Consider the following 144,179-nt stretch of genomic DNA (forward strand, 5'->3'; position numbering starts at 1 on the left):
AACATGCTTCTTAAATGTTGGTAATAACTGCCACTCACTGGACTAGTGTCAGTTCATTTGCTGAACAACTTACCCTTGCATCTTTAAATCATAAAGACAATACTAAATACATTGCTGGAAACTTTAAAGGTGCTGGGAAAGATGCATAAAATTGTCTAGAATCTAGACAGCTTTCTTGGATGGCTACTATAGTTACACTTGACACTTGAAAGCAAAAGTTAGGTTGTAATATTGGAAGAGTCTGTAATATAGGCTTTGTGCAAATTGCCAGCCTCAATACATTTAAAAAATGTATTCAGCACCAGCGCCTAAGCAAACTAATCATCTATATCAATGTTTGAGCCACAAGTGGCTATAGCACATTAAATACACTATACTATACTACAATAAGATTACTAAAGCATTTCAGTATTTGCTTTGCATTGGCCAGTCTGTAAACCTTGTTGCAACATATCCTAGGTATACATATCTACATGCTGTATTATTACTGTGTGGCGTATTAAGCCACCACATACTTTATAATAGATTGTCGTGATGCAATGTTCAGTAGTAAACTAGTTTGCATGGAGGATCATAAGCTCTGAAGTAACCACATGGACAATTCAGTCTGTTTTCTGCTTTGCATTACTAGCTCCATTATAACCAGGTAGATTTGTTTGCTGAGATATAGCATTATGGTATCTTTTCTTGAATCTTGAGTTGCCTTGCACACTGTCTGTTCACTTTATCGATTCATCTAAAGTTGTGTGGTGGTAAAATTGCGTTCTGTGCATATAGTCATAACAGGGGGACCAACCCCAGGAAGTTGTAATCAAGTACAGCACTATCTATGACATGCAGTACTTTTAAAACTCAAAAACTGCTTACAAACTAGACTCCCCAGCATGATAAGTGTCTAGATCAATGTTACATATAAATGTTAGTTGGAAGTGCAGTACACCAAAGATGTAAACTGTTACCATATTTTTACCATATGCTCAGCTAACATGAATTTGTCACGGTCCCTGTTTAAGGGCAAACAGGTCAAAAAATTAGACTTACTTTGCACTGCATAAGCAAGCCAAAGGAAGCACTGCTTTCCTTACCCCCTATACTCTTAGTATGCAGCAAGCCAGAGTGGGAGATAGGGTAACTTTGGAATGAAATTACGCAGTGAAGTTTGAATAATACAGTAGATGTGAATGCCGTTCTGGGGTCATACTCCCCAGGAATATATTTTGAGCTACCTTACTAGAAACCCGTTTGGATTTTGCACATTATATTATTGGAACATTATAAGGGTTTGGGGATACACTACAAATCAGGACACATTTTATACTTTTATTCCAGTGTGGCACCCAATCAATACTGCCAAACAAAATGAAGAATTGTGGCTAAGTTTCTGGTTGATATTTTTGGTGGGATAACCCAACCAAGGGGCACACTTAGGGGTACTTTGCACCCCATCATAAAGTAATGTACTAGTTATGAAATAGAGGAAGCTACAGAACTGATGTACTTGTAAAGATGGAAAGAGTAAGGGAAAAGCCTAAACTCTTCTAACAGTCCATGAGAGCTGATCAAAAATGGGAAGGAACAAACACTGGACTGGACCACTGGACTTGACTACTGGAATGGACTACTAAACTGGCATTTTTTAGGTTTTAGATTGCATTTTCAACCCTTTTGTTAGGCACATAATTCATTGATTATTTAACACTTGTTTTAGTCATAACTGCTTGAATATAAGTGTGACATATCCCAAGATTATTGTATTAGCTATGGTATTAGTGATATATTAGTTATTTTCCTATTGAAATTTCATGTTATCGTATAGAAATGCCACCTTGTGCCTTCTCTACCAAACAATTCTATTTTGCAGATAAGAACTATGCAAATGTATAATGATACTAAACCAATGTATACATAGTGGTACAACATGTATACATATTATTACAATTCACTACTTGGTATGATCATGACTATGTAGCTGCTAATTGTACAGGTGTAATTGATTCATATATATCATTTCAACATCTAATCCCTTGAAATTTTTACACTGTGTCTGAGCAGTTGATCCAGAATATCTCTCTTCAATACATTTGGGGATCACCATGGGCATCATTTACTATCAATATACACATTCAACTTTGAAATAGAGCATGCCATATGTGCAAGTAGTCTGCAATAGATACTTTGGTGGAGAATGCATATACCAAGTAGGAATTTCTTAGGGATACGTTTTCACAAATACAGCAAAAAACACAATCCTGTACCCAGGAATGTCCAATAGTCCGGTGTAGTGATCCAGTCCAGTGTTTGTACCTTCCCGATCAAAAATACATTGATTTTTGGAGTTCATAATGCTTAAAATTTAAAACTTGAAGCTCTGTTAGAGTTACTCTAATTAAGCATCCAAAAGATCTAGCTCTACTAGGAAAATGATCAGTATGTAAATCTTTTTTTTTTTAATTTCTGCACTTTTATCTCACCACTGTGTCAAACATAGACTACATAATTTAAAGAACTTTAATTCATTGAAATATCTCAGAAGGCTGAGAGGCTGTTCCTGTATCAGTGCACAGCACTGCAGTATAGTTATACAGGAACTCCCTTTGAAAGTAATGGCTACACCCCTAATACAGAACTCAAGTGGTCTAAACCAAGCCCTAGAGTGCTATAACAGTGGAGTGACAGCAACTGTCTGTGATTGGTCTATTTGATCAAGATACTCTAATTGAGTTGTCAAGTCTACTCCAATAAAGCATTTTTATAATTTATAAGAAAAAATGATGCAAAGCTTTGGATTTCATGGTTTTTCATTTCCATTCAGGAAAGAATGCTTACAGACCAGATATTGTAACATTGTAAACATAGGCAATACAAAACTGAGTGTAAGCTTCTCCTGCTGGTCTGTATTTTATGGCTAGTTATGGGGATAGTCAAACCATGCCACTGTGTGACCCAGTCTGGGAAAATTAAAGAGGAAGGCTGTGATATAGGGATGAATTAGGCCATGTTATGGCTGTATGAGCCATTCAGGTTTCAAAACTGGCTACAATAAAAAGACATTTATACAGAACAGGTCTTTATTCAACACCACAGAGTTGTACAGCCACATACACTGAAGTTGGATCACTATATAGTTTTAAAATGAATCATTTAGCCAAGCTTTAATTTGTAATATTTTATGCATGTATATTGTATATTGTATGCTTTTTTGTTCAGGGCACAGCTGAAACAGCTTTGCTGATGCTGCCTCCCTATTAAAATAACTATTGAAAAAAATGCAGCCATCCCCAGACTGACCAGACTGGCCCCAGACCACTTGTACGGATCACCACTGTATTTAAGAAAGCAGCCAGCAAAAGCAGACCACTTAAGTCTAGCTAATTTTGATTATAGATTATATACATACATGTAGCTTTGTGTTCTTTGTGAAAAATCAAATGTTATCGGTCTTTCCAGACCCAGTCACATATGTACGTAGCTACATGAAATGGGAAGATTTTATTAAAACAGAATATGAGTTAGACATTTCTGAATGTGGACAATGCAACTGCATGTATATGCATAAGTGCAAGAGGCCATATATATACCCCTTACTCTAAAACCTGTAATTTTATAATATATACTAATTCTTTTGTATCATCCATATAATCAAAGAAAATGAATCTACTAAATTCATGTAATTATTAATAACTAAAATTTCATTATTAAGTTTAGTGAGCCGTCAAAGTTGCAACACACTGTCCATTAGCTAATTGGCTAGTCTCAAGCAACGATCGATGTTTCAAACACTGTTACAAGCAACAAAGAAGTACTTTCCAATAAAGTAGCACTTTTTAAAGAGGAGTTTGAATCAGTACAATGTCTCTCAGTAATAACTGCTGCAGTAGAATAACTGAGTATTATATTAGAGTGGCTGATTGCTCTATTAGAGTACCTTAATTTTTTTCACAGTAATAAGTTATTTAAATACAATAGGGCAAAGTAGTATATGTGGGTGAGTGACAGGAAACAAGAAATTAATGAAGTGTTGGCCTTAATGAAATAGAAAAAAGATTAAAATTCTGCACACTTGCATTACTATTTTGAGTAGTTATTGAGGAGATGCGAAACTATAATTAAGTTCATGTGGCCTAAATAAAACTGTAGCTATATAACTTCCAATTATGTACATCATAATGTTGCAGTAAATTGATCTACAAAAATTCAAAATTTATGCAGGCCTATATTATTATACAAATGCAAAAAAAGAGCCCTGGCTGTTCATTAATTGTTTCACTGGCAGTTATTGTGGCTAACAGTACAAGCAAGCTTCCTTTATTTTAAACCTGACTTTTCCAGTTTGCCATGAGGACTGACCAACACAAGCAGCTTGTATAGTAACACGATGACTTCTTATGCTCAGGTCATGATAAATCATTGGACTTGTACCTGTACATCACACACATTACACCAGTTAACATGTATTGTTAAGTATTGCATTAAAGCTACTGCTTACAAATTTTGTAATTTCTATTGTTCAGTTTGCAGTGGAAATTTACATCAGGATGAGATGGAATGACTGAAAATGTGATTGTTGCTGTTTTTCCCTTCACTTCAACATCTGTTTTGACTGATTTCACTGAACATGCTAAATATATAATAATCAAGTAAACACTAATTAAAACAGTATGCATTAAAGACAGCAATTATTACATTTGACCTTGTACCTATACCTGAGTTAGTGAATTAAATCTTACAATACAGTGTTTATCTGAACCTCAAACAATTGGTAATCCGAACAGTAGAAATGACTGCTCTATTAGAGTACTTTGTCTAAGGTGTATGTTCTATTAGAGTACTTAAACAGAGCTCTGTATATAAATGAATGGACTTTGATTATCTGAACTTTTTGCTTATCTAAACATGACTTGGTCCCAAGGGGGTCAGATAATCGAAGGAGCACTGTACATGGTTTAATGTCTGAATAACCTGTTCACATTTACAATCTCAAATGGTTAAAGAGGAATTGCACAATGAGAGATGAAGTACATGTACAGTAGAAGACAAAAACTGGCATGCATTCGATCATAGACACAACCTGACACTTGAAGCCTGCTAACTATAAATAATGGTAAGTTGAAATATGACAGTGTATAGGCAACAAGAATAAAATCAATAAACCTTTTAATTCTCATGGAAAAAGTTAGACCAGCTTTAGCAACTGTAACTAGTGTATATAGACTTAACTGTGCCATACTTTATTAGGAACCTTGGCTGGGGATTAAATTGTAACAATATATAGTTACATAGAGTAATTATAATCACACTCAGGCCAATACCTTTCTTATATCATTTTCAATTGCGTGTGTTTGACAACTCATAAAACGTGACTTGGGAAATAAGATACTAGCTTGAAATTTGGTCACCGTATACCATTAGCATACTACTATTGCTTGGTAAAACCTTAAGGTGATACATTAAAACTATGAGGAGTTATGATACATCAAAGTTGAATATTTGGAAAAGTTATACCCTGTATATAAGCCCCCTTTCGCAGATTCAATCACATATAGATACTTGGTTCTAGCATTACATTTAATATGTGTCAGACCTTGATAAAAGGCATTGTGATCCCACACATGAAATACATGCTCAATGGACCCATTCATATTATCTGCTGAGCACATAAATATCAAGTGGTCATTATCTGATACATAGCGATGATGAACTTCAAGGCTTCCATTATTATGTACAATATACTTTCCAGTAGAACTTTCTTCCACACTGTGATGTGTAGTGGATGAGTCCATCATGATGTTCCATTTTACAACAGCAGATGGATAGTAAATACCACAGGTAAGCACCACATTGTTATTATCCTTTTTGCAGTCCTTGATAATTGTGGTGGTGTTTCTAGTTATTGGTGAAGGCTTTGCTGTGTACATATAGAACAGAGTATAGTAATATACATAGTTCAACTGGAGTGTTGCATCATGCACCCTATCAGTTTAATGTGCTACCCTATAACAAGTTATTGTGATATGGTTAGGAAGAGTATATACCGCTATACAATTATTACTTACATATAACTTTAACATCAAAGTTATGGTATACACTCCCATATTTATTTCCAGCTTCACAGACATATTTCCCACTATCAGTAATATCAGCAGTGAAGATCATAACACTATCATTGTTGGTGTGTGGACAGGATGAACAAGTGTCTGGGATGGACCAATTGTACACTGGATCTGGTGAAGATGACACAGTACAATTGAGTACCACTTGTTCACTGACATTCACCAACACTATCTTGTTTTGTGTAAATGGTAATTCTGGAGGCCCTATAAGTATACAGCAGACATAATACCTTGACCTATATTATATTATATTGTCAACAATTACTTACAAACAAGAGTCACACTTATTGTAGCAATTAATGGATCTCCATTGCCAATTAAGCACTTATAAATCCCTTGGTCAGCTTCAGTAAAATTATAAATCATCAGTCCCGAAGTATTGTGACTGTATTTAGGATGACTAAAAGTATTCAGTAGTCGACCTCTGTAGTCCCAATATATGGAATTGGAAAAATCAACAGTTGGTGTGAATGAACAGTTAATAAAATTATCTTGATAGCACAATGCAGTTTGCTCATCAGAAAAGAATCTGTTGGTGGGATTGCTGCTGTAGATAAAATGTGGGCTGTGTCTGTCTACAAACGAAATTACATAATTGTATTTTTTTAGCAAAATAAAATAAGAACAAAAATTCTTGCAATAAATTTACATGCACAGCACAAATAAGAGCAAAATTTAATACCGTTAATGCATAAGCAGTGGATGTAGAGGAGGGAAAGGTTGCTAGAGGACCTCTCAGGCCAAAATTGTCCTTCTTAGAGTAGATCTGAAAACTCATGAAAGACACTCAAATACCCTAGTGATAGATCTATAGAGTAGTCAAAATTCATTTTTCTACAATGGGAATCGAACCACTGACCCAGTGGCAGATACAGGCAGGTTGCAATAGTTTCGAATGAAGTACCTCTGAAAAATGTGTGTCCGAAATCAATTTACAAATGGGTGCAAGTCTGTGCTGGGGTGGCTGCTGCAGCTGCAAGTGGCCAAGGATGAGAAACATTTGGCAGCTGTGGCTGATTTCATTTCTTTAGTGGTGGAATGTTTTGGAGTCTGGACCTCTTTTGCTTTAAAAGACTTTACACACAATTGCCAACTGTACCACTCCCCATAGCAGTGTTCCTCCTAAACCTACAAGGAAGAACCTGCTCCAGCAACTTTCTGTTACATTATGGATGAACGATGCCAGAATGATCCCGATGTATTGGACACTTAAGGGTACTAATAGTGATGCTAGATAGCTATTAACTACTGCTATACTACCTATCATTATTATGGGAAGGGCGGATTACCATAAAGTCAAGTGTGAGTGGTCATATGGGGAATCCTGAGCCCCCAATCAGTGCCTTGACTGGTAGAACCAACCGGGATGGTCATTGAAGCTGCATCTGTTGCAGGCATGAAGGAAATGACAGTGGGTTCAGGTTCGGGTGAAAGTGTTGAAGTCATTACTGGTAGCAAAGGATGGATATCCAGTTGCATGAACAGGGGGAAGAGGTTAAGGGTAGTTGTGAGAGCTGATGTTGATCGTGCACCCAAGGTATTCAATAACAGTTGTACCAAGGAGGATAATTGAGTAGTTATAGTCAGGTGGCAGTTCTGGTTGAAGGCAGGGTTTGTTTAATTGTCAGAGCAGATGATGATATGATTGGAGAGTTTGTAGTAACGGTTTGTGCATATATGTAGGGTTCAAAGTGAAAAAGGAAAAACACTGGTCCAGTCCAGTCCAGTGATTGCATACAACCATGTCTACTCTACTTTGTAACAACATAACATTCAAAGTTTGAGAACAAAGTGGATGCACTACAGATTCATTTTTAGTTTCACGTTTTACAATGAACTTGGTACATGGAATTATTCAATGCCATTTTAAGAGTCTTCAGTCTGTTATAAAACATCTGTAAAACAGGTATCCTGCAACAAGTTTCCAAAATTCTTTTACAATATTATATGCGCTATACATGTATGCATTATGCGAGTATAAATAATACACAAATTATAAGCACATCTGTTTACAGTCGTACACATTATTATCATCATACCTTCTGTAATCACTTTAATCATTGCATATCCAATAGCATCTTCCTCAGAATAACAAGTGTAATCTCCCTTTTGTTTTGTGGTTATATTGTGAATGACCATACCTGACATATTTTGACTATATGACAGTTCAGTGGTGAAATTAATGTGATTAGTACGGTTAATAGCCCACGAGATAGTGCTATTGTGATTTGGACAGTCCAAATATACATTAGACCCTAGTCCTGCAGCTATTGTCTGTTTAGTTTCCATTTCACCTGTGTATACCAAATGTCAAGTGTGAGTAAATGTAAGAGTACGTACTTCAATATTGTTTATTTTCAATACCACTGTAGAATATCATTATGTGCAGTTTAACACTGAAAAAAAAACTACTATTGTATTTGAACTTATTATAGCTATACTCATAAGTTAATAGTGTATATTCCAAGTAAACATGAAAAGTAGCATAGGACAGCACATTACACAAACATGGTGTATGTGTACATGTATGTGTGTTTGTATGTGTGTATGTGTGTGTGTGTGTGTGTGTGTGTGTGTGTGTGTGTGTGTGTGTGTGTGTGTGTGTGTGTGTGTGTGTGTGTGTGTGTGTGTGTGTGTGTGTGTGTGTGTGTGTGTGTGTGTGTGTGTGTGTGTGTGTGTGTGTGTGTGTGTGTGTGCAGGGGTGGATCCAGGAACTGGCAAGGGGAGGGGCACAAACAGGATAAGTTGTGGAGACTGCATTTTTGAAGCAGCAAATAATCACCTCTTAGTAGTGTCTCACTGTTGATTTTAGCCATTTTAGCCTTTCAGATGGTTGTGAAGCCTTAAAAGCTGTTTAAAAGGTTCTAAATGTCTTAAACAGCAACACGATAATTATTTTTAGAGGCATTTAGTATGCACGAAGGTGCTGGATGGGTGTTTTACAGCTAGTTTGACTTTGGTTCGCTTTGGTTTCAAGTGAATTTGTAATAAATGTTAGTAAAATGTGCATATTTTCATGAGTTGATAAATTGATCTTGGCCTGACAAAGTTTAGTAGCTATTTTAATCAGAAGCATGGCTGGCTCCTCCACAAGGTGGAAGGGGGGGACATTTGCCCCAAATACCCCATCCTGGATCCGCCATTGGTGTGTGTGTGTGTGTGTGTGTGTGTGTGTGTGTGTGTGTGTGTGTGTGTGTGTGTGTGTGTGTGTGTGTGTGTGTGTGTGTGTGTGTGTGTGTGTGTGTGTGTGTGTGTGTGTGTGTGTGTGTGTGTACAAGCACATGCATGTCAGCATGCATGTATAGGTGTGTGATCCAAAAGAGAGCATGCATAAAGCAATTTCCAAATACTTATTCTACTCTACGCTACTAGCGCTACTCTTAGTCAACATGTAGCATGAGAACTTTACTGCATAAGTGATAAGTTGATTATTGCTAGTAGCTTGTAGTGTACTTGCTGTAAGGTTTAGTAATGCTGTGCTAAATAAGGTCATCACATATGGTCTTACAGTATGGACACATTCCTGGCAGTGGGAAACACGAACATTTGTTTAAAAATACAAACCTGCCTGTACACAAGATCAGTGTCAATATTCAGAACTGTGTTAGTATTTTATTTGATTACATTTCACTATAATCTATGGCTATACAGCTGGTCCAAGAAAATAGGATGCTTTCTCAATAGTTACAATATACAATTCTTATCAGAGCTCTAGTATACCTATATCATCAAATAAGAAGTTTTTGGAAATTTTTGTGTTATTGATGCTAAAATTATTACAGTGAACTATTAGCTGTTCAAACTCCTGGAAACTATGTGGTGACCAGATAACTGAAGTTATTTTGTGTGAGATTAACACAGAAAAGTAAACACAATGTTAGGGTTAAAAATTGGTATAGTTTTGCTAAAATTGCCAATTATGCAATTATTAGATGTACTGTTCACCCCTTGTAAAAATGATCTCATGAGTTATTGCAATGGTTATTTATGTACATAATATTATATGTAGCCAAATGTTTGGGATGAAATCAATTTGCCAGTGAAAATGAAAGACAAACTTTGTAACAAATTAAACTGCGTTGCTGTGTTGCAATTAATTACATACTTTCAATCACCAACTTTACTTCAACCTTATCATTGCTGTTAACTTTCCTACACCAGTAGCTCCCAGCAACAGATATTGATGGTGGTCGAAATTGCAAGCTGCTTTTGCAGGTAGGATGTCTTGATGATGCTGAACAATAAACACAAAACAGTATGTACAACATAGTGAATATATGATATGGTGTGCTAAAAATTGTACAATGAGGAATTTTGCAGTCCTTTAAAATTGAACAAATTTCATGTGCTCATGCAACAACTATTACACATGTAATGATATGCAGTAAGAGAACAGCTAAGGAGACCAGTAGATTTAAAAGAGACTACAATGATTGCGGTTTACCTTAAATACCTTGATAAATTCCTTAATAGTCGTTGCTATGATCTATTTTGATTTTTGTCAATGTTTTAATTCACTAAAATCTATGAAGTTATAGCTATAGCAATTGCTATCTAAGGCTTAAACTCATTTTGAAATATGAAATATAATTCAACAGTGCAATAATACTGAAGGGTGATTATTTGGTACTATAACTAGGTAGCTAGACTGTAGCTATAATTATCAGGTTTTGTAGAGTCTGTATCCATGACTGAACTACTATATTGTAGTGAATTATATATAAGTGTGGAAATTTCTGGGGTTTGCAAAGATTTTATAAATGACTGTTCTATTAGAAATCAGTATAGCAGTCTGCATTTCTACTTTTCAAACATCATAGACAATTTCTTGCATAATTTTCCAGTACATATAGCCATTCTTGGCAGATCGATATACAGTCATTGTGTAACCTTCCTAACTCGGACACCACTAAGTTAAGCATGCATAAAATTATGTTTATTACAATACATTACTGTCATGTTATGTGCTGGCTCCCCTTGGTTGTATATGACACACTACCATGTCTCTTGATTATCATGGGTTATGTCAATGTTAAAAGTACATAAAGGTAGGTCTTACTGTTCAAATTGTGTGTATTTACTGTATTTACTGTTTACACTGTACTTCTTATCCTTATCTTGTCAGTGGTAGTCAACACATCCAAGTTTGAATTAAGCCATTCCACTGGTTCATTACTTCCACTATCTGAAGTTGAACGACAACAAAACTTTGCATAATCCGTTGTTGGAATTATGAGGGTACGTGAGACTGATATTAAAGCATGACTCCTGATAACCATCACAACAACAATGTACACTACATGTAGAAAAATTGCAACATGCAGGTACAAAATATACTGACCTGCTATACAAAGTAAGTTTCTTCTTTCTTGTGACATCCTCACAGTTGCAATGGTGATATAAACTAGGCCACGCTGCTTAATAAAAGGTTTAGAAAAACTTCTCATTTTATCATTGTAACTTGAAAATGTTGTAGTAATATACTACAAACAATACAATACTGTGGAATAATTCATGTGAAATAACATATGTAAAATCTTTTGCATTGTATAAGTCCACCAACAATGTACTTGTGTTATATTGTATGTAAATAATCTCATTCATTAATAAGTTTCACTACCAATATATTTCAACGTAAAACTATACACAAAAACAGCTACACAATATATGTGCAGCTGTTATGCTGAAATACTTGTGACTGCACTAAACGTACCTGGCCCCAGGGGTATTATGGAGAATCCAAAGAGGACATACATTCCTCTATTTCCGTCCTCAACAACAACATGGAGTGTAATAGCTTATCACACCTGATATGTGCTCAGATAGATCAAGAAGTTACAGATAACTATTACTTGTGTACAGTGTACATGAGTCTAGCAAATCATGATTATATGACTGCTTCTTTATTCTTATCTTCTTTTAAGCATAAAATCTAATGCTATAGACACTGCTTATTATCATTTATTTATCTGCCATTACTGTACAACTTCAAAAAGAAGAGATGAAACACAAAAGTAAAATGACAATACATTGAATTAACTATTACAAAACACATTACAGTATACTAAAATAACTAAGTTAAATGAGTCCAAGGAGGCTGAATCTTATTACTGCAGGGAGTTTATTCCAGAGTTGTACTGTAGCAGGGAAAAAGGATTGTTGATATGGGAATTTTTTACACTGTAAAGGGACTAATTATATATAAGTTACTTACGTATATGAAAATTTCTTGTCCTTGAAAATATAGCATGTTGTGTGAATGAATTTCTACCTCTCTATGTATAACATTGTCAATCTTGATTTGTTGTGTCTACTTTCTAAGATATCCCAGTCAGCTGGTAGAGGAGATCTGTGATGGTAGCTATTGGGTCAGTGACATTAGCTATGAAGCAAGCTGCACGACGTTGGACTCTTTCCAAACTTTGCTTTAAGGTGGACTGCCAGGGAGCCCAAACAGTTGCAGCATACTCTAATTGTGGTCTTACTAGCATTTTATAAGCACGTTTAATTTCTTAGTTATAAAAGAGGTGGGTTTAATATTTCTTAACAACAAACCAAGACTTTTGTTTGCTTTGGATACAATTACAGTTAATATGTTATAGTTGAGGCTATAAACTTACCAACAATTGTAGAAAGATTCCTCACCCTTGAGAACACCAAGTAGTTAACTAAGTGACAGCAAGTTATTGTCATTTTAAAAGAAACAGCTTTAGTGGGGCTAGAAGTAGCTATACGTACCGGGAAGTGCAGTGAGTTGGGATGGCAGGGTGTCTGAGTAAACTGTATAAGGCCAACATGCCAAGTCATACAATACCACGAGTTACAACAGCTAAAATGTGAGAATTCCACATTGAAAATTATTGCTGCCCCTCACTGTGAGACCCCTCACTGTAAGAATCCTGTATGCCCAATTTGTTTAAAAACGTGTAAAATATGTACGATATAGGGATGACTGTTACTTTAAGAGACCACAATAGTTGCAGTTTTTCATTTAAAGAAAATCCAACTAGATACTTACTCCAAGTAACTGATGATCTATGATTACAACAAATGTATTAACCACTACAGTATCAGTACTGTGACTTCAGTACAGATGTGAGGCTTGTGGTTTTGTGCTTTGGCCACTTATAAAATGTTCTAGTGCCAGTAGTGGTATATATTGTAATTAATTTTATCCACAATTGATATTTGGTTTCTATCATATACAGTATGGTGCATAAGGGATCATGGAGCTTTGGGTTTTTCTAGCAAAACTATCACTCAAAAAAACCAGCTTTACAATACTGCTGTAGCTTAGGTATAACCAAGTTCAAAAGTGCCTTCAGTAGGACCCTAAAGCTAATAACCTCTAATTTAAATTATACCTTATAAATAAATCTTAAAATTGTAGCCAATGAAAGGCTTAGAAAGTTTTAGTTGAAAGGTGAGTATTGTATTAGTGCGCAAAATTTAGAATGCCAATCATTGACTTGTTTTGGTGCTGCTATTCAAAATGCTAACATAGCTCTGGATATTGATACTAATCTTGTGTACAGGCAAGTTGTATGTAATTTTGATAAGTTTTCTTGTTTCGAAGGCCAAATATACATCAGACCCTAGTGGTGTAGATATTGTTTGATATGTTGCCATTTTATCTGTGTATATGCATATACCAAATTTCAAGTATGAGTAAATGTAACAATACTTCAATATTGTTTATTTTCAGTACTACTGTAGTGTATATGTACAGTTTAACACTGAAAAAAAAACTGCTATTGTATTTGAACTTAATCACAAGTTTAAAGAGTGAGTAAACATGAGAAGTAGCATAGGATAACACATCACACAAACATGGTGTGTGTGTGCATGTGTGCGTGTGTGCGTGTGTACATGTATGCACGTGTATGTCAGCATGTATGTGTGTGATTGTTAGTTTCGAAGAGAGAGCATGCATTAAGTAATGTCCAAATACTTTCGTATAATTAGCACCGTAGTCAACATGTTTCATGAGAACTTCAATGATTGACACTGCATAAGTGATAAGTTGTAGTGTTCTGCTTTAGTAATGCTGTGTCCAATGTACCATTCATCCCATATGTTCTTACAATACAACTGTCCAAATCATGATAGCACTTATGGGCTACTAATCACATTAATTTCACCACTGTCTGTCATATAGTCAAAATATGTCAGGTATGGTCATTCACAATGTAACCACAAAACAAAAAAGATGTTACACTTGTTATTCTGAGGAAGATGCTATTGGATATGCAATGATTAAAGTAATTACAGAGAGTATGATAATAGTAATATATACACCTGTAAACAGATATACTTTTTAACTTAATGCAGGGCCTCCACAAAATTAGACAATGTTAGCAAATTTTAGTGATCAAGCGTTACTGAATTGTACTGTGTGTCATCTTCACCAGATCCAGTGTACAACTGGTATATCCCAGACAAGAGTGTCAGAGTAGGTACAACCAGTGAGGCCAGAGCCTCACCACTTCTTGGCTGAAAGCCAAAACTAAAAAGTAGTGAATATGCAACACTTACAGCATTTATACATTATTGCATATTATAATGGCAACAATTGACAGTTATCTAACTTGTCTTTCATCCTGAACAGCCTCATGTCCACTTCCTTTGTAAGCAATTCCAAAATAATTACCATTATTTATATTTGTGATTTGGTTTTGTAACTACTTTCAGTACTTTGGGAACATTCCTTACAGTTTATCTCTTACTCAAATGGCAAGATTAAAGAGTTATAATGGTGGGTTTTGGTCAGTGTCAAACTTTTCCCTAGGCTGTTGATATTTAACAGGCCAATACAAAAATACTTTGAAAAAATTGCAACACAAAAAGATATAAGAAACAAAGAAAAAAATGATGCAACTGGGGGTTTGAACTCAGACATCAAGGTTTGCAATACCTATGCCCACCCAATGTACCACTGTTGTTTGCTGGATGCTCCTATTGTTTTTGTACTATTTAAAAGTTACAAATATAAAAATAAATACTTTATAGTCTAACCCATACCCTAACCCCAACCTAACACTATAAACCATGCCCAGTTGCATACCTTCCTAATCCTAAGAGCACTGTTCCTAATCCTAGAAGCACTGTTCCTAATCTAGGAGCACTTTTCCTAATCCTAGGAGCGCTGTTCTTAATCCTAAGGGTGCTGTTCCTAATCCTAGGGGCACTGTACCTAATCCTAGGGATGCTGTTCCTAATCCTACGACCATGTTTCTTAACGATAGAGTTGAATTCCTAATGCTTGCACAACAAATGACCTGCTAAATAAATATTTGCTAGTGACCGACTAAATATCCACTTCATTATCTCTACTGAACATTAAACACTTGTCAGGCAGCTAGCTAAGTAGCACTTTGCATACAGTAGCTATTACAGCCCAAACATACCTCCAAATAGCATCTCATAAATTAATGTGAAATTTTCAAAATTTTCTTGGGGACAGACCCCCTTGACTAAGCTGCCTTTGGCAGCATTAGGACTGAGCCATACCACTTTCACTTTTACTCTGACATCCCTGATCACAGACACATGTTCATATTGTCCACATATTAACCATGATAGCGTTATGATCTTCATGCACTGCAGATACGTATCACTGATAGAGGGAAATACGTATGTCTGTGAAGCTAAGAATAAATATGAAAGAGTCTTGGTGACCTTTACACTCATGATAGTGTTACAGGTAAACAAAACTTGCATATAGTGAAACAAGATCAAAATAGGCCTGCTGTGCATATAACTATGAATATGTGCAATACAGTATGTAGATATATAAACAGACAAGAAGATTTTACAGTAATTTGAGCATTATACTGGCACAATGCATACATGTATAGCACATATGTGACCCAGTCTGAGAAAACCGGCCGGTCTTATCGCCCATGTCAGCAGATTCGATTTTTCACCCAGGACACACAGCTACATGAATAAACTATCTAATTCCACATTTAAAATCAGCTAGACTTGAGTGGTCTGGTTTTGCTGACTGCTTTTCCCAAGCCCAGTGGCGATCCGTACGTGTGGTGTGGGGCCCTAATGGAGCTCTGGTCAGCGTGGGAATGACTGTGTGTGGCTGTACAGCTCTGTGGTGTTGAATAAATACCTCTGATGTGAGTTTCCTTTCATTTTAGCCAGTTTTGAGACCTCATTGGCTCAAAACTTGGCCTAATTCATCCCTTGGCCTAATTCATCCCTTGGCCTAATTCATCCCTTGGCCTTCCTATTCAATGCCCCGCCTCCCACCCAATTTGCAGCTCGCCTGATACAGTCAGCCTCGGTTTAAAAACTATCTAAAATGGTGGGAAACTTAGTTGCTGGCTACTTGCACAGTGGATGCTCTGGAAGGTAAGGAATTGGTGTAAAACGTGTGAAAATTTGGTACACATAGCTTCAACCATTGGCGAGCTACAACACACTAAATACTTAAAACCGGCAATTCTCAATACTTTTAAATAGGCGATAAGCCTGGTTTTGTCAGACTGGGTCACATATAAGAATTCTGGAAACTTATTATGAATAGAGTTTTATAACAGACTGTAGACTCTTAATGTGCTTAGAAGATAATAATTATGAATGGGCCCATTAAGCATGTATTTCATGTGTGGGATCACAATGCCTTTTATCAAGGTCTGCTTCATCCACACATAATGTTAGCTAGATTGGTAGTGTGTAGTATTGTATTTGTACTACAAGTAATAATTATAGTTATACCACAGCTGTGAGGGAATTTGGTGATATATACACCCAAACCACAGCCCAAGGGGGGTAAGGGTGTATATATCAGCAAAGTCCTGATGCAGTCATGATATATATCACTCAGGGCACACTCACCTGATAGAGTGAAAGAATCACAGAGCGCTCATCCCATTTGTTTTATGCACTAGCATCTGATGATGGATTGTGGTTTCAATAGCTATGAGAATCCGTTGTCATGACACTCTTTAACATCATTTATAATGCCCTTTCTCTTAAGGAACAGAGGGCTTCATAATGATGATAGCCTGTGGCCAGGTGATTTTTTCATCCTGACTTTCAACATTGTTGTTCTGCTTACTTTGATGTCTCCATACGCAGCACTATTCAGCCTGCTTTTATTTCCTCCTCTGCATCATGTGCTGGGGTAGCAGCTGCAGCTGGAGCGGTGGCCAAAGATAAGAAACATTTGGTAGCTGTGGAAAAGGTTGCATGGATCTGATTTTGTTCCCTTAGTAGTGGAGTACTTTGGTGTGTGAACTCCTTTTGCCTTGAAAATATTTAAAGTCATTGTTGACCACACCACCCCTAGAAGTGGTGTTACTCCCAAGCTGGCAAGGAAGAACTTACTCCAGCAACTTTCTGTTGCACTGTGGCAAAGTAATGCTAGAATGATCTTAGGGTATTGGTCTCTTCTGTTGCACTGTGGCAAAGTAATGCTTTAGGGTACAGTGATGATGATAACAATCCCCTCTACCCTTAATTATGAGTATATATTCCCTTTTATGCAGGGCCGGAGCCCAGAGATTTTGAGTGGTCAGGCCATTCATGGACTGCAATGGAGGTCATAGTCATGCACACTACTTTTTTTTATTGATTTGAAATTTAAATCAGATAATCTACTTTCATTTTTTTGCATGTGCTAGTTATAGCATGCATTAGCATGCTAAGTCTGGAGCATGCTCCCTGGGAAAACTTTTGAAAATACATGTTCTAAAATAGCACCTGGAAGCTATTTTACAAACACAGTCTCTTTCTGATTTTTTAACACCAGGAATATATATCCAGGTAATTTTGTGCTACTGTATACCAATCAATTCAATTTAATATATAGCTAGTAGTTAATTTTACTTTCATGATACAAAGTGAGTTTAGTTCTTTTGAGATACAGAAACAATTTTGATGGTAAAATGCTAATGCATAACATGTAGCTATTATCAATTAGCCTATTATGCAATTCTATGCAGATGGCTCACTGGAAAGTAATTTGAAGACAATTAAAATGGATGTAATGGCTTAGACCAACCAGTGTAATAAGAGCATTGATATTCTATACTGAATGCTCTATTAGAGTATCACGATGACTGTTATATTGGAGTATATTACGATGACTGCTCTATTAGAGTATCTCGATCTTTTTGCAAATTCAAGTGGCTGAAAAGTGGTCCGGCATTGCCCTGCTTTTATGTAAAAGTAGTAGCTAGTTATGTAGTTGTAGCATTAGTCTTTTATAGCTATTTATTATTTTTTGCTTTTTATAGTGTGGGCAAATAACTCTCAGAATATTATTCCTACGTCATCATTTTTAACACACGTCAGAAACTTTCGATTGTGGGATTGGTTTTTGGGGTGTAAAGGATCTGTGGTTTTTTGATGCTACATTAAACCTTTGCTATTGTAAGTTACTACATACATTAACTACTTATGACTATACGCTACTCACCTAGTTGTCATATTGTTCTCAGGGGCGGTTTTAGGGGAGTTTTAGAATCCCTTCTGAAATAGCGCGCGCCTCTACGATTCGTTTGAGTTATAGGTCTACATACTGTATTTTTCTGTTCATAATTTTGCCTTTGAAATCACCTTCGCAGCATTTAAAACCACGTAGTGGCTTTCTTATTTTTTTTTTTGGTCTTCAACTTTCAGCTGGGCTGAAGTTGCCAGAGAACCTGAAACCCCCTCTGAAAATTTCTAGATCCGCCCCTGGTTCTTGTTTCGTGGTCTGGTCAATGGTTGACACGCCCCCCATGCAGTGGGTAGAAATGCGCACACCCATGCAATAGTTTTACAGGTCATTTGTACAATACAGATTACACCGGTTTTCTTCAGTGTAGGGTTGGGCGGTATTGAAAATTTCCTCCCATGGTTATTGTGGAGCTTATTATCACGATTATTGCAAATATCATGGTATTGAAATGAACTATAGCAAGTACACTCAAAACTGTTTACACAGTATATTTGCATTGGTGAACTTTGTTTACCAGCTACCACAACTGCAAGGAGTTTGGAAAAACCAGCCTAACTTATAGAGCATGGAGTGCATATAAATTTTGAAGCAGACATAGCTAGTTTCTATGTATATAGCTAGCAGATAATTTACTAAGACTTACTAATGTCATAGATAATATCTATCTAATCCAAAACAGCCAAGCTGTAAAAAAAGAGTGCGGCCCTGAGAAAGGCTATGGTGAAAAAAGATGTGAAATCCAAGGTGGCGGCCAAGAAATGGCTGTGATGGTAGGTTAATGGTAAAAATTTTTATAACAATTCAGGTGAATTTGGTGCCGCACAAAATTCACCTGGATTGTCGTTATTAAAATTTTGACCATTAACCTACCATCACAGCCATTTCTTGGCCGCCACCTTGGATTTCACATCTTTTTTCACCATAGCCTTTCTCAGGGCCGCACTCTTTTTTTTACAGCTTGGCTGTTTTGGATTAGATTTCACTTCTTTTTGTATTTGTATACCCCAAAGCCAGCCTATGGCCGGCTTTAGGGCTTTTTAACCTATCATTTTTTCTTTACTACAGGAAGAAGAAAAGATGAAGCAGGGTGATTTCTTTGTAGCTGACCTCTCTGCAAGGTGATCCTTCTAACTGATCTTTCTACAGGATGACTTGTTTCTAGCTGAACTCTCTACAGGGTGATTTGTTTGTAGCTGAACTCTCTACAAGGTAACTTCTTCTAGCTGATCTTTCTACAGGGTGATTTGTTTGTAGCTGAATTCTCTACAGGACAATTTGTTTGAAGCTGAACTCTCTACATGGTAGTTTCTTTGTAGCTGAACTCTCTACAATGTAACTTCTTCTAGCTGAACTCTCTACAGGGTGACTTGATTCTAGCTGATCTCTCTACAGGGTGACTTGTTTCTAGCTGAACTCTCCACAAGGTAACTTCTTCTAGCTGATCTTTCTACAGGGTGATTTGTTTGTAGTTGAATTCTCTACAGAGTGATTTGTTTGCAGCTGAACTCTCTACATAGTAGTTTCTTTGTAGCTGAACTCTCTACAATGTAACTTCTTCTAGCTGAACTCTCTACAGGGTGACTTGTTTGTAGCTGAACTCTCTACAGGGTGATTTGTTTGTAGCTGAACTCTCTACAAGGTAACCTCTTCTAGCTGATCTTTCTACAGGGTGATTTGTTTGTAGCTGAATTCTCTACAGGGCGATTTATTGCAGCTGAACTCTCTACATGGTGGTTTCTTTGTAGCTGAACTCTCTACAATGTAACTTCTTCTAGCTGAACTCTCTACGGGTGGCTTGTTTGTAGCTGATCTCTCTACAGGGTGGCTTGTTTCTAGCTGAACTCTCTACAGGGTGATTTATTTGTAGCTGAACTCTCTACAATGTAACTTCTTCTAGCTGATCTTTCTACAGGGTAATTTGTTTGTAGTTGAATTCTCTACAGGGTGATTTGTTTGCAGCTGAACTCTCTACATGGTAGTTTCTTTGTAACTGATCTCTCTACAATGCAACTTCTTCTAGCTGAACTCTCTACAGGATGACTTGTTTCTAGCTGATCTCTCTACAGGGTGACTTGTTTCTAGCTGAACTCTCTACAAGGTAACTTCTTCTAGCTGATCTTTCTACAGGGTGATTTGGTTGTAGCTGAATTCTCTACAGGGCAATTTATTTGCAGCTGAACTCTCTACATGGTGGTTTCTTTGTAGCTGAACTCTCTACAATGTAACTTCTTCTAGCTGAACTCTCTACGGGTGGCTTGTTTCTAGCTGATCTCTCTACAGGGTGACTTGTTTCTAGCTGAACTCTCTATAGGGTGATTTGTTTGTAGCTGAACTCTCTACAAGGTAACTTCTTCTAGTTGATCTTTCTACAGGGTAATTTGTTTGTAGCTGAATTCTCTACAGGGCAATTTGTTTGCAGCTGAACTCTCTACATGGTAGTTGCTTTGTAGCTGAACTCTCTACAATGTAACTTCTTCTAGCTGAACTCTCTACAGGATGACTTGTTTCTAGCCGATCTCTGTACAGGGTGACTTGTTCCTAGCTGAACTCTCTACAGGTGATTTGTTTGCAGCTGAACTCTCTTACATGGTGGTTTCTTTGTAGCTGAACTCTCTACAAAGTGACTTCTTCTAGCTGATCTATCTACAGGATGACTTGTTTCTAACTGAACTCTCTACAGTGTGATCTGTTCATAGCGGAACTTTCTACTGGGTGATTTGTTTGCAGCTAAACACTTTGCATGATTGTTTCTTTGTAACTGAACTCTCTACAAGGTAACTTCTTCTAGCTGATCTCTCTACAGGATGATTTGTTTCTAACTGAACTCTCTACAGTGTGATCTGTTCATAGCGGAACTTTCTACTGAGTGATTTGTTTGCAGCTAAACTCTTTGCATGATTGTTTCTTTGTAACTGAACTCTCTACAAGGTGACTTATTCTAGCTGATCTTTCTACAGGATGACTTGTTTCTAACTGAACTCTCTACAGTGTGATCTGTTCATAGCGGAACTTTCTACTGGGTGATTTGTTTGCAGCTAAACTCTTTGCATGATTGTTTCTTTGTAACTGAACTCTCTACAAGGTAACTTCTTCTAGCTGATCTCTCTACAGCGTAATTTGTTTGTAGTTGAATTCTCTACAGGGTGATTTATTTGAACTGAACTCTCTACATGATGGCTTCTTTGTAGCTGAACTCTTTATTAGGTACCTTCTTCTAGCTGATCTGACTACAGGGTGACTTGTTTGTAGCTGAATTCCCTACAGAATAACTTGCAATGTAATATAACTGAGTAAATTATAAATGCAGCTGAATGCTTTATTAGGGTGACTGTTCTATTAGAGTATCTCGATCTCGCATTTGCTGCACGTACGTTGCCTTTCGAATCATAACTCAGTGATTTGTAATCCGATTCTTCTGTACTACTGTAAGGACTTTCTATGATGATTATTCCAGCTACATACTGATTTTCAGCTCGTTGCTCTAAGCGGTTTGCCTGGTAGACACGAAAACTAATAGTTTTTTTATTCATAAAAATCGATCGCGTAATTTTGACACAGGTTGGGTTTTGTGTCATATCTCCATGGTCTTTATCCCTATTCTTTTCAAACCACAAAAAGGCACTCCTACGATGGTTGCTCCATCTACATATCAATTTTCAACTGATTCCTCCAAGGAGTTTACCCTGTAGGCATGACAGACCTTCGACCTTATTTTACGCAAATAATCGGTCATAACTCCGTGAATGTTCATCGGATTCCTACCAAAGTTGGTACGGAGATCCGCCTTGATGAGCCCCTTAAGTGTGCCAAATTTCAGTCCAATCCGAGCACGCATTCGTGTTTTATGGCGAAGTGTGCGAAGTGAAGATGAAGAAAAAAACGAAGAAATTAAAACAAAATTTTGTTCGCTCGTATCTCGGAAATGGCTGGAGCGATTTTCTTCAAAGTTGGTATGTAGACTCCCCTAACTGGGCGGCACGTCTGTAGCAAATTTGGTTCCAATCGGATAAGGGATCACAGAACTACATAGGTGTGAAAATTGCGTTTTCTTTCTTTCTGTTAATATACTCACGGTGTGGCGCGCCGACTTCTTGGGCCGCACGACACACTACCGTGTGTCTTGATGCTAATGTGAAGTCAGAACTTTTATCCCACAATCACAGTAGTGCTCTATCCGGTACACGTGCCTCACCTCGCGTGTATTCTAATAATTAGTGCGTCGCTTCGTGTAGTAGTGCATGGGTTAGGCTTGTTTGCTAGTACAAGGAGGCTGAAATACTGATTGACAAGTACGATATGGCATTGTTAACACGTGTAAGTGTGTAGTTGCAGCTGTATTCCCGCTATGATATCGCAGATCATTGCAATAATCATTTATACCGGTACGGCGGTTTTTGAAAAACAAGGCGGTATCGGTTATTGCCAGCTGTAATATCGCCTTGTTACCGTCATACCGGTATATCGCCCAACAATCAATACAAATTTTTAAGCACCAACTGAAATTATTATTACTTTCCCCTACCAATCAGTAATCCCATAATCAATCACATTGTAAAACATTTTGTATGCATGTTTCATATGTGTGTTAATCCTCAAACTGAGGCTGCACATTTCTTGGAAAATAAATAAATAACCCTACTTCAGTGTTCCTGAAGCGATTCCACGCATGCATACAAATTCGCGCAAGCGATAAGTGACAATTTTAGCAGGAAATTTGATTTGACAAAACTCCTGTAGCTAACTATGATTAATGTCTTGTCAACCTTTACGTAGCTCAGCATACAACAATGATCTTCGTTGGAGAGTAGTGTGGCAAAGAGAAGCCTTAGGCTTAAGCTGTTGCGAGATAGCACAGAACCGCTTAAACATAGATGTATCATAGATAGTATATACTACGTACCCTATGGATGTATCAACAGCCTACAGGACCATTCGCCTGTTCAGAGTCACCAGTGACGTAAGCAAACAACTACATCACTCACATTCTAATAAGCTATCTAACCCTGCCCAGCTGCTTATTCTTAGCCTAATAGTTGACACACCCGGAATGTATCTTCAAGAAATTCAAAAAGAGCTGAAAGATTTATCGGGTGTAGAAGTAGAAAAATCAACTATTTGGAAATTCTTATGCAAGAACAGTATATCTAGACAAAAAATGAGGATCACCGCATTACAACGACATGAATTATTATGACAAAAATTCATCAGTAATGTATCTGTATACAGCTTAGATATGTTTGTTTTTCTTCATGAGACTGGTGCAGATCGCTGCAACACCAGCAGAAAGCATGGCTACAGCATAAGAGGAAAGCGCTCTGTAAACCAGCAGTTGCTGGTAAGGGGACAATAAGTTTCTGCCCTGGCTCTGATCTCCACCAGTGGTTTACAGGATGTGAAGGTAATCAAGGAAACTGCAGATGATGATTCTTTCTATGATTTTCTTCAATGTCATGTGCTTCTGGGTTGCTGTATTTGGTGGATCACGGATCGTTACGGATCGATGGATAACGTGATGATCATATCCCGCTACTCACTGCAGATATTTATAGTCTAAGTATTGTGTCAGTGTTGTAATATACTTGATTTATAATTATTTTAATAATAATGATGATGACAAAAACACTGCACACTTTAAGTACATGCACTGCTAAAATATCCATGCACTGTTCCAGATGTACAGATTTAGCTATGTGATCACTGTGATAATTGAAGGTAAAGCCTCCAGGTACTGACATTACATTATTACAAGGCTTTGTAGATTAAGACAAGTCTACTACTTTTGATTAAAGTGAGAGTCAGTGAAGTGTTAAAACCCATGCCACTCCTACGATAGGTGTTCAATCGGTAGCTAACAGAGACCTTTTTGATATTTCAGAGTTGCAGTGGCATGGACTGGCCTTAATACTTCACTGACTCTCACTTTGATCAAAGATAAATAGTAGCTAGCTAGACTTAATTTTCTTAATCTACAAAGCCTAGTCAGTGCCTCAAAGCTTTACCTTCAATTATCACAGTGATCACGTAGCTACAAAATGGCTGTAGCTAAATCCATAAATCTGGAACGGTGCCTGGGCATTTTAGTGATAAAATGAGTATACCTAAAGTGTGCAGTGTTTTGTCATTGTTATTAAAACATTATCAAGCATATTACGACACTGACACAATGCTTATAAACTAGTGATGTACGATATTAGGATTTTGGTTTCGGTACAATATCGATATGATATTTGGTAAAATATTGAAATTTCGATGCATTTTTGGTATTTTTTTCTTTTGATTAATTGTGTGGGACAAATGTTTATAATTAGCAGCTATGCTTTATAAAATTTGGGATGAAGGTAATAACAAGCCTTAAACTGTACAGAACTGAGCTTCATTTCTACCATGATCACACACCGAAAGTTGTGAAGTACCAAAATATTACTCAATATATTGAAAATTGTAGTAAAATATTCACTATACAATAAATATTGATATCAGTTATAAAAATATTGAGATTCATTATGATATCGGTATTGAAAAAATATTGTAATGTCGATAATTTTTCGGTATATTGCACATCACTATTATAAACATCTCCAATGAGAAGTGGGATTATGTTCATCACATGATCCATCAACCCATAATCCATCAATCCGTGATCCGCCAAATACAGCAACCCTGTGCTTCCCCACCTGACGCCATTTAATGGCCAGAATCCTCATAGTATTGTCATCGTGGACAACTGTGCTATTCATCATGTGGATGAAATAGCAACTATGCTTCAGGATGTTGGTTGTTTGGTGCATTATTTGCCTCCTTACTCTCCGGACTCGGGACTTTAATCCAATTGAGTCTGCATTTTCCAAAGTGAAATTGGAACTGCAACAATCTGAATTGGAGAGAGGCAACACTACAGACACTAACATATTGCTGTTACAAGCATTCACAACAATAACACCAGAAAGTTGTAAAAAGTGGATAAACGAAACAGGCATATACTAGTAAACATACACCATAACACTGGCACACCTTAATCACACAAGCATGTATGTTCTTTTTGGTTATTATATTAGCAAGGAAGTTTGCGAAGTGATGACAGAATGTTTTCTTTTTGTTCAGAAAACTCTTTATTTGTAAGAATACCATCTTCAAACAAGTACTGCAGTTGTTCAAAATGTTTCATATGCCATCATTCTAGACTATAACCTCAATCTGGGAACATCATACTTATTTCCATGTTTTTCTTTTAGCATTTTAAATACTTCATCAACCTCTTCTTTTTCTCTTGGCAGTAACCTGTAGCACCTTCTGTTTCTCACTTCCTCTTTGGTTGTGTTTCTCTCCTGTCACACCAAAGGGTGATATCTCCTTTACAACTATCATACATCATATCCAAATCGTCCATTGATACAAGCCAAATCTTGGATTATTGCTTCCCCCCGTAATTCCCAACAGTGAAATCTATCTTTTCTGATACTTGATCCCCAAGTTCATCAATCAGTGTCGTACGAATTGTAGTCACTGAATGAAACTTTGAACAAAACCCATGTAGATGACGGCAAATCACTTCACTTTTCCTTTAAGGGTTGATTATCTTCACCTTATAGGAATATTGCAGTAGTGGCTATCAATTAATACCGTGTCACACAATTACAATAAAACCAGTGGGCTAATTCTTACCTGAGTGTCAGCACTGCCGAGTCGTGCCGACTGACTGTGTCTTGAGCATCCTCGCTGTGACACCAGCAGAAGCAGGGAAGTGGGCAGTGGAACATTACAATGAGAAGGTAAACTTGAAGAGCCAAGTCCTGTAACTGATGTGACAGGGACAGCACTTGGATGGGAGAACAGTTGCTGAACTGCTGTGATGGCAGCCCTTTCATTACTCGCTCCGGCTCGGCTAACATCAGACGCCATAATTGCCTGTACTGTATGACCATGCATTAACAGTGTGACTTATACCCATGCATGGAATCGCTTTAGGAATACTGTTGCAAGAACAAAGAAAACTGGTGTAGTTACTGCAGTTAAGTTCTTGCAATGCAAAGCATCATGTGCTGTACAAGCATGTGTGTGCGCAGTTCTTCTACAGCAAATTTTTAGTGACGGCTACTGACACACAGGATTTTAAACATGCTTACGCATAGCTACAACAGACTTCAGAATCTTGGAAAAGTTTTGTGCGGGTGAATTAACCCTCAGCTGCCTGTATTAAACTAGCCAAGTGTCTGCAGTGCCCACATTCATGAGAGCTAAAAACAAGTATTCATACACAAATTGTTGTTAAAGTGCATTGTCCCTAGCTTAACCTATCCACACAAAAACAGCCAAGCTGTGAAAAAATTGTGCGGCCTTAAAAAGCCTGGGTAAAAAAAGTTGTGAAATTAAAGGTGGCGGCCAAGAAATGGCTGCAATGATGTTAATTCTAATAAAAATTTTAACAATACACACAGCCATTATCAAAAATTTTTAGCATTAACACCATTACATGATTTCACAACTTTTTTCACCCAGGCTTTTTAAGGCCACACCATTATTTCACAGCTTGGCTGTTTTCGTGTGGATTTCACTTCCTTTTGTACTTTATAAGGCCCCAAAACCAGCCTATGGCTGACTTTGAGGTTTGCACATTTCTTCTTTTTATGTAGATACAATGATGATTATTGAAGACAGGCTTATAAATGTATTCATTGCATGATTTAATTCAATATTTGATAATATTATTGTAATACTCTAATAGAGTGCACATTTTTTTTAAGGACTTCTAATAGAACATACATAGAATGTTCTAGAACAATCTAGTACTTCTATTGGTAGATCTATGAAATTACAAACATTTGATTATAAGATTTCAACTAGAAAGTTCATTTATAAAGCAGAAATTAAGTGAGATGATCAGCCAAGGTAGCAGTGGTTCAGTGGTTAAGGATGCAGGTGTTAGGTATGGAGGCCCCTGGTTCAAACTCTGGTAAGTTTTTCTCGACATTTTTTGCACACCTTTTTACTCTGGGTGACTGTTCTATTAGAATATCTCGATCCCATGATTTTACACTTGCTTGGTTTTTGCTTTATAACTTTGTCGCTGTGACCCTGTCGCTGTGACCCTATTGCTATTCAAACTATCAAAAGGCACTGCAACGATGATCAGCCTATCTACGCACCAATTTTCAAGTTATTTCTATACTCAGTTTACCTTGTAGCTGTGACAGAAGTGTGATCTTTTTCTACGTGAATAAACGATCATAACCTCTTGAATATTGCTCAGATTCACAACAAACTTGGTACGTGAATCCACCATTACACGCTCTTCATTTGTGCCAAAGATATCGAGGAAATCGAGTTACACATTTGCATTTTATAGCAATTTTTGCAAAGTGTGTGAAAAGAAACCGAAGCCCCCATCGCCCCATACGGCATAAGAAATAAACAAAGAAATTAAAACGAAATTTTGAACACCCATATCTCACAAATGGCTGTTGCGAATTTAATCAAATTTGCTGTGTGGCGTACCCTACCTAGGGGACAGCTATAATGCAAAAATGGTGTGCTTTGGAGAAGGGGCCATGAAGCTATACACGCATGAAAAGGCTGTTTTATTTCTTCCTGTTAATATATATTCAGGGTGTGGTTGCTGACTTTCTTGGCCGCACGACACACTATCATGTGTCTTGATATACTGCTGTTATCTGAAGCTTATTCACTACGGCATGACTGAGCTACAATCATTTTACCCATCTGCTATCCTCCACGACAGTTCCAAATCACGTGATGAAAATAACTCGACGTCTGGACTTTTTATGAATTGTCTTTTAACTCCTCAACAGGTAGTATTTCTTTTATGCTTTACACAATGCACTGCAGAGAATCTGTTAAGACTCATAACTGCACTTTTTGCAATCAGTGCCTCCAGTGCCAAATTTAGTGCTCATACATTATAATGTCATTATATCAACTCAGAATAGTAGAATAATCATCTGTGAACTACTTTGATCCAATGAAATGGTTGAATATCATCGGCAATAAACTTCCACCATCGGCATGCTATTTAAAATCCTCTCATGTGATTCAATTTAAACCCACAATCATATTACTTTGTGTATCATGTGATGCCAATTCAGGTCCTGATTGTGTAAGTGGAAGGCATTAGTGATTTCTGGCTGGAAATTGTTTTTATGTGGGTGATGAATACATTTATGCGGGTGAGTGGGTGAAAAGCCTTAAATGCAAGTGTCACCCATGGAATGCGGGTTGAGTTGGAAGGTCTGATACAACTCAACAACCACAGAGCATTACAGGTGTAGCTAGTTATGTACATTTAAAGAACTGCACATACTGACACAATATTAGCGCATTACACTTTGCATTGCAAGAACTTAGAAAATTGCAGTACTGTCAAATAATCTAAACTTAGCAGCTACACTGAACCTTGCCTAATACTAAATCCCACAATAAAATGCTCCGTGCCTATTTTGTTGGGCACACTTTTTAATAATATGAAAAACACTAAAACAATTTATATTCTGAGCTTGATTTCACTACTTTTCACAAGCCATCAGAGTCCTACCCATTGTGCTACTGCTGCTAGGTGCCAGCTCCCTGAATTTTTGACTATTTTAAATGTAACAAAATGATCTAGCCTACATATATTAAAAAAGATAAAGCTGAACCCAAACCCTAACCCTAACTTTGGATTACTAGAATCATGAGAATTGGTTCCATAGATAGTAGAGGGCACAGTAGCACCCTGGAACCAATTTCCTTTAACTTTATAAAATATCGAATGTGTGCTAGCACGCTCCATGTTACTCAATAAAATGAGTCAAAGCATTTCATATCTTTGAACCAATTGGACATCAAAGCCATGAGCAAACTGAGATATTGTCCGGTGAATATACAAGTTAAATCCCAAACGGTACCACACTAAAGTGGTATATATTATTGTGGTACATATCCATGCAAAAACAGCCAAGCTGTATAAAATGGGTACGGCCTTCAATAATCCAGGGTGAAAAAAGTTGTGAAATCAAAGATGGCAGCCATGAAATAGCTGCAATGATGTGGATGATAATAAATTTTAATAATGGATTTACACAGTAATAAAATTTACTATCATTAACATCATTGCGCCCATTTCATGGCCACTACCTTTCACATCTTCAGGTTTTTTAAGGCCACACCCTTTTATACAGCTTGGCTGTTTTTGCATGGATTCACTTCTTTTTTATTTAAATATATACTCAAAGCCAACCATAAACTTGCTTTGAGGTTTGCTTTTACACAAATCATTGCACTTCCTATCTACAGATGCAATGGTTATAAGACAAACTAGTGCTCTACCAATACAGAAAAATACCCACCCCTTGGTTACCTCTCACCTGTTATTATTCAAAATAAGGTGTTCATTCAAGAACTGCGTAAATCCAAACTAACTTGGGACCAATATCTTGAAGGTGTACTGAAGCCAATTTATACTGATATAATTTTGTACTTGCTTGTTCATGGCTATATAAATTTGTAATATAGACATGTTTAATGAAGAAGTGTGGTCATAAAAATGCACCATGTGTGCAAATTACCAGCCATTTTTTGTAGGGCAAAAGAAATGCGATACCAACTGGAACTTATCAATCAAGCAAAGATAAAACAGGTAGTTTGAGGACTAAAACCATAATTTATAAGTTACCTTTCAGACATTCAGTAAGTTTTTAGGAAGTTTATTTAAGTTTAATATTTGAGTTTGTGTTTATAAACCAACTGTAGCTACAGAAACTAGTCACCCTGTTATTCTTTTTCTGCAAACCCCGAGTATTGATAAGGCCACACCAAGAAAATTCTTTGCTTCCCATTTCCTGCCTGCATGCAAATTCTCTTCTGCATGGATTTTCATTATGCTGTAAACTGAACATTTTATTCATTATTTATTATGTGAATGTGCAGCAGTTGTACGCAGACACTATTTCTAGCAATAACCTTATTCAGAGTCATAACCCATGGAGCTTTATACTGCATTTCATGCCCTTAGTTTAGCTCTAATAGCTGCTGTGTGGGTCATGGATTTAAAAATTAGTATCATAGCTATAATGAATAATGAACTGCCTGCCTACACGCAGTTTTGATATCAATGAAATGGGAAACAATAAATTTTCTTGGAGTGGCGTATAGTATGACTACAAGGTTTGTAGTGATTACTTGCTGCAGTATTAGGCCAGGCCAAGTTGATACACAGTTAGTAGTTTATTGTCACTGCCTGCATGAGATTTTAGGAATTGAGCAAAAAATTCACAATTCATTATTGCTCCTGAACGTGACAATCATTGTTCCAGTTCCCGAACATGTTTTCGTACATGGCAAACTATTGTAATGTCTTTGTCAGGGGCACAGAGAAGGTAGGCTGTAACCCCTGTCAAAGAGATTATGGAGGGGTTTAGCCCATCTTAAATTAAATTAGCTTCAGCAGTCATTGAACGATCGATAGCTATACTCTAATAGAACAGTAACCCTTATACAACAGTCAACAAATATTAATGTTGACTAGCTACTGCTGAAATCACATTCAGAATCAATTTTGGAGCGTTTATCATATTCCTGGAGGAAGAGAGCATTCCCCTAGACAGTCAACTGTATCATTTAGTATTGAGAAACTCTAATAGAGCAGTCATCCTAATGCAGAAAGTAAATAATTATTTTGATAATCTGCTAAAAGCACTCGCACATGTAAATTCAATCTCAGAGGGTGTAATTTTCAAAATTTCTTGGAGCACTGGAAGTATGCCCCCAGACTCCCTTGATTGACATGCTTTGAGTTAAGCTTAAGGCATGTCATCCTCTGGATAAGTCTAGCTACCCTAAAGAAAGGTACCTCTTCCACCCCTGGTCTTTGTGTGTGCGACAAACAGAATGATGACAGTTGTATTTGTAGCACCTTCAATGAATTGTGAGAAATTGTTTACTTCAATAAAATCATGGTATTTTAAACTATTTTGACTTCGCTAAAGCTTTCATCTTTGGTATTGAATTCAGTCTACATAGGACAAGACAAGTCTACTACTAATTTGATTGTTACTATAGTATGGTTAACATAGTGTGTGTACTTTATTTGGTTGGCATTTAAAATTTGTGCTAGTGGTGGTGCATGAGGTAGGTGAAAGCTCAAGTCAGGCTGCAACTGCTTTCAAAAATGCCTTTAAATGTTGTACCATGTATAAACTTTTAAAATAAAATATGAAAAATGACCTCCCGCTCTCATGACTTCTTCAAAGATAAACTGTGAATCATCTTGGCCTGGCCTTACAGTGCTCAGAAGCACTTCAAAAATGTTTGCCCTACATTGATTTTCCCAATCTTTTTTCCCTACATGAATCCATTGCGTTATACAAAACTGATACATATTCATGTATGTAGTGCCTGCAGCTGTATTCATTTGCAGCAGTGTTTTATAAGTAAATTCTTTCCAAGTTAAGTATACTATTTGTCTATTAAGATTTTGCAGTGACTGCTCTATTAGATTAGCTATCTTGATTTTTCATACAAAACGTGATAAGTTGCAGTTGCTCAACTTTTACAAAGAATACCTTTTATGCTAGAATACTTTTTATGCTAGAATACAATTTACAGCCTATTGTCACAAGTTCTATTAGTAAAGCATGCACTTATTATGATGATTGCGATTAGCACAAGTAGGTCATAATAATAGTGTACTATACCCTGCAGATATGGCTATAATATTGGCTTTGTAGTAGTATTTGTATTAGGTGTACAGGTAAGGAAGCTCAAGGAGCCTGTAAAGCCTAATCTTTACAAAAATTATTGCCTATTAACAATACAACATAAAAACTGTACAGGTTATACAACAAGAGTTAACTAATTAGTAATCATACAAAAACGTAGACCAGCTACAGTCAAGTAAATTTTTAAAGACATTCAACGAGGGTGCGTTAACTACCTGTTGAGGTAGGTTAGCTAGCTAAAATGACTCAGAATGCCGTTTTCTTAGACTGCTCTAGCAAGGTACCAACTTTAAAAGGTGCAGGATAGCTGCACTCAGCCACCAGTGGTGTAAAAATTTCTTGATGAGGTAAGAAAAAGGCCATGTGGGCGGGGATGAGAAACTAATAATTAAGTTTATGTGGCCTTATAGCTATTAAATCCTTCACTTTTTACCTCACACTACATTACAACGATCAAGATGCTCTAATAGAGCAGTCATGTAACTACTCTAATAGAGCAATCAAGGCTAAAGCTTAGTCATAACTTTTGTCCAACAGTTAGCTATAGTATTTACAGGTTACAGTTTAAAGCATTGAATTTATTGCTAACTAAAAGTAGCCTAAAATCCAATCTCAGAGCTTCTAAAAATCTCAAAAATTTTTGGAGAAATGTCCTCATATTTTTCAGCTATAGCTACCAACTTCAGTTTTAAAAATTCTAGATCCGCCACTAGTTCAGTTACTAGGCATCACCAAATATGTTTTTTGCAATGTGGGGATCATTTTTCTACACAGCACATTTCAACCAGATGAGGGCAGACACATTTTAAGTGCTACGTAAAATTATTGCTTTAATTGCATATTTCCACTTGGTATTTCACGTGAGTCTCAATAGACCCAATACAAATCTAGTGAATGGTGGGGTTGAATGAGGTTTACTGGATAATTGAATTGGGTTTAGTGTAAGTTTTAAAATGGTACATTTGGTTTTTAGAAAACCTTTGGTTTAAGGCGACATTAACATTGTCACGTATATTGTGTGCAATTACCTCAGCCCTTCACATGCCATACGAAGCAGCAATAAACATTTTGTGGCATAAACTTAGTGTTCTTCAGCACATTATAAATGAACCATTTACTTTAGCAGCGCTTAAATCATGTTCGCCCTCCTCTGCATTTCAACCATATGACAAAATGGCTCAGACTATCTCAGTTATACTCCTTAATACTTATTTGTGACTGGATTTGCAAAAAGGGGTCTTCCATACACATCCAATTCTATGAACTTGGTAGACCATAACTTAGTGTTCAGCTAACACATAAACCTGACATTTTCTCCATCCATTAAGCTATGTTGGTGCTCACTACTGACCAAATTTAAGTCAATAGCCTTTTCCTATCTGAAGTTATTAATCATCAAAGTTGGTAAATTGGATGTGTGGAAGACCCCTTTTTGCAAATCCGGTCACATTTTAGCACCTCAGGCTACTTTAGACATCCACAAAGTGGTTATTTTTAGCAATAGTATTATTATCAATTTTTTCAGAGTTGTACAAAAGAACATTCCTGCTAATGTACTCCCCACACATAAGCATACGTACAGTAACATTAAATGAGCACGGAATTACAAAAGTAAAATAACTTAACAGACAAAAACAATAAAACAAAACGTGTTTTGTTTGGTTAGAAATGGTATGTGGTGAATGTAAGTTTGTCTTCCTTCACCTATTAGGTGAACATACATATTACATGTAACACTTTCACACCTCAGATCAAAGGAGCCACATCTGGGTAGCGATTATATAGGCGTTAAGGCCAAAATCAATTGCGGGGATTGATTAATATGATTAGTATGCATGACCTGCATTTCGCCATGAAAACCACTTAGACAGTGAGCATTTTGTATTCCTCTCTATCCAAAATGTTGGGCTAAGATGAGAACTAGTGTGCTATAGCTTATTCACCAATCATTTCCACACTTTTCAGAATATGGATAGGGACCCGCCGATTATGCAGGCATAATTTTGAGCATAATAGGTACCTAAAAGCATTGAGCATAATGCCAGCATAATAGGTTAAATATTTGTACGATAGTATAAATTCTTGCTGGAAAATGACAATTGCAAAATAAGATCGATATACTCTAATAGAGCAGTCAGTAACTCTAATAGAACAATCATCAAACTAACGAGTATATCGATCTTTTCTCTTACATATGCAGCAGGAATTTATTATTTATGCTCCAGCCACTCATTTTTTTCTATACAGTGTTAAACTAGTAGCAAAGCATATGAACTAAGGTATGAACATTGAGCATAATCGAGCATAATAGGTAAATATTGAGCATTAATTTAAGCATAATAGGTGAATTTGTGAGCAGTGCAGCATAGCATAATAGGTAAAATTATGAGCATAATCGGCGGATCCCTAAATATGGACCACACCCCAGCACGAAGTAACCACACAAACTCTGTAATTATTCCATAAACCATTCAATAGCACTGATTAAAACATTAAACTCACATAACCGAAATTTTCCATGGTATCTCCAATCATCATAATCGAATGTAACCAGCTGCTGACTCATAATCGAAATTTTTAGGCATGCACATATAATATATCCGGTGGTTGTACTCGTATTGGCTTGGGTGATGGATCGCTCAGCATGTGCAGGCTATCGGCCTGATATGGATGAGAAGTGTTACATATTAGCTGTAACATGGGGAATTTGGGATTTGCCTGAAACATATGCTCTCCACCCTTGGGCCTGCAGCCCTAAGACAGTCATGCATACATGTCAGGCAAAGCCCTCATGCTCTTGTTACAACTATTACTTATACTATGGCCATGAAGGATTTTCCTGATATGCATGCCCAAGCCCAAGGGTCGCATGGTATAAGTATTAAAAGTATGTATCCTTGAGGCAAGTTTCCCAATAAAATATGACACTGTTGAGCCCATCTACACTTGCTACAGTATAATAAAACTGGCTAATCTTTCCCACAAGAATGAATAGGTTTGCAATATTTAGTTTTATTCCTTTGTGCTATCATCAAATTCAAATCATCCATTGTTCAGTTAGTGTGCCTCAAAGCTCAGATTGCATGATTGCACCATACACAGCCATGGTTTGTCTTCTATTGTGCTTCATCAATTCCAAATAGTCTAAGATGTAAAAAGTGTTTCAGGTTATTCAGACACTACTAGTGATCAGTAAGAGTTACTCTAATAAAGCATTCACTAACATAACAGATCAGTTGCTCATCTTTAAAATTACTGACAGCAGGATTGCAATTTGAATTGTAAGGGTTCAAATTTAGTTATGAAGTTGAATATAACAATAATAAATTACAATGTTCTATGCTTAGCTTGCTTGGTGAAATCAGTCAAAACAGTAAAGGGGAAAGCAGCAACAACAATCAGTTTTTCAGCTGTTCCACCTCATCCTGATGTAAAGTTCTTTTGCAAGCTGAATAATAGAAATCACAAACTTGTATGTAAGTAGTGTATATGCTACAATACTTAAATGTGTGTTTACTAATGCGCTGTGTTGTGTTTCATTGTGCAAGCTGCTTGTGTTGGCCAGTCCTCATGGCAAAATGGAAAAGTCAGGTTAAAGTAAGGGGTGGAAAGAAATCTTACTAAAACTGTTAGCCACAATGAGTAAACATTCAGGACCCTTGTATATAGCTAGTTTTTTTGTAAATCATTTTACTGCAACAGCATACTGCAGCATATTGTCTAATCATTTATTCATGTCAATTGTGTACATAAGACTCAGTTTTGAAGTGATTCGAAGAGAGATGTCAAAAGATAGAAACATTTCTGTATGTATATACCAAATGAAATAAAACTCATAATAAAGTTCAAAATCAATTCAAGCATATGCATATAACCTCATCACAACTGTGCAAACAATAACACACTTTCACTGTCAATCCTATAATCTGTGTGGGCTCCACACACATTACAAGACAGTCAGAAACTCGAATCAATTCAATGCCGTATGGCCAGATTTATTTTTAATGACTATTCATACACCTCCAGTGTCACTCACATGCTTGAAAATCTTCATTGGGCCACATTAAAACAATGTCATGCTCAAGCTAAGCTAGTTACACTGTACAAAATTGTTAACACAAACCATGCCACCATATCCAATGCAAAGCCATCATACCCATCACTTCGATGTACCACCAGCTAGAATACAAGCTTATAAACTATCATATTTCCCTTCAAGTGTTGTACTCTGGAATGTTTTACCAACAGACACCACTCACCTTGAGTCTTTCAAAGATAGATTGGAATGTCATTTTACAATCGCTACCTAATTAAGAACAATTATTAAATTATAATATGTACGTTATACTCTTACTGAGTCTATACATTACAGATAAATAAATATTCTACAGGTTCCACTAAACATATTGGGTGACCTGCAGTTCGAATCCTGGGGTTGGTGGGATTTTTTCCCTTACTTTGGCCCCTTTTTGTTACACCTTTTCAGCTATAAGTCACTAAGTCTAAGTCCTTGCAATTAGGTTAGGTAATCCTAAGGCTGCAGCACATGTTGATGTCAGACCTTCAGTGCTGGTCACTGTAAAGCACTAATAACAATAATAACAATGTCATAGTGTTCTCTTGATTGGCTGTTTTGCTTATGTTATCATAGAAGGTGTAGTTGTGTCACCATGCAGTGTTCATCAACTGATGGAATTTTTTTTCATTTCTCTACTTTATGATAATAGAGCAGTCAAGTCAAAATAGCTCCCTTTAATAGCACCTATTGGGCTGAAGTGATGTCTAGCAATGAAACAAGCCCATATAGCCTTAGAGTTACGCTGTCTGAAGGAATTATATAGTAAGCAAGTAAGTAATGTAAGTCAATAAGACAGACAGTAGAAAATTCCACCATGAATGATTTTATTAAAATTCTGTAACAACCTAATGGAAGTATATTGAGTCATAGTAAAGGCACTTTTGGGGCTTGGTTATACCTAACCAACACTGCCAAGTACCATGAAGGTATTGTGAGGCTGGTCAATAGTTTATTTTTGTAAGCAAACCTCCATGTCCCTAACTTGCAGTACTACCATACTGTATAATGAAGTACATAGGCAATGCATAATACCTATTAATCAGCTGTTTTTAACACCGCTTGTTCTTTGCTTAGACTGAAAAGTAACTTCAGTAAAAGCAGATGTTGTTGGGATCTGGAAACTGCAACAATTACATTTTCAGCTGTTCCATTTCATACTAAATTAAATGTAAAGTTTCATTTCAGTGGAAATTGCAAAACTTGTATATAAGTAGTGTAGCTATGTGCAATACTTTATTACAGTTGTTTTGTCTTTTTTAAAATCTGTGTTGTATAGGCATGCTGCATGCACAATCCAATGATTTATCATGAACTGAGCAGAAAAAGTCATCACATTGTTTTTGACTAGTCCTTATGGAAAAGTGGAAAACATAAGGGGCAGAGCTAAAGAATATTCTTGAAACTGTTCCTATGCAAAATTGCAAGTAAAACAGTTAATAAATGTGCAGGACTTGGTTGTTGCATGTGCTTGCATATGTGGTTCTATAAGCTTTTGTGTACAAACTTTTACCACTACCATATCATATTGTATATCAGTTTCTCTGCATAATGTCTATATGTTCTGCATAAAACATAGTAAAAGAGGAAAGTTATATACATAATATATTCACACATGTATAAAATACCTATTAGACATTGTAAGCAACATGGTTAATATCATCATTACCTCACATTCCCATAACGTAGTTTCTTACAACTGGGAAAGCACATGTCAACTATCTATGACTCACATAATGGGTGAGGTTCAGGTATAGGGCTTTGGGTGTCCACACCTTAACATGTGAGACATGATGTAGGATACCAGTCCTACACTGCATGGTATATTACACCTGAGTAGTGCACAAGTGGCCCGGTGTTCTAGTGACCAAGTATATTGAAACTAAATCTATGCTTTGCTTTTGCTTTACATGTGTGTGTGTGTGCGTGCGTGCGTGCATGTGTGTGTGTGTGTGTACATGTGTTTGTAAACTCAGGCATTGAACTGGTGAATTAAAAATGAAAGTGGTAGAGTCATTCTTTCAAGGCAGTGCTACTAGCAGTGTGAATTAGATCAGCACCCTTTATGTTAAAGTCCAAAGTCAAAGGCCCAAGTGACATCTGCTTAAGAAGAGTAGGAGCATATTCTGGTTGTATGGACCACTACATATTACAAGGAAATAGAGCTATTAATTATACAGTAATACAAATAGGTAAGTTTATCTATATAGTACCCTATACCTAGGGTATAACTCATGAGCTTTTCCAGTGGCAAGTTGTACTTGGTATGTACAGGTGTACATCATGTCTATATGATGCTAAATTACATGCTATGAATAATATGAAGACCTCATTTTACATATCATTAACATTTTATGTGTGGATCCTCCACCTGAGTTAATAGAAGAAAGTTTTATCGATGTATTGATTCTTATATAGCACATCTTATTATGTACACAGTTACACTACCACACAGTGAAGCTGACCTTTCAAAGCTGGCAAGGCTAGTTTATCAATATCATGCATTTCCAGTAAAGTGTAGGTGTGAAATGGTAAATGTGGTAATCACAGACAGAATAGCTATCAACTGATTGCTGCCGCTAACAGGTTAGTCCTCAGTAACAACTTGACCTGTGTATACCATTATTCATGGGAAATTCAATATCACAATTATCAGAAGGCTGTCACCATTGCTTAACACTTGGCTTCTGTATGGATAGTAAAATTGAATGACATTACCCACTAGCAATGTTCATATAATACTATATTGTTTAGATGATGGATAAGTAATTCATCTGTTATATATAGCATGTGTGTTTGATGTCCATTTGCTGCTTATGTAGGAAGAGTCACATAATGCTTGCACTATTGCTGCTCACACTAGGTTTGCTAAATATTTGTATATTAACCATGTATTTAATGTAAATAATCACAATTATGTAATCCTCTATATTTTTTATACACAGGCTAGTCATTTGTATAATTAGATTATTTTTATAGCAACAGGACAAACAAAATATGTAGCTACATGTCACAAAATAAGAGGAGATTGCACTAAGTACAATCAGGGCCACCCAGAGAAATTAAGAGGCTCAGGGCAAAGAGTTAAAGTGGGCCCCAGGGGCAAGGAGGTTTCCATTCTGAATCACAAATTCACCCAAGCTGTAAGTTGAAGACCGAAAAAAAAGGTCATTACATGCTGACAATAACAATAGCTACCCCTTACCAACCATATCTCCTTATTTATAAGCTTGCTACACTGCTCCTCTGAAGAATACTGTGACTGCTCTATTAGAGTATCTAGATCTGACTGCTCTATTAGAGTATATCGATCTTTTAAATAGGTATTCAAGGGGCCCTTCATGGGACCTCCTGGGGCCCCTTTCAAGCTGGGGCCCGGGGAAAAATGCCTCAGTTGTCCCCCCCTGTGGGCAGCCCTGAATACAATGTATTTTATGTAAAACTATAATACAAGCTAGTCTGCAATTAAATATACCTGCTAGCTAATAGTAAAATGGTGATAATATTGGTCATTACAATATAATGTATGTAGCTATCATGTATAAGCTGAAAATGTTTCAATTTAACTTCACACACACGCAGGGTGGATCATTTTGATGGTTTTAAAATCTGAACAACATGATCGATAGTAGTACAGATTTTGTATTATTTGCTTGTTTCAAGCGTGACTTCATCAAGATACCAGAGGAGTGGCTTGATCCGAACAGGAATGTGATGACTCTCCTACAGTAAACTGCTAGAATATGTCGTAAATTATATGTTCATAGAATATTTACATACATTATAAAATAAGCCACATAAGCTTGCACATGCATGTACAGCCGATATATGTCTGGATGTTTACAGCTAGTTAATTGGTGTATTGATTATGAAATAATATATTTCTAGATAAAGTCATCAAATAAGTGTGTATTATTCAGAATTATCTGATTCAGTTAATACAACCACTTGTAATAACATTTCAGTAACTACAACTTGTTTATCTTACATAGCTATGCATATAAATTACAGTCAATGACAGTTTCTCAACTTTTGAGAAGTATGATCCTGGAACATACTTGTGTATAGGAGTAAAGTTGATCACAGCATAATGTAGCTGAATGAGTGTTATATTGGGGTATATTACATTGTTAAATATTATTAGTTTTAGTAATAATATGACGTTAAAAACAGTTAATGATGGACTTTAGTTAATATAGTCAGCTGAAAAAATGAAATATATTTGTCATCAATAACATAATTTGTTGTATAGTGATATCAGTGTAATGAAACTATATGTACAATTAATCAACAACTACAATCGCAGTTTAATTTACCATAATAACAATAATATATCATGTTGAACTTTCCAGTAAGTATTGTGCTATTGTGTACTGTGCCATGTTGGCTATAATAGTATTAATCTATATTGTTTGTATATAACTTTGTCCTAGTTAATTTAATATGTACAGTAAAACAGTAGCATCAATACTTTTATTGTCATATAAAGCATCTTGAATTTTAGCACTATGAAAAGGGTAAGTTATGCATGCTGTTGATGCATTGTGTTGTTATAGCTTACTCCAGATAAATGCAGTGCTATGAGAGTGTGGAGTGTCAAAATGCAGCTTTTTTACAAACGCCAGCTCCTCATTGTAAAAGACACAACATGCTGCTTTTTCTAGCAAATGTTACCTCTCACATTGGTGTGCTCTTAATGGCTGGGCACAGATTTAGCTTGTACCAGCTCTTTACCTTTATAGAGAGCTCTAGCATGGTGTTTACCTAAACAAGTACTGTATTTCAAACTGCAATGTTGGCATTCTGCTATTTCATGTGCATGCATGCTCCATACATGTTAGAAGGAATGCCAGCAAGCTGTCACATTTGTGTCAGAGTTTTGTCTGCATATATGCAGTATCTCCAAATTCCTGACAAAAAGAATTGATGAGATGGTTTGGGGTGTCAACTAGGATGGTTGTCACACATTTGAACACCCACATGTGGTTTAAGAATTTGGAGCATAGAACACTGCTGGACACAAAATCTCTTCCCTGCTTAAGTATCTGTATCACTTAAAAATAAGGCCTTGTAGACACTTCGCCTCAATGAAAATTTAATCTATTAGGGCCATGTAGAATTACCAAAACCACCACCACAAACACCAGCAGTTTGCAATTGTGGGAAGTGAAGAGCTACTAGCATTGCAGTATATAGGGAGCAATGGTGTGGTACATGTCCAAGGTTAGTCGATCCAATTTTTCTAAAAATATTTTTCAAACAGATTATTCAATATGATTAAAGTAGTTTATAGGGTTGTTCCAGTGTTATTTCAGTTCCAGTTTTCTGGAACCATGCAGAGCAATTGCAAAGAACAAGTAGGCATTAAGAAATTAAACTGACTATTTACGTTGTCTACAGTATGGTAGTACTGCAAATTAAGGATCATGCAGTTTTACTCACAAAAACTATTGACAAGGAACCAGCCTCACCTTCATGGTGCCTTGGCAGATATTTTAGTATGACTCAAAAAATATGCTTCCAATAGGTTGCTACAAAATTTTAAAGAAAATTATTCAAAGTGAAATTTTCCACTGCCTGGTTTACTTACTTACTAATTCCTTCAGACAAGTGTAACTCTAAGGCTATATGGGCTTGTTTCACTGTTAGACATCACTTCAGCCCAACAGGTGCTATCACAGGGAGCCATTTTTATTTGACTGCTTTATTAGAGATTATTATGCATGGTGACACAACTACATCTTGTACAATAACATGATGGCCCATCTAGAGAATATTATGACATGTTTAGTGAAACCTGTAGTTTATAGGTTTGAGAGTGCAATTGTGTTATTGTTTGCAGCAGGCAATATACTACCCAAAAGTATCATCATATTAGCTGTGATGTAGTTAAATATATATATACCACTTTAGCGTGGGCGTTCAAAGGTGCCACTATACAAAAATGACTGAATAAATAACACTGTAAAACTTCACTAATATGTATACAGCATAATTATTATACTGTTGCGGTAAAAAAATGATTTGCAAAAATTCAGAATTTACACAGGCCTATATACAAAATGCCAAAATGAGTCCTGTATGTTCATTAATTATTTCACTTGCAGTTTTTGTGGCTAACAGTTTTAGTAAGATTTCCTTCCACCTCTCACTTTAAACCTGACTGATCCATGTTGCCATGAGGACTGGCCAACGCAAGCAGCCTGCACAATAACACGATGACTTCTTATGTTCAGGTCACGATAGATCATTGGACTTGTACCTGTACATAATAATAAACACACATTGAAGTGTTGTAATACACTACTTACAAGTTTTGTAATTTCCATTATTCAGTTTGCAAAGGAACTTTACATCAGGATGAGGTGGAACAGCTGAAAATGTGATTGTTGCTGTTGCCCCATTCACTTCGACATCTATTTTAACTGATTTCACCAAACAAGCTAAACATAGAACATTGTAATGTACTATTGCTATATTTGACTTTGTAACTAATTTTTAACCCCTACAGTTCAAATTGCAATCTTGCTGTCAGTAATTTAAAAGACAAGCAACCGGCTGATCTGTTATGGTAGTGAATACTTTATTAGAGCAATTCTTACTTATCACTATTAGTGTCTGAATAACCTGAACACATTTTAAATATTAGTTGGGATTGATGAAGCACAATAGAAGACAAACCATGGCTGCGTATATTATGCAAGCAGAGCTTTGAGGCACACTAACCGAAGAATGGATGATTTGCAAACCTGTTAATTCTTGTGGCAAAGGTTTGCCAGATTTATTTTACTGTAGCAAGTGTAGATGGGCTCAACGGTGCCATATTTTTATTGGGAAATTTGCCTCAAGGATACATATATACATAGTTACATTAATGGTGATCACACTTAGGGCAATACTTGTTCTTGTAAAGTCTAGCATGTGATGAGAACACTAGCTATACATAATTTTTACCACAAATACAATAGCATGCACAACCGATCTAACATTATGTGTGGATAAAGCAGACCTTGATAAAAGGCATTGTGATCCCACACATGAAATACTTGCTCAATGGACCCATTCATATTATCTGCTGAGCACATAAATATCAAGTGGTCATTATCTGATACATAGCGATGATGAACTTCAAGGCTTCCATTATTATGTACAATATACTTTCCAGTAGAACTTTCTTCCACACTGTGATGTGTAGTGGATGAGTCCATCATGATGTTCCACTTTACAACAGCAGATGGATAGTAAATACCACAGGTAAGCACCACATTGCTATTATCCTTGTTGCAGTCCTTGATAATTGTGGTGGTGTTTCTAGTTATTGGTGAAGGCTTTGCTGTGTACATGGTAATAGTAAGTACATAATTTAACTGGAGTACTGGATAGCTATATTATAATATTGTTAGTTTAACATGTTAGTAAGAGTAGTGTATGAATGTACATACATATATGTGCACACAGTCTATTTAAATTACTACTTACATAAAACTTTGACATTGAAACTATGGTATACACTCCCATATTTATTTCCAGCTTCACAGACATATTCCCCACTATCAGTAATATCAGCAGTGAAGATCATAACACTATCATTGTTGATGAGTGGACAAGATGAACAGGTGTCTGGGAAGGACCAGTTGTACGCTGGATCTGGTGAAGATGACACAGTACAATTGAGCACCACTTGTTCACCACGAGGCACAATTACTGTTTGAGTTTGTTCAGATAGTAACTCCGGAGGCCCTAAAATAAAAATAATAATGACAATGTGTCAACTCATTTAAATGCTGAACCAGTGATTGAAAGTATCAGGAAAAGTGGTAGTTATCAGTAAATGTTTAGGACAGAAGATAATTTCTCTATGTCTATACAGTCAGAAACTAGGAGAACATCACGTATTATATACATATAGGGTATAGCATTATTTCACTATGTCATCAAAAATGCACCATATGGTGATGTATGCATTTGCACAAATCATAAGTAATTTTAGTCATAACAATCTGAGCATTAGCTGACAACCTGATATGGAATGAATTGTACTAAAATATTGAAATGCTAGCTATACAGTATAAGAGCTTCGCACAACTGTGTATATGTAGGTGAATACACTAATGTAGTACCACATCCGGTAACTCATTGTAGCATACAAAGCACAATTGATTTGAAAGTATAATTATGTAGCCACAATAGCTAAAGTGATAAATAATTTATTGTGCCAACTCAGAGTACACTAATTCCAACAGCTTGTACTACTTACACAATAGCTGTGTAGGTTAAACACTACATTACACTACATTATCAATACCTTTATACATCAGTTTCCCTTCAGCCATGTTATTGTGGTTTGTTTTACTCCTACACCAGTAGCTTCCAGCATCTGACTTCATAGGAGGTTCAAATGTTATGAAGCTTCCATCAACTGAAACATTGTATATAGTGCAGTATTCTCACCATGGAAGCAAGCAACCACAATATACAATATTATTATGTGTTTCTCTTAGTGACATGTACTCACAATCTGCATGCAAATATTCACAAGGATGATGAATTTCTTGCACTTTTAAAAACTACAATATGAAGGGGTGGATTTATAGGATACTAAAGCACCCCCCTTCAATTTTTTTTACCATGAGTAAGCTATGTAGACACTACAGGTGCATAGGCAATGGATAGATGGAAGAAGCAAGGAGAAGAGCTAAGCGCTTGTGAGAATTGATGAGAAGCAGTCAAAAGTTATGTTTTAGGAGCAAGACATAAAGTAATAAAGCTGTTGAAAGTAGAAATACTCTAATAGAATAGTTAACTAGTCTAATAGGACATTTGAAATGAGTTCATTAAAAATTAATGCTGCTAGACTGTAAGGAGAAGGCCATGCAGTGTGTAAACTGAAAATAAGTTTTGTTTTTCTTGACATCTGCATGCATTGCTATCTCGCCATTGTGTCAATCATCCTGCCATACCAAAATGATCCATGAAAATATTTACTTTTTGATAAAAGCACCAAACTTGGTACAACATTTGCTTAATTCATACTATTTCATAATAGATATATGGTGCCATTAAAATTACCAATTATATCACGTTCAAAGAACCTGAACAATAGCATATGTATTGGGGAAGCCATAAAGTGCTCAATATGCATCTGAATTACCAGCAAGGTTGAAGCCATAAATGTACAATATTATTCTTATTGGATTGTGCCTGTAGCTACTTTTGACACTGAAATATTGGCTCCATTAGAAGTGTTTAAAACCACATTTTGAGAGATTTTCTGATTACACCTGTAAATTAGAAATGCATCCATGCATTTACAAGAAAACTTCTCTAGTGTGACATAATTATAAGGTCAGATCTACAGGATTCAGAAAAAGCCATTATGATTGTTCAGTAAAATGTAGTGTATCTATAGTTACAATAAAATGGTGGAGATGCATGCTTGAATATTAATTATCATTATACTGTGGCCACTTCAATAAAGCGACATGATGTTTAATACATACCTGTAATGTACAAAAAAATAGAAAACAAAAATAAAACTATTGACTGCACATTGATGAATGCAATAGAGAAAGAAATTGAATTGGCTACCAGGAATGTATTACCATCTATCCTAGCAGTCTCTGTAGTGGGAATCATCACATTTCCATTTGGATCAAGCCATTCTAGTGATATCTCACTGTAGTCACTCTCCAAACAAGCAAATGATAGAAACTCTGTCCCATTATCATATTCCTCAAATGATGGGATCATGTGTAGAGCAGCATCACTGTTTGTAACTGTCATAAAAATGATCCACCCTATAGATATGAAATTATTAAAAATGAGCAAAAGCACCCTTACCATACACCCTCTGTTGTGCAATATGGCTGTAACCATGTGTATGATATTATATACATTGTATTATTATAATACTCAATGCATACACGTACTGTGTTACTAACCTGTAACTAACATATGCAATGTACCAAACAGCATCATAGTGACCCCTCCTGCACAAGAAGCTAAACACATGGATACCTGTGCATGTGATGGTACACAGTTTATATAGCTATAGTTGGTACGCGTTCACCTGAGCCCCTGCCAAATACAGTAATATCAGAGAAGTGAACATGTGTTCACTCCTAATGGTTTTGTACTGGAACAAGCATGTTTTCATGTTGTAAACATGTTTGTGCACCTGAATCATCCATACTAAATGTATATGGGATATTTTTAAAGCCTCATAGCTAACTCTCTTGTTCTTGCCTGTATCAAAGCACTTTTTTGATTTACAGTTCCGGCATTTAAAGGGCTTCACAGCGGTACTAAATGTTTGGGCAGCTGGCCCATGTAACAAGAGTTATTAACAAGAAAGAAGGGCTCAGGTAAACGCAAACAGACTATTGTCTGAAATAGTAAACTCTGCTAAGAAAATAAACAACTAATTGATTTTGAGATTGACCTTTATAAAGTATGTACATGCATATGACACTAGGGTATTTCGACTCAAATAATTATTATATCAGCTGATCTTTTGTGTTCATACATCAGAACATTTCTTGGAATGATTACATGTATGACAGTTGAAGTTGTAAACAATACCAGGATCCCATCAATACACAGCCATAACTAGCCCATAAGAATGTGAAGTATTGCGACATTGTACTCATACAATGTCATCAATTTTTGTAATTTCTTTCACATAATATGAACAGCGCTAACTAGTGTCTTCTAGTCAAGCAAACCATGTAGAGTAACAGCTATTTGCATAATACAAATGAATTAGCTATAGTGCATGATAGGTCAAAACAATTCAGAACTTGCACATTTTTGACATGTACACACTAAACAGGATGCCCAAACACCATCACCATGGTACCGGTCCTCCTAGTTAACCCTGTTTAAGCTACATTTAAACTACCTTTGAACATTGCAAATGAGTTTCTATACCCATGCACATAATATAGGTTTGCAGAATCGAATGCCAGCTTGTGTATTATATCATCTGAACAGAATAGGAGAATACATCTTACATATTATTATGATTTACATGAATGACTGCTCTATTAGAGTAGTATGTAAAAAAATGAAAAAAAAATTACGGTATATTTATATATGGTGAATATGATGCACTTGCGCAAATCGGAAGTAATTTTGGGCTATGCATGTGACCAAATTTGACAAAACCAGGCTTCCACACACATCCAATTCTTTGACCTTGACCAACTATAATGTGACCTGCCAGCATGCTATTGATCTGAAAATTTTACACAATGTTTCCATAACATTACAAAACTACAGATGAATATTTGAAGCTAATGGCACATTCCTACATTAAGTTATGATCTCTCAAAGTCATAAAACTGGATGTGTGTGGCCAGTCTGGAAACCAGGTTTGTCAAATTTGGTCACAAATAATCTGATAACCTGATATGGAATGAAATGTACAAGCATCATACTAAAATATCACTTAAAGAAATGCTATTAAGAGCTTCATACAACATTGTTATTGTGTATATGCAGGTGAATACACTAATGTAGTACCACATCCGGTATCTTATTGTAGCATACAATAGCACAATTGATTTGAAAGTAATTATATATATAGCCACAATAGTATAATGACAAATAATTTATTGTGCCAACTCAGAGTACAATTACTAATTCCAACAGTTTATACTATATATAGGTATTGACACAATAGCCGTGTAGGTATTATTCCCACCAGCCATGTTACAGTGGATTGTTTTATTCCTACACCAGTAAAATCTGACTTCATAGGAGGCTCAAATGTTATGAAACTTCGAAATGAAACGTTATTAGCTATAGTGCAGTATTTTTGCCATGGAAGCAACCAAAACAATAATAGTGTTTCCCTTAACGATATTTATTCACAATCTGCATGCAAATATTCATGAATTTCCTATACTTTTAGAAACTACAATATGCAGGGGTGGATTTATAGGGTACTAAAGCACCCCCTTCAATTTTTTTTACTGTGGGTAAGCTAGTAAACACTATAATACAGGTGCATAAATAAAGGATAGATGGAAGAAGCAAGAAGTACTTGTAAGAATTGATGAGAGGCAGTCAAAAGTTATGTTTTAGGAGCAAGACATAAAATAATAAAAGTTGTTGAAAGTAGAAATACTCTAGTAGAATAGTCAACTACTCTAATAGAACATTTGAAATGAGTTCATTAAGTACTGTTAGACTGTATGGAGAAGACCATGCAGTGTGTAAGCTGAAATTAAGTTTCATTTTTTCTTCTTGACATCTGCGTGCTTTCTTCTTGACATCTGCATGCACTGCCATCTCACCATTGTGCCGGTCATCCTACCATACCAAAGTGATCCATGAAAATATTGGTGCCTTTGAAAAACCAGTAAAATAATTCTGGCTAGCTCAAAACTTGATGTTTTGGGTTAAAGCTCGCATGTACACTAATGCACTTATGCATTCTAGTGAAATTATCTATGGTATCTGACAAAGTAAGTTACACCATCGGGAACTCTCTGCTTCTAGAGATTCTGTACTTGATCAATTACAGGACAACAGTTTGTGAACACTGTATACCTATACTACTTGTATCTTGGATGTGTACTTTGGCAACCCCCTCCACCTTGAAAATATGTATTGAGGCTATGAGCTTACAAGAAAACTTCTCTATATAGTGTGACATAACTATAAGGGCAGATCTACAGGATTCAGGAAAAGCCATCATGATTGTTCAGTAAAATGTAGTATCTATAGTTACAATAAAATGGTGGAGATGTATACTTGAACATTAAGTATCGTTATACTGTGGCCATTTCAGTAAAGCGACATGATGTTTAATACATAGTTACATGTACAAAGAAAAACAATAGAAAACAAAAAAACAAAATAGAAAACTACAAAATATGAAAACTATTGACTGCACATTGATGAATGCAATATAGAGGAAGAAATTGAACTGCATGGCTACCAGGAATGTATTGCCATCTATCCTAGCAGTCTCTGAAGTAGGAATCATCACGTTTTCATTTACATCAAGCCATTCTACTGGTATCTCACTGTAGCCACTCTCCAAACAAGTAAATGATAGGAACTCTGTCCCATTATCATATTCCTCAAATGATGGGATCATATGTAGAGCAGCATCACTGTTTGTAACTGTCATAAAAATGATCCACCCTATAGATATGAAATTATTAAAAGTGAGCAAAAAGACATCCTTACCATACATCCTCTGTTGAGCAATATATGGCTAGCCATGCGTATAATCATTGTATTATTATAATACTCAATGCATACACACATTGTGGTTCTAACCTGTAGTTAACATATGCAATGTACTAAACAGCATCATAGTGACCCCTCCTGCATAAGAAGATAAACACATGGACATACCTGTGCATATGATAGTACACAGCTTTTACCATAAAAGGCATGGATTGTATACATTTCCTATTTAGCTAAGGTCGTTTAACCCTGATAATACATTCATTTAAATAGCAAACTCATCTAAGAACAAACAACTAATTTTAATTTATTTTTGAGATTGACCTTTATGTATGTAAACACATGTCCACTTATATAGTGGACAACACTAAGTCAATAATTATATCAGCTGATCTTTTGTGTTCATTCATCAGAACATTTATTAGAATTATGTATGACAGATGAAGTTGTAAACAATCCCAGGAACCCATCAATACACAGCCATAACTTTCCCATAAGAATGTGAAGTATTATGACATGGTATTCACACAATGTCACTTGTATATTTCTTTTGCATAATATGACTACACTGTGTACAGTTATAGTGTCTTCTAGGGACTGGGGATCTATTGCAAGAAAAACCTTGTAGAGTATCAACTATTCAAATTAATTAACTAGTGACAGGTCAAAACATTTCAGTACCAGCTGTACTTGCATACTTTCGACACACAAAATATGTCCAAAACCATCACCAGAGTCTTTCTGGTTAACCCTGTTTAAGCTGTAGTTAAACTACCAGATTGTATGTACTTCTCTATCAATTCTTTGAGCAGAGTTTCTATATCCATAGGTTTGCAGAATTGAATGCCACATTGTGCATTATATCAACTGAATAGAACAGGAGAATATGCCTTATCATGAACCACGGTAGTACCTATGTTTTTTTGTTGCCAAAATCCACACACCACCTTAGGAAGCACAAAAGAAGCCTTAGAAGTTAATTTGTAAGGAGCATAGGTCCACTGGAAAATATGATGTAAAAAATGAATCAATAAAAGTACTTTTTAAATAACTGAGATATGCCATTTTGTTCATCTTCTTATGGGCTAGAGCAAAATGTGAGCACTTTTTGGGGATAAAAACTGCATAGCTTTCCTTTCTTCACATCCATGACCTATTTTTAAATGCACGTTACAATGATAACACCCATTCTCAAGCAAATTTGCTTCTTGTAAGTTCACTTTGCCATTGATATTCTGACTTAGTCTCTGCAAGGGTAACCTACGTGTTAATATGTCTTACATATCCAATCTATTCATGTTATTAACACATTCATTTGGAAACTATATCATGACCCATATTTAACCACAGTATATTAAGTTCATACCAGAGCAACAATGTTGTTGTGTACTTGAAACAGTGGAAATGGTCAAATCATCATATAAACGTACCCTAGAGTGAAAGCCTTGTTTAGTGGCCACCTCTATACAAAGACCACATTGTAATTAGATCTCAAGGATACAGTAGCTGACATTATAAGACCATTCTGTGGTCTGCTGAAAGACTACCTCTCACATTGCAATAATAGCCAAGATTCCAAGCATCTATTCCATGACTTTATCACAACAGCTAGGCTCTCACGGTCCTAGGGTAAAACCTCACTTAGTGTCACTTTTAAAATCTGTACAAAGACCACAATACTACATTGTAATTAGGTTCTAAAGATAGGTAAGGCCACTTCATGGTCACCTTTTATAAAGACCACCTATTTGCATGGTAATATTTGATAAAGTTCAAACATGTATTTCATGACTCATAGAAAGAGGTCAACGTCGTCTCCCATATTTGGTCCACACTTCAATCAAGTCATCTACCATTATCGCTTAGTTTGTACCAGAATGTGTCAAGTCCTTAATCCATGCAAGTGAAATGTGGCTAGTACACTACAACCTACTGCATCAACAAAAAATGAGGTCTCGTATAGAGATGACCTTAAGAATGTAGTGTTTTTTTAGCTGACCTAGCTGTTTTGATAAGTCATAAAATAGATATTTGGAACCTAGGTATTATCACAATGTAGAGAGGTGGTCTTTGTAAAGAGGGTGGTCTTATAAAGGTGACCATGAAGTGGTCTTATAAGGTCAGTATGCCTTAGCCATCTTTGAGATCTAATTACAATATGGTCTTTGTATGGAGGTGGCCACTATACAGGGATTTTACTCTAGGGTACATTTATATGATGATTTAACCATTTCCGTTTCCATTGTTCCAATTGCCCAACCAGAAGCCATACTATTGCTGACCACAGCATGCTATACACTGCCTATAGTTGGATAAGTCAAAGCTGTATAGTACAAAGTACATTCAATAGTAAGGAAACATTACACTGGTGTTTGCTATATAACCCTTATAATATTAACTGACTACTTAACAGCTACCATACATGATGACTAACTTGATATATGTGACCCAGTCTGAGAAAACCGGTCTTATCGCCCATGTCAGCAGATTTGATTTTTCACCCAGGACACAAAGCTATATGAATAAACTATCTAATTCCACAATCAAAATCAGCTAGACTGGTTTTGCTGGCTGCTTTTCCCAAGCCCAGTGGCAATCCATACGTGCGGTGTGGGGCCTTAATGGAGCTCTGGTCAGCCTGTATGTAGCTGTACAGCTCTGTGGTATTGAATAAGTACCTCTGCTGTGAATTTCCATTCATTTTATCCAATTTTGAGACCTCAATGGCCCAAAACTTGGCCTAATTCATCCCTACGCCTTCCTTTTCAATTTTTGAACACCACCTTTCCCGCCTTCCACCCCTTTTGCAGCTCGCCTGATGCAGTCAACCTCAGTTTAAAAACTATCTAAAATGGTGGGAAACTTAGTTGTTGGCTACTTGCACAGTGGATGCCATGGAAGATAAGGAATTGGTGTAAAACGTGTGAAAATTTGGTACACATAGCTTCAACCATTGGCGAGCTACAACACACTAAACACTTAAAACTGGCATTTCTTGATACTTTTAAATAGGCGATAAGCCCGGTTTTCCCAGACTGGGTCACATATATGTTTAGTACTGTGTAATATTAGCAACTCTTATTATCATGTTAGCTATCCATAAATGGATTTATAAAACGTAAACAAACTAGTGTAAAAACTATACTTTTAAAAAATTAAAACATGGGAATAGAGACCACTGAAAAAAAGTAAAGAAACAAGAGTCAAACAAGCCAGCATGTTAAACACACACAGATCTCTATTTGGACTCAAATAAACATTTATACAGAAGTATTCTCAGTATTTATCTACCCCTGATTTATGGAGAAACTGTCGTTTTTCCCTTAGTCTCTACTATATCCAAATAGAGATCTCAGTGTGTTTAACTCTTGTTTCTTTACTTTTTTCAGCGATCTCTATCCCCATGCAGGGGCGGATCCAGAGTTTGGAAAGAGGGGGGGCACCTTTCTGAAAAACAGTTGAAGACCAAAAAAACTTGCTGAAAACCAGTTGAAGACCAAAAAAAAAAAAAAAAGGTCACGACAATAATAGCTAGTTATCCTTACCAACTATATCACGTCTGTTATGTAAAATAAAATCCTATTTATAGCTTCATAGGTAAGCTACACTGCCTCATGAACATTGTGACTGCTTTATTAGAGTAATTGACTGCTCTATTAGAGTATCTCGATCTTGTATGCAATTTCTTGAAGGGGGGGGGCATTTGCCCCAAATGCCCCATCCTGGATCCGCCACTGCCATGTTTTAATTTTTATAAATGTGACCAGATTTTACAAAACCGATCCAAATCGCACATCAGGCAAAATCAAAACTAACACCACCAGTGGATAGCTACACTATTGTACTACTAGTTTTGACTCTCAGTACTACTCAAACTACTCGAGACTGGTTTTAACAGACGTCTTTTCTGGGTGGTGTAGAGTGCTCAAATGGCGGTTTCAGGCCTTGTGAAGGACCTGGCTTGGCAAGAATCAGTGATTTACCGGCTGGTGGACAGCCTTATAATGTTGGCCAGACGTTTTCTCTGTTGATTTTGCTACATATCAGCCACTAGGGAGCCAGCACAGCACTGTAATCTCGTGTCTGGACTCCAATCGTAGTCTACCTCCATTTTGAGTCTATCTCTTGCCCTTCCCTACCCCCTGCCCCCCGCCACCCCCTACCCCTTTGTCCTTTGTGAGCACTCGTGATACTATTTCGCTCGTCCAACTGCTCAGATTTTCTATCTTATTTGGCGGGAAACTCTACAAGCAGCTACAAGTACTGGAAGTGGCCTGAAAGGTAATAGTCTCGCGGCGCCCGACCCTAAAAAGAGGCTTTTTTTAGGGTCGGGCGCCGCGAGACTAGAAAGGAACAGATTGATGCATCTTTTGTGTAAATTTCATACGCGTGCTTGCTATCCTTGGAGAGTTATGCTAGCTTCAATTCTTTAAAACCGTTTATCTCGAAACTTCTAATGTGCGATTTGGATCGTTTTTCCAAAATCCAGTCACAAATTATTTTTATTTTTGTATATAAGTAGCGATTTCCAACCAACCAATTTTTCACACATATTTTTGCTACTTAAATTGCACACCTTCAATAAATGTTTCACAAGGTGCCGTTCCAGTTAATGGTAGTTAGTGCTTCGTACTTCGTAATGCACTTTACTGGATTAAAATACATGCGGTATTTATTGAAATATGTCAAATCAAAGTTTGAGAAATAAAAATCCCCATAGGAATCCCATACAAATAATTGCGTACGTAATTCTAATTGGAAGAATACGGCACCGATGATAGTCAAAGTTTCTGAGTGTTTCCGCGTGAATCTATGGCAGATGAGGACGAAGAAAGTGTTCCTGGGCAAATCGTATATGCTGATTTCGATTTTTTCGTGTGTTTTTTGATTGGAGGACGACTGACGTTGGATTACTACGAAAATACGGCCCTTTTTAAGGTAAATCGCCATCTAACATTGTTCAGAATTCAGCATTACAATCACCCTGGGCTTCAAGGCATCCCTCTGCATCAATGTAAGTATAGTTTGAAGGTGAGCAGTTTGTTGTCTTGCGCGGAATTGCAATATAAGGTTCAAGGTTGAGCATAATCTTTTCAAAAGTGGAGACTGGTTTGTAATACCAACCTTACATGGCTTCACCCTTACCTAATGTTATATTCTGGTGTATTTACTGCTGTTGTGATCCATTTTATAGCAGCTTCAGTGATTGTAATTTTGGTCAGAAACTATTTATAATTTCTCTTTGTAGTATAGTGATGTCATAGTGTTATATAATAATTATCATCCTTAGTGCTTACAATGTGACAAATAAAGCTGAACAGTGTCCAAACAAATCTATTTTAATAATAATATTGGTCTTACATTTTGTTATCTGATTGTCATGTTTCCGAAGTATTTGTTAATTGTGCCATTACTTACCATGTTATATAATATTACTGATTTTTCTAGTTAGTTATCCTTGAAAATGCATTAGGTACTGGTGTACACTTAGTATTTCATAATACACACGGTTTTATTTGTGAATCACTTGCTTTATCCATGTAATATTCTGAGTGGTCAGTCTACAAAGAAGTGGTCACTCTTGAGAGGTTTTACCTAGCTCATATGCTGTTCTCCATAAAATAGTTATGTGGTAAAAATTTCATGTCATTATTAGTTTCCTATCTAAATTTATGACACTTTGAATATTGTGTTTGGTGCCATGCGATACATTTAAAAAGCATTGAAAATACTGTACACAAAAATCATCACACTGTCAACTTCTTTTGCTTATATCTTTTGATAGGAACCACCAATTGGGGTGGGGTTTGCACTAAAATGACCCTGAAAAATAGCAAAATATTTGTCATACCAATGAATGCATAGAATGTTAATTATTTAATTTAGTTGGAAATCTCTAATATAAGGGCCCTTTGACATCATGCAAAGCATACAAAATTTTCAGCTTATTTACTTTATATAAGGTTTAGCATTACACATACCCCCTTCATAAAGTACAAGCATTAGTTTTTAGTGTATTCCCAATGGATGGACAACAGCCAGCTATACATAATGCTCTGCTATGATATTGTCTCCAGATACAGTTGCTACTATGTAATTTCCCTCCCGCAATCTTTTAAACATTAATGCGACGTGGGGTGGTGCTCTTTGTTAGAAAGTTGGCTGGAAATATCCCTAAAATGTATACACAAATTGGTGCAGTGACTATACTTATGGCCTGTTAACAGGATACGCTCGACAATATTATATTTAACCATGTCACTGTGTACAATAGCAGTTATGTTATGGGTAGAAATGTCCTTCTGGTTCAAACAATTTATCCAAGCTTCATATTTCACCCATAATCCAAACACTCTTGTCTTTTGGTTTGCAGTCCTATAGGTCTGGACACTAAAACTAAGTCAAGTCATTAAGTCTAAGTCCTTGAAATTAGGCTAAGGCTGCAGCACGTGTTGCTGTCAGACCTTCAGTGCTGGTCACTGTAAAGTGTTAATAATAATAAAAAATGGTAACTATTGGTGGACAACAAACTGTTTAAAATGCTAGCAGCTTATTCTGCACCACAGCAGTTTCCTATTGGTTAAAGTGAATATGGTTTATGTTGTAGTACTTACAGCAAGTAAATGACATACAAATTATATGAAGCAATTACAGGCAACAATAACGTTGATATTTAGGAAGTGAATAATTCTACAAATCTATGTCAACACAGTACATGTCAAAGTGTACTCAAATATTAGTAAATCGCTGAACTTGAAACATCATCCAATTATGGATACAGTACTTTATAATTTCATCATCGGTGCAATAATTCAAACAACTCTGTCAAACATTTAAGACAAATGATAGATTAGTGACTTGAATTCATCTAATAAAAACTTTTGTATAGTTGCCATATTCTACTCTAATAGAACATTAAGTTCACAGTCACTGTTACCATTCAGATGTACTGTTCGTAGCCATGTAATCAGTCAAGGTGTGGCAGTGTGTGTTTATGCTATATCAAATTCATTAGTTCAACACACAACACTGGTTCCAACATGTGACATAAGATCATTACATGACGATAATAATAATAAGAATATTGAGTTCTGTGCAAATACACAATCCATCATATATTACATGTAGTGACCTAGATGGCATGTAAAAATAAACAGTACATTCACATTTAATGATAGTAACTATAAACATTTCAGTTCAGATTAGTGTTTTATTGTGTACCGAGCAGTAGGTAGTATCTTGTGGGCTGTGATACTGTCTGTAATAGTAACAAGACACAGAGATAATACATTGTACATACATATCAATAAGGCATATTGTGCTTGTAAGTAAGCACGTAATGTAATTATGTAAGTACGTATGTAAGTTTGAACGTATGCATGCATATGTGTATGTATGTATGTATGTATGTATGTATGTATGTATGTATGTATGTATGTATGTATGTATGTATGTATGTATGTATGTATGTATGTATGCATGTATGTATGTATGTATGTATGTACCACTCTGCGTGGGCAGTTCAAAGGCACCGCCAGTGCCATAATTTGTATATTGCACTGCTGCAGACCGCAGCGAGTGCATTATAACTTATAACGCACTGGTTGTGGTTTTGTAGACCACAACGAGTGCATTATAAGTTATAATGCACCGACTGCAGTGCAATATACAGATATTGCACTGGCTGCGGTTTTGTGCAGCATAGCACAAGTGCCGGTGGCGAAGACCACTACGACACCTCACCTAATAGGTGGAAAGACACTACACAGATCACTCGAATTCTTTTATAGCCTGACATGTAAAGGTCGATTGTGGGCCATAACGTCACCAATACGTATAATGTTTACAAGCATCCAATGGCGATCGAAAAAGCCAACACGGGTGGCCACAACTCTAGTCTACATATATATAAACGTACTTATACACCTTACTAGTCTGGTGCCATCTTAGCCCAGATTAAACTGTAGTCCACTTCGACAATGACTCAATAAAACAAATATATTCTAAATAATACTAACCTTTACGTTCGATTGTGGTAACCAGTTTTGTCATGCCACTTGATTCGAGTTTAGCCAGTGTGAATAGTAAGAATTAGACTAGCATCATTTAGTAGTTAAGTTTTGTTCACTTAAAACGTCTATTTAGCTACTTTTTTTCGCTCGAGAGAATCACTATGGCGATTAGTCTGGCGCTTAGTCTATATGGCAATTGAGTGATCACGCTGGCATGCTGAGCACTACATGATGAGAGCCGAACAGCGAATGCAGGTTAGTGATATAACCCATAGCGTACTAGCTTTCAATATCTCAGGTGGCTGCAGTACTGCAGGGGGAACGTCATCGCAACGTCCGGCTTGGTTATCCACAATCGATGTTAGAAACCTGGCCTTTATAAGTGTTACAGCTGTCTTGTGAGACTCTCCCCACCTATTAGGTGAGTGGTACATAACAGTTATACAACGTGCACTCGTGCTCTGCCTGTATAAACGCACTTGCCTTCGGGCCTAACGGCCCTCAGGCTCGTGCGTTTATATCAGGCAGAGCACTCGTGGCCGTTGTATAACTATATAATGTATGTGCGCATGTATGTAAACACTTTCACAACTCAAATCAAAGGAGCTGCCCAGGCTACATAAGAAATGTAGCCCGGGCTACATCTGGGCAGCAATTATATATAGATTTTAAGACCAAAATCGATTGTTAGGATCGATTAATACTCATGTGATTAGTATCTAATCCAAAACAGCCAAGCTGTAAAAAAACAGTGCGGCCCTCAAAAAGGCTATGGTGAAAAAAGATGTGAAATCCAAGGTGGCGGCCAAGAAATGGCTGTGATGGTAGGTTAATGGTAAAAATTTTAATAATGACAATTCAGGTGAATTTTTGTGCCGCTTGGTCTTGGCAAAAAAATTCACCTAAATTGCCGTTATTAAAATTTTTACCATTAACCTACCATCACAGCCATTTCTTGGCCGCCACCTTGGATTTCACATCTTTTTTCACCATAGCCTTTTTGAGGGCAGCACTGTTTTTTTACAGCTTGGCTGTTTTGGATTAGATTTCATTTCTTTTTGTATTTGTATACCACCGGCCGGCTTTGGGACTTTTTTAACCTGTCTTTTTTTTCTTTACCACAGGAAGAAGAAAAGATGAAGCAGATGTAATTTAAATATTTCTGATTTTATCAGTAAATGTACAAATTATATATATATAATACATATATTTATTACAGAACTCTCCATGGTGGTTTCTTTGTAACTGAACACTCTACAAGGTGACTTCTTCTTGATGCCCTCTCTACAGGGTGAATTGTTAGTAGCTGAATAATCTACAAGGTAACTTCTTCTAGCTGATCTCTCTACAGGGTGGTTTGTTTGTAGCTGAATTCTGTGCAGGTGATTTGTTTGCAGCTGAGCTCTTTACAGAATGGTTTCTTTGTAGCTGAACTCTCTACAAGGTAACTTCTTCTAACTAATCTTTCTACAGGGCAATTTGTTTGTGGCTGAATTTTCTACAGGGTGATTTCTTTGAAGCTGAACTCTCTACAAGGTAACTTCTTCTAGCTGATCTTTCTACAGGGAGATTTGTTTGTAGCTGAACTCTCTACAGGTGATTTGTTTGCAGCTGAACTCTCTACATGATGGTTCTTTGTAGCTGAACTCTCTACAAGGTGACTTCTTCTAGCTGATCTTTCTACAGGGAGATTTGGTTGCAGCTGAACTCTCTACATGATGGTTTCTTTGTAACTGAACACTCTACAAGGTGACTTCTTCTAATTGCTCTCTCTACAGGGTGAATTGTTTGTAGCTGAACTCTCTACAAGGTAACTTCTTCTAGCTGATCTTTCTACAGGGAGATTTGTTTGTAGCTGAACTCTCTACAGGTGATTTGTTTGCAGCTGAACTCTCTACATGATGGTTCTTTGTAGCTGAACTCTCTACAAGGTGACTTCTTCTAGCTGATCTTTCTACAGGGAGATTTGGTTGCAGCTGAACTCTCTACATGATGGTTTCTTTGTAACTGAACTCTCTACAAGGTGATTTCTTCTAGCTGATCTTTCTACAGGGTGATTTGTTTGTAGCTGAATTCTCTACAAGGAAACTTCTTCTAGCTGATCTGTCTACAGGGAGATTTGTTTGTAGCTGAACTCTCTACAGGTTATTTGTTTGCAGCTGAACTCTCTACATGATGGTTTTTTTGTAGCTGAACTCTCTACAACGAAACTTCTTCTAACTGATCTCTCTACAGGGAGATTTGTTTGTAGCTGAACTCTCTACAGGTGATTTGTTTGCAGCTGAACTCTCTACATGATGGTTCCTTTGTAGCTGAACTCTCTACAAGATAACTTCTTCTAGCTGATCTTTCTACAGGGTGATTTGTTTGTAGCTGAACTCTCTACAAGGAAACTTCTTCTAACTGATCTCTCTACAGGGAGATTTGTTTGTAGCTGAACTCTCTACAGGTGATTTGTTTGCAGCTGAACTCTCTACATGATGGTTCCTTTGTAGCTGAACTCTCTACAAGATAACTTCTTCTAGCTGATCTTTCTACAGGGTGATTTGTTTGTAGCTGAACTCTCTACAAGGAAACTTCTTCTAACTGATCTCTCTACAGGGAGATTTGTTTGTAGCTGAACTCTCTACAGGTGATTTGTTTGCAGCTGAACTCTCTACATGATGGTTTCTTTGTAGCTGAACTCTCTACAAGATAACTTCTTCTAGCTGATCTCTCTACAGGGAGATTTGTTTGTAGCTAAACTCTCTATAGGTGATTTGTTTGCAGCTGAACTCTCTACAACATGGTTTCTTTGTAGCTGAACTCTCCACAAGGTAACTTCTTCTAGCTGATCTTTCTACAGGGTGATTTGTTTGTAGCTGAACTCTCTACAAGGAAACTTCTTCTAACTGATCTCTCTACAGGGAGATTTGTTTGTAGCTCAACTCTCTACAGGTGATTTGTTTGCAGCTGAACTCTCTACATGATGGTTTCTTTGTAGCTGAACTCTCTACAAGATAACTTCTTCTAGCTGATCTCTCTACAGGGAGATTTGTTTGTAGCTAAACTCTCTATAGGTGATTTGTTTGCAGCTGAACTCTCTACAACATGGTTTCTTTGTAGCTGAACTCTCCACAAGGTAACTTCTTCTAGCTGATCTTTCTACAGGGTGATTTGTTTGTAGCTGAACTCTCTACAAGGAAACTTCTTCTAGCTGATCTCTCTACAGGGAGATTTGTTTGTAGCTGAACTCTCTACAGGTGATTTGTTTGCAGCTGAACTCTCTACATGGTGGTTTCTTTGTAGCTGAACTCTCTACAAGGTAATTTCTTTTAGCTGATGTCTCTACAAGGTCACTAGTTTGTAACTGAATTCTCTACATGATGGTTTCTTTGTAACTGAACTCTCTGCAAGGTGACTTCTTCTAGCTGATCTCTCTACAGGGTGATTTGGTTGTAGCTGAACTCTCTACAAGGAAACTTCTTCTGGCTGATCTCTCTACAGGTGATTTGTTTGCAGCTGAACTCTCTACATGATGGTTTCTTTGTAGCTGAACTCTCTACAAGGTAACTTCTTCTATTGATCTCTCTACAGGGCGATTTGTTTGTAGTTGAACTCTCTACATGGTAGTTTCTTTGTAGTTGAACTCTACAAGGTGATTTCTTCTAGCTGAACTATCCCTTTCCATAGTTGCATGAACTCCCTATAAGGTAACTTTTTCTAGCTGATCTCTCTACAGGGTGAATTGTTTGTAGCTGATCTCTCTACAGGGTGACTTGTTTGTAGCTGATCTCTATACAGGTTGCTTGTTTCTAGCTGATCTCTATACAGGTTGCTTGTTTCTAGCTGATCTCTTTAATTCTCTTCAGGGTGACTGCTCTATTAGGATGACTGCTCTATTAGAGTATCTCAATCTCGCACTTGCTGCACCAAGTTGGATTTCGTGTTATAACTCCGTGGCTTTAAGTCCGATTCTTCTACACCATTGAAGAGCCTTTCTAAGATGATTACTCCATCTATACAGCGATTTTCAAAGCATTCCCCTTAGCGGTTTATCTGGTAGGCGTGGCAAGTAGTCGTTTTTTTTATTAGCTAATCTCGATTGCGTAATTGTTACACTGTTGGTTTTTTCGTTGTATCTTCCTGGTTTTTAGCTCGATTTCTTTCAAACCACAAAAGGTTTGAGGTTCAACAGTTAACCTAATTACCCACCGATTTTCAGCTTCTTCCCATACGCGGTTTACCCTGTAGGCGTGACAACATATTGGTGTTATTTTTCGTGAATAATCGATCATAACTCTTTTCCTGTTTATCGTATCCTAGCCAAAGTTGGTACAGAGATGTGCCTTTATACCCCCCTTCTGTGTGCCAAATTTCAAGGCAATCGGATATGGCGTTCGCGTTTTATAGCAGTTTTTGTAAGTGTGCGAAAAGAGGAAGAAAAATAAGAAGAAAAAAAAACGAAGAAACTAAGCCAATTTTTGAAGTCGCATATCTCGGGAACGCGTGAAGCGATTTCGCTCTAATTTGGAATGTGGAGTGCTGAAGGTGGAGGGAGTGTCCACAGCAAAAATCGTCTTGTTTCATCAAGGCAGCACAGAGCTACGGAGGTGCGAAAATTGCGTTTTCTTTCTTCCTGTCAATATACTACGGGTGTTGCGCACCAGCTTCTTGGGCCGCACGACACACTACCGTGTGTCTTGATGCACGACTTGGATTTTGCCATGAAAACCACTCAGATGGAGAGTATTTTGTTATTCTCACTATCCTGTGAGTTGAAAAACATTGGGCTAAGGTGAGAGCTAGTGCTATATAGCTTGTTCACCAATCAGTTGTGCACATATCCAAAAACGGACCACACCCATATCACAAAGTTACCACTCTGCATGAAGTAACCACTCTACAAGCAAGCTTACCTATCTAGACATTTAGTAAACTCCATAATTATTCCATCAACGATTTAATAGCCTGATTAGTATCAAAGAGTATGGTAGTACTAGAATCCTCCAAAAAATGCTGCACATTGCCTAAAATGCAGCCTTCAAAAATTATCCTAGAGACATCTTATGCCACGAAAATCACCTTTACGGAATAACATTTGTCCATCTAACATAAAATACAGCATTAAAACCCTTACCGGTGACCGGATATAGAAGTTTTAAAAATCATCAAAACTTGAAATTTGGTCTGCCTGCCTGCCTGCCTGCCTGCCTGCCTGCCTCACTCACTCACTCACTCACTCACTCACTCACTCACTCACTCACTCACTCACTCACTCACTCACTCACTCACTCACTCACTCACTAACTCACTCACTCACTCACTCACTCACCAGTCGCAAGCCTAGAGGCCTAACGAAGCAGCGCACGGCCACTATTTTATGCCACAGTAATAAACTCACCAGTGGGACATGCTTTTGGGGTTCCGACGAGTGTAGGCCCTCTGCACCTTGTCATTTCTTTTATCTTCAATCAGGCTGCTTGTCTTCTTCATCCAATGAAACCATATCAAGACATTAATTTTCCATATCGACACTTTCTTTCAGCAGCATATTTAGATGCCACAGAATTATTTCACAGCTGGATTTCAGAAGTGCTTCAGTCCCGGCACTACAATAAGAGGTATACTATATCTGCAATTTTGCGATTGGGATCCCGTTCGTAATAGGTTCATGACCACACCCATCAGATAAAGATCTAGGTGGACTACAGAGGAGGTTGGTCACGCATCATCATTCATCTCGTGATCTCAAAGGAAGGGTTGAACTAATTCAACCTTCACACCTCTTAATATTTTAAAGGATGGATTGTATATCCATACCAGAGCGTCCCAGAGTGTCCCAGTGATATTACAAGCCTTCTCAGTACAATGCATTACTTTCCTAGCTGCTAAACAAGCCTTAACACATAGAACAATGCTTGGTTGTATAATTCCACGTCATAGGATTATGACGCGTGACCAACCTCCTCTGGATGGACTAGTGGCAATAAAGTGCAGAGACCACACCTCTTAACAATATAGCTGACCACACCTCTTAACAATATAGCTATTTACTTGTAAACAAGATGACCTCATGCCTTATTGGTCTAACTAACTGCACACGCTTTTGTTGACTCGAGATACTCTAATAGAACAGTCACTCTAATACAACAGTCATGTATGATATTCTAATAGAACAGTCACAAGTTACACTGTAACGAGCTATGCTACAACAAAAAACCAATTAAAGTAGAATTTTTAAAATGTTAATTTAAAAATGAAGTAGGGGTCTATGCAATAAAAAGTAGTGAAATGAGAGATAAATGATGGTATTACAGCATAGCTCGAAGTCCCTACTTTGGCACATTAGCTATGTATAACAATTATTTTGTTCAATACTAAAGTAGGGACTTTCCCACCAAACTATGCTGTAATACCATCATTCATCTCTTGTTTCACTACTTTTTGTTGCATAGATCCCTACTTCATTTTTAAATTAACAATTTTTAAAATACCTAGTATGTATTAGGATGGATGGCTGTGGTATTCAGGATTAATAATGACAGCATTGTAAACAGGAAGGAGTAAAACAGTGCAAGGCGAAGCCAAACACTATTTTCTCCCTGTTTACAATGTGAAAACAATTAATCTTGAATACCACAGCCATCCGTCCTATTACAAATTAATCCGACAACCATAGCAACTGTTACTAAGTAATAGAAATTCAAAATAAGCACTGCAAAAGACCAATCACACTTAGTTACCATTGCTGTGGTCTCAAAACAATGTTTACCTTAGCAATGGTTACCTAGCAACTGCTACAACTAAGCAACAATGTACAACATTGTTGCTATGGGCATTTATCATTATGGTAACACTAGTTGTGAAGTCAGACATTTACTTCTAATAGAAACACACCACACTATTTTAGCCAATCAGATTTAGTATTACAGATTTTTGTCAAGGGACCTTGACAAACAACTGCAATACTAATTCTATTGGTTAATTGTTTGACATATTTCAAATCAATATGTCAAGGTACTACTGAGAGTATTATATTGTAACACATTAACTTGTCGGATTAAAACATTAAACTTGCATAACCGAAATCCTCCGTGATATCTCTAGGATTTGTCCATTCATCGTAACCGAATGTAACTAGCTGCTGATCCGTAATCAACATTTTTAGGCATGCATACATATACAAGTACATGGAATTTTCAACTAGAGTAGGGACCATAGCAATTCGATAAAAAGTACTGAAACAAGCTGGAGTAGTGCACGATATAGTCACAGTAAAGCAATAAGAAGTGTTATATCCCTACTGTGCATCTTAGCACACTTAGCACAGTAGGGATATAACACTTCTTATTGTTTTACTGTGACTTACAGGTTTTTGCAATTGAATTCGGCGACTTTGCAATTGAATTCGTCCCGTTTGCAATTGAGTTCGTCGCTTTTGCAATTGAATTTGTCCCGTTTGCAATTGAATTCGTCCCGTTTGCAATTGAATTCGTCGGTTTTGCAATTGAATTCGTCGGTTTTGCAATTGAATTCGTCCCGTTTGCAATTGAATTCGTCGCTTTTGCAGTTAAATTCGTCCATAACAAGAATGGCAGCTGGAGCAAACATGAAAACAGGATGTAGCAGCTGCTACAAGAACTTGTTCAAGTACAACAGTAGTAAACAACTCTTTATAAGGCAATAATTCTTCCTCTACAGCCTCTCCAACAACATTCCAAACCCTACTACGCCATTCGCGATGGGTGTGGTCACTCGCGAGCAAGCTAATTAACTTGTCAGACAGCTATCAACTTCGCGTACTACCAGCTTCAATTACCTTCTAGTGTCTCAAGTGTAACTCTCCAAGGCATAAATAGTTCATCTCTTAATGAACGGGTTGGTTTTTTGGAGCCATTTTGTTTATGACGAATTGTAATGCAAACGCGACGAATTCTATTGCAAAACCGACTAATTCAACTGCAAAAGCGACGAATTCAATTGCAAAAGCGACGAATTCAATTGCAAACGGGACGAATTCAATTGCAATACCGACGAATTCAATTGCAATACCGACGAATTCAATTGCAAACGGGACGAATTCAATTGCAAACGGGACGAATTCAATTGCAAAGGCGACGAATTCAATTGCAAAAACCTGTAATATCGTACACTACTCCAGCTCGTTTCAGTGCTTTTTATCAATAAGCTATGGTCCCTTCTCTAGTTGAAAATTCCAATTTATTGTGTACTTGTTTGTTAACTTTTTTTTGCAAATAATCATTATAAGTGGTGAATCCACGCATACCACATCTAAAATAGCACCGTGCACCCCAGCTATACCAAGTATCGTCTGAACAAGTCAAGAATCTATTATGCTTCATTGTCAGCTATGTTCAACCCGTTACATAGCATTTCAAATAAAAAACTGTTCAAAAAGCACCCCTGCAATCCACGCATACCAAAAGAAAGAAATGGTGCCGTGTGCCCCAGTTATATCAATTGTCGTCTGAAAAGTGAAGTATCCATTACACTTTGTTGTCGGCTATGTGCAACCCGTTACAAAGTAGTACGAATCAAGAACTGTTTGAAAAGCACCACTGCAATCAAAATAGTCTCTATGAAAAATACGGACAATTTCCGTCACGAAGGGAAGTCATCATGTGCTACCGCCAAATCAACACTTTTCACTGTCAGCAAAGATGAATGAGACATAAAGGAGGACACTAGTAATAGTCAAGTGGCTTAGCAGCATTAAAATGCATTATTGTTACAAAGCGGATAAAAGTACCAAATATTTTTTAGAGCTTCTGTAAACCATACTGATGGGTTTTAGCCTAGGAGCCCTCACGAAATCATTAATATTCACCTGATTTTCCAATTTGAATTTTTATAAATTAGCAATTTATACTACTATTGTATGATTTGTATTCCATCAACTGTAAATTAAATATACAAGAGTAAAGAGTAACAGGCAATGAAAAGAAAATCTTGCATGGATGAGCATGAGTAGGAAAAAAGAACTAATAAAAGACAGGCAATTGATATGGATGTTTGCTTGTTTTGTCAGAAAGGAAATGAGGAAGACGATCTTCATCAGGTTCTAACATTTGATGCAGACACAAATATACGAACCATGATTACTGAGCTAAAGGATACTATCCTTCTTTCTCGAATTGATGGAGGAGACCTAATTGCAAAAGAAACTATGTATCACTTGAAATGCTTGGTTAATTTAAGGTGGTTTGAAGGATATTTTAAAAATTCAGTTGTAAGCACATTTGTAGAGCTATGCGAAAGCAAACACCGTTACATCGTAGACCAGCTCTTCCTCTACCTTCATGATGATTTGTACAGCCATTAGATGCTGAACTATAACGCTATAGAGCCGATTGTAAGAGCAAGCAAAAATATTTTCGGCGTCAGTTTATGCAAAACTTGTTCCACATTACGGCGAAGTAAAACGTATAATCTATTCTTTAGCAGCATAAGCAGGGCGCAATCAACACAACTTCAGCCTATGCCAGGCTGAAACACAGCTATGGGATTTTGAAACCCTTTTGGCCACCGCGAAGGGACCTAAAACCTGCTGTAACATCGACAGGCAGTACAAAAATCTTTTTTTTCTCGACATGCGGCCCTGCTAAACTAACCAGTCGCTTATTTTACGCTAATACAGAGGTCTCCCTCACTAGTATACAAGAAAAAACTGACGCAGAAAGTTGTACTAACACTTTAGCATACCATACAAAACCACAAATGACATATGCCGCCTAAGTTTCGCGCGAACCACCCGAATCCCTGTGAACAAAGCTTCTAAACTACTCTACTTACTTTAGTGAATGTCTTCTTTAATAATACTCACACAATAGTAACAAATTTCTTCTTGTTACAAGGCAATGGGCCTTAGTACGCGCAGCTGCCATTTTAATTATTACGTAAACACTAATCACATGATGCAATAAATGAATTTTTGTGGCAGGACGCATGGCTTCGTTTGCAATGGCTTCAAAACCACAACTTTCAGGTAACCGTCACCTTAAGAAATCGTTTCAGAAGCCATACATAAAGTTTAAGTATTAAACACAGTTAATGTTGTGAAGCGTAGGCTGTGCAAATACCCAAAATATTAGCATGCAACAGTGGGCTCTAATAAGAACAACGCATGCGCAACAAAGTGAGCAGAACACGTTGGCAGTAATTCATACCTGTTGTAATAAAACTTGCCAGTTACAGTGGCTTTAAATCTTCAAGATGAATACTCGTAGTGCTCGCCGGCTGAGGAAAGGGAGGGTCGTCGTCCTTGGGAAGGTCGACTGCTGGATTGAGCAAGCAAAGAACTTTGTCACGCCGGAGGAAGGGCCGCCTAAAGGAACAAGTATTCCAGACAGGTCGACGACGCGACAAGATGCGATACTACAATGCTAGTAGCCGCCTTCAGGGTCGTTTCTACAAGTTGCTTACCTTGGCCCAAGCACGGTGTCACTGTCGCCTGGAACAGCTCCGACGCCGCTGGACTCAATACCAACAGTAACTACAGCTCCACCTCATGCCATAGCCAGTTCGTCGGACGCCACCTAATCAACAAAAATGTAGGGAAATCACGTGGTGGGCATCAATCAGAATCTTCGAGGACAAACAACACGACTATCGCGAAACGGCCTCAGTCAAGATGCTGCATCGGCTGTAGTTCTGACTGGATTCCTTCACTGTGCCAGCCTGGATTCCTTCACCGTGCCAGCTGCTACCACAAGTAGAGATTGCTGTTGAGGGATGCTCGCAGTTCAAATCTTTGTCAGGAGAGATGCTCTTTTATCCTGCCTGCAGTCACAGACAAGTCCCTCCAGTTCAGAGTGCCATCAGGAAATTGGGTTGCTAACAGCTGCTTGCCTCTCCCATCCAGATCAGTATCAGGAGACGCTCTCCCAACCAGATTACTAGCTGAAGATGCTCTCCCATCCAGATTATTATTAGGAGACGCTCTCCCATTCAAACTGCCGATGCTCTCCCAACCAGATTGCTAGCCGGAGACGCTCTCCCATCCAGATCACTACCAGGAGACGCTCTCCCAACCAGATCACTAGCTGAAGATGCTCTCCCAAACACCACGACTATCGCGAAACGGCCTCAAACAAGATGCTGCATCGGGTAAGCAACAGTATAATACCAATTGGTGTACTAGTATAATCTTGCACACCGTCCCCACACACACTGTATATATTTGCATGCAATCAGTGGGGATGTACCGGTACATCGTATCAGTGGCCAATATGGCGATTTTGTTTTTTTTTGCCAATATCGGTTGGTCTCAATATAGCTGCCAAAATCAATATAATATACCAAAATAGTCTTTGCCATGGTAAAGCCGCATTATACCCTCTGTTATCTAGCAAACAAAGCTGGGGAAACAGTAGTTTTATCCTTGAAAAGAAGTGTTACGCTACGAGAAGCCATAGAAATACGCGCATAGCAAACATTCTTTGTTATAACCATACAAAAATGATCATAGTGGAGAGCTATAAAAAAAAAAATAATAATAATAATTAAAAAAAAAAAAAAAAAAAAGCAACCATGGGATGAATAAACTAGAAACACAGCTTGAAACAACCAGCCATCTCTACAAGCCATTAAAAATACGGAGTGATTTGGACTTATCTTGGTGGGAGCACGTACTAAATAATAATAAAAAAATAATTTACTTGTGGGTGCCTCACGGTCTGGGCTGTTAATTGAGGCCACACCACCACAGGGCTGTTAATTGAGGCCAACCATTGGCAGTGATTGTTAGGACTTGGAACTACTTACTAAGTGTATCTTATGGCAAGTTTCTCAGTTTCCTCTAATCTAAATCTTTATTATATTGGGTCGGTATCGGTGTTCTGACTCAGTATATCGCTTATATTGAAATTTCTCTATTGGTACACCTCCAGTAAAAAGGTGAAATAATAAGAGTTGCTTTGTATAAACAACAACACAAACACATGGTTATCATAAATTGTATGTTGAAAAGCAGCCAAGTACATGTTAGAACTTTGCATAGTAGTTTCACAGTGTTGTGCCAGCTTCTTGCACACCATACCCCTTGAGTCTTATAATAGTCCCAAAGAAAAGTCCGTTTTATTGTCATTAAAGGAAACTTCAACCTATACATCTTCAACAGGAATTGTTTCAAAACACAGTGCTTGCTCTAATGTGTACACGATACAGTGTCTTCGTCATATATCTGTAGCTCTATGGTTAGGATCTGTTCCACAACTTTGCCAGGCAATTGGTACGAGGTACACCATTGGATTGTTAGTTGCATGTTAGTTTGCGTGTACGTTATGTCTTCCTAATGTTTATGTTGTCACACTTGCTTGATATGTATGTCGTCACCATTGCTTGTCCGTATACCAACGTATGTCACTGCCACTGCTTGTTTTGTATGTCACCGTTGCTCAGCTTGCACATCATCATCATCATCTTCTGTATGCTGCAAGCATAGCTTATCTTGCATATTACTAGATGTTGCCACCATCATCATTTCTGCACATTGCATGGTCTAAATAAATAACCTTGATGCTTGGGGGGGTAGATCACGATATACATAATACATATCATGACCTACCTATGGCCTCTATTGTAAAGAGTTTAGGACAGAGACGCTTCTCTGCTCTAAACTCTTTCATTACCCAAGCATCAATAAACCAAAAGTACTTCCTACTTTGGCCCCGCTGGAATTACATAACCTTGCCTAGGCCATATACCATGGCAGACGAGGCCCCCTGGCACTTACCACACCCCCTCCTCAATCAATGGATTGCTGGAGGTGAAGAATGAAGATGAGGAACAGAGCACGTAAATAGGTGAGTGGTAGCGTAACTAAACATTAAATAAAGTTTAAGTATTAAACACAGTTAATGTTGTGAAGCGTAGCCTGTGCAAATACCCAAAATATTAGCATGCAACAGTGGGCTCTAATAAGAACAACACATGCGCAACAAAGTGAGCAGAACACGTTGGCAGTAATTCATACCTGTTGTAACAAAACTTCCCACCCTGTCCCTACCCACCGAACAGTTCACAAACTTCACTACACACAGGTACTCTATGTTAATTGGCATGGTATGCTGGCAGTTAAAAATTCTAGTCAGTATCCCATTGTCAATAGTGGTACTTACATACATATGTAGTGTAAGCAGTGGAGCAAGCTAAGTAGACACATAATGTTGCTGTTGTTGCACTCTAAACATTTACATGAAAGACTGTACTATCATACGCATTTTGTTGCGAGTTCTTCAGCTGTAGGTCTGACTGGATTCCTTGACTGGATTCCTTCACTGTGCCAGCCTGGATTCCTTCACCGTGCCAGCTGCTACCACAAGTAGAGATTGCTATTGAGGGATGCTCGCAGTTCAAATCTTTGTCAGGAGAGATGCTCTTTTATCCTGCCTGCAGTCACAGACAAGCCCCTCCAGTTCAGAGTGCCATCAGGAAATTGGGTTGCTAACAGCTGCTTGCCTCTCCCATCCAGATCAGTATCAGGAGACGCTCTCCCAACCAGATTACTAGCTGAAGATGCTCTCCCATCCAGATCATTATTAGGAGACGCTCTCCCATTCAAACTGCCAACTAGAGATGCTCTCTCAACCAGATTGCTAGCCGGAGACGCTCTCCCATCCAGATCACTACCAGGAGACGCTCTCCCATCCAGATCACTACCAGGAGACGCTCTCCCAACCAGATCACTAGCTGAAGATGCTCTCCCATCCAGATCATTATTAGGAGACACTCTCCCATTCAAATCGCCAACTAGAGACTCTCTCCCAACCAGATCACTAGCTGAAGATGCTCTCCCATCCAGATCAGTATTAGGAGAAGCTCTCTCATTCAAATTGCTAACTAGAGATGCACTCCCAACCAGATTGCTAGCTGGAGACGCTTTCCCATCCAGATCAGTATTAGGAGACACTCTCCCATCCACAAGAAGACACTCTCTGTCACGAGCACTATCAAACATTTCCCAGCTATAGAGTACCAACCAGCTAACCACCATAGAGAGACCTCAGTGCTACTATCACGTGTCAATGCTATTTCACACAGTGCCACTCTCAACAGTGGATATTGACAACTCTGAAAAAAACCGTCACGTCCTGACCATTGTACCACCTGCGCGCAGGTGTTGATGGTGTCATCACAATCTGGCACCTACACATAGGTGTTGATGCTGTCATCACAATCTGGCACCTGCGCACAGGTGTTTGATGCTGTCATCACAATCTGGCACCTGCGCACAGGTGTTGATGCTGTCATCACAATCTGGCACCTGCGCACAGGTGTTGATGCTGTCACAATCTGGCTAAAGCCACGTGACACAAATTAGTGGTGACCTGCAGGTCAACACATCACCTACTGCTGCTATAAGCAGTTCGTCCATTCTCCTTAGAGGAGTCTGAGACAGTCAGGGGGCCTCACTTAGGATATCTGCCTTATCCACTAGGTTCTCCCGTTTGCCTCTATTGTAAAGAGTTTAGGACAGAGACGCTTCTCTGCTCTAAACTCTTTCATTACCCAAGCATCAATAAACCAAAAGTACTTCCTACTTTGGCCCCGCTGGAATTACATAACCTTGCCTAGGCCATATACCATGGCAGACGAGGCCCCCTGGCACTTACCACACCCCCTCCTCAATCAATGGATTGCTGGAGGTGAAGAATGAAGATGAGGAACAGAGCACGTAAATAGGTGAGTGGTAGCATAACTAAACATTAACATAAAGTTAAGCCAGCAACATCAAAACATAGATGAAAAATTGAATGAGTCAAGAACATTTGTAGAACTAACGAACTACATTGAAAAAGCTGTAGATTCTGGAACTCTCATATTCAAGCTTTCTGAAATACACTCCCTCTATGTGAATTGTCTTGAAGATCTAGGTATTAACAAACTGGTCAACAAAACCAGATACTTTGTTGCAGCATTTTCCAGAAGCACAAGAGCAACATCATGGCAAATACACCATTATTGTCTTCAAGGAAGGAATGAAAAATATGTTAAAGGAAGCCCTTACGAAACAAGACTTCTCAGAAGATGCTGCGATACTTGCTAAAGCAGCAGTGATAGTCCGGAATGACATTTTTAACCACCATTGTGTTAGCTTCACTGGTGCATTTCTGCCTAATTGTCAAGAAGATTCTTTGCCCTCCAGCCTTAAATCACTTGTTTCACTAATAATGGTCCCAACTTGAAAGATCAGGACAGACATGAAACACAAGCTTGTCTTACTGCTGCCCAAGTTCTACTGTACAATGTAAAAAGGAAATCACCCTCTAGAAATGATGTGATAACAAGGCATACCCTGCAGCGAGAGTCACCTATCCATATTATATTTGCTTGAATATTCATTAAATGACCAGAAGTAAGAAGCTTATTGATCAATTATATCAGATGGGAATCAGCATTTCATATGACAGAGTTATGGAACTTGAAGAATGGATTGCCACCTCTGTCTGTGAACAATTTGAAAAAGATGGTGTTGTGGTCTTCAGAAAGGTTTATTTACTGTTTGTGCACAGGATAATATAGACCACAACCCTAGCTCAACCACTGCTGTCAATGCCTTTCATGGCACTGGAATCACTCTTTTCCAATTTCCAACTAAGGCGAATCCTGGTGAAAGCAGACCTCCTGTAACAGTACCACCTTCTGAACCCAAGCAGCACTTCCTACCTGATAATTATGTCATGGTCCCAGCTGTAGCTCTGACGGCAAGTGCTATTGCATCTGAACAGTAATACAGAACTGCTTCAAACCTACCTGTGTGAGGTACAATCCAAGGAGAAATGCTGGAGTGAGAATGCACTGACCCTTGTTGAGAAGGAAGAACTAACCAGTGAAGATTGTTTGGTATGGGCTGCATGTCATGCTTCACAGCAACCTCCCATAGAAGATCCTCCAGCTGTGTGTATGCTACTGCCACTTTTCTATGAAAAGGCTGCTACCCCTGCAATGGTAAAGCATGGCATGAATGTACAAAGACAGGTAATTGAGTACCTAAACCCAGGACAGATTCCAGTCACTACCTTTGATCAGCCACTACCTTTGATCAGCCACTGTTTTCCCTGGAAAAGCTTGTACAATGGAGGTGGCCAGATACTCATGGTGAGTCAATGCATCTTGTTATGCTTGGTGGCTTGTAAATAGAGATGGCCCTCTGGAGTACACTGGGAGATGTCTGGCTGGACTTCAGCATTAACTGAATCAGAGGTTGCCTCATCTGGTACAGCTGACTCCTTTTTGAAGGTTTCTCATCTTGCGCAAACCAGGCATGCCCACCAAGTAACTCTCTTAACCCTCCGGAAACTTCAAAAGGTGACCTTTTTGCAATCAGGAAGCAATCAATCTGAAACAGTTTGGAAAGATGACATGCAGAAGAGAAGTCCTATGTTTATGTACTGGGACTTTATCTTGAGGTACAAAACTCTTATTTTGATCTTTGTCCAGGCTCATAGAGAGAAGAACTTTGCTTTGTATGTGGAAGTCTTGGAGAACCTGACACCTCTTTTCTTTACACTGGATCATGTAAATTATGCAAGATGGTTGCCTGTCCACATTAGAGACATGAAGTGCTATCAAAGATGAGTTTGAAAAACAGTGCCATTGGGTTCTATCAAAGGCCAATAACAGATTTTCAGCAATTCCAGTTGACCAAGCACATCAGCAAGAAAACGCCTACATAAAAGGCTCTGGAGATTGTATTGGACTCACAGAAAATGCTGCTACATTTAGATGATGGATATTGTCAGACCAGTGTTGGCAAGGTTGCAGAAACAATTTGAAGAACAGTACATGGATAGTGTTGATCCAGAGCACCCAAGGAATTCCAAAACCATGAGCAGGGTCTCTCAGCTCAGAAAACCTTTCAAAAGCAGGTTAACAGTCTCTTTTAATACATTCATCAAAATGGGCAATCCTTTCCTAGATGATTTTCCAGAGCTAGTAACACTTGATAACCGTAACTGTATAGATGATTCAGTCACAGCTGCCCTGCATACCTTAGAAGATACTGGTACCACATAGTATCATGACTTTGTAAAAAAAGTTATTGAAGGTCGCTCTGTGTCTATACATCAGCCAATCAAGGAAAACTCATTTGCACTTTTCAAAAGACCTCAGCCAAAAGCTATTTCTAAGCAAGGAAAGAAGTTTAAAATGCTTCAGAATAATGTAGCACTGTTTGGCCAGTTGTACATCTCCATGTAAAGCCTTGATGGAGACTTAAAGGAGTTCTTTGCCCATGAGATTCAGTCCTTTCCTCCTGCTCTCTCAGATTTGGGAAAGCTGCATTTATCAAACTCTAAGTCAGATTTGCTAAATTGCATTGGACAGTCAGGGCTATATGATCCCCCTCAAACATATGAATGCACAGTGCTAGACGGTGCAGTTATTGTGCACTTTCTTCCCACCAATTTAGTGAGTAACTTTGAAGAGTATGTAGATCAGGTTTTTATCCCTTACTTGACTAAACAGTTACGAAATTCCATGAGAATAGACCTTGTGTGGGACACATACCTTCCAAACAGTTTGAAGGAGTCTACAAGGGAAAAGAGAGGCAAGGGTGTGCGAAGAAAGGTATCTGGTGAAACTAAACTACCTGGCAATTGGGCAGATTTCCTACGTGACCCAAGGAACAAAAAGGAACTGTTCTCCTTCCTCACATCTAAGGTTGCTAAGTCCACTTTTCCACCCAACAAGGTTGTGTATGTGACATCTGATGAATCTGTAGTATCTGTGGGCCAAACCAACTCTGTGATGCCAGACTGCAACCATGAGGAAGCAGACACCAGAGTTGTTGTGCACATATCACATGCATTGGAGCAGGGACTTAAGACAATTGCAGTACGTACCATGGACACCGATGTTATTGTCATTCTTGGTGGTGTATTCTTCAAACTGACAGCAACTAATCCTCTTGCTGATATCTGGGTTACCTTTGGTACAGGCAAGAATTTCAGATTATATAGTATTAATGCCATCTGTACTTACCTTGGTGAGGAAAGAGCACGAGCACTACCAATATTTCATGCTCTAACTGGCTGCGACACTACATCTGCATTTAGAGGCAAAGGCAAGAAATCAGCATGACAAGCTTGGCAGGCATATGAAGAAGTCACTGAGACATTTGAGTTTCTGGCTACCCACCCGTTTGAGCATTTAGATTCTGACTCGGAGCATTTCCAGAGAATTCAGAGGCTAATAGTTGTTCTATATAGTAAAACCTGCCATCTAATGTCTGTTAATGACACAAGAAAAGAATTATTTTGTCATAAGAACAGAAAAATGGACATGATACCACCAACGCAAGATGTACTTCATCAACATGTTAAACGAACAGTTTACCAAGCTGGAATATGAACTACCAGCACTCAAGTGTAGCAGATGATTCCATCTCCAGAAGATTTTGGGTGGTCAAAGGATCTGCTGTCACAGTCTTGGGTGCCAGTTTGGCTTACTATTCCAGAGGTATCTAAAGCATGCAGTGAGCTCATTAAATGTTTTTGCAAAGGAGAATGCACAGCATGCAAATGTGCAAAAGCTAATCTACTCTGCTCACCACTTTGTAATTGTAAATGCAATAAACACAGAAGCGAAAATGAACAAACTAAATGCTAACATTTATTTTTGTTATTTTGTACCATTGTGACAGTTATGTATGTACCTGTATCATCTATTATAGTATTCTAATGCCAGTAATTTAGTAAATTTGTTTTTTTCAAACTCCAACAGTGAAAAAACGTTTTTCTGGCTAATAATGGTGGCCATCTTGTTATTCTCGGAGTAAACAAAATAATTGCAGTGGGCTCCTAGGCTAATGTCAACAAGTACACCATAAACTAGCTGTGCAAAAAAATGGTGCTTTTATCCGCCCTGTAACAATAATTCCACTACGCCACCTGACTATAAGTCCATGAAGAATGCATTGTACGTACTGTGGTATGCCAAAAAGCACCACTCGGGTTGAAGCGATGTCAAATATAGTGTTGTTCCAGTATCAGCTAGTTATTACAGTTCTAGTTCCAGTTTTGGAACCATAACCTTTAGAATTACAGTTCTAGTTCCAGTTCTGGAATCATAATCTTTAAAATTACAGTTCTAGTTCCAGTTTTAGAACCATAACCATTAGAATTACAGTTATAGTTCCAGTTCTGGAACCATAACCTTTAGAATTACAGTTCTAGTTCCAGTTCAGGAACCATGACATTTAGAATTATTCTTCAATTTCTAGAACAACACTTATTTAATTTAAGTATTACAAAAAGCCCATAATGAATTATAAACACTCACTATTAAGTTATATATGCTAGTCTTGCAAGGTTTAATTGTTAGTTAATATTATAGTTATCAGCATTATTAGTTATTACACAAACAACTATAACACTAACACTATATAGGGTGCACGTCGTACTAAAAGACCTGTAGCTACTTATCAAACACATAACAATGTGACTGAGAGACAGCATTGCATTTGGCATTCTTCTCTAATATTATAGCCAATCAGTTGTTTCAAGCAGTGTTTTAATACGTGCATGTAATACATACAGCTTTTATGAAGTTAATACTACATTGTGTGTTTTTGTCAGCAGATTAAATTCTGGCCTAGTAAAGAGCATAAAATCTCATTGGCAAAAACTGTATGGTTATGATCAATTCCAGTTCCAGTACTTGATAAAATTTCTTTATAGTTCTAGTTCCAGTTTTGAGGAAAGCAAAATTATTGTTTCAATTCCAGTTCTAGTTCTAGAACTGGAAATGGAATTTAAAGGGCTGGAACTGGAATTATTTTAGTTCCAGTACTGAGAACTGGAACAACACTGGTCGAATAGTGAAAAATCAAGCCCGTAACCTTAGCTGTTATCAAGTTATGCTTGCCTGAAGGCACCAGTCAGTCAGTCAGTAGAAATTCCATTAAATATATATTTTTTTAAACTCTGTAGCAACTTGTTGAAAGTGTTTTGGGTCGATCTGAAAGCTTTTCGGGCTTAGTTTTACCTAACCAATACCGCCTTCTCATCAGGGAAGATTGAGGCTGGTTTTTGGGTGATGTTATTTCGTGGGCCATGTCTACTCCTTTGTGGTCCCTACAATAGTACTGTATGATAATATATCCAGAGGTTGCACTTGTATTGGCTTGGATGATTGATCGTCCTGTGCAGGTTATCAGCCTGATACGGACAAGAAGTGTTACATATTAGCTATAACATGGGGCATTCAGGCTTTTGCCTGATATGTACATATCAGGCAAAACCTCCATGCCCGTGTTACAACTATTACATGTAACACTTTCACACCTCAGATCAAAGGAACCGCCTGGGCTACATTTCGTATGTAGCCCAGCTAGCCGGGCTACATACGAAATGTAGTCGGGCTACAACTGGGCACTGATTATATAGATGTAGATGCCAAAATCGATTGTGGGAATCGAATAATACTCACGTGATTAGGATTCACAACTTGCATTTCACCATGAAAACCACACAGGCGGAGAACGTTTTGTTATCCTCGCCATCCTACGAGTTGAAAAACGTTGGGCTAAGGTGAAAACTAGTGCTACAGCTTATTCATTCGATCGTTTTCGCACGTTTTCGAATACAGACACACATCCATCACGAAGCTACCACTCTGCACAGAGTAACCACTCTACAAGCAAGCTTACCTGTCTAGGACTTTAGTGAATTGCGTAGTTTTCCCATAAACGATTCAATAGCACTGATTAAAACATTAAACTCGCGTAACGAAAATTCTCCGTGATATCTCTAGGATATGTCCATTTATCATAACCGAATGTAACCAGAATGTACTAGCTGCTGACCCATAATTGAAAATTTTAGGTATGCATTTTTAATACATCCAGTGGCTGCACTCGTATTGGCTTGGGTGATTGATCGCCCTGTACAGGCTATTAGCCTAATAAGTGTTACGTACATATTAGTTGTAACACGGAGCATTCAGGCTTTGCCTGATGTGTATGCGGCCCTCGGGCAGTCAGGCATACATATCAGGCAAAGCCCTCATGCCCATGTTACAACTATTACACGTATATTTATATATGTATGTACAATGCAAGCTGTATAACAGGGTGTGGCCTTTAAAAGCCTGGGAGAAAAAAATTGTGAAATCAAAAGTGGTTTTTGCATGGATTTCACTTCTTTTATACTCCCTTCGCTTTGTTATAAGTTGAGCAAATGCAACTTATCACATTTTGGCATCATTGGCCACTTTGAAAACACTTTTGGGATTGATTGTACTTATCCAATGCTGCAAAGGCACCATGAAAGTATTGTGAGGCTGGTTACTGGTCAAAATTTTTTTTTTGCGAGAAAGTACAAAAAATACAACCGTACTGTATGATACACACTTACCTAATAACCATTCCAAAGTAACAGAGACAACTTCCTTGTCCTTTGCTACAGTCCCCACTGCCATCTTGGCTCTTCTTAGACAGTTTGTGACCTACAATGGTACATGACTCTATGGCAGCCTGCATTAATAAAATATTTTTAGTCCACATATTATAATGTTTTGCAAATTCATTGATTGTTAACATTTATTTCATCTACATAGCCCATAAAGGTTTGACTTCACATGCCAAGAATTTTCAGAGTTATAACATTACAAAATAGCAACAATATTAAAAAATTGGTTGCACCAGCATATTTTTTTATAAGCATTGCTTTGTAAGTACTCTATAACTCAGTAGCCATTGCATGTGCTTATCCTGTAGTGGTCACACTCTTAAATAAACAGGAACAGGGATAAACAGGTCCCTTGCACAGTATTGTAGGTAATATGATGTTTGTACAGTTTGGTGGCCATCAATAATCATTGTAAATGATTCTGCGAAGGCATTACCAATGAAGAGAAACAGTAAGAAAGGCACTATACAGGTTGGCCTTATGCATGTACGCGCATGCGTAGTGTGTACACAATCACTCAGAACAGTGTGTGCGCCAGTATTGTATTACACCTACATAGATCAGCTAAGCTGGTGACCATAGATGTGACTGCTACAACAGAATTAGTTTGAAACTGACTTAGTATCCGTCATCTTTCTCTGGTCAATGAGCAAACCAGGGAGCGAAACGTCCAGTGCAGGTCACGCACTAAGTTGATTTTATCAGCATGAAATAGAATCATCATACCATTTAGCACAAACAGGTGTAATTATTATATGCTTGTGTCTTCAATCAACATAGATCATAATCTTGGTTAGTGCACAGAACTAGGCCTGTAGTTTCTCAAACGTTAATTCATTTATTTATGATGTAATCAAGACCACATTTCTTTATTATTCTTAATACTGGCTGTATAACTATAAAAACTGCTACTGTAAGTTGTGAAACATTAATTAATGCATATGCTGGCTTTGCAGTTACTGCTGTGTAAACAAACTCTTGAAAATTGAAATCATTAAAAATTCTGATAACATGTCACTGCGTATGGCAACACCCTGGGTGTTTGCACCAATCAGCGCACACCCTGAAGTCAATCCATATCATGTGTGCTATCATCTGATTGCTAGGCTTTATCAGAATTGTTTGCGACTGCTCTATTACAGTATAATGATCTTTCGTGTTCTGTTGCTTTCCTCCTTGCAGTTTCCCTCTTAGATTTCCTGTTCAAGGTTCAACCTGAGGGGGTCTTGAGACTTCAAAGACCTCACTTCCTCCAATCTGCCCCTGCCATGTATCACAACCAGGTGGATGGTTGGAGTGTCATCATGGTTATCGCACTACACAGCAAGTGTCACGAGGCACCTGTTTAATGTGTGATTATGTTCTAAAGGCTATATCTCACCTGCCAAATTATCAACATACAAGCTGGTTTCTTGTCCACTTGCTATTAGAGTACATATTATGTAATGATTTCACCAGATATGAAATAATGCATGGATGAATGACTAGTGTCCCTACAAACAATTAGTGTTGCACTGATAACCAGTTGAATAATCAGTAACAGCCAATATTAGCTAATTTTGCAAATTACAGTATGAGTTTATGAAACGGAAATAATTAGCTGATAAACTGAAAGCCACAATCAATCAGTAAAGATGGTAAAAAGATGTGAGACAGTGAAGAAAGCAGTGAACACAGCAGAAACATTTGTTGTAACGGTTTTACAACTGTTTAGGTTTGTTTGTCTGCGAAAAGTATGGTTGCAAGGCTATAAAAGACTGTGTATATTTATCGGCCACCCATGCAATTAGTCGATAACCCTTCACAAAGGGTCTGGGATGGCTTAGCTGTTGTATAACTACTTGGCTTCCTTAAAGGGGTTAGTGGCAAAGCTGTAGTGGACCTTGTAGACTCAGTCACCCATGCAATTAATTACATTATCATTACAAATGCAATGCACACACAAACTTTAGGTGACACATTTACTGCTCATTCCTGTAACTGATATGCTGATATTATAACCAATATTCTTCAGAACAGAGGAGGAGGAGTAGAACATTGAAAATATGCATATAGGTGCAACACTATAAGCAATGTATGTATCTTATCCAGTTTGCTCTCCCTACTTGTATAACATGGCTGGTTTCAAGGTTTGCTCCCACATACTAATTGACAACCCATACACTGGTGTGATAAGTTATCATCCAGTGATAAGTTGATAAACACCCAGCATGGCACTTAAAATCCTTTCACATACTGGGATATAATTAAAAGTATGTATAGGACAGAAATAATGTATCAATAGCAACATAATTGTAAGCATTGAATAACCAATATATTAAATTAATTAAGGACACAGCATTTCATGCACTCAAATTCCTCATTTACTCTTCCTCCTCACAACATAAAGCCTATCCCCATTATTATGTACATGTGAAATAGTTATAACAGATATGTGAATTATTATACTGCAATAGCAAGGAGCACACCATGAAGACAATCAGTAATGTAGGGTAATTTCTTGAGTAGCAGCAAATTCAGAACGTGTAGATAGCTGCGTATGTTATTGGTAAGCAATTAATTAGAATAGCATGAATAGCAATGAGTGTTGTACAGTAGGTACTCAATTATCCAGACTCTCGATTATCCAAACAGTATGAATGACCGTTCTATTAGAATATTTTAACACTTACTGTACGTTCTATTAGAGTAGTTCAACAGTACTCCGTATGTACACACTGTAAATGAATGGGATTAACTTATCCAGACAAATTCACTTATCTGAACACATTTGTAACTGAACTGGCACACAGGTGTTTGAATAATGGAGAACCCACTGTACTATTATTGTACTGTATTTAGTTACCGCAGTTTAGAAGCAGTAGATGAAGCTTCCACAAATTCAACAGTGAGGGGACAGTTTACAACACAATTACAGCATCCAATAGACATATACAAATACTCATGCACATATAAGGATACACACCTCTCCTCCTGCATGCTGCAAAAGATTTGAAATTTGGTCCACTGACAAGCTATTAGTTGTGGCTACAAATATTGGTCCAATGCTTTGCAAAAAGCTGTAACGACCTTGCTTGTTGTCCCTAAAGTACTGTATTCACATACATATGTAAGACTACATTCAATGTACACATAAGTTACACAACAGTAAGATCTCTTTAACCCAGACATGTTGAATCCACACTGTGATTTACAACTGAATTCAAATCAATCAACTTTCCTATTCATCCCAGAATTATCCATACAGATTTACATTATTCCATGGTTGCTGGCACCAGTGTACTTTACTTTTTATGTGGATGTTCATTGTAATGATTAAAGTGGTTTTACTATACACACATGAGACAGGAATAGTAGTATAAACATTGGAGAAATTTGGCAAACAAATTTGCATGTACACAACATCGACATATATACAACAAAAAAGCCTTTACTATACACAGAGCCTTCAAATAGATACTGTAATAATATAAATACTTTAAATAATTATGGAGTAGGGATCTATGCAATAAAAAGCAGTGAAACAAGAAATGTATAGCATAGCTTGGTGGGAAAGTCCCTACTTTGGCACATTAGTGATAAGAATTATCATTTAAAAATGAAGTAGGGATCTATGCAATATAAAGTAGTGAAACAAGAGATGAATGATGGTATTACAGCATAGCTCAGTGGAAAAGTCCCTACTTTGGCAACTTTTCCACTGAGCCATATAGACCAATAAGGAGCGAGGTCATCTTGTTTACTGTTAAGTAAATAGATAGTGCTTTAGAAATCCAGCTCTGAAATAATTCTGTGGCATCTAAAAATGCTGTTGATATGGAAAATTAATGCCTCGATATGGTTTTGTTGGATGAAGAAGACAAGCAGCCTGATTGAAGATAAAAGAAGACAAGGCACAGAGGGCCTACACTCATCAGAACCCCAAAAGGCACATCCCACTGGTGAGTTTGTATTATATATACACTAGCATTGGTACCTGCCCTATGTGCAGGACCATCTCCATATTAAACATTTTAATGCCACGAAGAGGGACTAAGCATTAAACACCAGCACCGCTAATGTAGCTATGTAGGGTACATGGTGATGTCACATTTTTTAAAGAGCATGAGGTTTTCTTATGTCATTAATGATGCAAAACACTAAAGTTTATTGTTTGTGGTTTTGACAGGAATGTAGTTTAATTATTCAGTGCATCTTCCCTACCAGTGACTTCAACGTGCTGTATAGAACAAACGGAACCTTTGCTGCTTTACATGAGAACTAATGCAACAATAATTAATATATTGGGAACCAAGCATAAATATTAGTGTCCTATATTTGCTGTGTAGCATGTATGTCGATAGTGCTTTAAAGTACATGATCCTTATGCAGTACATAATAATTTATAGTGAAGCATGCATGCAAGGCTAGCTAATTAGTTAAACTGCATGCGAGCTAAGGCAATTGTATACAGTATACCCTACATTACATACAGGTTGTGTACACACGGTACAGTTTCAGTTTCTACATTTTGATGTTTACCTTACCGACTGTCACAAAGAGAAATGAACTTGAGCATAATTTAAAGTCAACACAATTTGCAGTTATAGTTACTGCATGGCAAGCAAAAGTTCAGAACTTGTCCTATGCACTTTCAGTTCTGATGTTGCAGTGACACATATACCTCTTGCCATACAAAAACCCAGTTTTGAAACACCTGCAGTGTAATTGACCAATAAGGTAATGTATGAATCTTTAGAGTGAAAGCATGTAAGCAGGATAGTGAAACAGTTGTGCCAGGTCAGATGCAGTTCCTCGGTGTAAACTATGGATCTGCATGGTTCCAGTATTATCATTTTTCAGATGCACAGCAGTATTTGTTCAATCATGCAAGCTGCCTATTACTACAGCAGTATTGAGGTAAGTCTGAACAAACAGTTTTTCATGTCAGTGCACACCTATGTGCTTAAAACAAAGATGTAGATATTCTGGATACTGGTGAAAGAAGCTTTTACCTACTCTAATACAACACACTGGACCAACACACAGATGGACAAATATGTTGGCAATTTGTCTGCCCTGTCCCAAAAGTGCTATAAGAGTCCCTATTATGTGAGGTAATTCAGTGCCAGTGCTGAAAAACTGATCATAAGAGTTTGTAGATGAAGACTTGCATGGAACAGATACAGCAAAAAGGTGCATCAAAAAGGTCCCAAAAGTGAAAAAAAAAGTTATGACCTAGGCGGGGATTGAACCCTGGCTGGTTATAATAACTTGGGGTTAAGGGAGGTGCACAAATCGCCACAGTTGTTTATCAGTGGTTTTGACAGGAATGTAGCTCAACTTTTCAGTGATCCTTCCCTACACCAGTGCCTTCATCGCCCTATAAAGAGCGAACAAAAGCACGTATTGATTTGCTACAACAACACTCGAGTTGCCAGATGATGGGCGTTTAATTTCGCTAAAGTCCCGCCTCGATACGTGCTTTGCATGCCAAGCTAAAAGTCGTGTTTTAAAAAGGTGTTCACAAAAAGGTACTGAGTAGAAAGAAAAAAATCTGTCAACACGTGGATTTGAACCCACGACCTCTTACACGCTAGTCAGGCGTTCTACCACCTGAACAGTATGTGCTGTGGTTTTCAAAGGAATGTTGCTCAAGTTTTCTCTACACCTTGGCCTTCTACGCGCTGTAGAGACCGAACAGAAGCACGCGTGAACTCGTGATAACAATCTTAGAGTAGGCAGATGATGAGCGCTTCATTATCAGCACAGACTATGTCGATTCGCGCCAAGTCTGGTGAGTAAGCAGCGTGACCGTCAGACAGACAGACAGACAGACATTTTCAGCTTTATATATATAGAAGATTGAAGATAGAAGAAGAAGATAGAAGATATGGACTAGTACTATTCCATAAAGGTGATTTTCGTCACATAAGATGTCTCAACTGATTTTCAAAGGTGAAATTTTAGGTGGCGCACAAAATTTTTGGGGTAATCCCTACTTACACGGTACTACTATACTGCATAGATATGTGTAAAAACTAGAGAAAAGAGCATTCATTTTCTAAAAGACACCAGAACACATTGGCCAATTTTTTTTTCACAACTCATGTTAAATTACCTTGGCTGCAGGAAAATCTTTTGACATGTCATAAGACTCTTCTTCTAACCATTTGCCAGCTTCTAGTGATCTCCAAACCTGTACATTAAAACAAAGCCATGTACATTTAAAGCGATACCTATGCCTTTAGACCTGAACAGACACATTTGGGAATTGTTACAGTAGCCAATTTAGACAGGTGGCTTTATTATGCAATGGTCAGTCAAGTTTCACTGTATGTACAGTGTGTATGGTTAATTAATCAACTCTGTATGCATACTACATACTATGGTATTATTAATAGGTTTTTAATTAAGTAATAAAAAACATCCTAACCCATTCCAGTGGCAATATCCAGCATCCCATTACAGAGCCCAATAAAATATTATAAGTCCTCCTGACAGATCCACAGATAATATGAGAAGTGGTCACATCAACTGAGGGAACGATGGTGAATCCTCCTAACTGTTGTACCACTCTGTGTATCGTCTCCTGGTCACTATAGGGAGGTGTGGTTAGTATAAAGTAAACATATTTGGTAGCTTATTAAATGTACAGTTAGTAAAGGATTGCTTATCAGTACTGTTGGTTATTGGATACCACAAACCCACATGAACACTATAAATCATTTTGCATGACTTAGGGTTTTGATTTCAAAGGGCAGTACGCCAAGCCATACAAGTACCAAAACCATACAAGTGTGAAAAGCATTTGATATTTGAAACAACTTAATTACTGAGCAATTGTGGTTGGGAAATGAACAACAATTCTCACTTTCCATACAGCCTGCTACACCGACTAATCATTTTGTTGTGGAATTACATGTCTAGACAAGTTATTTAAGCCAAGTAGAAGATTATCTAATCCAAAAACAGCCAAGCTATAAAAAAAGAGTGCGGCCCTCAAAAAAGCAGCACAAAATTCACCTGAATTGTCATTATTAAAATTTTTACCATCATCACAGCCATTTCATGGCCGCCACCTTGGATTTCACATCTTTTTTTCACCATAGCCTTTCTCAGGGCCGCACTCTTTTTTTACAGCTTGGCTGTTATGGAATAGATTTCAGTTCTTTTTGTATTTGTATACCCCAAAGCTGGCCATAGGCCAACTTTGGGGCTTTTTAAACCTATCTTTTTTTCTTTGCCACAGGAAGAAGAAAAGATGAAGCAGATGGTAAATACTTTAAATATTTCTGATTTTGTTAGTAAATGTACAAATTATATATATAACTAGTGAATTTAAAAATTGTTAATTTAGAAATGGAAGTAGGGATCAAGCGATAAAAACTACTGAAACAAGTGATTTGAATGATGGCAACTATTACAACATAGCTTTGTGGGGAAATCCTTACATTGGTATCTCACCACGTCACCATATATGTTCAATGCCAAAGTAGGGATTTCCCCACAAAGCTATGTTGTAATAGTTGCCATCATTCAAATCACTTGTTTCAGTAGTTTTTATCGCTTGATCCCTACTTCCATTTCTAAATTAACAATTTTTAAATTCATTAGTTTGTTAACTTTTTTTGGTATAGGTATATAGCTATTATTGATCTTTGGCACTGACTGCTCTATTAGAGTATCTCGATCTTGCTGCTTGCTTTATGCAAGCTGCTCAATTACTAAATTGAAAGGCATGCAGGGTTTCTATCTCCTGTTTTCTACAATTAGTTACTGCTGGACCATTAATAATGGGCGTGGTCCACTGATCGTTAAGTACGAGCGCGCGCTCTGATTGATAAGGGCGTGGCAGTGTGTTCTTACTTCACTAGGCTGTTTGATCGCTTTGCAAGTGTTGCTATACAGGCATCTACTTGCCCTTACAGTACGGAATCCGTTATTAGTTTTGTGGCGTCCGAATACGGCTGCTCTAAGGAAAGTGTCGATACGAATTATTAATGCCTCTGTGACTGGAAAAGAAGAAGACGATCCGTAATTGAAGATAAAAGGAAAGGCAAAGCGCAGAAGGCAGACACTCGTCGGAACCCGAAAAGGCACATCCCAGCAGCGAGTTAAATATTGTGGCAAAGAATGGTGATGCTTCGCTGCTTCGTTTGGCCTGTAGCCTTGCGAATGTGGTCAGGCTGGCAGTGAGACGAAAATTTATGTTTTAGCGATTTTTTAGAAATAGATTTTCAGCACTTTTCTGGTCATTTTCTGTTATATGACGCTAGAAATAAAGTTAGAAACGTGAAGACTCTTTAGTTAAAAGTTTATTTGCTGTGTGAGATGTTTCTAGGATGATTTTTGAGCGATAGAAATTTGAGGCGCGCGCCAAATCCACCCGGATCCCTACTTAAACAGTACTATCGTACTGTTTGATACATATATTTATTACAGAATTCTCTACGTGGTGGTTTCTTTATAACTGAACACTCTGCAAGGTGACTTCTTCTAGCTGATGTCTCTACAGGGTGATTGTAGCTGAACTATCTACAAGATAACTTCTTCTAGCTGATCTCTCTACAGGATAATTTGTTTGTAGCTGAATTCTGTACAGGTGATTTGTTTGCAGTTGAGCTCTTTACAGAATGGTTTCTTTGTAGCTGAACTCTCTACAAGGTAACTTCTTCTAGCTGATCTTTCTACAGGGTGATGTGTTTGTAGCTGAATTCTCTACAGGGTGCTTTGTTTGCAGTTGAACTATCTACACGGTGGTTTCTTTGTAGCTGAACTCTCTACAAGGTGACTTCTAGTTGATCTCTCTACAGGGTGATTTGTTTGTAGCTGAATTCTGTACAGGTGATTTGTTTGCAGCTGAGCTCTTTACAGAATGGTTTCTTTGTAACTGAACTCTCTACAAGGTAACTTCTTCAAGCTGATCTCTCTACAGGGTGATTTGTTTGTAGCTGAACTCTCTACAGGGTAATTTGTTTGCAGTTGAACTCTCTACAAGGTGACTTCTTCTAGCTGATGCCTCTACAGGGTCACTAGTTTGTAGCTGAACTCCCTACATGGTGGTTTCTTTGTAACTGAACTCTCTACAAGGTGACTTATTTTCTACAGGGTGATTTGTTTGTAGCTGAACTCTCTACAAGGTAACTTCTTCCAGCTGATCTCTGTATAGGGTGAATTGTTTGTAGCTGAACTCTCTACAGGGTGATTAGTTTGTAGCTGATCTCTATACAGGTTACGTGTTTCTAGCTGATCTCTTGAATTCTCTTCAGGGTGACTGCTCTATTAGGATGACTGCTCTATTAGAGTATCTCGATCTCGCACTTCCTACACCAAGTTGGATTTCGTGTTATAACTCCGTGGCTTTAAGTCTGATTCTTCTACACCATTGAAGAGCCTTTCCAAGATGATTACTCCATCTGTGCAGCGATTTTCAAAGCATTACCCCAAGCAGTTTTTCTGGTAGGCCTGGCAAGTAGTCGTTTTTTATTAGCTAATCTCGATTGCATAATTGTTACACACTGTTGGTTTTTTCGTTGTATCTTCCTGGTTTTTAACTCGATTTCTTTCAAACCACAAAAGGTTTGAGGTTCAATAGTTAACCTATTCACCCACCAATTTTCAGCTTCTTCCCATAAGTGGTTTACCCTGTAGGCGTGAAAACATATTGGTGTTATTTTTCGTGAATAATCGCTAATAACTCTATGCCTGTTTATCGTATTCCAGCCAAAGTTGGCACCGAGATGCGCCTTTATACCCTCCTTCTGTGTGTCAAATTTCAAGGCAATCAGATATGGCGTTTTATAGCAGTTTTTGTAAGTGTGCAAAAAGAGGAAGAAAAACAAGAAGAAAAAATGAAAAAACTAAGCCAATTTTGAAGTCGCATATCTCAGGAACACTTGAAGTGATTTTGCTCAAATTTGGTATGTGGAGTACTGAAGTTGGTGGGTGTGTCCACAGCAAAAATCATCTTGTTTCATCAAGGCAGCACAGAGCTACGGAGGTGTGAAAATTGCGTTTTTGCTCTTCCTGTCAATATACTTGTGGGTGTTGCGCGCCGGCTTCTTTGGCCGCATGACACACTACCGTGTGTCTTGATAAACAGCTTAAATGCTCGAAGGTAATCCAATGGCACGAAGTGCTTGGAAATGTAGCCACAAGAACAACAAGTTCTTGTCAGTGCTACAATCCTGACAACATTACAAGTTTTGTACCAACCGTTAGAGCCTGTTGTTCGCAATTTGCACAGGCTGAAAACTTTTCTTTTCGCTACTAAACAATGATGTGAACTGCAGGGAAGATACCTTACTAGTAGAACAACATAAATTCATACCATTACCATCACTTTGTTTAAAATTATCCCGTTAGAACTTCACAAGTTCACTATTTTGTGGCATGATGTAATAAAACACAACAAGTTACTAACATATTTCACGGGATGCAAAAATCAGCACTTGTATAGCCTGGCATACTGTCCCTTTAATCCATTATTATAAAATATTATACATTCTTAACCCTTAAATCCGTAGCCGTTTTACAAAATGCAAGCACTGAAAACGCATAATCCAGAAAACTGGATTATACACAAGCTGTTTAAACAAACTAATATAGAACAAGAACTGTTAAAGCTGTCTAAAAACTACAAAGACTATGTTACTCATTGTTTATCTTTCGTCGCATCCTTTCATCCCAGAACTTTAAAATACAAAAGAACTATCTCTTCATTTTCTTCCTTCACATATCAATACACCAAAGGCCATAACTCGGCTATACTGCATTGTAGAAACATTTTCTTGGTGTCATCACGTGATGGCAATTCCATCGATATACAGCTATCATGCGATTGACAAAATGGCCGGCAAGAACACTAACGATACAGACGTGAAACGAAACAAACTGATTCAAAGCTTCATAGCGCACGAGTTCCTTGTTGTTTGTTAAAAGTTTGTATACTGTTGCAAAGGGTAAGCCTCATTAGTTGATATGGAATTCAAATATTGCCATGGAAACGTGAGTTGTCTCCATGTCAATTAGTAAAAAACTATGAACCAAAAATCAGACTAATGAAGAGCCATGAGAACTTACTAACAATTCTAAGGTTTGTAGAACATCTCTTGGGAGAGACTGACAAGAGGATTTGTGAATAATGTGTCTAGTAGACTCTAGTTGCTGAAATATGGCTACAATATGGCCTAAAACAAGGCACTGTAGTCACAACATTAATTTTTAAATGCACATTACAAGAACTAGATACCTATTTCTTACAAATGGCTCAGTCAGGACCTAGACAAGAAACCAAACTAGTGGTTTGTTATATAAAATGTTAATTTGTTTGACAGCCCTGATTTTTGGTTCAGAAAAATATCGCTATTAGTGAACAAAACCATTGCCTTACAGGTATACCAGTTGTTGTGTGTTGTTTCTATGTCATCTTGTACTGTTACATGTGTTTTCTTGTACCTTGTAACTGTCCAGTCAGCACATTATCATTCTCCCAACAATTTAAGCCTGTTACTTACTACGTTATAAATTTTTTGTTCGACAGTCACTCACTATCCCGTAACCTTAAACAGGAATTCCCTCTAAAATGCTGTCTATAAAAATCATCCTATAAACATCTTACACGACGAAAATCGCCTTTACTGCATAATATAGTCCATCTAACATCAAATACACCATTAAAAAAACAGGTGGCCAGATATATATATTTTTTAAATCGCCCAAACTCAAATTTTCGTCTACATGTCTGCCACAGTCGCAAGGCTGGAGGCTAAATGAAGCAGCACACGGCCACCATTTTTTTGCCACAATAACAAACTCACCAGTGGGATGTGCCTTTTGGGGTTCCAATGCCCTCTGCACTCTATTTTTTCTTTTATCTTCAGTCAGGCTGGTTGTTGTCTTCTTCATGCAATGAAACCATATCAAACAGTATGGTCATACTGTTGATGTAGGGATCCCCCAAAAATGATGCATGCCGCCTTTAAAAATCATCCTAGAGACATCTTACGCCAAGAAAATCACCTTTATGGAATAATATTAGTTCATCTAACATGAAACACAGCATTAAAAACAAGAAAGCACTTACCGGTAACCGGATATAGAATTTAAAAAAACCTCCAAAACTTGAAATTTTGTCTCACTCACTCACTCACTCACTCACTCACTCACTCACTCACTCACTCACTCACTCACTCACTCACTCACTCACTCACTCACTCACTCACTCACTCACTCACTCACTCACTCACTCACTCACTCACTCACTCACTCACTCACTCACTCACTCACCCACTCACCCACTCACCCACTCACCCACTCATTCACTCACTCACTCACTCACTGACCACAGTCACAAACCTAGAGCCCAAACGAAGCAGCACACGCTCACCATTTTATGCCACAACAACAAACTCACCAGTGGGATGTACCACTTGGGGTTCCGACAAGTGTACGCCTTGTGCGCCTTTCCTTTTATCTTCAATCAGGTTGGTTGTCTTCTTCAAGCATTGAAACCATACCGAGGCATTAATTTTCCATATCAACACTTTTCTGTAGACACCACAAAATTATTTCAGAAAGCGTTTATGCTGCTGAAAGAGCAGGGTGCTTATAATTTCAAGTGTTGCACGTGAAACATTAAGGCTGCTGAGTTGTCACCTTGACTTTTGCCAATGCCTGGACTGCAATCGACGAAGAGATTTCTTACTTAATAGACGGACTGATACTTGACGGCTTGTTCCTCTGAACACACTGACTCAGCCGGACAGTGAGATCAGCGAGTGACTGGATAGTACTAGAGTGGAAATTGTATTACTTCATCCTGTTAGTCGAGACTAAGCTCCAGACAACTGAAAGGGCCTGTTCGTTTGAACAACTTCCAGCCCGGGTGAATAGAACGAGGACCATCGTCAACAGGTCATAGATCTGAGCGCCACTGCTACTACAATCAAAGGTAGTCTATAGGACGCTACTACGGGCATATGTACTTCCATGCAATTTTGGCACAGTACGCACTTTAATAGCTAGCTAGTTACACTGTAATTAGCTGTGTAACTATAGCTGTGCTACAACAAAAAAACTAAACAGCTAGTATTTTTTTTTAAATTGTTAATTTAAAAATGATGTAGTGAAACAAGAGATGAATGATGGCATTACAGCATAGCTCAGTGGGAAAGTCCCTACTTTGGCATTGAGCAAAATGCTAATGTGCCATACCAATGTAGGGATTTTCCCACCGAGCTATGCTGTAATGCCATCATTCATCTCGTTTCATGATTTTTTATTGCTTGGATCCCTACTTCATTTTTTAAATTATTTTTTTAATATACTAGTTTGCTTGATTTTCTTACACATGTGACTGTTCTATTAGGGTGACTGTTGTATTAGAGTATCTCGAGTCTGCCTTTCATGTCACTATTTCATTGTGCTAGCATACAGATAGGCCAATAATGACAGGATGTGTCATCGTGATACATTGTAAAGAGGTGTGCCTCGGTGCTCAATCGTTATAAATCAACCAAGATCACGTAAATAGGCATGGAATCCTATCGTGAAGTTACAGGTATCTACCGAACATAAGCGCTTCAATAAGTCTGCGGCGTCTAAATATGCTGCTCACAAGGAAAGTGTCAATAGGAAAAATTAATGCCTCAATATGGTTTCAGTACATGGAGAAGGAAGAAGACTAGAAGATAAAAGAAAAGACAAGGCGTAGAGGGCACATACTTATCGGAACCCCTAAAGGCACATCCCACTGGTTTGTTTGTTATTGTGGCATAAAATGGTGGCTGTGCGCTGCTTCATTTGGCCTCAAGCATTGCAACTGTGGTCAGGCAGGCAGGCAGTTAGGCATCAGACTAAACTCTGAGTTTTAGCATTTAAAAAAAAAAGTTCCATATCCAGCCGCATGTTAGTGTTTTCTTGTTTTTAAAGGGACAATGTGCTGTTTACAACCTCTGACTATTTTGGGGCCCAACAAAATCATGTGATGCTTGTACTTTACCACCTGCAACATGAACTTGACAAGATACACAATGCAACCAGCTGGTCTTGGACAAGCGTTGAGTGGCTTCCATACATCAAAATATAATACAGCATGTAAACAGCGCATTGTCCCTTTAACCCTTAAACGCGCAAAGGCCATTATAGTGGCCCTCACGCATGGCAGTAAACAAAGCACTGTAACTTCCGAACCATTGTCCCTATGGCTACGTAACTGCCATCATTTAATTCGTGATGTAATAGTGAATGAAATGATATGTAGGGTTTTACCCTACACTGAAACACAGGGCCAAAACTCGCCATGAAACTAACTTTTTACGAAATGAACACGTAAAACTGTTTACATACCTTTGGAAAAAGACTCGTATCTCCTTCCCAGTTCATTCTATTGTTCTGCAATAAACGCCGATCGATTCGCCATTCGATTATGCCTCAGGCCATATATGGGTCACGTGACTCAGCCAATTACAAATATGGCTGCCACCGGAAGGAATACGAAATCGCGAGAAATCAAGACGCTGTTCTTCATCGCTTCATAACAAGTGAGCGCCTGTTGATACAGTGGTTATTTAAACTTCCCCTGATAGCCTATTGAATAAACTTTCTGTTTATATAAGGTGTTAGGCTAATTCAGATTAGCAAACTCTCACCACTTTCAATATAAAACCAATTTTGGTAAACACGCATTTCTCAAAACCTGCGTGCGCGTTTAAGGGTTAATACAGTATTTGATGTTAGATGAACTACGTAATATTATTCTGTAAAGGTGATTTTTATCACATAAGATGTCTCTAGGATGATTTTCAGGCCTTAAATCCACACAAATAGTACATTGTCTACACATAATGAGTTTTGGGCAGACACAGATGTCCTTGCAAAACCAATAGTGGTACCATAAAAGCTGATGTGTACATGTTTGTTTGTAGTGCTAACAGTAACTGTCACTTGGTTGCTAGGAGATATACTACATTTTCCCAACCCAAGGATTTACCAATGCCACCTCCCCTTTGTGTATCTTTATCACCAGCAGCTGTAATGACCACAGCCTGGTGATGTGTTGCAGCTATGTGGTTGTGTTTAAGGTTACAGGATACTGTAAATCCCACATGTACACTATCAATCATTTTTCATGATTAGGGGCTTGATTTTTCTTAATGCATTGTTATCAAATATTTATGTCTGTTTATACAAAATGTTAACAACTAGTTTGACAGTCGTGATTTTTGGTTCAGGAAAATATCGCCATTAATCAGCAAAACTATGCATGCGCTTACAGGTGCGCCAGTTGCTAAGTGTGTTGTTTCTATGTTATCTTGTACTGTTACGTATGTTTTCTTGTACCTTGTACCTGTCCAGTCAGCGAGCTATGATTCTACAACAATTTAACCCAGTTACCAGCTGATACTCAACACAACAACACCAAGCCCGCCTTAATTACATAATAAAATTTTTGTTTGACAGTCGCTTACACCAAGCCATACAAGTGCTAATTTCACATCCGTACAATATGTTCATGACGTGATAATTTGTTGCGTTTTATTACATCAAAATGGCAAACTTGTAGTGGGATAATTGTAAACAAAGCGATGGTAGTGGTATAAATTTGTACTGTTTTACTCGTAAGGTATATCCCCTGCAGTTCACATCGTCGTTTGGTAGTGAATAGAACTGCCCATAAAGCCGCCTCGCCAGGCTCTAGTAGCTGGTACAGGCTTGTAATGTTATCATGATTGTTGCACTGACAAGAACTTGTAGTAAACAAGCCTGTTGAGTTAATTAACGGTCTACAATGAGCTGGCGCTGCTGTTCTTGTGGCTACATTTCCAAGCTTCTGTGCTGTTGCATTACCTTCAAGCATTCACGCCGTTTACAATCTTCTACTTGGCGTAAATAACCTGTTTAGACATGTAGTTTCACAGCAAAATGATTCCAAGTCATTGTAGCAGGCTGTATGGAAGTGAGAATTGTCGTTCATTTCCAAACCACAATTGCTCAGTAATTACGTAAAACAGCATCAAATGCTTGTCACACTTGTATGGTTTCGGCACTTGTATGGCTTGGTGTACTGCCCCATTAAACTCAAAACTTTCAATAGAAACTCCCTATTCCAATTCCAGCAGTGTAAAGTGCTCCTCTAGCTCATGTCTGTACAATTTGACTCTATGTCTGTACATTTGTGAATATGTAAGGACGTTTGTCCTCAACACCTTAAAAATTAAATTAAGGTCTTATTTTGAAGGTGGAATTTTAGGTGGCACACGTCATTTTGGGGGATCCCTACTTAAACAGTACTAGTGTACTGTTTGATATACAGCAAGCCACACTTTATTGCAAAAATTCAATAAGATCACAAAGATTAAGGAGAGAAGATAGGCATTTTAAAGGAGTAATTAGTACTGATGGCATTTAGCTGATAAATGTGCATATGCACTTCATAAGCTATCACTTATACATGATACACACATACATACATTCATATTACACTGTACCTTCTATGGCAGCTTGTAAATACCAAGGAACACTACAACATAGACAAATATTAAGTATATCAAAATTTTGTGACACAATCCATACAATATGCCTACTAGCCATGAATTTGAACAGGTAAGAAATTAAGTAATTTCCTTAGCTATAAAAGCAGTAAATAGTGAAATCTATTTTAAAAACAAAGCATTATGCTGTTATTTATCACAGTAGCAACCCATGAAGAGTGTTCCTCTATACCACGGTATTATGTTAATTATATCAATTGGACTATCGAACACCCAGTCACATATATTTCCTAGGTCACCAGACCTTTCCTCTCTTCATGCAAAGGGCATGCAACATGCCTCAAAGAGTGTATCTGTATCTAACAGCTATGGTGTCACTGGTACAATACGATACATGATACAGCACATTTTTATAAAAGAGTCCTAAGTGATATTACATGTAGGGTTCCACTAATACAGAAAAATACATACCAATCTGATACCGGTACCTAGCAGTAAATTTTTACTAATAAAGATATCAATACCAATAATTGCCATACAATTTACACACCTCTCGAGTGACCATTATGTGATTGCTCTATTAGAATATTCTATTGTGCAGTGACTGTAGTAAGTAGTAGTTTTTCAATGCGTAACAATGCAATTCTTGCACCTTTTATGCTAGAATAATGCTCAATAGTATTTCCAGCCTGTTATATCCTCAGGTTTTGCTAGCATAGCATTCATGATGATAGTTATGATGATGACGATTAGTGAAAGTGGCTATTAATCGCAAGGGGTGCCACGCAGGTACGTGCTGTAGGTAGATCTGCGATAACGGTCAAAATCTTGACCGGCTAAGAGCCTTTTTTGATCTTTGACCGGTGAAGATATTTCAGTACATTTCAATTGAGGGTTGGAAAGTTTTACCCTTGACCATTGACTTAATACAATTTTGGTGGCCTTGACCTGACTTAGACCGCGGTCGCAGATCTACCTACAGTGAGTGCTTGTGTATCACCCCCCTTGTAATCGGTATCGGAATATCTTAACCGATTCATTCAAGATTACCATACCAAGGTTTTGATTTTCCATACCAACATTTTCCTTAGAGGAGCATATTTAGATGTCACAAAACTATTTGAAGCGCTCAAACTACTGTAAAAGGTAGTAGATATCATGGTGACCACACCCTTAAACGATCAGAATATGCTGCCATACCCTCAACGATCAGAAAGTATAACCAGTTTGTTGTAGAAAACAAGAAACTACATACAACCTTAATCTATTGCATAGCTTTACTCGAGACAAGGAGTGAGATCGAGACACTCTAATAAAGCAGTCACCGTCTACAACTATGTTATAACATAACAAACCTATTAAAATTAATTTTAAATTGTGTTAGTTTTACATTGTCTACTACCAGCAAGAGTTCCTTATGAACTCTTGCTAGCAGTACCAGCCATTACTCCACTGCACTGCTATATAACAAGCTTAAAAAAAGAGTCTTTCACATTTGTACAATCAAAATATTGATCCACGAGCATGCGTATGAGTATCATGATACAGCTAGAGCATATGTTCTGATATAATTATCGATTGATACATATGTGTTGTACATGTAATAGTTGTGACACGGGCATGAGGGCTTTGCCTGATATGAATGCCCAACTGCCCGAGGGCCACAGGCCCGAGGGCATACATATCAGGCAAAGCCCGAATGCCCCGTGTTACAACTAATATGTAACACTTCTTAGGCTGATAGCCTATGCAGGGTGATCAACCACCCAAGCCAATACGAGTGGAGCCACTGGATGTATTATGTATGCACACCTAAAATTTTCGATTATGGGTCAGTAGCTAGTACGTTCTGGTTACGTTTGGTTATGATAAACGGACATATCCTAGAGATATCACAGAGAATTTCCGTAACGCGAGTTTAATGTTTTAATCAGTGCTATTGAATCGTTTATGGGAAAACTACGCAGTTCACTAAAGGCCTAGACAGGTAAGCTTGCTTGTAGAGTGGTTACTCCGTGCAGAGTGGTAGCTTCGTGATGGGGGTGTGTTCGTATTCAAAAATGTGCGGAAACGATCGAATGAATAAGCTATAGCGCTAGTTTTCACCTTATCCCAACGTTTTTCAACTTGTAGGATGGCGAGGATAACAAAACGCTCTCCGTATGTGTGGTTTTCATGGCAAAATCCAAGTTGGTAAAAAAGTGTGATGAAACCCCTGTCGAAAAAATTGGCAGAAAAAAATTGGCGATTGAAATAATATTCACCAAAGTTTTTACTGTACGGTGCATAAGGATAACGACAAGGTGCCAACTCATCAGTTAAGTAGTGTAGTAAGTGTATAGGTAGCTAGCGTTGTAGTACAGTGGAACCTCTCTTAACAAACTCCCCAAATTAAGGACACAATAGAAAAAACCTCCATAATAAGGACAAAAAATTTGGTTCCAACAGGTCTGGTTAACCGAACAGAAGTTGTTGCAAGGTGCCAGGAGCAACCACCATCGAGTTATGGACCATTTTATAAAGGTATATACCACTTTAACGTGGGTGTTCAAAGGCACTGCTCAGCGTTTAACTCGCATATTGCCCGGGCAATATCATGGGAAAGCGGTTAGCCAATGACTTTGATACCCAGCCAGTTCAAAGAATCGATGTGCTTTGACTCGTTATATTGAGCGACATAGAGCTTTGTATTGTGGAACTCGTTTTGTAGTAGTTGCTAAGCTTAGTACATTTGCTAAGATAGAGTAGTTGGTTGTTACTAAAGGTTAATGAAGGCATAAAATAATCATTTGGGTGATTGTGGATGCGTATTTCTACCCACCGTGTATCAGCCTTTGAACAGACCACGGAACAGCAAAGCTACTACTGCGACGTTGAAATAGGTTAGTAACTTACAGTCCTAAGTACTTAACTTAATATAATAACTTACTTACTGTCAAGTTAGTTCGTTAACTTAGTACAAAAATGATAACAATATAAACTCCATCCCACAATCGCAAGTTTTCTAACAGTGCGTGTTGAAGCATAGTAACGTATTAATGACGTTTTAACGTATGGACAACGTTTTGATGGCTATTAGCCCACGCTATTAAAACCACGATCGATCTTCGGATGCTACTGTATAAAACAAATGGGATGAGTTCTCATTAGTTCTTTCACCTATTAGGTGAGTGTGCCCCAAGTGATATATATCACTTATACCACGGCTGCTTGGGATTTTGCTGACATACACCCGCAGCCCTTGAGCTTTGGGTGTATATATCAGCAAAATCCCTCGCAGCCATGGTATAACTATTACATGTAAAGGGTTTGCATGTTTCCTTACAGAAAACTTATTTACACAGCTAGTTTGGCCTATCATTAGGGGAAACCTTCAGTATCATTTTATTCTTGTTACATCACAAGTAGAATCACGTAAATTGCATAGCCATAGGATGGACGCTTCAAAATTTACAACCCTTTGTGCATGGCACGCATATTTATTAAGTTTAAATTCAGTCAAAGTACATTGTTGTGAAGCACAATCTGACAAATCCAAATGAACCCATATTGTGACTATCGAGGGTCATGTGAAATAACAAATAAAACAAAGCAATTTAAGGGAAATATATTTATGTGGCACTTAGAATTCACCCAACCTCCCCTGCAGTATGCCAACACAACTGTTGAGTTGAAGTGACATCTAGCAGTGAATAAAATCATGAATGCTGTTATCAGAACACACAAATTTTTATAGCAACTTATATTGGAAGCATATTTTGGCTTCTCTGAAGGCACATTTGGGCTTGCTTCTACCTGCCAAGGTATCATGAAGATTTTGGGAGGCATCAATATTAATTTTAGTGAGAAAGTAGAAAAATCATAATCCCAATGCTACTGTACTGTATGAGGCAAGATTGAATAACAAATATTAGCAGTAACCATGTAAACACAGTGCAATTCATGATACCTTAATCCTCCTTGGTTTGATGATAGGCTTCTGAATTTCGTTTTCAGTTTTATTCTCTTTAACTTCATGTTCCTCATTCTTCTGAGTACATGTAAATGTATATTCATAAACATAGCCAGTGGTATGTGTACTACACAAACAAAATACATACCTCTTGTAAAGGGGTGCGTACTTCAGAAAGTATCTGTTTAGACTTCATGACCTTCCTTTTCTTTTGTACTATCATCACGAGACAATATGAGTTAATGAAGCACGTACATGCAAGTGGACTTAAATGTAATCATACAGACACTATGCATAGCCAGTTTTCTGAACAGCCTTTTAATTTGCAAAGTATTAACACCCAGCATAACATTTCAATCATAGTTGGATAATTCCATTCAACTTACCACTTCTAGTGATTTCTTCCTCATCTAAACTTTTTGGCTGCATTGATTTTATACGTTTGATCTTTCCAAGCACTACTGGATCTGAATTCTCATCAAATATTGCAGGGTATTTCCCTTCAGGTGCAATGTTATTACTGGATACACAACTATAGTGTGAACAACACAGAGAGCATACATCCCTGTACCTGATACAAATATATGAATGTATGTACCAACTACAAATTAGCACTGAACACTTTGTATACATGCCTTTCAAGTTGGGCATGCACACATGCTTTAATTATTTACTTACGCATTCACCCACAGCACTGACACAAGGTTACAGGAGTGAGACTTGGCATGTTCTAGTGTTCCAGGATGACCATCTTTATACACCTGTAAGTCGTGATATACATGTACTATAGACCTGAAATTTGGTACATTTGTAGTACTACTTGACTACTAAAAATATTTCAAAACCTTTTCATTCAAACGTTTCATACAATAATGACTAAGCAAAATTTTTACTATAATATTATATTTCTTAGGAGGAAGCCATAAATACAGTCTGTTATGAACTTTGAAACAGTAATGGATAATTGAAATACACTGTATCTCTATGACTCACAATATGTGTCACGTCATTTGTCAATCTCTTTGCAATCTATAAGGGATAAACAAACAATGTGGATGTATACACAATATTGTGCATGGCACTAGAATAGTAGAATTACACATACCGTTGCCCCCAAGTTGTCCAGCTGCTTGGCAACAGCTTTACTTCTGTTCTCGCATCGTCCCTTTCCAGACCTCACATCAACATAAGCTATAACACCTGTGCAAAACAACAAGAAGTCAAAATAATGTACACACTGACTTGTGCACTCTTAAACTCCTACAATATTAATGCATTATTAAATGCTTGACAGTATTGTACCGTAACGTTGCAGTTCTCTACAATACGTTAAACGTTAAGGAGGCTATTTAACCGGATGTTATTTTCATCTTACCCACTAATGGCCTTGGATTAAGTGGCTGAGTATCAGGAAAATCTTCGTCCATCATCTTTTACTTTCCCGCCACAAAAACAAATATTTTCATTTTAGAGGTGCTTATATTATTCAAGCGCTTTCTAAAATTAATTCTTGACCTCGTTTCTTGTTTCACGTCAAGTGGCGGTGCTTGTTACCCTGAGGTGAGCGAACTGTTAGGTAATACTGTATAACCAAGACTGAACGTGTGTTAATGTATTGAGTTTATTGTTGTATATACCCTGCACACTCTGGGCTGATACACGTCTCGCATACATGCCGTGTTTGTATTTGCGCGCCCCTACAGGTACACCTCTAGTATGGCCATTTATGAAAACCTATATTGATACTCACGTGATTGCTTGTCCTTACAGTCCAAAAGAATGAATTGACGCTCTTCTAAGTAGTGCACTTTGTATGTACAATAGCGGTGGTTTGCAGTGTAACTGTTAATGAATTTACTACCCATTGCATGCACCATTCTTTGTGTCGATATTTGTGTGTATTGTGTACCTCTTCTTGTTCAGGCATTTTATGGTCAACACAATGTAATTTGTTTTCATGGAGAACTGTTATATTACTGAAAAACTATCCACTGATACATCTGATAATGACACTACACCTAATTCTAATGTAAAGATGGACTCTAGCTCGCTTTCAACTGATTCCATTTATGAGAGACCACGTGATCCAAGAGACATTAAGAGATCTCGGGCCTACCAGTTTGATAACAGACCATCCAAAGATAAATCATCCTCTACTCTGCTTGACAGTAGCGTACTAACTCCTATTACAAATAATGACATGTTAAATGGCATCAATGTAGCAGGACAGCGCATTGATTTGCCTGCTACAATATCAGATGAAGCAGCGTTGAGTTTAACAGACAGTAGTGAAACTACTGATGTTACTGTTCAAGAAACTGAAATGGACATTGACATCAAGCCTATTTTTAAAATAGAAGATGATGAAATGGAAGTAGAGTTGCCAGTTAAGGAAGCAGACAATAAGGTGGATACTGACAATAGTGCCTCTCCAAAGAAAAAAACTTTTACTAATAGTTTAAGTTTAAAAACCAAAGGCATTCACAATTCACCAGTGAAAAGTAAATTATTTAGTGTTAGTCCTGATTTGGATGATGATGATGATGATATTTCTTTGCCGTCCAGTAAAGAATTGTCCAACCAAATTCTTTTATCAAATTTGAGAGATATTGACAACCTCAGTGGCTCTATGGATATTCAACCATTACATAGTAGTCGGTCCAGTGTCAGTCCTAAGAAAGTGACACACGAAAAGGAATTGTCAAGTAATGATAGTGATAGTAAGCTACCGATCTCAAATTTGTCTGTTGCTGTTACGCCAATGGACAAACCTCTTGTGAAGAGTTTATTAGTGAGTAACATAACTATTTGTGTGTATGAGTGTGATTCTGTCTGTATATATTTAGGATGGACAAACTAATAAAACTATTCAGTAGTATCATGTAGTGTTTACCATCACAATTTTCGTGGACCTCATTGTGCATTTAAAAGCATTGATAACATACCGTATAGCCTAAATATTTTGAGGGGCAAATTTTTCTAGGTTGAGCAGTGTTACCTAATTTAATTTTTTCACTGATTCACAAACACTCCCAAAATGTATTAGACTATATGGAGATCTAAATATTTCAAGGATAAAGTTTTTGCTGGTAACCCCCAAAACCACGAAATCAGCAAAAAAAATTCCCCCTTGAAATATTTAGGTATGCAAGTATTTGATGTGTATGATATTGTATGGCTATTGCTGTAGGTGATGGCAATTTCACAATTGTAAAATGTATGTGTATAGGAACCACATGTGGCAGTATATGTAAGTATGTCAGAAGTAGTGGTGTGCGATATCAGGTTTTTCGTTTCGATACAATATCGATACGATAATAGAGTAAAACACTAGTCAGAAGTTTGTTTGTAATGATTATTATGTGAAATGGTTGCATGTAATGTGTCATGCATGTGCTCTGTGTGGCTTATAGAAAACTGCTGAGAGGTCTTCAAGAAAGTGCAGAAGCCCTCGCAAGGTTGTACGCAAATCTCCAGACAAGTTCACAAAGAAGCCTGTGTCTGATGAGCCAACCACTCAACCAGTAATGGATCCAGAACCAGTCATGCAAGAAGATCTGATAAAGCAGCCAGAAGTGGAAGAGGGTTCAAAACCTGTAACTCCATCAAAACCAGTAACTCAAGCAAAACCAACAACTCAGTCTGAACCTGAAGCAATGGAGACTGATGAAGTTGTTTTTGAACAAGTCAAGAGGTACAATACCAGAAGATCAGTTGTTAACAGCAAACATGTTGCAAATGAACACAAATCACCAAGTAAATCAGCAGAGATTCAGAAAAAGCCTACAGTAAAATCTTCAGCAACTCAAGAGGAAATATCTATGAAGACATCATCAGCAAGTCCAAAAGCTAAGTTGACAAAGCCTCCACCATTGACAAACATTAAGTCGTCTCCGTCAAACAAAGATAACAAGTCATCAAAATCACAGGTCAAATCACCTTCAAAAACACATACCAAATCACCCTCTAAGTCACAAATCAGCTCTCAATCAGTGGTCAAGTCACCATCAAAATCACCAAGTCGTCAAACATCTAAGGCTAAAGCCTCCCCATCAAGTGCACCACACAGCACTAGGTCCCACATAAAGACCACTTCAAACACAACTGAGGAAACAACATTACCACCAGTCTGGTTAACATGGAAATGTTGCCTCTGTTCTTACTCATGCAGTCAAGAGAATTTGGGCTTCCTGTATGGTCCTTATAGATCAAAGAGTGGCGATCATTTGAGTGTAGGATCAAAGAGGACACACCCACAAGAGAACAGTGATGATGAAGGGTCATCTAGTGATGTAGTAGAGTTGTGGGTACATGAGGGGTGTGCCTGTTGGGCACCAGGTGTATGTTTGGTTGGATCAGAACTACTAGGACTAGCAGAGGCTGTTATCAATGCTAAGGATGTGGTGAGTGGGTAGTACTGTACTGTACAATAAAAATTCAGTGAATGTGTATGTCAAGCAATTTGTCGGATAAGAAGGGCACACAGGCAATATTGAAGTAACTGGTGAACTCTCTAAACTTTGGCACGTGTATATTGTAGTTTAGTAGTATTAAATGGTCTGTATAATATGACTGGATTGGCCAATGCATGGTTTGTACAATAAATGTAGTCATCTACAAAGCACACCTTGCTTGCTACAATAACGTGATTACCCGATGACATCTTTTTATCATCAAACCTTCCGGTCACTGTTTTTGACTTCTTGTTGTGTAGTGAATAGTTTTATTTGTGTAATATAGTTGTTTTTTTTGTATACGTCTGCTTGTCATTGTGTAACCCTGTATGTGTGTAATGCTCCAGTAAGGAAGAATGGCTATGCCGATTACCATGAGGTTAAATTAAAAATCAATCAAAATCAAAGAGTGGAGTGTGTGTAATTGCTAGCAAGTGCAGTTGTATACAGAGAAAAAATGTTGATGAGAAAAAATATCTGATTTCTAGGATATTGCCACTGTTGTGCACACCACCACTTTCTGGTACAAAAGTACATGTCTCAGTTCATAATGACCACAATACACATTAAAAATGACTACAGCAATGTTTATGATTTCTGGGTAGTTTAAATGTAGTAATTACATGTATATAATTTTTAGGTATGTACTGGCTGCAATCAACCAGGAGCTACTATAGCTTGTTCTAACAGAGGCTGTAAAGCATCGTTCCATTATCCTTGTGCAATCAAAGCCAGTAAGTCCGTGTGTATCATAACTGTACGAGTTACTGCTGCTTGTTTACAGAATGTCTCTTACTACCTGATCAACTGTTGTTATTGTGCAATACGCACAACAACCAGGATAAGGCTGTGTAGTAGTATTTGGTAATTGTAAATAATTTATGAAAATAGAGAATATATATTTATCTAGTAACAAATTTGTTGCATGAAACATGGACAGAAAAGTAAAACGGATTATTTTATTGGCAGCATCACAAACATTCTAGGAAAAACCCTGCATCACACCTTTAAATTTTGTTTTTCATAAAAAATTTCAGTTTAAAACATGTGGATGCTCTTTCCAGAATTTTTCACCAATAATATCAACATGTAAAGTTGCCAGTTCACGAGTAACTTTCTTCTTTGCAGTTGGTCGGATGTCACTGGCCTGGTCCCCTGCTGGCTGGGTAGCTGCTACTGTTTGTAATGGTTCATTATCCTTATACTGCCACACTAGAGTTGTACCCTTCCTGTGTAGAGGTGGTAGGTTGTTGTAGTTGATGCCAAACTTTGAAAACAGAAGCTCGTTCTTATCAGCTGAAACAGTATCCTACATGGAAGATGTGACTTTTAAGTACTGTACTATAAAATCTCACTTATCAGTCATCCATTTAATGGAACCACCTGAGAACATCAGTGTGCACATGATCATGCCAAGAAGGTCCCAAACACAGCTATAACTTAAACACTTGTGACCTTGTTAATAAGACCACCTTCTTATTAAGGCCATATCCTTGGTGGCCCTAATGACTAGGCTTCACTAGTATGTATTACTAGGTAGGTTAGTACCTTTATTTGTTTTTCAGCGTCACTGTTGCTCACACCAGCACCTACCAGACTCCAAAAGCAAGTGTTATACAAGTTATTAATGTGACCTACAATGACACACATCAAAATCATGTTGTGTACATTGCTCACAAAAGAGCCATGGGTAAAATCCACGCTACCTGATTTCAAAATAGAATTAAAAATAATGGGGGGCACATTAGGGCTAGATAAAAGGATATTCACTCACAGTCAGTTTGTCTCCAGCTCAAATAATCCCTGAGGTTCTTATCAGTAGCATACAGTACTACTCTACCATCAAAACTTGGTGGATATTGTAGTGGTACATCAGTGAAGTAGTCAGGCCAGTGGAACACATATGATGACGCAAACAGGGAACTAATAGTTGTAATCAGTTTGCTGTGAATTCGGTTGATTAATGTTAAGTTTACAACACACATTAGTACCTTGCTCTTCTTGAGAAGATATTGGTTGTTCTCCTGAACACAAAGCTATAAAAATGAAAGAAACAGTGGCACATCACACATAACCTTGAATGTGTTACAAAGTAATTTTTAATCAACATGCATTTTATTAGTATCATGAGACTAGTGTTACCACTCCAATGGTATAAACAGAACACAAGAGTCGGGTGTAGTGCATACCACAGTGAACAACAGCTAAATCCATCCATCAATGAGGGGTTAACTTGAGCTTTTCGTTCACTTCTTTGTACAAGGCCATTGTTATTTTATTCCTTGTTTCCTGTCACCACTCAACCCACATCAACATTAATTTTAGGTAACACCAAATGTATAAGATCACATGAATGCAATATTCAGTGATATAGGAAGGTACACAATGGCTGAGAAAATACATTAGCCTGTCTGGCGCTGCCCGCCCCTTGGCAAAAAGTAAGGGTCTGGTGAAATACAAATATCATTTCAAAAAGAATTCAATTAGACAGTGCATGTAACTGCTTGTTATGTCATGATTGGGCTTTAATTTGAACAAAAGCATTCACAAGGCGATTTGTGTGTGAACATCATTGGCACGCAATTGGCTACCACCGAATCTGAGCGGTAGAAATGATTTAGTATCTGCATTTCACCAGACCCTTACTTTTTTGCCAAGGGGCAGGCGGCACCAGACTAGGTACAAGGGTAACGAAAGGGTTGGGATCCCTCCATTCTTGGTACATACTAGTCTTCACCTCTCAAGATCGAGATACTCTAATAAAGCAGTCATACATTCAAATAAAACAGTCACATGTATAATTAATTATCACCTCCTGCCCACATCAGTTTTTTGCTACACTAGGTGACAGGAAACAAGCAATAATATAATGATGGCACAATAAGAAGGAAACCTACAACGGGAGTGTGCAAGTTAGCTCATACTCAGTATAGGGATAGTACATCCCTAAAGCACCAGTACTAGACATCATAGGACTCATGATCACACACCTGTACTCATCACTTTGACCATATGCTATCACAATATCACTGAACTCCTTCATCACACGTGATGCGCAGCATGTCATCAGCCCAAGAGCACGATCATCGTTTGGTTTGTCAAACTTGTGCACCTCGGTGAACCTGCAATGATTAGCCTATAAAACATTCAACGCTGCTATTATTAATACTGTCATAGATATTATATGCTACGATACTGTACTGTCCCCATCCATCGGCGCCATCAGGCAATGTGTACATTGCGAAGTTGACTAACTTGTGAAAACACCGTCCATCTAGCCTCACTACGATCCACGTGTTCAGCAAGCAGCGATCTTCTTGCTCGAAGTTTCTAACATATTGGAAACTAGAATTAGCCATTTCTAATACGGATTTCTAAATAGATTTTAACTATATATCTCATGCTACTGTTCAAAAAAAAAACTAGATTCAACAGATAAACGAGTTTACAAGACTAAAATCTGTTGGAAAAATAAATCCAGCAGGTTGTGAATCTACTTCATGATTTCAGCAAGTTTCAAGGCCTTCTCCAGCAGTTCATCCTTGTTGATCAGTTTGTTCACCCAGTCCTCAGGAATACCATCAATACCGTACTTGGCTGCCATACAAGCTCCAACTAATTGTCCTCTGAATGCACTGTTACCACCAGCAATAATGGCCTCCCTGACTGCCTTGGTATAGTTGGTTTCACCTTTCAGACCGTACAAAGCTGCTTGTAGTGTTTGTGGCATTCCTTAAGAGAAATAAATGGACAAGTTCACAACACCACTAAATGGTATTTAACTGACTGTGATACTTACCACATCCCAGGCCAAATTTCTTGCTCACTTCAGACACAGAGCCGTGCATGCTGACAACAGACCTCAGTGCTGCTTCTGTTCCTGCCTTAAATTGGGGAATCACTGACTTGATGACCTCTACTGAGTCTTTAGGATCATCACCCTGTGTGCGTTGTAAACAATTATTGTACATTAGCAGTTGTGTACATGTGTCTTATATGGCTATGTATGTCCATGTGCATGTTTGTCACTGTGTGTTTGTGTGTGTATGTGTGAGAGAATTGTAATCAGTGCACTATGCAAATATGCATGCAGCACATTTAACAGTAATCTAGTACCCTAAGTCTGGAAATGCTTGATCATGAGTACATTCTTTTTTGTAAATAATGCTATTTGAATTTCCATACAAAATTTTTGTATTGTTTGATGTCCACTTCAATGCAAGCAGTTTCAATGTGCATGCAAAAGTTAATAATGTAACACATGCAGAGCTGTGTTATTGGTAAAGTTTAAATTACACATAATATTATTATGATATGTTATCATTTTACTCATTCAGTTTCCATTAGTAGTGATAGTCAAAGATTTTATAGGATACAACAGAGGAGAAAGAATGCATCTACTGTAAGCGTCTACTGTAAGCGTCTACTGTAAGCGTCTACTGTAAGCATCTACTGTAAGCGTTATGTCACCCACACTTCACACCATAATGTGTACATCAAAGTTAAGTGTGAATGTGTAAATTAAGTGTAAACCAAGCTGCACTACACTACACTTACCTGTTTTATGATAGTCTGAAGGATGAGGCAGGCAGCTTGAGAAGACTCAACATTCACACTGTTATCTTGTATGACCTTAACAGAGTTCTCACACAATCCCTTCACATCTTGCGAGTCATACATTGCAGCAATAAGAGGGATGGTAGCACACAGTCCTTCACCATCATTGTTACCATTGGCACCAGTGGGATCACCAGCAACATAATTCTTTAAGAAATTCTTAACAGCTCCACTCCTGTAAGGCCCATCAATAGGATACTTCCCTGTTTGAACCACCTTCTCATATGGACTGTTTGGACCAAATGTCTTGTATACTTCTTCCTTCAGAGCATCACCATTAAAACCTAAAGGTCAGATAAACGTTGGTAATGAGTATGGTTTAGTAGAGCATACCATCAGAATAACCGAAGTATGAATGAGCTAAGATTAGAATTATTAAAGCAGACAATGAAAATAGTGAGTATCTGAAGTTTATAGGATGTGATCGATCATTCGTTAAACTGCTCCACAAGAACACAACCAGTTTGTAGATGACATACAGTAGACAACACCATATTAATAATTCTACTAGCAACAAAATCTGTGGGTGTGAATTGCTGGCAATTTTCTCTAAACAAAAACAGTCAGAAAAAGATAACACTAACATTGCTAGTGCAACTGACTATAACATGCAAGTAACCAAAGCCATACTACTATGAGTATGATCTGATATTGATCAGGTATATAACACAAGAATTACTACAAATGCTCAATAAAGCATTACTGCAAATCACAATTTTATTTGAATAAAGCATATGCATACCTTTAGCACCAAGTGTAGCTCGTAAACCTGCAAGAGTGAAGTCACCATACATGGTTTGTGAACCAGTTGGGAGAAGGAAGAATGGGTTGCTACATGGCTCATAAAATTCTGGATTCTTTCCTCCCTCCAGCAGCTTAACAATCTTCTCCTGGTCATAGATCCAGAACAGTGACTGAGCTGGGAAAAAAAGGCATTGTAATGATCACATATGTGTGGTATTAAACATGAGTAACAACTACAGTTCAAGATTGCAATAGCAATAGTCTCAACAATTAACAGCCCATTGCCTGCCTGTAAATCGGATAAACGCTTCACCACTATAAAACCGTAGGCATTTTAAAATCATACCGTCTATACCACAAGAGGTCATTCTACATCAAACAGACATGGATTTATAAACCCTATGGTAAAACAAGACTGTTACCTGCCGAATCAGCCACTACTGCACCAACAACGGCGGATACAGCGCGCTGCTTCACTACGGGAAGCGCCTTCACTTGTGAAACGAAACTAGCCCAGGTAGCCATCTGTTTAATACCACCTCGTCAGTGATCACGTGAGAAATGTGAAACAATTTCTCCAAATAAAGCACACCAAATGCTGAATCCAACTCGTATATTTTGTCGTGTTTTACCAGTTTCATCCTATCAGGTATGCTTATACTATGTTGTAGTAGGCATTCCAGCCCAATTTTTAAATTTTGGAAAAATGGGCTTTTTATGTGCGTCAATAGATAAGAGTATTGATTGCCGATCTCAGAAATATATATTTTGTTGGATTGGAATTAGCTACTTTGGCATGCACAGTGCTTAAAAAGAAAAGGTAAGGTAAATGAGGGTAATTCCGGACACTCTTTGATAAAATCACTCTAGCACTGCATTCACAAGGTGTTAAGACAAACCCTAGGAATCGTTTTAAAGCCTATCTTATGATGCATCTGCAGTACAAATTTCGTTTCGATACAATTAACTGCTGAGGCTAAATTGAGCCGAAATTGAATAGCGCAACATGCGGCTAATTCCGGACACTTCGAAAAAACAAACAAGTAGCGCCTTCTACAGGTTACCAATCCTCTTTAAAAGTATGGAGACTAAAGTACCACTCATCTGGAGCTTATAAATCAAGTAGAAAGTTCATACCCTTTAAGAGGAAGCAGCAGTGCGTATTTTAAAAAGTTTGTGTAATTCGCGAATATTTTCTTTGTATTTCAATAGAACAGCTGCTGAAAAATCGACTGTCACTCTGCCTGTGCTGCATGGATTCTTACGATTTTTGCTATACAATTACCTGAGGGTATGATCTTATAGGTCTTTGAAAATCGAAAATATGAGCTTTGGGTGCATAACATTTTCAAAGTTTTTGAACAAAAATATCCGCCATTACGCCGCACTTACCTTACATTTTTTCTCCAGGGCTCTCCATACATTTTAGAGGGGAAAATGGCACAATTGGATCAGGAAGCCATCTAGCAATCTGGACTATCTTGAAACTGCAGTTGCTTCTAGCTGCAAGTTTGTACATGTAATGAAAGTAACTTCAGATCGTATTGGATCTCAGCGATCTTCGTTGAGCAAATTTGTTTCACCTACTGCACACTTCTCAATACAACGGTGCATACCCATAGGCAAGTGGCTATCTCAAGTAGGTAAAAACATCAGGTTAACAACTTATAAAGGTAAACAATTAAAGTGGAGGTGCCACAATGATACAACAATACCTAAGGTGGAGTTGTGGTTTCAATTATGGCATTGTTATGCCGACTTTGAAGTGGTTTATACTTTTGAGCTGATGACACAGCCATCAGAAAATTGCTCTGGAGCTGGTTGCTACTTCTAACCCGAGTGAAGTAGCAACACACTTTAAAGTAAGCACCAGTGACTACCTTCCACCCAACAGTACGTTTTTTAATTCTATATATATTGCATGGCTTGAAAAGATTACAAAACAACACAAAACTTACTTATATGTAACGCGCACGATAAAACCAAGATTTTCATGATGATCAGCGTGTGGACAAACCCCACATCGATTTTCATTCTCATTGGAGCTCGGAAGACGGAGCAATCCCAAGTTAAACATGAGTTGCTATTTTGTGCCAGGGTTCTATTGGGAAATATATGGAGAATTTTTGTATTAAAAAATCTCGGATATTGGAATGCCTAGTTGTAGATGTGTAGTACATCTTGAATGTGTCATAGGCTGGCTCGTGTTTGCAAACAAGATACTTAGTGCAATCACGTGAGTTAAGGCAGGAGTCAGGTACTGGTGAAAGAAGTGTGAAGAAAGTTAAAACCATGAAAGATATACAGGGACCAGGTAAGTGTGTGTTTTAAACCATATCGTACATCTTAATTTTTGCACACTTATGTAGCAGGGTATTTTGTTGGTAAATGCCATTTAGAGTATCGATACCCTCTTGCTAGTACCTTATGGTTATGCTTTCCAAGCTGGTTGGCCATTATTACCCTGGCTCAGCCCTAATTAGAACCACAACTATTTCATGGAGATACCAACGTTTGGCTGCCATTTTGGCTCTTGCGTAGCACTCAATGTGGTGTGCTGAATTGAAGTCTTATTCCAATAAAAATGCCATGGCCACATTTATAAACGGGTACTTTAATTAGTGATGTACAATATATTGATAATATCACATATCAGGATAAATTTCTATATTGGGAATGATTATGATATAATTGTTAAACCAGATGCACACTCACTTCTTTGGCCAGCTGTGGGTGTGCACCTGGTTTACTGAATTGTTTTCGTAAAAGTGTGTACGTGCGTGCGTGTTTGTGTGTGTGTACCTATCTATCTACCTACCTATGTTTGTCCATACGCACCCACGTGAACAAAATCGTTAAATGATAAAAGTAGCTTTTACATAAGAAGTAAAAACAAAGTGAAGTCTGTATTAAACTTCCGCACAGGTAAACTTTGCTCTGAGGTGGTTTCTTTTCGGTGGTCTGAAATACGGATGTGGCAACTCCTCATACTTTGTGAATTACCTTCCTTTCAGGTTTTACAGAAAACAATGGTGTAAGCCTCGTAGACTACCAGGAATAGTGTATCCCTTCGAGTTGAAAGGGGGCATATCCCCTATGTACACGAATTAAAATAAAGAGCAGCTTCGAGCCTTTGTCAAGAGAATTTGTAGGGAAAATACGATAGTCAAACTATAAAACAGTTTAGAGAGATACTTCTGTGTGTAATGTGTTGAAGCGGGTTGCACTTCCTTAGCAGTGCATAGCAACGTAATTGAAGAATTGCCAAAATTTCATGAATTACAAAATCTGAGATTTACACACTAATAATATTATGTATTATTGCACAACCAAAAACCTATTGGTTAAAACAATAAAATAGTAATACATAGTTGGTTGAGTTAGCTAACTGCATGGCGCCTGGTTTTTAGAAGTAGAACAACATCAACTTGTTTTATATCATGATATTGGCACATGTGATTTAGCATTTTTACCAAAGTTTACTGGAAAATGTTTAAGGCAGTTACATACTACAGTACCTTTTTTTCTTTTATAGAGACTTCCAATAACAGGTTAGGACAAATTTTGTTCATATATAAGCGCTTGCACACTAATTTATTACCATGGGTTTATTATCTTCATCTAATTTTGCCATTACTAATAATTGCTCACTAAGTGAAATATTTAGTTGTGGTTCAACAATGTACCTATAGCTTTATATGAACATGTATTTTGTCTTAAGTGCTAAGCAATAGCTTTTGGTGAACCTTTTTTGTTGTCAAGCTCCACTAAATATCAATACCTTATGATCGGTCTTCTTTTACACAGTGGCACTTCATCTACCCTTCCTAGTGACCAGAAGTAGATTTGGTAATTTACCTGTGTACACAGACTACAGGAAAGGGAGAACAAAAGTTCTTACCAAGATTACCAACATCCGAGGAGACATAGAGGTAGTGTATGTGTTTAGTAGAATATAAGTTATAGCTATATCCGTTACGAGTGTGATATCATCTAAGTATACAGGATATAACTATTTTAAATCCCAGTGCACATGAGTTAACAGACATTAAGGAAATTTCTGTTCAAGTTCCTGTCAGTATACTCAAGGTTTTGTCCGAATTGTGTACAGATTTAACTTCGTAAGTATATGTTATAACATGCCCATAAGATTTGTATCTGATTTGTAAACACGCCCAAGGCCCAAGGATGGAGAGTCAAAACCAATGGGTGTGTCATAACTGATTTGTGGGTATGAGGAGTGTGCAGATCAAAGACATAACACAGAAGAAGCAAGCTAATATTGACTGTCACTGAGTACTGTGCCCAAGGAATGATTTTTACTTGCTGATTACTGTCTTGCTGGTTACTTAGTTCATTGTTAGTTAGTTAATTGTTGGTAGCATGATGAGCGAGTGGTATATGCTACCGATGATAAGCAAGCGGTACACATTATGATGCCAATGATCGGTCCAGCCCTTGTACTGTTTCACATTTTGAAGTGATATTCATTGCTGAGTGGTTTATACTCTTTGTTAGCTTAATTTATTGGCGAACTAGCATGTGGTATATAGATATTGATTCAGTCAAGCTTACCGGTCATTATTAGGACAGGAACTGAAGCAATTCATCGGCTTGATGTATTGGCCAAATTTCATAGCCTTGGTTAGTGTTGTTTTGGTATGGAAAATTACTTTTAGTTTTGATTAGTTTTAAATGTGAAATATTTTATTTTAAATATGCTGAACTAAAAGTACTTTAGTTTTAGTTATAGCAATACTAAAACAACAATACCTTTGATCCACCCATGCACCATACTACAGCTACTAGAGCGACACTATCTACAGGCTATAAAATAGCAATTGACGATTTTATGAAGCAGCAGTTTCCAGGTGTGATTTGCCTTTGATTTGGGGTTGGTGGAGTGGCATCGTATAGCATACAAGGGCTAAAAAGACGACTGATCAACACAGACTACTTGACTTTTGTTTAAACTGTTGCATTGGTATAGTGTCTCTGTGTAAAGGATTTAGCCAGTGTAAGTATTGTACTATGTAATAAAAATTTACATATTTGCTCCATTCGTGGTTGTTATGATATCACAAACCAGGCTCTGCCACTGGGTTATCACACAGTAGCAGAGCTGCCTGTCTAGCTATATCACCCCACATGGCACTTTGACACTACTATTCACTGGGATTTAATGTGTTACACACAGCTGCATAATTTTATAACTATTGTTACTGATTTAATGAATTACTACATGTGACACTTGTTGGCTAGGTGATGCATCAGCTACTATTGAAGCAACTTGACAATCCTAAACTGGTGACGAAGGTTGATGAACTGACTGGATCCATTGCTATCCATGGGTTCTATCGAGATGAAATTCGGATTTGGTTACGTCAGTTAGGATTTTAATTTTCTGTATATGTGTCCATTAATACTATGCAAATAAATAGAGTAACTAATATTAGGATATGTTATTAAGTGACTCCAACTTTTGTTTTCCCATCCACTGCCAGCACCATTGTATTCTTGTTAATTTCTCAGTTGTGTTACTTCCCTGGAACTATAATATATTTGCCTCAGAAGATAATAGCCCCATGCTTCTATGCAGTTTATTATGGTATTGTCAACTCACGGTGTAATAGCTGGGTATTTTCTATACAATTTGGGACCACCCACTTACCTGCAAATGTTTTTGGCAGAGGACAGGAAGCAGAAAGTTTATGTTAACAATGTAGAGATCTTGTATGTCTGCAGAATTGCCATCTTTTGCAATGTTTTTAGTATTCTCATGTGGAGACATATAGAGTATATACAGTCGCATGATACTATGTAACATGAGAAGTTTTCACAAATTTATGATTTATTGTGAATAATTTTTTCATGAATTGTCACTATCTAGATGGGCTAAATTAATTGGCTTATAATTAATGCCAATCAGTATTGCTGAAATCTGGCCGATAAATCGATTTCCGAATATAGAAATATTTCAAGATGGATTTTATCTGTGAAAATTGCCCTATCAAAAATGTTTCACTATGCAAAGAAAGTTTTTCACAAATGACCAATCTTGTAAATATTCAAAGGTAAATAATCCATGAAAACTATTGGTACTGAATACTTACTACTGACCCTGATATGACTGTTTTCATAACAATAAGACAAATAAAGTTTTAAAATGGTGATTTTACAAAATACGTGTGAAATATAAACACTGGATTGGTTATCGATATCGACCATTCATTAAGTGAATTTCTATATCAGGTAATCAGCAAAATCTCTTATCGGTACGTCACATTTATTTACTGGCTTTACCAGTAGTAGTCTGCTTTTTCTTCCTCTTCCCTTTGCCTTTTCCCATGCTGTGATACACATAACTGCATAATGTTCTTTGATGATGTCATAAGCAAGTACATCTATAGACTTGTTTTTTTTTTTAATGAAGAGGATAGCTTGTTACACATCTGATGTGTGACCAATCATCAGCCTAAAAGGATATGTTAGTGCATGAACTATCTTACCAATAGATAGCACAGTTATAATAAGTAGGACAGATGTAAGAGCTGATCATGACAAGGAATTAGACACATCCACGCCAGGATGGAGTGGAGAAAGTTACTGTCCCCCAACTGATACTTCTCTTAGAATATATTTTAAATTGTTAGAATGCATTGACTGGTCTCAACAGGGTGCATACCGTAATTAGCTTCTTTTTTCGTTGCAAAATTTGTACAAATTTTTTTACATAAGATCGAATTACTCTAATAGAGCAGTCATTCATGTAAATCATACAAAAATGTTTTTACACAAAATTAAAGTGAATTACGGTAGACCAAAAGATTGTAAACTGAATCAAACACTGAGGGACACTCCTGTGAGGTTAGGCAGCTCAGGCCACTCTTCCAGGGGCCCTGAAGTCCAACTCAGCATTATAATATACAACTGCCGTTGACAACCATAAATGTCTGCAATGCATGGAACTGTAAATATGTGCACAGCCTTTTTCTTTTATGTAAGGCCATGAAAAGTTAATTATATGTTTCTAGTTCCCTGCCTGGTCATTTTTTTTTTGCTGAATGAATTGCACAAGACATCAAGAGGACATCATCATGTTCATAATACATAAAAACTTGCTATTAATGACAGTTGTTCTTTTTTGTTTTTGTGTAATTTGTTCAATCATCTTTTTAATTTGCCTTAAAGTTGTTGTTTTTGTATCCATGTGTTTTGTTTTGCATTTTTTGTCCATGTATTTTTGTATCCATAAGTTTTGTACTTGTTAGCTAGCTATGTGTATTTGTCTGTTTTGTATGCTGCTCTAGCAAAAAGAAGAATAGTATAGTTGCCGGATTGTAAGACGGTAATTCATAAATCAATCAACCAACCAACCACTCTTATGTAAAGATGCACTAATCATGTTTATCCCTGTAATTCCATGTTCCATGTTAGTGCACCACATCAAAAAATTCATAAACAAAAATAAAAAAAAGAAACCTGGTCACCCGGTCAATTTTAAAGAGCTGTACTGTATCTAACTTGAAAGTGGAGGGAGGAGGGACATTTGCCATACATGCCACATGCATGATGAATCTGCCATTGGACACACTATAGAACTTTAGAGTATGAGAAGTTAGCAGTCTAAGCACACTCATCATGGCTATTGGTCACGTATGTTAACACTAGCATTACACTCAGCATGTTTAGTAGGATACCAAATAATAGTTGCTCATTTTGCAGTAATAAATCACTATCATAATGTAGGAAGTAAAAGTTCTTGAAAGCTGCACACTAGTATCAAGAGTTAAAAATATGAGATTAAAATATGCAAATTAATTGTAATCTTGACTTTATTCTTGGCTTGTTTCATCATTGCTACTGCACTCACTTCTCTTGCTTCATTTACTGGTACACTTATGACTGCACAAAGACATTGAAATGTAGAGTAAATGTGACCAGATTACAGGAAACCATTCAAATTACACACTTAGTAAAAAGTATTGAAAATTTTGTATATACCATTGAAAGTGTCAGGTGCTATATAGCATTCTCAAAGCACATCATGATGCAGTTGACCATGCAGATCTCTTATTCACCTGGTCTTCTTTACCTATTGGTTCTCACTATACGACCTTACAAGTAGAACTTAAGATACTACAGTTGAACCTGTCTTAGCGACCACCTCTCTAAAAAGGCCTACTTCCCAATTAGACATTGATACACTAATCCAACTGTATAAACAACCGCCTGCACATTAAGGCCAAGGAAGTTTGGGCCGAAGGTGACCGGTTTAGACAGGTTCTACTGTAATGAAAAATAAAGAAATGAAAGAATTGTACAGGAGACTCAGCAGGCAGTTTATTAGTACACATGCTTGATTTTTATATAGTATATATCTTTTAGAGGTGTGTAATTGTAATATTTTTTTGTTGGCAGGTGAGATGGCAACCCTGCACACAGTAGCCAGTGTTTGAAATTTAAAGCATGGCTATTGGTACACAATATTGAGATTTAGCTTAATTATAAAAGTGAATACTAAACTCAACATCAGTATACTGTAAAGTTTCATGAGACTTGCACTGTCACTCATGAAAGTTGTTAAAAGTTATCTTGTGCAAATCATACATTATATATTTTAATTACAATAATAATAGTTACAACTATATAATTATCTTAATATCACACAACAAATTCTGACCACTACATACTTACAAGAATACAAATTCCTTAGTCTAAAACAAGAACATGGTTGCAACGTGTTCACCATTACTGCTGTGTATCTCTCTGGTATTCACAGCTAGATAGTTGGAAAAAAAAACATAATTTATTGTGGAAAACCATTCCAACTCACATAGAGTACAATGTTACTATATTAGCAAGCTGCTCTTGTGCACAAACATTAATGAGATTGCTAGGCTTGAGTCAAAATTAATATACTCAAAGTTTTGCCCAAAAAATGTTTTCAGGAATTTCCCAATTTTTTTACCTATTATGCTCTTCAGTGTTCCCATCATGCTAGTCCTAGGTTGAACTTGGAACATATTTTGAATGATCTATCACTTGGAACATATTTTTAAATTACAAAGTGATTGTTCTAATAAATGAGTATCAATCTATTTCAAGGAATTAAACTCCATAGTTTGAAATATCCACCTGATATGCTAGCATTATGCTGGAATAGCACACTAACCTATACTGTTTACCTGTGGGTCAAAATTCAGAAAATAAATATTAGGCCGTGTTAAATTGATTAGTTGTTTTCTTGGCCCAACTGACCCACTTTTTCATAGATCGAAAACTTAAAATAAATTTTCATAAGTGGAAAACGAAGCTAAAATATAACTGAGCACGTACTCTTCCAATGCATGCATTTAACTACTGTGTTTAGGCAAATATCTCTAGTTCAGAACACTTAGTCTCATCCTTGTTTTGGAGGGGGCGCTCTAATTGATAAGCGCCAGCCCAGGGAATGGGTCTGCAAGGACAACACTAAGAAACACTACGGACTAACTATACTTGGCAAAGCCATTTTTCCATACTGGAGTACACATAAACAACAATATACAACCATAGCTACACATGACACAAATACATAAGAACTGTTATAAATTACAGCAAAATTTCAAGAACAAGTCACATAGGTGCTTGAGTAACCATTACAAAAATTAGTAATGTCATGCATCACAAATAAACTATATGGCAATGAATTCCACCACACTGTACACTGGTGCTAAAAGAAGTGCTATTGAGTTGCTGCTTCATTAAGACCATATTCCCTTACTTGTATTTTACTATATTTGTACTCTGATTCTTCTGATTTCTGTTAATGTTTTTATTTCTTTGCTGACCTACCAATTAACCATATACTCTTGCCATTCCTAACTTAATACCTGATTCACATGAACTGTGTACTTACCCTGGATGGCACGTTCTTGTAAAAGTCTTCCTGTCTTTTAATCATCATATCAAGTTTACAGTTTGTTTGCTTCATAAACTGCAGGAGAATATCTTTTTGATCATCAATTAAAGCCCTCATCTTGGCAATCTCTGTTTGAACATGGTCTGAAGAATGCTATTAAAGAACAGCAAGCATAATATTGCAAACCTATTCCTAACAGTAACCGTATTATCTAATGGCACAAAAGTTATAGCCAGGGGCTGTTCTACAAAAATTGCTGACTGTTTTCCAACTCCATAGCTAGTAGATCAGCTGCAAGGTCATAATCATGGTCAACACTTCCAGTTTGAGGCATGCTACAGTAACTGCGTGCAGCCTATATAATAGCCTGGCTAGCCATTTATGAGCAAAAAAAATCATCCTTCAACATTGATATCATTTCACAGTTGAATCGTAAGATTTGAAAATTATAAAGCTAATGATAATTATTTTTTAGAGTCATTTAAGGCACTGGCAGTGCAATTTCATACATGGTTTTAGGGGGGTTTCAATGGTTTCCAGAAACCAGCCAGCTTTGTGAAATCGAAAAATTAAATATTAGTGATATAGCTACTCTAATAGCACAATCAACAAATTAAAAGAAATCAAGAAGTACTCTGAAGCCAAAATCCATTTAGCTGTTGGACAATGTAAGGTGAGCATTTTAGTGTCCTGTGTGTAGTCTATAAATATAAAATCGCTAAAATTAATATTGAACCAATACTTTGGGCCTCAAGAACCTAACCACATACTTACCAGTGGAGCAGGTGTGTTAAAATTATTACTCTTGTTTCTTTTAAGAAAGAAAAACCTGATGAATCTGTCCCACATTAGATTGGTTGCTTGATGAGACTCATTTCTTAATAGTTTCCGGTCATCTTCTATTGGTACTTTTTCCTTGTGATCTGTTTTTTCAAAATATTTACGGATGTATGGAAACTGCTCAAAATGTAGAGTGAAATCCACCTGTATATTGGATAAAGTTGTGTATTTGATACCACAATTTACAATTTACATAGTACAATTATATGCACATACATAAGAAAATTATAATCGTGCACTGGTTATGCTAATAAACATAAGGTGGAGTGTAAGTTGCAATGTATTCTTAAACACAGAAACCAACTTAACTTTGTTTAGCTATTGCTTCTTCATAACTCGTAAATTCCCATGCACGCCCAGTGAAAACATGCAGCAACTAATTTAGAGTTACACTTAATATATACATCAATGTACATACATTAAATAAATGTCAGTTAGTTGTTACACAGTGTTTAATTTTACTAGAACCTATTGACGTACTGTATACTCATCATTTACTACATAGACTAGATTTGTGATATCTCAGGTGTGCCTGACAATGAATAACTGGCAAGGTGGCTAAAAACACCACTTTGCAGTGTTGGGACAGTTACTTTTTAAAAGTAATTAGTTACATATTACATGCAACAGAACTATATATTTAGTTACAGTTACATATTACCCAAAAAATAATGTAACTATAATAATATTACATATTATATTACTTTGTGTCCACAGCCTTAAACTGTCACGTGTGAAACTACCACATTATCACGTGACATGATTGTGTTGTTGGGGCATTACTCAGTGGATTACTAATGAGATCAGTAACTTCATTACTTGTAGTATTAATATTACGTAATGTTAGACTCGTTACAGTAACTATATTACTTAGGTAAGGTAACACATTACATTTGTAAGTAAAGTAACTTGAGTTATATTACCTGTTTTTATAGTGTATTTCGTTGTATTACTTAGTTACCACAAATGTAATAATTATTATGTAACGCGTTACATAAGTAACGCGTTACCCCCAACACTGCCACCTTGAAATATGTATACCTCTCCACATATTAATTTTGATAAGCTGTACACACTAAACACCAGTGTAACCTTTTGGCATATCAGAAAAAAGGATTTGCTGGCTGACACATTACTAGTCAGTTTTAATTTGCTGTAATTAAAATAACTAACCGTCAGAGCTAAGATGTTTAACTCAGCAGCTTCTTTAATTTCTTTAACATCATCAACAGCCAAACCAGTCTAAAATTGTAAATCTAACAATAATATCATGCAGAGCACTGAAATGTCTATACTACTAGACATGTGCACATACCATGGGAAAGTTTGATAAAAAAGCTTTAGAATGTTCACCAAACTGAACGTCTAATAAAAGCCAATAAAAATTTACAGAAATCAAAAGGAGAAATGATGCTACAGCAACTCTTATTACTATAGCAATGTACATGTACAATAATATTATTATTATATTATAGACTCTATCACAGTATACAATACCACAAGAGCAACTTGACCATTGAGATAAATCTATGTGCTATATGAAAAATCCATTCACCTTTTTACCAATATACATAGGTAGGAGCCATGTACGGATATGTTTATGAATATTAGCTGTATAATAATATTATATATCTATTACCAGTAGATTTGACAGAAGGATGGGCATTATTATGATAAACACTATCCACAGAAAATATGCAATGTGTGGATAGAGAAGATCATTTCCTTCTTCAGCATCTTCTTGACTATTGAAGAATATTCCATCAAAATCAAGTTCTCCAGTAGTCATCACTGCAGTCTTGACCAAGGAACGACCAGGAGATGAAAATGCTGAACGTATATCCTAAGTGTATAATAAATTATCCATTAAACTGTGACCAGTACTCTACACATATTTATAGTAGGGTTCCCCTAAACACAATAGCACCCCCAAAATACTGCTGTTAAAAGTCATCATACAAATGCAGCAAAAATTACTTCACAGAAGAGAGTCCAGATGTATCCAATATCAAGTGTTTAAAATAGGAAGAGTATTCAAAAAAGCACCAACATTGAATTCTAAAACAGAAACACTGAATTACAATTTTGAGTCTTCCTGCAGCTGCCTGCCAGTCAGACCACAGTTGCAAGTACTACACAGTGCACAATCACCGTTTTACAGAACAGTAACAAACTCACCTGCAGTATGTGCCATGTGGGGTTACGATGAATATTAACTCTGTGTGCTATGCCTATACCTTTCATCTTCAATACTACTCAATGTCATTGTTATCTTCTCAAGTGAGGAAACCATACTGTGGCATTAAATTGACGCTTTCCTTACAGGTACATATGTACAGTATAGATACCACAGAATTATTTGAAGTGATTATGCTACTATGAAAGGGAGTGGATAGCTTCACCTACAGTAATCAGTTTTGCAACAGATAACCAAGCCTCATGACCATATCCCTCAGTGATTATATACATATATTATATGCTTCTTCATAGATAAACTAATTTCTCAGTGAAGGACCTTAATTACCTGCACTGCAGTATGAAACAAATCCTTTCCATTAATGTAAAAAAAGTTACAGTCATTATATACCTTGTAAGAACCCTCATTTTCAAGGGCTTAGAAAGCGAATTAGTTGTAAGTTGTAACTGCTATACAGCATCACAGTTATCAAACATAGACAAGGAAAAACTAACACAACAAATAACCTGGAGGTTTAAATGGTTCAAAGCATATAACTTTTACCTATTGCATGGGACAGTTTAATCTGATACATTATTGTTGCAAACAGTGAATACCTTATAAAGCAGTCACCCTAATACAACAGTCAGGTAAATTGCACAACAATTGCTTAAATAGACCAATCACAACACAACTCACAAGAACTTATTATAGCTATGTATATACTAGCTATAAAAAATAGTGGGTGGGAGAGCCCCTACTTTGAAATTGAACAGATTATGACTGCAAGCCAAAATGGGACTTTCCTATGTATACATATGCCAGGGTGTCTCTCATTTCACTACCTCTTAGTACATTGATCCATAGACATTAGAGCCTAGTATCTATGATAGATCCCTATAATATAATAACTACTAAATACACTGTATAGCAATACTCTAAATACAGAAGGTATCAAGTTATGGTATGACTGTAGTGCATACATCTTCTGCCTTTTAACATGATGACTATACTGGTATATAAAATTAATATGCATCACTGTCAGCCCCCTTCCAACAGAAATGTTTCAAGCTTACTACTAAAGCAAAAGGCTAATAGAAGCTGTATATGTGGTATGTACACTTCACAGTTACTAGAACTAGGTACAGATAAACACTACTGTGAAACATTTCTGATAATTATTCCGTACCACATATTTGCTAGGTTAGTCACAGTAGAGAAAATAAACAGTGGATAAACATTGTTATTATTATTAACACTTTACAGTGACCAGCACTGAAGGTCTACAACAACATGTGCTGCAGCCTTAGGATTACCTAACCTAGTTTCAAGGACTTAGACTTAATGACTTATACAGTAGCTGGAAAGGTGTAACAGAAAAGGGGCCAAAGTAAGGAAAAAAATCCCTCCAACCCCAGGAATCGAACTGCAGGTCACCCAATGTCTAGTCGGGGCCACACTCAGTCTTCCTCCAGGAGGGATGGATTTTCTTCCTTTATCCTAAGGTATTTGTTAGATTGAACAATAAAATATGTACTCTCAATGATGTATAGCTATCAGGTATCATCATTTCCTGTGGTATAGTTTATTCAGTGTTAGGAGCCATTGAATGGGGACAGACTGTTTGCATGCTAAGTATGAAAAAAATGTGTTATAATATATTATACTTTCACTTCTAAACTCATTACAGTTTGACTTACTGGTCGGAAAAATATCATGTAAAATGTTAGCCCAAAAGAAATTACTAACAAAAGAGCTAACAAGAATAGTTTCATGAAGGTGAACACAATATGGATGAACATCTCCACATAAATGCCAGTCAGGGGAAATTCTTTCAAAAGCATTATCAAGTTCAACCAGGAAACAAATAAGGAGAATGCTCCAATCTGCCACTGCCAAGACCCTGGACACTCACATCCAGACTGCAAACCATATGACACAAATATCATGGAAGATACTAATGCACACAATTGCAGATAATTCTCTAATTCAAGAAAGTATTGAGAGCGTCTACAGTAGATTTGTACAATTTCAACGATGATTCAAAGGAAAGAAAGTAAAACAATGATGATAGCAGCAATCTTTAGGAATGAACGATTATGGTTATCTGTGTATAGAGCAGTGTGACCACATAATACACATCTACTTGTATCATACCATTACATATTGGAGGAAGGGTATCATAACTTTGAGAGCTACTGTTGTCCACTACAAAAATAAATTATATGTAAATAATTGAACTGAAATACACAAAATGTTTGGATGTACAGCATGGTATCAGACTACTAAAAGTTGCATGAACTTAAATGGTAACTTTACATAGCTGTATAGAAACCTACTACCTTATGTACAATGGTGTATGCTGTCCACATAACACGAATTTATGATTCAAGTTTTTGTTTATATCTAAACAAATTAGTATTTATGTAGTAAATATGTAATGTATAGTAAGTTCTTCATGACTTAAAAGCCTTTACTTCACTTCAATTTCTAGTATATAAACTTAGATGCTAATATACTGTGTAGTGACTACAGTGTAGTGGGGACTTCTGCAAATTCATTGGCTGCAAACATAACATTGGCTGCAAACATAACATTGGCAACTGAAGTTTGATAAGCTTGCATTGGAACATTTTGATGAAACACCTTTGATTTACTAAATCCATTGTATTCTCTCCCAGCAAAGTTTTCTGTCATTAATACAGTAGCTATACAAGAGTAGCTCAACCTATACTACACTTTTCTACACATTTTTATATATAGTCTTGGTATAGTTTTAAGTGCTTACCATTTGAAATCCTTGCTTCTTTACCTGCAAAATGTTTGTCAAATATTATAAAGTGTAAGAGGAGTTAATCATTAGTAGGGACTACATATAATAAATGAACTAAATCTTAAATGTATGGAATGATATAGAACATGTATATATTATATATATATGCATATGTCATTTCCATATACTGAACAACATTATTTATTAGACCCAACCAAGCATGTTAATTTATACATGTGTGTGATAATATACAATAAATTGGAACATTATTGGTGCATGTATTAAAGCAGTTTATGAATTAATACAAAAAATTACGTATCAGAAAATTGAAACAACTGACATGAGCACTGCAATTATGGAAATTTCAGATTGATTCTAAGGCTACTCTTTGATTATGTACTTGCAATTCTCCCACCGCACATTACCATATTCATTTGTTAACTTACACACATCACTTTCTGGTGTGGGGGACTCCATGGCAAAGGCAGTCAAAAAAGCAACAAATATGGCATAGACTAAGATCCTGACTATATAAAACCACATTCCAAAAGACCACCATTTGTGCTCCAGTAGTTTGGTTGTAAGAGGATGTTTCAGGAGTTCAGTGCACTCATAATCAACCTATGTACACAATAACTTTGTAAATGCAACTGTACATTCTTACAAGACCCCAGTATATCATAGTAGGGACCACAAAGGAGTAGGTGTAGCCCATGAAAAAACATCACCCAAAAATCAGCCTTTCTTTTCCGTGATGACAATGAAACAGCATTGGTTAGTTGAAAACTAAGCCCAAACAAGCCTTCAGAAATGCTTTCAACAAGTTTTTATGAAAAAATTTAAAAAAAAAATTTTCTAATGACTGACTGACTGACTGACTGACTGACTGATACCTTTAGACAAGTGTAACTTGATAATGGCTAAGGCTACAGGCTTGATTTTTCACTGTTTGACATCGTTTTGGCCCGAGAGGTGTCTTTTGGCATACCACAGTACGTACAATGCATTCTTCATGGATTTACCAGCGTCTTCCTTTGTGTCCCATTTAACTTTGCTGACAGCGAAAAGTGTTAATTTGGTGGTAGCACATGATGGCTTCCCTTGGTAAAAGAAGCCGTCAAAAAAAGTTAACAAATAAGTACACAAAATTGTTTCAACTAGAGTAGGGACTGGTGAGCACAGTAGGGATAGAACACTTCTTATTGTTTTACTGTGATTTAATATCGTGCACTACTCCAGCTTGTTTCAGTGCTTTTTATCGATGTACTATGGTCCCTACTCCAGTTGAAAATTCCAAATTTTTTGTATACTTGTGTATAATGTAAATAAGAAATGATTGGAGTCATGTATACTACAATACCATTCTTGTTTTCTTGTGTTATCAACATCTCAGGTGCATACCAAGACTCACACCCAAATTTTAAATTTACAGTGTACATACAGCTGAAACTTTTGTGGTGCAATCATGAATGGGTTCATAATAGGAATCACCCATGCTATTTGCAAAAACCTAACAGAACACACAACACGGAAAAACAACAACCCTCAGCTGATTCTTTGCAAGGTGTACAGACCCACTAGTAAGTATTAAGTGAAAAGGAAACAGTATGTGTATTCTTGGCAACACTGAAACTTGCTATTTTATTCATATTCATGTTACTGTTATGCACACACACTAATTTCACAGCAAATTACATGATGGTATATACAAATATCAGTAAAGAAAATAACGTGGCCTCTAACCAAGAGCATATAGGTTTAGTAGTTACAGTACAATAATTATGCTAAGTATAGCAATAAAATCAGATGTTTATAAATTGCCTTATTATTGAGGTGGTACTGTAAAAAACCTGACTTTTAAAATGCTTGTATCAAACTAGACGGTAACTTCAGTTTCCCTAAATAGGATGACGGATAATTCCCTAACAATTGTAAGGATGACCTTGGACTTTCATGTTTGAGCAACTTCAATCTTTAAGTTGAGAACGTTAATGAAAGAAAGATTTGTAGTGCCAGTATAAGAGAACAGAAGGCAGATACTGAAAGCACACATTAGGTAGAAATAGCACACCCCTGGAGATCACAGAGAGAGAGAAAAAACAACATTTATGACCATACTCTCCTACTATTCTGATGTATCCAGGAATGACTAACGTATTACAACATCACATTAACATGGGGATTTCACCTCCAAATTGCCAACCAGCAAGGAGGGTACCAATACCATGACAAGAGACAGTACAAGATCCTCCTGCAGGAAATGCTTACAACAGAGATTATTTTGCCCCTAAAAAGTCCGTGGGCTTCCCCAGGGTGGTGAAAAGGGATGGCAATATTCTTCTGTGTTGACTACAGGAAAGTAAATTGGGTAACAAAAAGATGTCTATCCACTGCCTAGAGTGGATGACACTCTACAGGGCCCATCTGATTTTCAAAAGTAGACCTGAAAGAGCAGATGAAGGTGACACCAGAGGATAATGCTAAGAGAGTCTTTTGTACACAGGAGGGACTAAATGAATTTAATGTCTGTTCATACGGTTCTTTGTATGCCACGATAATCACTCTCAACGTTGCTCAAGTAGTCTATCATTAACTGAAAGCATTGGTGGTTTGATTTTATTGGTCAGTTGTCAGTGGCAGCATGATTTGTGACAACAGACAAAATGTTTCTTCCTCTGGAGCACAGGACAAGCAAAGTAGCAACTGTGCCGTGGGTCAGCAATGACCAGTACTAGGCTTAGTTTAGTTAGTTTAGTTGAGTGCAGTTAAAATTGAACCATCTGGCTGAGCCATCTATATGCTAAATTTCAGCCAAAATGATGCAATTTTTTGCAAACAAATACCAGAAAAAGTGATGAATCAGTGAAACAGTCTCCAATAGCAAGGATACGGCACTTATAGACATCTAGCAATATGGCTATGTTGTCCAGTAAATGCATAGAACAATCCAGGGTATACTCACATGATCAAAATTCAAATCACGGAAAATACCCCTGGGTACAACCATACTCCACTCTAATGACCTTAAAATCATTTGAAAATAAGTTTGTATGAATTAGGTTCCACATCTTGAATAGGCCAGCAGTCTATGCTCGCCCTATGATGCCATCAGATTGTTCACCTGCATTGGCCCAGACCACACCTGAGTGAACAATTAACACAAATATTTACAAAGGAGCACACTGCAAGGTTCCTTTTCAGAAATAAAGTGATTTCAAGGGTATTTATTTGATTTGAATTTCAATCACATGAGTGACTATTTCATGCATTGGATCCCTCCATGTGAGATAGCTATATAGTTAGGTATAAGTGGTATATCCTTGCTATTGGAGACTGTTTCACTGATTCATCACCCATTCTGGTATTTGTTTACAAAAATTGTGTCGTTTTGGCTGGATTTCAGCATATAAATGGCTCAGTCAGATGGCTAGCAATCCTCAGTTTTAACCATACTCTACATGCAGGGGCAGAGGAGACATCTTTATTTAGGGGGAGAGAGGGGTGTAGCTAGGCTTATCCATGTGATGACATGTCTGAGAGTGCAAAACACACTAGCATGTGGAGCATGCCAATCTAGGAGGGTCTGGGGGTATTCTCCCCAGGAAATTTTGAAAATTAGGCCTTCTGAGATTGAATCTGGGAGTGATTTTAGCAGTTTATCAGAATGCTATTAATATTAGTTAATACTGGACCGGAGTACCCTTGTGGCAAGTGTAGATTAAATGTCAATGACGATGACAAAGCATTGTGTTGTGATGGTTGTGACCAGTGGATTCATGTATCCTGTGATAGATATATTTCTGAATCTATCTATGATGACCTTGTTAAGTCTCCATCATCTGATCCATGGTATTGTTGTACATGTATTGATTTAGCAGTTGACAATGTTTGCCCTAGACAGTCCTCTTCCTTGAACTGTATCTGATTTAATGCTCGCAGTTTGTTTCCAAAACGTTTTACTTTGTTAGCCTATTTATCAGCAGTTGATGCAGATGTAGTCGCTATAACTGAGACATTTTTAGATGAATCTATTCTTAACTCTCAATTTTTTACTCACAAATTATGTTGTTTTTCGTAAAGATTGAAATAGACACGGTGGTGGAATTATGATACTAGTTCGCTCCTCCATTCCCGTGGTGAGAATGTCTGAGTTAGAAACAAACTGTGAAATAGTGTGGGTAAAACTCCTTACCTCACCTAGTCATCTTTTGTTTGGAGTATTCTATCGTCCACCAGGTCCATCCCTGTCAGCTCTGGATGAACTGAACTCCTGGTTATCACTAATTAATGGTGGTACACCTCTAGTATTATGTGGTGACTTTAATGTTCCCTCAATCGACTGGTCAGTGGTTTCTCCAGCTGTATCATCTCCAACCGCTACTCATCTCTGTTCAATTACACATGATCACTTTCTCAATCAGCTGGTTGTTCATCCTACTAGAGGAAATAACATTCTTGATCTAGTGTTTACTAACTGTCCTGACTCTATCTCCACTATTCGGACTGTAGATAATTTGCCAGGAACTGATCACGATTCTGTTGAATTCTCAATTTGTATTTCTCCCACAAAATCATCTACCAGTGAAAAGAAATTGTATAATTACAAAAAGGCCGATTTTTGTGCATTTCAGGAGCTGTTGTCCCATGTTCCGTGGGATCAGCTGGATTTTGAATCGGACATTGAAAATGCTTGGACATGCTGGAAAGATTTATTTTTTGCAGTTGTTGACTCTATTATACCTAAAGCTCAATGGAAACAGAAAAAACTCAAGCATTGGTTTACACCAGACACCCTCCATTTGATATGTGTCAAGCGACGTTTGTATCGTAGATTGAAACGTAACAGCTCTGAACTAAATAGATCTAAGTATAAAGCGATAAGTAATTTGGTTCGTTCCAAGACTAGACAGGATACCGTGGACTACATTTCTGCACTTTCTGTCTCGTATTCAGCAAATGCAAAGAAGTTTTGGAATTTTGTGAATTCAGTCAAGGGATTTCATCAGTCCCCTCCTCCACTTAGCATCTCTGGTAATCATGTTTCAGATGATGTTGAGAAGGCAACAGCTTTTAATCAGTATTTTAACTCTGTGTTTACAACTGAAAACTGCTCAGGCTTGCAATCTCTGCGTGAGTCTGTCAAATTTAATGGAAAGCTTATTGACTCTGTACAATTCACACCAGAGAATGTTTATGAAGAACTTAAATCTTTACAACGGGATAAGGCCTGTGGTCCAGACAATCTACCTTCTCAACTATTACAAGTTGCTGCCGATTTCATCTCCTTACCTTTATCACGTTTATTTCAACTGTCACTGTCCTCTGGTGCCCTGCCTAGGGACTGGGTGACTGCCAATGTAGTACCTGTTCACAAAAAGGGTGATAAACACCTTCCATCTAATTATCGCCCAATAAACCTTACTTCCATTGTTGTGAAAGTTATGGAAAGAATTATTCACAGACAACTTGTACTTGCTCTAGAGTCTAAACATCTCATTAGTGATTCTCAACGTGGCTTTCGTCGTAAACGTTCAACTGTGACCCTCTTACTTTCAGCTATTAATGACTGGGCTTTTTGCCTTGAAAGACGAAACTCAGTTCACTGTGTTTTATTGGATTTAGCTAAGGCATTTGACTCGGTTCCTCATTGCCACCTGTTACTTAAGCTTGAATGTCTCGGCATACATGGAAATCTACTCTCTTGGTTTGGTTCGTTCCTTACCAATCGCTATCAAAGAGTTGTTATTAATGGCTGTTTCTCAGAATGGCTTCCTGTTCGTTCAGGTGTCCCACAAGGCTCTGTTCTTGGACCGTTGTTATTTTTACTCTACATTGACGAAATCCATCATGTTATTTCCAACTGTACTGTTAAGTTATTTGCTGATGACATTGCCTTATACAAGCAAATTGTTTCAACTCATGATGAAACTTTACTTCAAGAAGACTTGACCAAAGTTTATCAATGGTCACAGTTATGGCAACTGAAATTAAATCCACAAAAATGTGAAAGTATTTGTATATCTTATAAGTGATCGCCACCAATGTGCAAGTACCATCTTAATGACCAGCCTATTCCATCTAAATCAGTAGTTCGTTACTTGGGGATGTACATCAATTCTCATCTTAAATGGAGTGATCATGTCAAACATATAACAGCTAAAGCCTCCCGTTCACTCAACTATTTAAGACACACTCTTTTTGCAAGTCCATCTACTGTTAAATCTGCTGCCTACAATTTCCTTGTTAGACCATTACTAGAATATGCCTCACCTGTATGGTATTTTAAACACTGCCAGAGACATTGATAGACTAGAAGCAATTCAGAGACGAGCTGCATGCTGGGTGTGTGGTAGCAGATGGAATCCTCATTCACATAACTGGTCCAAATCTTCTACTTCTTGTTTGCAGGACCTAAGATGGCCTGCGCTCCATACTCGTCAGTCCTATTTTACTATAACTCAAGTACACGATATTTTACATGACAGAGTTTCTATCCCATTCAACTCACATTTCAAGTTTTCAAGCACCAATACTAGATCCCATTCACTTTCACTTGCCACATCATCATCTACCATTAACGCATACCGTTTTTCTTTTTTTATAAATTCTCCATTTCTTTGGAACTCAGTACCTGTAGAAATTTTACAAATTTCCAAAACAATTCCTTTTCGGATGGCACTTCGTTGATTTCTGTTCAGCTAACCTGATTTTGTAATTTTCTCTTTGTTTTCTTTTTGTATAGGTATGTAGTTGTCGTGTGTCATGTTTTTGCTGTATGTTTTATTTTGTACTTGTAACTGTATGTATGTATGTATGTATGTCTTTGTAAGAGGAGCACGTTTGCAGGCTTTGCCTTTTGTGTGACCCTTGTCTTTTGACAAAAATCGATAATCTAATCTAATCTAATCTAATTAGTTTGACAATTGTATTAGGGTGACTGCTCTATTAGGGTATCTTGATCTTCAGGCACATTTATATTAGTATCCATACAGTGGACCTATAAAGGGGCAGTAGTAGCCCAGGTGGTAGGCCGATGATTGAGAGGTCCCAAGTTCAATGCCTGAGCAAGGACTCACTACTACTGTTGTTTACTTGAGCAAGAAATTTTACCCCCATTGCTCAAGCCACCCACTGCTAAACCGGGAACATATTGTAACGTATACAATTCAGGGCATAGCTGAAGAACAGCCTTAATTCGCTGATGCTGTCATCCCTGTAATTTAAAAAAAGGAATCTGAAGGCGTGCTGCCCTCCCTCAATCCAGAAATTTGTTGAGATTTAGACTCTCAAAGTTGAATCTGAGAGTGATTTTAGCAGTCACCATTAATAGTATTATTAATTGATTGTTGTATTAAGGTGTCTGCTCTATTGATCTAATCAAAAACAGCCAAGCTATAAAAAAAGGAGCGCGGCCCTTGAAAAGGCTATGGTGAAAAAAGATGTGAAATCCAAGGTGGCGGCCAAGAAATGGCTGTGATGGCAGGTTAATGGTGAAACTTTTAATAACGACAATTCAGGTGAATTTTGTGCCGCTTGATCTTCCATAGCCTTTTCAAGGGCCGCGGTCCTTTTTTTACAGCTTGGCTGTTTTTGATTAGATTTCACTTCTTTTTGTATTTGTATACCCCAAAGCCGGCCTATGGCCAGCTTTGGGGCTTTTTAACCTATATTTTTTTCTTTACCACAGGAAAAAAGAAAAAATGAAGCAAATTTTATAAATACTTTAACTCATTCTGATTTTATCAGTAAATGTACAAATTATATATATATATATAATGCATATATTTATTACATGTCAATTAATCCCCACAGGATAATTTGCTGCTGATCTCTCTACTGGGGTGACTTGAAATGTAGCTGAACTCTCTACAGGGTGATTGAACTCTTTACAGGATTCTCTCTACAGGGTGACTTGACTCTAGCTGAACTCTCTGCAGGGTTATCTGTTTGTAGTTGAACTCTCTACAGGGTGATTTGTTTGCAGCTGAACACTCTACAAGGTGACTTCTTCTAGCTGATCTCTCTACAGGGTGATTTGTTTGTAGCTGAACTATCTACAAGGTAACTTCTTCTAGCTGATCTCTCTACAGGGTGATTTGTTTGTAGCTAAGCTCTTTACAGAATGGTTTCTTTGTAGTTGAACTCTCTACAAGGTAACTTCTTCTAGCTAATCTTTCTACAGGGCGATTTGTTTGTAGCTGAATTTTCTACAGGATGATTTGTTTGCAGCTGAACTCTCTACATGGTGGTTTTTTTGTAGCTAAACTCTCTACAAGGTGACTTCTTCTAGCTGATCTCTCTACAGGGTGGTCTGTTCGTAGAGCTGAACTCTCTACAGGGTAATTTGTTTGCAGCTGAACTCTCTACATGATGGTTTCTTTGTAGCTGAACTCTCTACAAGGTGACTTCTTCTAGCTGACCTCTCTATAGGGTTACCTGATCTCTCTGTAGGGTGACTTTTATCTTGCTGAACTCTCTACAGGGTGATTTGTTTGTATCAAAACTATCTACAGGGTAATTTTTTATACCTGAACTTTCTACAGTGTGGTTTATTTGTAACTGAACTCTCTACAGGGTAATCTGATCTCTCTACAGGGGTGATTTGTTTGTAACTGACTGATATCTCTAAAGGCAGATTTGTTTGTAAGTGAACTCTCTACAAGGTGATTTGTTTGTAGCTGATTTCTCTACAGGGTAATTTGTTTGTAGCTTAATGCTCTACAAGGTGATTTGTTTGTAGCTGAACTCTCTACAGGGTGATGTGTTTCTAGCTGATCTTTCTACAGGGTGATTTTTTTGTAGCTGAACTCTCTACACAGTGATTTGTTTCTAGCTGATCTCTCTACAGGGTGATTTTTTTGTAGCTGAACTCTCTACAGAATAACTTGCAATGTAATAGAATTCTATAATGGAGTAAATAAATTAGCTGAATGATCTATTAGGGTGACTGTTCTATTAGAGTATCTCGATCTTGCATTAGCTACGCGGAGTTGGCTTTCGAACAGTGGTTTATAATCCAATTCTTCTGTACTACTGCAAGGACTTTCTATGAAGATTATTCCAGCTATAGAGCTGTTGCAGCACGTGATCAAAATTACGTAAACTGTACCGAGGCGCCATTTTGGTGCACCACCTGATTGATACACTGTTGATACGAACTGCAAATGTAGAGATTGTCAAGTTAGACTGAAGGCTTCCCGACGAAGCAAAGGAACGATACAAGGATAAATTATGAATTATAGATGGGACCGACCAGTTTCTCAGTGATTTTTGAATTTAGCTGACGGTTTCCGAGTTTTCCTCCTGCCTGTCCTATGGAATCCATTGACACCGTTTGTTACTTTGTTCTAAGGCCTAGTTTTGCCACAGCTGAGCAACGTAAAGCGTGGAAAGGCCTCAGTTGAAGTCTATAACCAGTTTGTATGCTAGTGGTTGGTTATAGCTATTAATTGTACAGAAAGTTTCTGGAAAGTCACTGACTTGGTAAGGTATATTTCTTTATTGAATCATAGCCTCTGATTGAATGATACTTGTAAACTATCTTCTTACATGTACAGTTCATTCTATACACATACAAAGTTGTAATTATATACCCATCCAAAAACAGCTTATAGCTGTAAAAAAAGTGCGCGTCCAAGTAAAGCAGAGTTAACTGCGACAAAAAGTAATGATATCATAATGCGGCCATGTGCAAGGTGTGCAAGTTGTAAAATTAATATTAGCTAATCAGATAATACAATGTTATTGTTAAAGTGTTAATGAGAACTATGTGATGCTGCTATTTTTAAGTGTGTGAGCATCTTCATAAATGCCACACAAATTTAATTCTCAATAAAGCAATGTGTATAGATTCTCTGATAGCAATAAATAGTTTGAGTTTGGCCACCTTTCCTTTGTTCGTAGCATTGCTGTATACAGGAAAGACGGCCAAACTCAAACTATTTATTGCTATCAGAGAATCTATACACATTGCTTTATTGAGAATTAAATTTGTGTGGCATTTATGAAGATGCTCACACACTTAAAAATAGCAGCATCACATAGTTCTCATTAACACTTTAACAATAACATTGTATTATCTGATTAGCTAATATTAATTTTACAACTTGCACACCTCGCACATGGCCGCATTATGATATCATTACTTTTTGTCGCAGTTAACTCTGCTTTACTTGGACGCGCACTTTTTTTACAGCTATAAGCTGTTTTTTGGATGGGATTTCAATACTTTTTGTTAGAATAAGCAATGCACTGTTGATAACAGTAGGTGAGTTTCCATGGTTTTGACAGAAACCCCAGATTACAGTGACAGAATATTAAAATATAACTGTAATTTTAGTGGCCAGGGCCACCCACATGGGGGGAAGGGGGGGTAACTGGGGTATTTTGCCCCCTGCCCCAGCCCGAAAGGGGCCCCTTGAATACCTGTTTAAAGAAAGATCGATATACTCTAATAGAGTAGTCAGGATCTAGACCCTTCCTTGCCACTGGGCCCCTCTTTAACTCTTTTCCCTGGGCTCTCTAATTTTTCTGGACTGCCCTGTTAGTGGCATACAACTGCAGTCAACTACCACCCATTTTAACTAGTAAACCCTTAATAACACTGCCTTTCATCTTGTACTGCATTACAACGATCAAGATACTCTATTAGAACAGTCACAAAACAGCTGTAACACAGCAATCAATATTTAGCATAGTTACAACTTCTGCTTAGCATCGGATTGTATAGTTTAAATTACTAGCTACTTACAGACTTTACAATATAAAAATATGGCACTTGTAGAAATGTGACTGTTCTATTAGAGTATCTCGATCTACTTCAAGCATTGACTAATTCAAGCGAAGAAGTTATGCCCCTTCCAAGAGATCTTGTGAAATGAAATGAGAATAGTAAAGAAAAGGCAAGTATGTACAGAGACAATAGAAGGGCGCGTAATTATGTCCTGTTGTAAATAAATGCCTTTAAATTTTATATTACTAGCTACTAAATAAGCGCACCAGAATAGGCTTGTGAGGCTGTTGTCTCCAAGGTTGTCTCATTACTTGTCTTTTCGTGTTGAAGGGATTTAGTCACAATTGGTGAGTTTAACTATACATGTATTTGTGTTGTAAAACTTAATTGTAAAAAGGCGATTAGCACATATCATGATAAACATGTATTTGTCACAGTAGAGTCTCTCACGATTATTAATACGAGACATTGGACCAGGGTAAAAAATTTACTGCTATATTTAGAGGTTGTAGCGTTTGTATATCTTAGTATCTTAATAAATAATTCTCCATGATCACTAATCACTAATAGTACAGTGAAAACTGGTCATTATTCAGGCCGTACGGACAAAAATTTTCTGACCTAGCTTTTTAAAGAGGTAGCTGCATTTTGCGGCCTTAAAAAAGGTAAGAAGCATGCTGTTCTAACTGGCTATAGAGATGGATTTAGTGTGTGACAGCGTATGAGACAGTGAGTGCTGGCAGCAAGGGGGCAGCCAATCTGTTAGAGCACCAAAGGCACTGCTTCAGACTTAGGCAGTTGGCTGTCAGCCCAAAGTGTAAAAGTTTCACTATTGGTCCTTATAAGCTCCTGATGAAGAAAGTGATGAAGTCATTATCCATAGGATATATTTTTCAGAGTATCCATTTCAGTTCTACAATATAGTAGCCAAGCATAAGATGAACATAACACAGCATTCCGGTGGTTTAGTGGTGACCACAACACTGCCTGAGGTAAACTGTGGTGAGATTTGAGACTACTGGAAGCCCTGGAATACCTTCAACACATGAAATACCAAATATCTAATGCCTAGCTTTGTGTGGACCTGTCTTGGTGGCCACTTGTAAAGAAGGAAAACAGCTGCCACACAGTCTTTCAAGCGAACAGCTAGTTTCCACACCTCTTAATTATCAATTTGTAAAATCTTGAACAAAATTGTGTGTGCGAGTAAGTGTGATGTTGTGCATCGGCAGTGCCGTGTATATGGTTGCTGCCTAGCATTGACACATCACGAGTATTGAAGTCACAATGTGTTACTGTATCATCCATCTAAATACAATCTCTGAATGTGTCATTTAGTGTAGAGAGCAATCTTCCACAAGAAGTGACCTGCAGGTTTCAGTGTATATTGTTAACCTTTAATATTGTTCACCATTGTGATTGTGAACTGTATGTACAGTGAAACCTCACTTAGTGGCCACCTCTTTAATAAGACCACATCATTATATTGGCCACCTCTAGTAGATCCCAAATATAGCTAAGCAGTACTTTATGACCTCATTAATAAGGCCACCTTGTTATTCAGGCCAAATTTTGTGGTTCCACAGCTGGCCATATTAATGAGGTTTCATTGTAATTATGTGAATTTTTATTTTTCGTAACTTTTCTTCAGGTTTACTGATGGGCACTATGAAGCATTGGTGACTGGTCCGTACATAATGTGGTGGCTTGAAATGCTAAAACAGTACGTAGCATGTCTTGTATGTACATGTAATGTGTTGTAATGTGTCCACACATCCACACATCTTAGAAATAAATATAGTTGTATTCTCTATACTCAGTTCCATTGTGCCACTGGGTCATAAGTGGGTTGAGTATGGATCATCCAGGACATTTGAGTCACATTTTGTCCTGGCCAAGTGGATCTCATCCACTGACAGAATATACAGGATCAGATCACGAGTATAAATTACGGTGGAACTTGTTTATTGCCACCTTCACTCAATAAGCAGGTAATAGTGTATAAATTCTCAATTGGAATTGGCTTTTCAAGAGAGGTTGTACTGGTGGCCATTAAGACAGGTTGTACTGATAGAGTGTACATACTAGAGATGCAACAATATCCTCCACTTAGTGTTGTTTGATAGTGATGCAATGGAGACTATGTATTGTTGCATTTAAATACTATGCTATTATATTGCAACTCTAGCACATATTTATAACAGGAATGTTTGTTAACTGTTTAGACATACTGGAGCCACACCCACTCATCTGGATTCTACAAATGGAGTCATACTAACTTGTCATCATACTTACGTGTTACTCCCATTGTGCTTGGATTGGATGAATATACATGCCGTCATGTGAGACTTGCTACCATGGCAGGCCACTGGAAAACATTTCATAGCTGTTATATTACAGTCATTATTGTACTATTCTTACATTATTGTTGTGAAAAGTTTTTGGCATTCATGTGTCCTTTGTATGTTGTAATTACATGTATAATTTTTGTGTGGGGGTGCTATAAAATGCAATAATGCATGGTGACAATTGGCTAGCCACATGTGCTAATTACTCGCAGCTTGTGTCAACAACCCGTAACCGCAGTTGTACTCTGTGTCGTTCTTTAAGCCGCGCCCTTAGAGGACAAATTACGTCACGGTGGGGGCGACTAAATTCAAATTTAAAAACGAACGATGGTAGATATGCAGCACCATAGATTATATCTGTGGACTATAATCTATGGCAGCACACTTCTTTGTGGCTATATGCACTGATTAACTACATAGAGCGCCAGTTCATCAATACCCAGTGACCGCAGTTGTGCTCTGCGTCATTCTTTAAATTCCGTGTAAAATTCTTAGAGAGCAAATTACGTGGGGGCGACTAAATTCAAATTTCAAACTAGTCATTCTCGAAAACATATGTTTCAATCTGAACGAAACTTTTAGAACAGTTTAAAGATACATTGCCCTACATGCCAAGCGAGTATTGTGGAAAACAACAATCTGGGATTTATATTTTGCCTCTAGGTCGACTGAGGACGACTGAAACTTCGTTTGGTGCTGAAATTACGATGGTAGGGTAATCATGTATGGTGAAATCGATGATGTGAATCTTGAGGCGATTGAGTGAATACTGAAGCGATAGCAGGGCAATCAATGTTTGGAATGCACAAAGGAACGCAAGGCATACACCTGCGGTTGCGTCTAACCGCATGCGATAAAAATAATAAATAAAATTTTAAAAAACGAAACTTCCCCTTTGATGTCGGCAATCTCGATCACGAAACAATCGGCATGGATTTGCTTCACTGCTTGTGTGGTAGTTACTAGTGACACGATGAGTTCAACTCTAGAGTTTCAGAGGGATAGCGTAAATGGCGGGTGAGTTACAGGACGGCCGAATTTGACAACGTTCGTTCCTGTAAAATCCTCACGTAGTGGTCGCGTCATTTATTGTCTGCGGCGCGCGTTTCTGCTTTACTGGCCGCGCGACTCACTACCGTGAGTCTTGATTATGTGTTGTATAGGTTTGCCATTCACAGATGATGAGTGAGATGCTGCTGTGCACGTGGAAAATTCTAGAGGAGTTAGATCATGTCTGCTGTTCACATTGCAATTGCATGGCTGGTCTTGGAGAAGTCTATAGTGTAGTAGCAGTGCTTTTTATCTGGTTCACAGATAATTTCGAGGAAACAGGGAAATCAAACTTGTGTTTTTGCCAATGTCCAGAGAAAGGATCCACAGTTGGGTGTGACTGTAAATGGTTTTACTTAAGCTCATGACTCTTCCAAGGGGAAAGTGGTACTACATGCCCTGATTGTAGAATTTGCCACAATTTCTAAAGGAAAAAGCAACCGTAAAAATACACTTTAAGAAGTACGTAAGGCATGCCATATTATTTGTGTAGTACAACCATTCATGTAAAATATTTACTGTACAATTGTCCATTAATTTAGTTTTAGTCAAATTAATGATACAACTGAGTCACATACATTGATTAAAGCACAGCAAACATGGATTATTCAATCAATCAAAGGTGCCTTTTCACCTTTTTTTTTCTGATCAAAAATGAGTCGGCAATTATAAGTGCTTTGAAGAATTGGAAACCTTTGCTGGACAGAGTTAACAACACATTCCACATGTGTGCAGACATTAGCAATAGTTCTAGTTTGCTTAACCTCTTCTGCTGACAGTTGACTCTTAATTCCTTTTGTGAATGCAGGAAGGTGCAATGTAGCTTGCATGGCTCCAAAAGAAATAATAACGTCAAATCCACAGTATGCCAACATTATATCTCCTGGCAGGAGTTTCTTCAAAATACTAGTGTTCTGTTAACTATTTGTCTCACTGGCACATCCTAAACCTTGACAATTTGGTAGCTTTGTCAGCTGGAAACGTCCTGCTCACACAGTCAAATGTAGCCTTCAGTACTCCTAAGTTAGGTAAACCAGTGTGTGCTCCAGTGAAATTGTCTTTCACAAAACTTTCCTCACAGAATGGTGGTAGAGGTTCAGTTGCTTGCTCAGTTAATTAGTTCATGAGTAGCGAGTAGCTGTCTGGTAATCAGTAAGCTGATCCTGCACAGTTCCAGAATCATCACATTCTGACTTTTCTTGTCAACATTCATTTAGCTGCATTCTTACCCAGCCAGTGACTTCAGTAACTTTCCTGTTCAGTGCGATATGAACATCCTTCTCCAGCCACTAGCATACAAACTGATTGTAGGGTTCAAGGCCTTTCTATGCTATATAAGCTGCTCAGCTGTGACAAAACTAGTCCTTAGAACAAAGTAACAAATGGTATCAATGGATTCCACAGGACAGGCAGGAGGAAAACTTGGAAAAACCGTCAGCTAGATTCAAAAATCACTGAGAAACTGGTCGGTCCCATCTATAATTCATACACTGTGAAAAAAGAGGGATATAAGATGGTATTTCCAGTGGCTTATTGAATACAAAAAAGCTTGATATAACCTATAGTATACTAAAAATCACATGTAAGGCTTTAGTTAATGTGTTAAACATACTGAAACCATATATGTGATGGTATAGTGTGAACATTATATTTGATATAAGCTATTTTAGGTAATGTGGTAAATAAACTGAAACCATATATGTAATAGTATAGTATGCATTATACTAAAGTATAACATGAGTATAATACAGGGTTTATATTAAGGCTTATTTGTATTCAATAAGCCACTGGAAATACCATCTTATATCCCACCTTTTTCACAGTGATAGTTTATCCTTGTATCGTTCCTTTGCTTCATCGGGAAGCCTTCAGTCTAGCTTGACAATCTCTACATTCGCAGCTCGTATCAACAGTGTATTAATCAGGTGGTGCACCAAAATGGCGCCTTGGTACGGTTTACGTAATTTTGATCACGTGCTGCAATAGCTCTATACACTGATTTTCAGCTCATTGCTCTAAACAGTTTACCTAGTAGGTGTAAAAACTTATACATTTTTATTCGCACCTTTTATGCTAGAATACAATTTCCAGCCTGTTGTCACAAGTTTTGCTAGCATACAATTTCCAGCCTGTTGTCACAAGTTTTGCTAGCATAGCACTTATTATGATGATTGTGATGATGGTGATTGGCATGAGAGGGTATTAATCATAGTGTACAACCCCACCGATTGGTACCAAAATGGCTATAATATTGGCTTCGATTTGATGGAATGCTACAGAAGCTACAATAGTATTGTACTGCAGAGTTTATTTAGTTACATTTTAATACTCTGCAGATTGGAAAGGACAGGGGCACAAACAGGCTAAGTTGTAGGTGGTTGGAGAACAGTTTCTCTTCTTAGTTGCTGTATTTTGAAACAAGTAATCACCTCTTAGTAGTGTTTCACTGTTGATTTTTTGTCATTTTAGCCTTTGCAGACGGTTGTGAAGTCTTAACTGTTGTTTAAAAGGCTATAAATGTCTTAAACACCTAAATATTTTACAGATGCTTATATGCAAGAAGATGCTGGGTGACTGTTTGATAATTAATAGATATGACATTGGTTTCAGGTGAGTTTGCAATAAATAGTACTATATGAATATTTTTCATATGTTATAAATTGACCTTGGCTTGACAAAAGGTTTAGTCTTTCAATCAAAAGAAGTATGGCTCCTCCACAAGGGGAGGGGGACATTTGACCCATCCTAGATCTGCCATTGCTATACATTTTTTGAGGATTCTTGATAGAACACACATCAAGAGACACGATAGTGTGTCATGTAACCAAGTACAGCCAGTGCAGGCGTGCAACAGACAAGTATGTACCAAGAAAACGCTGTTTTCACGCATCCGTAGTTCGATAGTGCCTGACTGGAAGTTAACCATTATTTGCTGTGAAGACTTCCTCGAGATGGAGCACCTCCCATTTCAAATTTGAGCTGAATCCGACAAGCCATCACTGAGATACGCGCCTTCAAAGTTTGTCTTAGTTTTCTTAATTTTCTCCATCTTCTTTTCGCTTCACTTAGAAAAATCGCTATAACTCATGCATACTTTACTCAATTTTCTTGAAATTTGGAGGGCTGTATGAATGTAATATAGCACATTTAAAATCCAACTTTCATACACTTTGGATATAGGAAAAGGGAGTTATACACAATTTTCAAAACATTTGATAGTGATTTTTGTCACGGCCACAGTGTAAACCATTTTAAGGAGTGACTTGAAAATTGGTCTGTACGTGAAGTAACCATCATAGTGCAAACCTTTTGTGGTTTGAAAGAAATCACACTAACAGTCATGGAGTTATAAAAAAATGCCAACCATATGTAAAAAGCGCACGATCAAGTTTTGTTAATAAAAAAAAGTAATGCTTGCCACACTTACCAAGCAAACTAGTTAACGGAATCAGCTGAAAACAGGTAGAGAGGTAGATAAATTATTTTAGAACGATCTTTCGGTGGTTTACAAGGAATCAGATTAAAATCCACTGAGTTACACTATGAAAGTGAACTAGATGTACCAAGTGCACGATCGAGATACTCTAATCACTACTGGACATTTTGTACATGAAAATCCAATGAAAAAAATATTCAACCTGTGAAAGGTAAAGTTTTCATTGGGTGGTCCCAATGAAATTTTATTTTCATAGCATTTTAATTGGGAACATTAATGAAAAACCAATGAAAAACTGATGAAAAGTCCATAAAAAGTGTTCACAGAGTTTTCAGTGGTAATTTTTCATCAGGTTTTCGTTGGTTTTTCATTAATTTGTCCAATTAAAATGCTATAATAATAAAATTTCTTTGGGGCCACCCAATGAAAACTTTACTTTTCACAGGTTGAATATTTTTTCATTGGATTTTCATGGGCAATATGTCCAGTAGTGAATAGTGCAGTCACCCTAACAAAACATTCAGCTGTGTAATAAGTCACTCTATTAGAACGTTCAGCTACAATCAACTCACCATGTAGAGAGTTCAGCTAACAACAAGTCACCCAATAGGGAGTTCAACTACAATCAAGTCACCCTTCTACTAGTACCAAAAACAAATCATCCCGTAGAGATTTCAGTTACAAACAAGTCACCCTGTAGAAAGTTCAAGTACAAACAAGTCACCGTGAAGGCAGTTCAGCTGCACCCTGTAGAGAGTTCAGCTATGTTTCAAGTCACCCTGTAAAGAGTTCAGTAGAAACAAGCAGCCCTGTAGAGAGTTCAGCCAGTAAGAAGTCACCCTGTAGAGAAATCAACTAGAAACAATTCACCCTGTAGAGATCAGTTAGAAACAAATCACCCTGTAGAGAGATCAGCTAGAAACAAATCACCCTGTAGAAGGATCAGCTCACTCCGTAGAAGGATTAGTTAGAAACAAGTAACCCTGTAGAGAGATCAGATAGAATGAAGTCACCATGTAGAGAGTTCAGCTAGAAATAAATCACCCTGTAGAAAGATCAGCTAGAAACAAATCACGCTGAAGAGAGATAAGCTAGAAAAATCACTTTATAGAGAGATCAACTGGAAACAAGGCATCCTGTAGAGTGATCAGCATGATCAAGACACCCTGTAAGAGCCCAACTACTTTTCAAGTCACCCCTTGGAGAATCCAGCTACGAACAAATCTCTCAGTAGAAAGATCAGCCAGAAATAAATCACCCTGTACAGTATACAGTTAGAAACAAATCCCCTTGTAAAGCGATCGATTAGGCAAGTTACCCTGCAAAGAGTTCAACTATTTTTCAAGTCACCCTGTAGAGAGCTCAGTAGAAACAAGCAGCCCTGTAGAGAGATCAGCTAGAAACAAATCATCCTGTAGAGAGATCAGTCAGAAACAAATCACCCTGTAGAGAGATCAGCTTGATCAAGTCACCCAGTAGGGAGTTCAACTACATTTCAAGTCACCCTGTAGAGAGTGTAGCTAGAAACAAGTCACCCTGTAGAGAGATCAGCTAGAATCAAGTCACCCTGTAGAGAGTTCAACTAGAAACATGTCATCCTGTAAAAAGATCAGCTAGAAACAATTCACCCTGTAGAGATCAGCTAGAAACAAATCACCCTGTTGAGAGTTCAGCTGGAAACAAGTCACCCATAGAG

The 144,179-nt window shown here is 37.5% G+C and overlaps 7 protein-coding genes and 2 long non-coding RNA genes across 17 annotated transcripts; 3 read left to right on the forward strand and 6 right to left on the reverse strand.

Annotated features, from left to right (window-relative positions):
* Positions 1-4,141: 4,141 nt before the first annotated feature.
* On the reverse strand, positions 4,142-11,515 carry LOC136250600 (immunoglobulin superfamily member 10-like). The gene is made up of 9 exons (XM_066042828.1): positions 11,452-11,515; positions 11,215-11,406; positions 10,216-10,344; positions 8,150-8,404; positions 6,380-6,685; positions 6,054-6,314; positions 5,582-5,905; positions 4,487-4,618; positions 4,142-4,419 (listed from the first exon to the last, which is right to left on the reverse strand). Exons 1-9 carry the CDS (start codon positions 11,486-11,488, stop codon positions 4,283-4,285), a joined length of 1,773 nt encoding a protein of 590 aa, XP_065898900.1. The 5' UTR covers positions 11,489-11,515; the 3' UTR covers positions 4,142-4,282.
* A 30,713-nt stretch (positions 11,516-42,228) lies between these two features.
* LOC136250603 (contactin-5-like) lies at positions 42,229-46,503 on the reverse strand. Of its 2 annotated transcripts, XM_066042831.1 has the most exons (8): positions 46,424-46,503; positions 46,296-46,371; positions 45,957-46,151; positions 44,660-44,773; positions 43,834-44,094; positions 43,364-43,687; positions 42,666-42,797; positions 42,229-42,616 (listed from the first exon to the last, which is right to left on the reverse strand). In XM_066042831.1, the coding sequence occupies exons 1-8, from the start codon at positions 46,463-46,465 to the stop codon at positions 42,480-42,482; spliced, it is 1,281 nt and encodes a 426-aa protein (XP_065898903.1). In that variant the 5' UTR covers positions 46,466-46,503; the 3' UTR covers positions 42,229-42,479. The 2 variants fall into 2 exon arrangements, with proteins under 2 accessions (XP_065898903.1, XP_065898904.1); XM_066042832.1 differs by lacking the exon at positions 42,666-42,797.
* A 2,687-nt stretch (positions 46,504-49,190) lies between these two features.
* Positions 49,191-53,788, reverse strand: LOC136251886 (uncharacterized). 2 transcript variants are annotated; one of them, XR_010699244.1, is made up of 3 exons: positions 53,721-53,788; positions 49,648-49,695; positions 49,191-49,509 (listed from the first exon to the last, which is right to left on the reverse strand). It is a non-coding gene; the product is annotated as an uncharacterized lncRNA (long non-coding RNA). The 2 variants fall into 2 exon arrangements; XR_010699243.1 differs by lacking the exon at positions 53,721-53,788 and adding an exon at positions 49,755-50,419.
* A 2,756-nt stretch (positions 53,789-56,544) lies between these two features.
* Positions 56,545-100,934, reverse strand: LOC136250607 (microcephalin-like). Of its 2 annotated transcripts, none has more exons than XM_066042835.1 (13): positions 100,785-100,934; positions 100,515-100,609; positions 100,403-100,438; positions 100,088-100,170; positions 99,796-99,941; positions 99,558-99,625; positions 99,407-99,484; positions 95,455-95,486; positions 85,398-85,560; positions 85,083-85,160; positions 81,948-82,073; positions 78,929-79,019; positions 56,545-56,815 (listed from the first exon to the last, which is right to left on the reverse strand). In XM_066042835.1, exons 1-13 carry the CDS (start codon positions 100,837-100,839, stop codon positions 56,760-56,762), a joined length of 1,107 nt encoding a protein of 368 aa, XP_065898907.1. In that variant the 5' UTR covers positions 100,840-100,934; the 3' UTR covers positions 56,545-56,759. The 2 variants fall into 2 exon arrangements, with proteins under 2 accessions (XP_065898907.1, XP_065898906.1); XM_066042834.1 differs by having other exon boundaries at positions 99,407-99,487.
* On the forward strand, positions 100,903-104,886 carry LOC136250606 (uncharacterized protein CG5098-like). The gene is made up of 5 exons (XM_066042833.1): positions 100,903-100,969; positions 101,333-102,200; positions 102,823-103,812; positions 104,504-104,597; positions 104,648-104,886. Exons 2-5 carry the CDS (start codon positions 101,367-101,369, stop codon positions 104,716-104,718), a joined length of 1,989 nt encoding a protein of 662 aa, XP_065898905.1. The 5' UTR covers positions 100,903-100,969; positions 101,333-101,366; the 3' UTR covers positions 104,719-104,886.
* On the reverse strand, positions 104,870-107,234 carry LOC136250610 (probable tRNA(His) guanylyltransferase). Of its 6 annotated transcripts, none has more exons than XR_010698594.1 (8): positions 107,119-107,234; positions 106,854-106,985; positions 105,855-105,899; positions 105,638-105,807; positions 105,412-105,569; positions 105,219-105,296; positions 105,088-105,172; positions 104,984-105,039 (listed from the first exon to the last, which is right to left on the reverse strand). XR_010698594.1 is itself a non-coding variant. In XM_066042838.1 (7 exons), exons 1-7 carry the CDS (start codon positions 107,220-107,222, stop codon positions 104,897-104,899), a joined length of 837 nt encoding a protein of 278 aa, XP_065898910.1. In that variant the 5' UTR covers positions 107,223-107,234; the 3' UTR covers positions 104,870-104,896. The 6 variants fall into 6 exon arrangements, 4 of the variants coding, with proteins under 4 accessions (XP_065898910.1, XP_065898911.1, XP_065898909.1 ...); XR_010698593.1 differs by having other exon boundaries at positions 105,219-105,365; XM_066042838.1 differs by lacking the exon at positions 105,219-105,296 and having other exon boundaries at positions 104,870-105,039.
* LOC136250609 (crystallin J1A-like) lies at positions 107,202-109,811 on the reverse strand. Its single transcript, XM_066042836.1, has 5 exons — positions 109,647-109,811; positions 109,223-109,399; positions 108,421-108,764; positions 107,663-107,804; positions 107,202-107,595 (listed from the first exon to the last, which is right to left on the reverse strand). The coding sequence occupies exons 1-5, from the start codon at positions 109,747-109,749 to the stop codon at positions 107,357-107,359; spliced, it is 1,005 nt and encodes a 334-aa protein (XP_065898908.1). The 5' UTR covers positions 109,750-109,811; the 3' UTR covers positions 107,202-107,356.
* On the forward strand, positions 109,745-114,703 carry LOC136250611 (uncharacterized). Its single transcript, XM_066042841.1, has 4 exons — positions 109,745-109,873; positions 111,421-111,538; positions 113,032-113,156; positions 114,487-114,703. Exons 1-4 carry the CDS (start codon positions 109,820-109,822, stop codon positions 114,622-114,624), a joined length of 435 nt encoding a protein of 144 aa, XP_065898913.1. The 5' UTR covers positions 109,745-109,819; the 3' UTR covers positions 114,625-114,703.
* Positions 114,704-135,838: 21,135 nt separating this feature from the next.
* LOC136251887 (uncharacterized) lies at positions 135,839-138,114 on the forward strand. The gene is made up of 3 exons (XR_010699245.1): positions 135,839-135,996; positions 137,301-137,372; positions 137,875-138,114. It is a non-coding gene; the product is annotated as an uncharacterized lncRNA (long non-coding RNA).
* Positions 138,115-144,179: the final 6,065 nt, after the last annotated feature.

The sequence above is a fragment of the Dysidea avara genome, chromosome 3 (genome assembly GCF_963678975.1).
Source record: "Dysidea avara chromosome 3, odDysAvar1.4, whole genome shotgun sequence".
NCBI lineage: Eukaryota > Metazoa > Porifera > Demospongiae > Dictyoceratida > Dysideidae > Dysidea > Dysidea avara.

Coding starts and splice junctions, on each gene's coding strand:
- LOC136250600 (XM_066042828.1), bottom strand. CDS start 11,488: ATGTCACAAGAAAGAAGAAACTTACTTTGTATAGCAG. Junction 5,906..6,053: donor CTTTGATGTTAAAGTTATAT/GTAAGTAATAAT, acceptor ATATGTACACAG/CAAAGCCTTCACCAATAACT. Junction 4,420..4,486: donor CAATAGAAATTACAAAATTT/GTAAGCAGTAGC, acceptor TGTGATGTACAG/GTACAAGTCCAATGATTTAT.
- LOC136250603 (XM_066042831.1), bottom strand. CDS start 46,465: ATGTTCACTTCTCTGATATTACTGTATTTGGCAGGGGCTCAG. Junction 46,372..46,423: donor TGTATTTGGCAGGGGCTCAG/GTGAACGCGTAC, acceptor TCACATGCACAG/GTATCCATGTGTTTAGCTTC. Junction 44,774..45,956: donor AGAGACTGCTAGGATAGATG/GTAATACATTCC, acceptor ACAATGTTTCAG/TTGATGGAAGCTTCATAACA.
- LOC136250607 (XM_066042834.1), bottom strand. CDS start 100,839: ATGATGGACGAAGATTTTCCTGATACTCAGCCACTTAATCCAAGGCCA. Junction 82,074..85,082: donor AAGATTTTCCTGCAGCCAAG/GTAATTTAACAT, acceptor ATGTGAATACAG/TACTTTAGGGACAACAAGCA. Junction 56,816..78,928: donor TACTTTGGAATGGTTATTAG/GTAAGTGTGTAT, acceptor TTACTATTACAG/ACAGTATCACAGCCCACAAG.
- LOC136250606 (XM_066042833.1), top strand. CDS start 101,367: ATGGAGAACTGTTATATTACTGAAAAACTATCCACTGATACATCTGAT. Junction 103,813..104,503: donor TTATCAATGCTAAGGATGTG/GTGAGTGGGTAG, acceptor TATAATTTTTAG/GTATGTACTGGCTGCAATCA. Junction 104,598..104,647: donor TCCTTGTGCAATCAAAGCCA/GTAAGTCCGTGT, acceptor GCTTGTTTACAG/AATGTCTCTTACTACCTGAT.
- LOC136250610 (XM_066042837.1), bottom strand. CDS start 107,222: ATGGCTAATTCTAGTTTCCAATATGTTAGAAACTTCGAGCAAGAAGAT. Junction 106,986..107,118: donor GATGGACGGTGTTTTCACAA/GTTAGTCAACTT, acceptor TAATCATTGCAG/GTTCACCGAGGTGCACAAGT. Junction 105,570..105,637: donor GAGCTGGAGACAAACTGACT/GTGAGTGAATAT, acceptor TTTTGAAATCAG/GTAGCGTGGATTTTACCCAT.
- LOC136250609 (XM_066042836.1), bottom strand. CDS start 109,749: ATGGCTACCTGGGCTAGTTTCGTTTCACAAGTGAAGGCGCTTCCCGTA. Junction 109,400..109,646: donor AGTAGTGGCTGATTCGGCAG/GTAACAGTCTTG, acceptor TTTTTTTCCCAG/CTCAGTCACTGTTCTGGATC. Junction 107,805..108,420: donor TTCAGACTATCATAAAACAG/GTAAGTGTAGTG, acceptor CAACGCACACAG/GGTGATGATCCTAAAGACTC.
- LOC136250611 (XM_066042841.1), top strand. CDS start 109,820: ATGCTGAATCCAACTCGTATATTTTGTCGTGTTTTACCAGTTTCATCC. Junction 111,539..113,031: donor GAAAGATATACAGGGACCAG/GTAAGTGTGTGT, acceptor TCTTTTACACAG/TGGCACTTCATCTACCCTTC. Junction 113,157..114,486: donor ACATCCGAGGAGACATAGAG/GTAGTGTATGTG, acceptor CTTGTTGGCTAG/GTGATGCATCAGCTACTATT.